Genomic DNA, 132,887 nt, shown 5'->3' with positions numbered 1-132,887 from the left:
AACCAGGTAAGTCTACAATCAACTACATCTGAGTAGTTGACTGTTTAGTTGTTAAATAGAGCAGAGCTTCTCGTACCAGACGAGCATGTTGAGATGCACATGCTTTAAATGCAAAAGATGACAAAAGGCTGTCTCTCCATCTCTGAAATGATCCTGTATTAACGGTCTAATTGTTTTTCAATTCAATTCAATTGTTTTTAAAGAGCAGTGTAGGGCTTTTATTGTATGACTTTTTTTTAGCAATTTTATTTATTTTTTCCTTCCTCTGTTGTTGTGGGAATGAGACATGTACAGTATCTCAGATCCAGACACATTTATCTCTGGAAATTGGTAAACCCTTTAACCCTTTAACTGTATTTGGTAACTTCCACCCAAAAGACACCCAAAACTGCGTCACCATGAAATCTGGGGCCGTATGTCTGACACCCCTGATCTATAGTAATAGCTCAAAAACTAACAATAGAAAGTTGATGAAATCAGTCAGGTGTGTTGGAGTAGGAAACCGTGTAAAACATGCAGGACAGAGGTCACCGAGGACCAGGACTGGGAAACACTGTTCTAGATGGTTCAAAAATACCGTTCCTTTCACTTTATTTGTGTTTTTCTTGTATATTCTTATACATATATATGGGAAAGGAACCATACATGACCTTTTTTTTCCACATGAAAATAAAAACATTTTGAAAAATCTAACAGAAGGAAAAAGATCTCGTTTTTAATTTCCAAGTATTTCAATGAGTGCCCTGTAAACGGTTAAGAATCATCTGAGCATCTGAGTTCAAGCTGAGTTCAATACTCCAAATCTTTCGTTCCCTCAGCTATCAGACAACTAAACTCAGATCGATTAATTTTACTTATATTATTATTTTTTTCTTTTTCTGACGCCCAATGCCTGACATGCTGCATGGCTTCATGTTTGTATGTGTATGTGAGAACTGATGATTGTGTATGGAAAGCTACTGATGAATTGCCCTTCTGGGATCAATAAATTGCTCTGAATCTGAATCTGAATCTGAATCAAATGGCCTTTGTGTGCCACAGTCAGTCTTTTCTCCTCAGCTACATAGGAACTCCCTCCAGCAGCTGACTGTCAACTGGTGGGGGCGCCACCAGTGTTCTCTGATTGTCCATAAATACTGTAACAGAAGAGAAGGCTTCACTTCCAACTGCTTCAAGTTGACCCCTGGCGTGTTTACGTGAAGCGTTTTCATCCCACTCAGGCCTATATTCAATCAACTGATTTCCATTTAGCTGAAAGGCAATTATGGAATCATCGATCGATAACACCAGAAATAGTTTGCCTACCCCTGCTTTAACCTTTGACTCACTTAAAAAAGAAAGTCGACACTTTGAAATACCATTGACAGAAACACAACACTTGTCACAAGGAGCATATGCTGACAGATGAGAGGAAAAGCACCCCCCCTTTTTTTAACAGGAAGAAACACGAAGGACTGAGGACAAATGATCTGAGTGCGAGGGAGGAGGGAGAGAGAGAGAGAGAGAGGAGCTGAAGGTGAACACCCAACATGTAAAAAAAAAAAAAAAAGTCACGATGATGGAGCTAAATGGACGATTTTGTAAAACGTCAGGCAGCGGCTGCTGCTGATTAATCTGTGCTGTGGCCTTTTCCTCCCTCAGCGACTCAGGATCATTTATCTGGCAGATTTATTGATCGGGTGCTGCTGCACCGACACACAACTCCAGCACTGTGTCACACCTTCTGCTAATTGTGAAAGTCATTAGAGCTGGCTGCTACATCTGTGTGTGTGTGTGTGTGTGTGTGTGGGGCTGATAACACTGCTGTATGTCAGTGACAGTGGAAGAACACAACACAGCAGCTGAAGCTCCTCCTGTGTTGTAAAGGCATTTACAGCAACTTGAAGCACGTCAAGAGTTTGTGGAGAAAGTGTTTTCCTGAGAGCAAATCAAAAGTCTGTCTGTCTGTCTGTCTGTCTGTCTGTCTGTCGGTGTCTTTTCCCATCCTTGTGACTTCTTGACTCTTTTGACACCCTCTTCATCCTTTAAAGTTCACTCTCTCTCTATATTTCTTCCCATTTTTTGGCACAAATAGCTCATTTGGGCCTCAAGGCAGGGAGGGTGGAGGATGACGAGGGTGCTCTGTGTGCGTGTGAGTCTGTGTGTTTCAATTTGATGACCCTGATTCACAGTGACTTCCACGTGTCAATTGGCTGCACGTCAAAGTAAATTGTAAGAAGCCTGGAAAACGAAGCTGTCACTCGATCACCTCCAGGGACACACGAGAAAGAGGAAGCAGGAAGTGAATCACGTTCCCAGACAGGCATGGCTGGTTATGAACTTTTCGTTATTCATTCATTCATAAACACAACATAGTTCTTTATGATTTTTGAATTGTAATCTATCTATCTATCTATCTATCTATCTATCTATCTATCTATCTATCTATCTATCTATCTATCTATCTATCTATCTATCTATCCATCTATCTATCTATCTATACTACTGTATATGCTGTTTATATTTACATGCTTATAAATATTTATATATATAAAATCCACCTGTGACTGGAGTCAGTATTCACCTGATTGCACTGACAATAAAGACCTTTTCTGTCAGAGACCACAGGCTCATGTCCAACATCCATCAATGAAAGCTCTTTGGTTGCGGTTGTGGTTTTTTGATACTTCTTCTTGTTCCCTAACCCTTGATGTGTCTATAAAACAAAGTCATGCTAATGTTGTTCGAATCGTATGCTTCAAGATCAAATATTTTTGATGCGCTTTTCACAGATTGCAGACATTTCTCTGGCGCGTACAATGTTATTGTTGCCAATGCAAAGGATAGTAAAAGCAGGACACACACACACACACACACACACACACGGTGTTAAAAGGCTGCACCACTTTTTTCTATTTTTACTCCGTTTGGTCCATTAAGATCAGCAGTGATGAGAGCGAATGAACGAAGCCTCGCCACAAAACAGCCAGTAATCACAAATGTCCTGGACACACACACACACACACACGCATCCATGCGTCCACAAAATAACATACCAGACAACAAAGATATCTGATTCACTGTCAATTAACTGTGCACAAATAAAGACACACTGTTAATGTGAAGGGTTTAAAAACAGGAAAACAAACAATTGAGTTTGCACATGAAAGCAAATTTTGTTATGGAAAATACACACAATCGCATCAAATACATACTTACTTTCATACGGACACGTTTAAATAATGTTATGAGCTCTCATAATAATGAATGTGTGCACTACATTAATTTCATTTTGTTGTATGTTATTAAATAATTAGTTGGTATGAAATGATTTGTCCCTCATAATTATATAAGAATATGTGTATTCGACTCATTTACACTGATTTGTAAATGATAAATATAATTGTTGTGTTTGATTGAACAATAAACGGCTCCTGAAATCCATTGTGTCAAAGCTTCTAGTGCTTTGTGGTTGAAATGCGCAGCATAATGTAGATAAAGCCATAGTTTATAGTTCAGTAGCTCTACATACATGTTTATAGAGTTTGTTTTTACAGTTACAGGACAAACAGCACTGTTAGATGTGTGCAATATGGTCCTTCTGTAAACAATATGTCCCGCTGTAAACATTTGTTTTTCAGTTTTTGTCATTGTTTTGGCATAGATAAATAAAAAACTGCAGTAGTTTGGCCAGTGTATGACTATGCTGGAAAAAGAGAAGCTTTCTCAAAATTAAGTCTTAAAATCTCAATAAAGTGACTTAGTTTGTAAAATCATGGCTAGAATAAAGTTTCCCATTATTTGTGCAATATCAAATTGTTGTTTATATCTGTGATATAACTTGAGTCTGAATACATTTTCTTCCTGATCATTTACGTTTAGCTCAGTGTGTAACTTTGCTTAAAATGTGCTTAAAAAATAGCAACAACAACAACAACAACAACAACAACTGTGGAGACGTTACATTTTAGCACTTGTAAGACCGAGACATCTGACTGAAATCAATATGAGCTAATGCGCAATCAGCACAGTCGCCGCCGCCGTCTGTCTCACACCGTGACACCTTTTCTTCTAATTATACGCTCAGCTGATGTTGATGCAGCCCTGCAGAACATTGTCTATGACATTTATGAGTCAGGTATCTGCTGCCATTTTGACACTTGTAAACACAGTGAGTCACAGCACGGAGACTGAGCAATTGTATTTAATATGCTTCAAGGTGCCACTTAAGGTAAAGATGAAAATACCAAATATGGAAATATTTGTAGTACTGGCTGACCAGGGTCTGTGATCACATGCATATTTAAACTACAACTTAATTTATGTGCATTTTTAATCCCAAATTCTTACAAAAAGACCCAGGTTTACATGTGTGCATGCATTTAAGGCACATTTTTATAACTTTAAAACTGCCATTTCTGTGCAGAGATTTCTTTGACAAATGAATCACAATGTAATGCATGCATGTGTTATCTAAAGGCTGGCTAATTTATTTGGTAACCCCAAAAAAGACCTCAGGCAAAGCATCTGTATTGTGTGTCCAGGTCCAGTATCTGGACACGGTTGTTTTAAATCATCATGGTCATTAAATTCCATTAAAAATAGCAGCTATGACAGAAAAGATGCTGAAGCATTGACTCATAGCCTACAGGTAATACAGGTTTCTGCGGCTGTTCTTCACTTTGCCATCAGGTGGCGACAATTGTAGGAAGTCACTATATAAAAAAAGTAAATAAATCAAATAAAATGTGTTTAATCATTGTGAGATGATACCCATTATGCTCTTTTTCTGCTGCAGGTCAATAAGAATGCTATTAATCTTATACATAATAATAAGAATAATTTGTACAGCACCTTTCATACCAACGATTGCAGCTGAAAGTGCTTCAACAATAAAAGGAAAATACAATTTAAAAAGCAAATACAACAATAAAACACAACACAGTGTGGAATGATAAGCAAAAGTCTAAATTAAAAAAGTAACAACTTTTGATACAAAACAAAAGATGCAAATAAAACAGTAAAATACAACGGTCCTGGTTCTGGTTAATAAACAAGCAGCAGAGTTTTGGATGAGCTGAAGTCTGTCGGTAAAAAGTATATACCTTGAGATAAAGGCACGTAGTTTTTCAGCATCTTTTTTTTATTCATAAATGGTAGCACTTTAGCAATGATGTCTCTATCACCTTATTAATGCGGGACTGTAAACTAAGATCTGTAAGACTTGTAACCTCTTCCCCCTCTCTCTTTTTGTTTTGGGACCAACTAACAGGATTTCTGTTTTGTCTTTGTTTAGCTTTGAGAAGTTATCAGTCATTTGTCCACTGCCATGAGACAGGTAGTGATGGAATTATTACAGTGGGGAGTCTTGACAGAGCAGAGCTTTGGAAAGTCCATTAAAGGTGTGAAGAATGATGACATCACTGAAAGCATTCAAACTCTCAGACATCTGCACACGTGACAGCGGGCTGAATAGCAATTAAAGGTGTAATACGTTACATACGTTACATATTTCTGATTCAGATTTATGTACCAGGCCAATATACGACTGAAGTTCTCGCTGTCCGTGGTGCTGAAAATAAAATCCTGATTGTTCATTATTAACGCCATTCGATTATAAAACGAGGAGAGACAAGGACCAATTCCCTTTACAAGACAACCAGAGTTTCACTTAAAATAACCCTTAGCCCTGACATCCAGTGGTTGAACAAAACGTACCTGGACAAAAAAGGTCGACAATACTATCACTGCAACATTCTAAACAAATACAATATGCTTAATTTTGACAATTCTATCTCTCTTTCATATATCCAAATGGTCTAAATTGTTCACAACTTGGCTCCATCTCCACTCAAAGATTTCGTCCACCGGACCTCAGATACGGCTACTGGAGTGACCAGAGGTACCATTAGAGGGCAGTGTAGTGTCCCAAAATGTAAGACAGCTTTCGCCCAATCTGCTTTTTCTTCAAAGGCTGTGAAACAGTGGAACAAGCTCCCATCTTGAATTCACTCACTTCATTTGCAAGAGAAGCAAAAACATGGTTTTTAGATAACCAGAGATGTACACATCTGTGATTTAAGTGATTTATTGAGATTATTGATACGTGATTGACAATGAAGGTTGCACCTTATCTGAATGTTAGTTGTGTGTTGAGTTGTGCTTTTTTAGATCATATCAGTATGTATGCTGTAGGTTTGATAGTGATAGATAATGTATTTGAATGGTGTAACTTGCACTATATATATCTTTCACTTTGACCCCTCCCCCCTAGGACTACAGATGGAAATTAGCTACTAAACTACAGTCTGGTACAAGCATCTCTGCTGTTTTATGTATAATGTAATTGTACACTGTCCTGATAAATAAAATGAAATGAAAACATCTTAAGAAGTCACAAGACTTGACAACAATTGGGTTATTACACAAATATTATTATTATTATTATTATTTTTATGTCTCTGAAGTGGAATCAGCATGACATAGCATCTACCACTGGGAATGAGGACAGACATCTGAAGCATGTACAGCGAGTGATATTTATTAAGTGTATTTTTATTTTCTTGCGATAATCTGAACAGAATATTCTTTAAGAGTTATTATTTTTTGTTTATATAGTTGCCGCTTGTATTGTCTATGTGGGTGTAAAATTAAGATAACCAAAAATTCCATAGTCAAAGATGAAGGAGGTATTTTAATCCCATGGCACTCATGGTAAATTGCAGTGGAAATAATACACAGCATCTTATATAGACATTGTGTGTGTGTGTGTGTTTATAGGTCAGATATTCAGGCTCTAAAGAATGTGTTTTTTTCATCTTTTTAAGTTTGTGAGTCAAAGTTCTGATTCATTTTATATCACCTTTTTAGAAGTGACATGAAGTAGCAATGTGTGACGTATTTCCAAAGTTCACGAATTCAATCCGATTTAAAACATTTTGAGTACTTTTGTGCCGAAAAAAAGGACATAAGACACACTATATTGCACATTCTTATACCCTCTGTATATGTTTTAACGTAGTCATGGAAAAAAGCAACCCAAATGCTCTGTGTTCTCAGGGTTAAGGAAACATATACTGTTCTCATGTCACTGAACTTCATATATACGTCCGCTGATACAAATAAGGAAGAAATGAAGGTAACTGGCAGAAGAAATGCCATCAATTAAAAAAGTAGAGTGCGACAATAGAATAGTCTATAGTGCTTCTTAGAGAAACTGGGGGGGGGGGGGTTATTACAATATTGCAATCCTGTGCACTTTAGATGCAAAACTGTCATAAGACATCAAACAATGAGTCAGACAAAACAACTCAGCTTTGAAAAATAAACCAGCATCTTTTATTTAATGAGTGGTGAACATCACTATATGCACTACAGGCAGGTCTATGCACATTTATAACATCTTTGCTCTACATATTGAATAGTATAAAGTGATTAAATGCATTTATGTCCATTTAAAATGTGTTCCCCATTCTCCTCGTCTTGTTTTCTCTGTTTTGTCGTCATCACTCAGCACTTATTATTGCGCCATTGGAAATTAATGGGACTGTTAACTGTTAGATTTGGATTTACAATGGTCTGGTGGAGGTTGTTTACTCTTATTGCCCCATGTGTATCAGTACAATAAATCCACTTAATATCACCATCCAAAGGAATCAGTCCAATTTTACACGATAATGACCATATATGTAGATGGGTCAATAGAATTAAAATAATAAGTAAATAAGCAGTGATTTTACTGTCAACCAATAACGCCGGAGTTCTGTATTGAAAGCTGAAACATTTCCTTAACATATAATAAAATAAAAAGGGTCTTTTGGAATTGAATTGTCTCATCAAATGTGAGTCGAATAAACATTTCCATTGATGCCACTTAAAATGAATAGAACAAGATAGTGACGAGTTAATGGAACACGTCCTATTCCAGTGAAATTCAGTGGGACAGTTTTCCCAATGAACATGACTGTTCTAATGTTCAACGGGTCAAATGTTTGAATTAAAGTCTATGGGACACATTTTACTTCAAAGTAATAGGTCAGAATTTCCTTTAAAACGTAATTTGGCAAAATTGTTCCACTGAAAGTTTCATCATTTTATGCAATCATGTCTTACTGTCTTATTAAAAATAAATGGGGCAATAGTTTCAAAGCAGTTCTTCTTCTGAAAGCTACTATAGCAGTCATTACAGATGATTTAGAGAAGTGCCTTTGATAATGAAAACTCATAATGAGCTCATTTCATTAGTCAATCTGAAGTAACAAATGAATGAAAATGAATGGGACTGCTTTTCTATCAAAAGTAAATCTGAGGTTAAATGTTCAACTTAATATAGATTTTACTCTGATTTTAAACAAATATTCTATTTCAATTTAAAGTTTCTAGTGCAATATTTATCTTGAAACTCATTGTGACAAATATAACATTAAATACTTCATTTGACTTTACTTTCCCTGAAGGTGTGGACGTCTTCTTATTCTCCATTCAACACAAACCGAGCAAGTGGTGGCTGCATGAAAAGAACATAAAAGAAGATCCACTGAAAATCAATGGGGATATTGAAAGTTCTGGTCTAAGCACACTACTGACATTCAATGGGCCAAAGGTTTAATAGAACTTGTTTTGCTTTTCATCTATTGTTGCTAGGTGCCATCTTCACTCATGGATTGACCAAACTGCACGTGGACACACATGTTGCTCGGTGCAGCCCCAAAAAGTCTCTGGGCAATAAAATGTAAGTGATTAGTACTTTCTGTGTGTGTGTGTGTGTGTGTATATACTGTACATATACTGTGTAAAAATGTACCGCATGTATGGATAGATAGATAACCACATTGGAGAACACATCATCATCATCATCATGGGTTGGTTTGACTTTGACTGCTGTCCTTTGGAATAATACTGTGTTGTTGTTGTTGTTGTTGTTTTTTGAATGGGCAATTTCATGAGGATGAGTTGAGGTATTTACTTAAGCACAGGCTCCTCCTCAAAGTGGCTGCAGGAAAAAAAAAACAGGGAGAGGGAAGAAGAAAGAGAGAAAGACGTGTTGAACAAGTGCACTCTCATTTAAGACGTCAATATGTCGTTATGTTGTGTATGAGTGTGCATGCATGTCAGCACCTACCAGAGGAAAGTTGTTTAGGAGGTGATCTACGTTGATGTCGTCGTAGTTCTCCTGGAAAGTGTTGGGATCATCCCTGGATTCCTCTGGGTCACTGGCGCCAGGATCTTCTAGGCTGTGTGCAAATACAGACGTGCAGTTTTATTCCAAAGTGTTGTTCTGTGACACAATCAGGGAAAATTATAACGTGGCACCTCACAAATGAACTGTTTTTTTTAACCTAAATAACTGATTCCTATGTGTTCAGACTTACACATACATTACAATGTACTGTGCATTTGCATTCTCATGCACGGAAATCACACAGCTGATGGAGTTGCACTTATTTTTGGTTCATGAATTTGCTTTCAGGATACATGTGGGGTGTTTTTTGTCTGGTTAAATCTTTGGAAATGTGTGGATCAACAGAATCTCAGAAAGCAGCAGCAACCAGATGTGAGTGAGTAAAGGCTGCTGCTGCTGTACACACTGGTTCATCAGATATCATCATGTCCCATTAAAAACCCTAGCACCTCTTAAAGGGGCTTTACGTAAGATATGTAACAAGCAGTCTGCAATCCAAATTAAAAATATGTGACTTGTTTTTTACCTCCTTCCTCTTTCTCTCCAGAGACTTTATTTTGAGGATTCATTCCCACACAAACCAAATTACTCATATAAGAAGCACTACACTTATATACCCCATAACCATAAAGAGAATTTGAAATTGTGAATAAACTGGTTGTTCCATCATCGTCAGTGAAACCAATATTTACATTTAACAAGTTTATTTAATCTCTGATGACTGGAAAATAATTAGCTTTTTTCATCTTCACTGAAAATCCAACACATTTTTACTATGGTATTTTCGGTGACTCCAAATGATTACAGAGGTGTTTTCTTGCAATGTTACATTCACTAAGTCTTTTTTCTGTTTTCTTTTACATATACAGACAGCTTATGTATATGGAACAGCATGAAAGGTGGAGCATTCATTCCTACCTTCTCTTTCCAGTTAAGACTGAGTTCAGGTATTTCTTGACGGCCATCTGTTTGCGGAAGCGGCTGTAATTGTCTGTGAAGATGGCGTCTGAGTGACGCTTCACTGGCTCCTCCATCAGCTCATCACTGGACAGAACAAAGAGAAGAATGAAAGTGTCACCACAGGTCAGAGGGCAGCAGGTGTCAGTGCAGCTCAGGGTCTGTGATTCATTGTGTGTGTGTGCGTCCCTCCTGGCTGTGTAACAAACATGTAACGATGCAGTGTAATGGCATAAATTAACCTTTAAAAATGTTTATTCAATTACAAAATGCCTCATCAAGCCGGTCGAGTTCTTTCATTGTAAATGTCAGAGGTTCTTTGTGTGTAACATAAAAGAAAAAAAAGTTGACCTGTGTCTATAGAGAATATTACATTTTACTCTGCACAACATGCACGATTACAAAAGTTACAACATCTTTTGACAAGTATATCTTATATTATCAAGGGTTTTTTATTCCTAAAGTATATAATCTACACTTGTATTGTTGTCTCCTGCCAATCATATTTACTTTACTTCAACACCATATTCCAACTATGCTTATCACTTACTTTAAGGTGGAGTTGATTTCATAATTCTAGAACCAAGCTGAATAAATATACTTTATTTACCATATACCAATAAACAAATGACTACCCGACATCCTTTTACTATTGATCCAAAGGTGAAATTCAGCCTCCTCCTCTATCGCCACCCGCCCGCCTGCAACAGCAGCAGCTCTCCGCTCAAACGTACCTGACCCGCTTCCCGATCAGAGACTCCAGGTACCTCCGCGCTGACAGTTGCCCCAGGAGTTTGCTGTATCCACTGGTGAAGAGACCGTCCGCGTGTCTCGTCGGTCTGCACAGCATCACATGACACATGATCAATGTCTGAGCTCATTTGACAGATTCAAAGTCAAAGAAAATCAACATGCAGCCACGCCTGCATCATTTGTGGACATAACTCAAGAGCCTTTCACTTAATCATTTTAGTGTGAGTAAAATCAACTCCATCAACAGGCCTAACAGCCAATTTATGGTAATAATTAATGATCAGAAATTTAGAAGTTCTAGTTCCAATACTCAGTGGGTTTACATGGAAGGAAAACAAGCTTCCTCTCACCTCATAGATGTGTATGGCAGACTCAGAGTCCGGGAGTACAACACACTGCACAGGGCTATGAAGAGAAGCAGCTGGGGGCCGGTCCGTTGTAACATCGCTTTACACCTGAGGATGGAAACGGTGTCGGGTTATTTTCTCCTTGACCTGAACACAGTACCACTCCACTCTCCTTCTCTACAGTCTGAAAGTTTTATTCGTGGTCTTAAATTGCAAAAAAAGTAACCCCTTCATTCGAAAATTGTGATCAGTGGGATCCAATGCGTAATTACGCGCGGCACTGTCCAAACGAAAAAGGTAGACATACATTTAAGCTGTTCATGTTCCCACTTAAAGATGTTGGTTTTGGGCAGCACTTGTTGATTTATTGTGATTTCGGACAGAAGAAAGAAAGGAAACTCGCAGAATCCACTGCGTAATTACGCGCTGCGCTGCACAGGACACAATACTATGATGTTGCATTATGTCGATGCAGCTGTGTTGTTCGTCTCAGTTAAAAACAAACACAGTTATACATTGAAGCAAGACATTCCACAGCCAAATTAAGAATGCATTATTTACATTTCTGTAAATTCATCTCACCTGCGCGTGCGTCTTTCCTGGTGAAAATCTTAACCAATCCAACTCTCATTTACTTAACAAGACACAACATTTTACCCACGAAGCTCTGCCATTATGTTTTTCCTTGATAAACACGTTCATTTATTGTGAATTCTAACAGATGAAAGGAAAGGATCTCGCGAAATATAATGCGTAATTACGCATAGTGCGAGGATTTGAGTTAAACAGACCCACCTTAACCTAACAATGTAAACTCTGCAGTTTAATTGCCACGTGCAGCTCAATATATACATATAAATATATATATTTATATATATTTAAATGTGTTTTTCTTTTACATAAAACGCAGAAGAACCTTTTGGGTAAGTGTTCTCCAAAACCTGGCAGGAGTGCGCAATGACGAGATGTTATAAGAAAATAAACGGAGACAATTGAGAACGCGCTGTCTAACAGAAATCTTCAGTTTCTATGATCAAATGAAATCTTACATGTGCTTTGGAGAAAGTTGTCTGCGTTTGGATCTTTCCTCTGCGCGCTCTCCAAAGTCCTGATCTCGCGCTGGTGTTGTAATGTCCACGCTGTTGATCCGATGATTTCTGACAGATGCGTCTTTCTGTTCGTGCTTTGCTCCGCTCCGGTTTTATACACCTGGATGATTCTCACGAAGCAGGAGGGGACATCCGATTCAATAAGGGGCCCGAGACGTCAGGCTGCTGCTTTCGTCATTGGTCTTGCTCATGCTCGTAACCAAACAGACATGTTTAAATTGCTGGGAAGGTTTCTCTTTTTTTTCGTTTTCTTCCAATTAATTGTGGGAATAACACATTTATATGCCACGGTTGACGCCGTTGACTCATCCGATCATTTTCCCTGGACTCATCTCACTTCAAACATGCGGTCAGAGGGAGCCAGGAAAATAGGAAGTGACAATTAGAAGGAAATATACATTAAATGAAAAAAGATGATGAGACTAGAAGTTAACTGCAAAGTTTCCTGCAGGTCTGCTGTAGAACATTGGCGAATAAAGGAAAAGAAGAGGGAAGTTCAAGGCTGTCCTTTAAAGATTAAAGAAATAAATTATCCACATAAATAAAAGACCAGGCTTTTTAAAAGCTGTTATACTAACAAATTCTTCTTTATTCTACTTTAACACATACTATTTCATCAGAGAGCTACAACTGTCATATTTCTGGAGGAAAATTAGTACATTAGGTTCAAAAAGGTTGATCATATGCTTCTGCTTTGACTACGAATATATATTCAGCAAAATGTTTTGCTGAATATAGACCTCAAATAACACAAGCCCTGCCTTAAATGCACCGCAGAACAAATACTGGGCTCACTGAGCGAACAGATAACAGCTGCCGCTAAACTGGATATATAGAGCATCACAAAACCTAAAAAGCCTCAATACCCCTTTGAAAACTGTCACAACCAGAGCAGAAGAAAAATGACGGCCTGCAGTGGAGATAAATATCAATATAGATGTCTCAAAACAGAGAGGAAGTTGACCACAGAAATGCCAGTGTGAGTGTTTTTCTTCTGAACAGGGAAACAACATGGGAAACTTAGCTATTGGTGGATATTTAACATGTAAAAAGTTTTTTTATAGTCTATATCCGTTACCTGGTTGTTAGCCACAAAGCTCTGTTGTTATGTTGTTCCTTGACAAACAGGTTGATTTATTGTGAATTATTGTGACTGGAACTGGCAAAATGCGTGTCATTTACACACAGCGTGAGGATTTATAACTTAATAATGTATCACAATCACAAACCAAACTGTGTGGCTGAAAACAGAGAGGAAGCTCCTCTTATCGTGTGGAAATTCTCTGTTTCTGCTCTCAAACAAACTCACCCTCACCACGTGAAAATCAACCAAATATGCACAATGTTTATAAAGAACGAGACAGATAGTGGGACAGTTATGTACGTGTATGTATTTGTCCATGAGCACAGTGTTAACCACACCCCTGCAATGTTTTGAACAGTTTTAAATGGTACAGGTCGCTGTTGTTCATATTTTACATATATCACCGTCATATTTTCCAATGTGCAGCTTTAATGCTTTAACCCAACTTGTCTCATGGTATTTTTGTTGTTATTGGACTGAAAATATGTTTTTGTTGACTTGATTTTATGCTTTTTATGCTGCAATGACTGCAAATGCATATACCACAATCTTGTTATCAGAACACCTGCTGCTGCCATTTATATCCATATCTTTACTCCACAGTAGTGAGCGCACAGAGTGTCTATCTGATGGTGCTGAAGACTGAATAAAAACATGTGGATCCTGCACGTTACCACTTTAGAGAAATACAATCACATTTATGAGGGCAGTGGCAAGAAACTACCTAATTCAGGTGGCTGGCTTTTACAAAAGAGCATCAGACTGAAGAGTCTCTGAATCCACCCACCGCTCGCAGATGATGAGTCTGATTTTCACTGCCAGAATGGCACATGAATTACCTGTGACGTTGGCTGGCACTCATTAACTCACTCACTCACTCACTCACTCATCCATCCATCCATTTGAACCTGCAAAAGTGAAACAGTGAAAAGGGAGACTGAGGAGCTTCAAAAGGGAAAAAACCCCAACAACAACAGGGTGGTCATATATTGATAAATAACAATAAAAGAGCAAAAACACAACAAATGATGAAACATGTACTGTAAATACAGACAATCAATGCAATATTTATAATAATAAAACAGTTACTTGTATGGGTTTTCAACAAAAGGTTCATTGATTTACTACTGAATATTTGAAAGAATTTTGTTTATTATTAATATTGGTAACATCAACTCCATATGCACAAAGAAAGACGACACATTTGCATGATATACCGTATTTAAAGTAACTGGTATTGCAGTTGATGAACATCTGCATTACCTTCTGTTTATTCTTCTTTCACTGTTTTTTGAGTGTATTGAGGCTGCATTAATCAATATTTTGACAATCAGGGTCAAATGTAAATGGTATAGTTTAGTTACACGGCACATTTTAGAGTCATGTCGTTTTGATTTTATGATCAACAACAGTCAGACATAATAATCACTAGTTGATGCACAAAGTGGAGCATTTATTAGCAAAAGAGCTAAACGTTCTGACTATCTCAGAAGGTGGTGGAGAACAAAACAGAGTGGAAAGGGAATAACACTCTTAACCCTTAGAACACCAAGCATTTAGGCTGTTTTTTTCCATTACAATGTTAAAACAGTTTATACAGAGGTTATAAGGATGTGCAATATAGAGTGTCTTATATACTTTTTTTTGGCAATCTGATGAAAAAAAATTTTAAAATTGGAATTCATTTGTGAAATTTGGAAGTACTTCACAGTTCAAAGTTCACTTGCCTCATTTTTATGAACAAAAAGAAAAGAAAAACTGTCTATTGTGTGACTTTTGCACAATTATTGCTACTTTATATCATTATTATATAAAAATGTGATATAAAATGAATCATAACTTAATGATTAACTGACTCAACAACACAAAAGAAGAGAAGCCCATATAAGGAGTTATTCATAAGCATTATTCATTATTTGGGTGCACCTGTGTGAGCACTAAGAGTCAAGGTCAACGTAGACATGACGCCAACTAAATTACATCTCAAGTGTGAAAATACTTGACTTTAACCCTTTTTCATGTTTTTTTATTCTGAAAAAAATATATTCACTTCAATTTATTGTCTATACATTGTGTAAACCTGGTGTGGTATTTACTGGAAATGATTTATACTGCAATGTTCCAATTATAAAGCAATAAAAAAGCACTGGGTCAATGTAATTTTAAATTGAATTCATATCTCTGGCTGTAAGCGTCTTCAAATCACAAACAATATGGCAGAGTTTTGTAAGTTTTTATAATATAATGGAGAATGATTCGACCTCGTGCAATGATAATTGAAAGATACGTGATGAGATACAGTAAATGAAAGCAATGTGTGAGCAAGGGTTTTCTGGAAAATGTGATTCATTTTCCCCTTAATTTGGTTGCTGTGTATGTGGTGGTGATGATGATGATCACAAATGTTATTTTACCTCTACTTCATGACAACAGTGTCTCTGGCCTTCACAGTCATTGAAATCTCCTCCCAGTCAGCAGATCACCTCCTCCTCCTCCTCCTCCTGCCTTTCTCAACCATGATGGCACCATTGGAACCTTAATGTGATCAGTCCAGAGAGAAAGTAGATTACACAGAAGTCCATGGGAGAAGGAGCTGGTCTAATTGACAGCAGTGATTGGAGACAGATCCCTGCAGGAAGAGGAAGCTGATGGAGGAAACATCAGCATTATTATGGTGATGTTGATGGAATGTACAAAAAAGAAAGTTCCTTTACAAAAGGACAACTTAACGCTGCACACAGATGACCAAATCCACTTTAATACCCATTACATTTACTTTTAATATATCCACCACAAATTTAGCAGAATTTGGCTGTCTTCATTTACCTAATGTAAATATACTACTCCTTTTTTACATTGCTGCATGAATTAATAAATTAATGAAAACTAAACTACCGTTTAAAAATTAAAACCACACGTTTGCCAAAATCCTACACAGATGTTAATATTGTATATATTTACTTCTCATCATCTTACTTCGGTAGATGATGATTGACTGATATATTATAGCATCTTACTATATGTTGTATTGTCTCTTTTTCACAGATGTTTGAAGACTGTCAAGCAACCCTTTGGTGATTAACAGACAGACAGATGTTCCTTGCATGTGAGGATGACCGTGTGTGTTGTTTATTACAGCCAGGACCTTTAATATGCTTGTTAATTATAGTTTCAATAAAAATGTCTCCACCTGATGCATTTGCTTGATAGTTAAATCTCTTTGCTGCTATTCTCCACGTCTGCAGACCTGGAACTTCACCTGGTCTGTAATAAAGAATGTTTTATGGAGGCAACATCTGTGAGCGGAGGAAATAACATACATTTGGATTGAATTGGAGTTAATTAGGGTCTATTTTATTATTATAATAGTTGTAGTAGAAATAACAATAGCAATGTTATCATTACAGCGGACACTAGCTGACTGCAACAGCAATGGGCATCGTTTAAATAGTTATATCTCAAACAAGTAAGACAAACGAGAGACAAAGTTTTCACTAATACTATATACTAAATAAAAAGAAAAGAGTAAAAAATCACGGGAGGAATTCAGATCCAAGCGGTGGACTTTTTTTGAAATGCGTCACTTTTCATCATAACTCTCCCTCCAGACTGTGTGATGAGGGGAATCCCCTGGATTGCTGAGTGCCTCCTCTGCACCACATTATCCAATTAGCAAACCACAGAGCGACGACTCTGATGGCAGATTACTGCTGGCTGTCTCCTTCTCTCTCTCTCCCTCCCTCTCTCTCTCTGTCCCCCTGTCCCTCTGACGTGGTGAGAGTGTCAGGTGGAAAGAGCAAGATAAGACAGAAATAAATGATGATAGAAGGAGTGTGAAATAGATTGTATCAGGGACACAAACCAGGTAAAGGACAAGTTCATATAAGGAGATATATATATATATATATATATATATATATATATATATATATATATATATATATATATATATATATATATACATATATATATATATGAACCTGAATCAGCTGATGTTATGATGTCAGTGTCTCTACATTTAATAGAGCAGCACCAATAAACTGAGGAAAAATATAATAATTATTTTTGCAAACATTCAAAATGAATACATTATAGTACAAGTACAATGTTTAATATGGATCAATATCTACATCCTAATACAATATAGTGATAAAACATGTAGAAGAAAGTAAAAAACATTTTCTGTGCTCAATGGACATGAGGTGGTGCATGACAGGTTTGAATATATCTGATATAAAGTATAATTACTGAAACACTGTTAACTGACAACAGTGTGTAACTCCAACAAATATTGTGATTTGTTTAGCATATTAAATCAGATTACAATAAATAAAAAGTGGTAAAAACGTGATGCATTTCACATTATAACATGATCAGCATTTTGTACTTGAAATGTATCACATGTATACAATAAACTAGCAAAAACTACTGCTCTAAAATGAGGTGCTCTGCATGCATTTTGCATTCTTTTTAATTTGAGATGATGTTGCAGCCCTTCTGTCTTTTCATCTAAATCACACATAAGGCTACAAACAATGGTTTCCAATACATAAAGGCCCCCCCATATAACACACCTGGCAGTGATCAGACTTTCAGGCTTATAAATAAAATCATAAAATAAAAACATGGGAGACAAAAGCTAATTTGCTAAAAACTGGCATACACTATTTACAAATGTATCTACAAATAAGCAAAGCACATTAGCATACAGAGGATATTGTATTCGCAAAAGGGTCACTAATTGTAAACATATTTCTACTACATGTAATTGAACAATAATAATAACCATAAAGCAAAAGTACATAACATTTTGGATCATAGTCTACATAGGCTGTAATGTTCTTAAACACTGACCACTAACACGTTTATGATTCTAATTATTTCTGAGGGGTTTCTGTGCAAGAATAGATTCAATCTAAGTTATGAAAGAGACATTGTAAAATGAGACAAAGTGAACATGCGTCATCATATGTACAGTGCAGTGACACAATAAATCTGGGTCAAACTAATAGTGTTTGTGCAGAGGTGACAGTACCAAGGCATCATTCCACAGATAAATGACAAACCTTTACACTCGTCTGAAATGTCATCACAGGTGCCACAGTCAAACAGGTTTCTGCCTCCCATGTGGAAAGACTCTTCTCCTCCTCCTGTCTCAGCGTGGACCCATCTGGGTTTGGTGAGTGATTGCCTTCCACCACCAGAGGAGATTAGTCACATAAATTACTGCTAAACTCCCCTGATGGCTAAACCTGGTTTTCTGCAGCAGGAGACTGTCTCCTGCAACCAAGAGCTGAAGATGGAGACAACAGGTCATCAGTGCCGGATGAAATGTGGGAAATGAGCAATATTAATGTTGTAATGCAAATGACGTGTTTTCACCTCAGAGTTTAATTGCTCCCCAGTGAACTGGACATGATGGTTTTCTGGACGTAAGTGCCATTTTCACAAAATGGGAATAAACGACGGTGGTTATGTAAATAAAAGTGACAGAATACAGTTTACAAGTTTAACTGACAGACAGAGCAGTTTGGCCATTCTCTGTTTTCTAGGTCAAATTTTTTTAATCAGTTTAAATTTGTTAAAGCTGCAGTGCATAATATTTGGTCATTTTTGTTTCTGTTATGTTATTCTGCCCCTGTGTGGCCTTGGTGTGGAGAAATGATTTAACATTTGTTTATGTCCTAATGTCAAGCAATACTATCAGACCTGACTGAGGGCGGGTTTGAGTGCACAGTGGGAAAGAAGTGGGTGTTTTGAGTCCAATTCCCTCCTGAAACTTTTCATGGGCCATGAGCCACTTCTTTGTTTTATCAGTCATCTTTCCACTTGTCTGCATCTGTCTTGACACTTCCCTCCTTTGCAGCAAGAAGGCAACAGTGGGGTTAGTCACACGGTCAGAACAAGGGCCTTTCTGCATGTTCTCCAGTTTCCTCCCACAGTCCAAAAACATGCAATATAGGATTAGTTAAATTGGACACTCCAAATTGACCATAGGTGTGATTGTATGTGGTTGTTTGTCTTTTCATGTATCCCTGTGATGGATTGGAGATCTGTCCAGGGTGTACCCTGCCTATCATACTATGTCAGCTGAGGTTGGCACAGCTCCCCCCGCAAACCCTCATGTGAAGAATAAAGCGGTAGAATATGGAAATTTCAACACCACTATACTGAGGAAGAGAGAGAGAGTCATGTGAAGCTGATAGGCTCAATCAGCATTGTGGGAACGCATTTGCGGACATTTGTGTATATTTAAAAGTTACACATTACTGTTTTAAACTTTAAATCAAAGCCATGTCATGCCAGCACTTGGCCCAGGCACCACTGGTTTCTACTGGTCAAGTTATTGGTCTTCTAAATAAGACTCCAGTATTTAGCTGTATTTCATTTCTCACAACACAAAGAATGACTCCACACACACACACAGTCCCTGGAGGTTCCTTTAATGGAGGCCTTGTTTTTGGTGTGTGGCCCTTTGTATGGATCAATTAGATCCACCAGAGCTCTTCATCACATCCTAAATTAACTAAACACATAAATACATTTGGCCTGGATTCAGCCCCATGGCAGACATTACGTACAGCAATGACATCTAGAGACTTTAATTTGTGCAACACACGCTCATGCATGCACCCACCCAACCACACATACACACACACACTCAAACTCATTACCTCTTATTAACCAGCCTTAGTCATGTTGTACTCAGCTATCTATCTATCTATCTATCTATCTATCTATCTCTCTCTCTCTCTCTCTCTCTCTCTCTCTCTCTCTCTATCTATATATCTATCCAGAGGACTCTACAACAATCAAATACTCTAGTAAATGTTAATTTTACTGAAATAGATCAAAATGACAATAGATACATATACAAATGTTTTTGTATCAGCCCTTAGCCAAGCACTATATATGACATGTTGCTTTACTGTTAAATTACTAAAACAATGAATCAGTCATTGTTTTAGTAATGAATTCATCTTTTTGATGACAACTTTACAGGTGAAAATACAGGTCATGTGTTTATATTAATATAATGTGCAAGCATTAAATTTTTCCTGTAGTAAAATTATTTATCCCCTGAATTAACTAATGTTCAGTAATCTGCATCAAATAAATGTACAACATCTGAGTAGAAGCGTTGAGTTTGGATGTGTTACAGGCTTTAAGTGTTGAATAACAGGATTGTATCAGATATACTGTATCTATCAACTACATTTTCACTTGGTGGTGGTCCAAAATAAAGCAAACAATTACAGTCACAGTGGAAATGCTGTACTTTTTCACACCATTTCTCTCTGACATGACTGTAACCACCCAGGTTTGCGTGGGTTTATTCCAACAGTCCAAAAACATGCAGATTTGGCAAACAATAGGTAAATTGGACACTCTAAATTGACCGTAGGTGTGAGAGTTGTTTGACTCTAATTTGACCGTAGGTGTGAGTGTGAGAGTGAATGGTTGTTTGTCTCTATATGTGGCCCTGTGATGGACTGGTGACCTGTCCAAGGTGAACCCTGCCTTTCGCCCTATGTCAGCTGAGATTGGCACCAGCGACCCCCGTGACCCTCATAGGAGGATAAAGCAGGAGAAGATGGATGAATGAATGGATGACTGTAATTCCACCACTGTTCCTGCCTTGCTCACAGATGTTTTAACAGCATTGCAATAATCAAATTTGAGCACCTGTTACTGCATGACGACCTCACCTCGTACACACCCAGCATGCTGCAGCTAACTAAGGATAATGAGGTATCTGTTGTGCTGGTACAGACCTTGGAAAAGAAGTTTCACCCAACATATGTCCTTTTTTTCTGACATGGGCTTTCCTAAATCATAAAGCACAACCCAGGTGGGACTTGAACCCACAATCCCCAGCTCCGGAGGCTGATACCTTGTCCATTAGGCCACTGGGTCTTGAATATGCAATAATTAAACCACCTAAGCTATGTAATTATGACCACATATGATAATTTCTTAATCTATCTATCGATCTATGAATTCAAGGAATGTCTTTCTGTTACACGCATAACTGTTGAACATGTTGTTTGACAGCCTTCAAACTCGGCAGGTGACTTACTAAGGGCAGCAGTGTGTGCAGTCCTGACTTTTACGTTGTTTGGAAAAGAAACTAGAGATATCGGTGTTACTTGTGTACTTTTGATTGTCATTAAAACTTTCTTAAAGCATCAAAGCTGGTGGTTGCCAAAGGCTTTTGCGCAGTACAATATGTATAATTTATTACATCTAATACACATATATAAAATAATTGGTATCATCTGTTAGAGTTTAACCTGTGATACCAGATACACTCCCTTTTGTAATTTGTAATATCAGGTCTTTAACACGTCACAGTTAACAGATGAATATATTGATAAGATACGGCAGCCTAACCCTCTCGTTCTCTCTCTCTCTGACACACACCATACAGGGAATTCCACTGTTATTGTCTGGGAGAGGTAACTCAGTCAGACAATATGTGTTGTTGCATGACATCCATCAAACACATCAGCTCCCGTAACACCCAAAATCCTCATTTCCCCCCAAATACAGTATTTATTATAACCACTTTTTTCACTGGAGTTGCATTGTGCATACAGTGTGGAACCTGTCCATGTGTTTGTCCATTAACAATATGATTTTCTTTCAACAACGGATTACCTGAATATATTATTATAAAGCTGTTTCCTTGCTACCTACAGTGTGTATTTTGAGACTGCATCACCAGTGGACATACGGGACAGGGGTTTAAAACATCTTAATACCTGTTTTCCATCGTCCTGTTTGATACAATTTAAGATAAACAGGTTAAACTACTCAAAGGCTGAATAATAAACTATAAATTCTATCAGGAATGTAACCCTTATGTGGGAAGTGTGAGCAGACAGAGGCAGATTTTTGCACAGTTATGCATCATGCCCTAAACTGCAAGACTTCTTGGCTTCAAGATTTTCTTTTTTTCTCACAGATGTACTCTGGGCGATACAATTATTTATTGTATGTTGTGTTCATTTTAAGCTATTTAGGGTGTGAATGATTACCCCTGTACAAAGACCCCTCAGCACAACAAATTCCTCTTTACTCAACATGGCAATAAAACTTCTTGAATCTTAATATAAGGTACATCGAAGAACTCAAAACACCTATGAAGTGAGCAGAATCAGCTCTTATTGTTCTATATTGTTTCAAAAGGAGTGCCTTTCTAGTGGAGAAAAGTAATGCAGGCTCCTATAGGCCTTAGCAACTTTGTTTCCTATGGGTGCCCTTCCAATCAAAAAGGCTGTTTTTATGACGTTCCCTACTGTCTCTACATGACAGTGTCACATGCAAAGGGTGTGCTTAGAGGAAATTTTAGAGCTGCATAGAAAATTCCCATCTCGGTGATAGAAAGTGATGCTGTGCTTTAAAGGAGGTCCCTGCATATATATACACAGGTGTGTGAGAATGTGGAATCTTATAGTGGTCCCTGCCTACCGGTGAGCAGGTGCCCTTTTAATTTTCGCCCCTGCCCTTCCAAATATCTGTGCACGCCACTGCTTATTGTAGCATATTCACTTGCTTTCCTGGCACCAGGTCTGTCTGTTCTCTTTGCAGAAGAGGATGAGGTGGAGCTGGAGCTGGAGCAGACAGATGTTGGGAGCTGTTTGCAGTTCTGTTTTACAGCGTCTATGTGAAGGCAGCCAATCATCGCTCGCGTTCTATTCTCCTCGCCGCTGATTGGCTGACTCGTGGAGGAAGAGGATGTCGGGATAGCAAAGATGTCCGCGCTCTTTTGAAAACCTGCTGTAGCCAAATCCGAGGTTTGGCTCCTGCTTCGGGTTGTTTTCATGTCGTTGCCAGCGGAGACTCATCCAAAGCAAAGACAAGGACTCCGCGACAAGAGCCAGACTATTCCTTATTAACAGGTTAGCGGCAGAGATGCGGCAACTTCCAAACTAGCTCAAGCTAGTGTTAGCTTCCAGGCTAACCGAGCCTCATTAATCAACGTACTCTATGGGGTTTTAGCAGGAGCATGCTTATGCTAACCGTACAGTCCCATAGCAAACATTATCTGTCAACGTGTTTATTCATTTTTTCCTGCTGCATTATGTTCACCGCTACATGTGTTTGCTATAAATAGGGCTATATGGAATCCAGCTTGTCATTACCTAGCACCACATTTTAACTACTGCTGGACTGTCATGGATTCATATAGTAATTTTCTTTTAAATGACAGCTATGAATGCTTTAACTCCTCATTTAATTAATGATTTAATTTATGCTTCTTGAGCTTAATGGTGTTTCCCTGTGTCGTTTATTTGGCACACCAGTCCTTGCTAACCGTAACTAGTTTAGCACTTTTACCAAGGCTGTGGCTCAGCCTCAGCTATCCATGTTTTCTTTTAAAGTGGTTGGTGGTACATTCGCTTCAAATTTGAATTTCGGCTTCACTTGCATGTAAAGTAGAAAGTGCGCTGCCAGAAAACTGATATGATACTGTACATCAGTCATATAGTGCCATGTTTACATTGCACACCTAATGTAGGTAATGTTTTAACGAACATTCTGCAGTTCAGTTTTCCCCGCTTGAGTAAAAACAATAACAAACAACACCCTCTTATTTTGACCTTCATCCCATATTCTACCCAGAAATAATGCTGATATCCGTAACTCATGTCGGAAGTCGTATATGAAGAGACAGCCACAATGATCGCCGCAGGGGAATTGCAGTCTTTTGTCCCATTTGGACGTGAGCACTGCAGGAACCATCCAAATGCCTTCAACCTGCAGCTCAGAGAGCTTCAGCCTGCCTCCGAGCTCTGGTCCTCAGATGGCGCCGCAGGGTTGGTGGGGTCCCTGCAGGAAGTTAGTCTACAGGAGAGAGAAAGGGTAAGATTTTATAGTTTGGTTCTATAAAGTGGTACTAATGTTGTAGCTACTCAAGTAAACACTAATATTTAAAAATGGGAGTAGTGAGATATATGGATCAAACAAAAAATAAAATACACTATGAATGCAAGCCATATTCGCACAAATTGATGAATATTTTTTATTATGTTCATGTTGTTTTACCTTTACTACCTGTGCTTTCACTGCCACAGGAATGTTGGCAGCTTAGGAAAGGCTGCATTGGCGTGAGGGAAGAGGATGTGGAGTTTGAAGAGGAGCTCTACACAGCAGGAAATGTGGTCGTCTGGAGCCAGGGCAGTCGCACCCAAGCCTCCAATGTATACAAGGCCTTTACTGTTGATAGCCCTGTGCAACAGGTCTGGATGTCTCTTAAGTATTTCATTTTTAATGTCGTTTTACACCTTTTAGGGATATAATATGGAACATTTCTGCATAAAAATATCAAAAAAACGATAAGACTGGTATATATCGATATATGAGATGTATTTTGTTGAGTTTTGTACTTACATTAGGCAAAAAGTTTAAAAGACTCATTAAGTCCATAGAAATCCTCATTTCTATTCAAGTTAACTGCCATTAAAGCTTCTTCCATAACGTGCAGACACACATGGAAACTCACTTTTCAAATTACTGTAGGTCTTTAAATAATTGAGGCGTCAGTGAAATTTGGGTCCTTTTCCTAGGTAACAGATAAGCAATGGATGTGAATGAAATAGTAATAATGATTTCTCCTTATTTCCCACCATGCTATATAATTTGAGTTGGGCAAACGTTTAAAGCTGTCTTTTTTCCGTCTGCAGGCCTTGTGGTGTAACTTTGCTGTTCCTCAGGACAAAAAAGATGGTACAGTATATTGCAAATTTCAGACGCACTTACTGTTTCAAGTTCTATTTAAATTTTCTGTTGTTCTGTTGAGATTTTTCCCAATGAAATTTAAACATATTAACTGTTGTTTTGCAGAGGAGGAATTGGAGCAGACTGTATGCATCATCCAGAGCAGCTGTGTCAACGTACACACTGTGACTGGGAAGGATTTCATCTCACCACTTCCGTTCCAGGTGAGTGTTTATAATGATTTAAGCAGAAGTCTATAAAAACACATCCGTTACTAAATTAATATTGATCTTCAAATATCCATTTTATTTAACAAAATAATATACGGTATGTTTAACATGTATCTCACATCCAACCTATTGTCTCCTCTAGGTCTCAGATGTTTGGGCAACCAAATTTGGACTATTGCTAGAACGAAAAAACACAGTGACTGATACACAACTCAGCCTCCCTGGGTACACAATCATGTTTACATTAAAACTCTCTGATTGTCACACAGATTGTCATTTGTCTGTATAGTGATGCAATTGCATTTTTTTTCCCCATCAGAGAACCTCTGCCCACTTTATTCAGCATGCTGCATCCTCTAGATGAAATTGCACCAGTGGTGTGTAAGCCTGCAGGTACGACATACACAGTCACTTATACCTTCTTGAATGTGTTATAATAAGCAACATGTTCTTATCTGAGTATATGTATGTATTTACCAGGTCTGTTTGAAGGCTCTCGTGTGCAGTATGCTTCTGACCCCACCATGAAGATTGTGTTCAGCAGTGCACAGCCCTCTGTAGTTGTCACCTATGACACAATACAGGGAATTCACATTGTATGGGCTTTGCGCAAGGTTACTCATGATGTGAGTAAACTATGTCTTACACATTCACACACTATAATAACTGGTTTGAAAGTATACCATGACTTTACAAAGTCAAGGCATCAAAACAACTAAAATGTTTTGTATTTTTTTTTGGTTTCGTATGAGTGGAGGTCAGTCAGCTTTGTTTACAATGGTATGACGACTGAAGGAAGTGACATTTTATAGCTGTTATCCTAATACTGTGACCTTTTTGCTTCAGAATCACATACTGTTCCATCTCCGCACACACGCACATCACACACACACACACACACACACACACACACACACACACACACACACACACACACACACACACACAGGTGTAACCACAGAGGTGTAACCACAGAGGACCTGTTTCTGATTTTGCTTCTTCTCTTCACCAGGAGCGATCAGCAGTCCTACGTTGTCCAGAGCCAGTTGGCACACCGTTTGGTCTGATGGCCTCGGGCTTCCTGACCTCTCACCTCCGTAACATCCCCCGTCTGGACTCCCCTGGTGGGAGTGGAGCAGCTGGGCTTGGTCCTGGAACTGGAGCAAGGTAATGAAAGTGAAGTGAGTGTTTAAAGCACATAGAGTGGCAATGGTTATTTGAGGATCGGTATGAGGGTTATCATTAAAAGTAATTCACTAAAATGTAGAATAGATAAACAAAGAATTATAAATCATGCAGGTAATTTATGTGATTAACTAAAAGAAAATCAAGCACAGAAAATAAATTTGAATACATTAGCATAATGTGAAATGTATCAATTGCTACATGACTTAAATGGACCTGATTTTTTTTTTGCCTCTCTATTTTTTAAGCACCGGCTCTCCACTCAACTACAGTACTTTGCACAGCCATCAGAGCAGGATATTGACATCCTCACCAGCGGTGCATTCCCGTGTTCATTCCCCAAGTATATCCAACATGGCTGCTCTCAGGTGAGTTGAACTTCAAAGAAAGTTATTTTTTGAAATTTATGTATGCAGTATATGACAGCAGAGGACAGGACACATAAAGATCCTGAATAAAACATATCTTTCTAGTTACCTACACTGTACATGTCGCCATAATAACATTGTTTGTGGTAAAAAACGCAACTTTGCACTATTTTCACACTTGCTATCCCTCTATCCCAGCCGTGCTCACTCTCCAGGGATGGCGGCGCCATCCTTTTCAGGAGTGGCTCGTTTCAGCACGTCTTTCAACACCCCGCCACCCCGGGGGGGCCATGGATTGTTAACCTCTCCTAACAGCACAGTCAATGAGACGATGCTGGTGCCAGAGATGAAGCCCATCAAGCCTGACCTCTGCATGGAACAATTGTGGAGTGAGACAGTTACCGCTGGATGTCACAGGTCATTATATAGCAAGAGTGGACCCTACTGAACATCTGTACTGGCCTCTTATATTGATGCATTGACCCAAATTGACCTTTCTTTTTAGTAGAACATGATGCGTAAAATATATACATTTTTGTTGATGAACAGCTCATAGTTTCTCACCTTGTTTGCTTCTGTAGGGAGATGAGCAGCCAGGCTTCTAAAATATTTCTGACCTCTGACGTCTGTGAAAACCGCTATCTCTGTTTCCTGGTGGAGTCTCACCAACAACTCAGGTCAACTAACTAACATGATCTATTCCTAAAGTTACAATTACTTAATTGTGAAGTGTTACAGAGAAGTCTTAAATGTAGCTAAACAATTTGTGCCAAGACTTTTATCCTTCAAGTATATATAACATCTGAGAAATCACTTAAAATGTAACCTTGAACTTGCATTGAAGGTTTATTTAGAGTGTAACATCTTTTTTGTATTTTTCCACAGATGTGTGAAGTTTATTGAGAGCAATGATTCACCTCAGCTCATCTTTACCTCTGTCACATCCATCCCTGCCAAAGATGCAGAACCTCTGCAGGTACATAAGTCATACATAATAGATAAATAATATCTATTATGTATTGCCTGTGCCTAATAAATAGGCACAGGCAACAAATATCCACACAGACTTCTACCTCTTTCAGTGAAATGCAAATTATTTTAGAACAGAGAGGTTTGTTAATCAGCTGACAAACTGAACTACATCCATCTATCCATTATCTACCGCTTTATCCTCCACCTGAGGGTCGTGGGGGGTGCTGTGCCAATCTCAGCTGACATATGGCAATAGGCTGGGCACACCCTGTACAGGTCACCAGTAACTGAACTACATATTACATACAATTTCAGATAGAAGATAAAAGAAAGTCTGACATTGCTGTTTCTGTGACACTTGCTCTCCATATTATAGAAATGTTCAGTTAATTGCATACCTGGGTATTATGGCTGCAAAGGCAAGAGTACTAACCAATACAGCAACCGTGTGTTTATTTGTTCCCTTTGATATAATTAGATCTGTAATTGCCTCCATTACCTACAGAAACCACTGTGTATATACTTATCTGAGCTAAAGCTCTGTCTCAGGAGTTTATTGCACATCATCACTAGATACTGTATATCAGTGAGGTTCTTTTTTGTGAGTTGTACTGTGAAACAGAAGGTATGTTTTAAACATTTCTGCTCACAGTTTCAGACCTTGTATTACAGTTCTAAATGTACTATTGTACCATTGGTTTTCTATCATTGCCAAATAAATGCAAACACACCAAAACAAACTGAGGTACGTGAAATAATGATTTGACGTTTTGTAAAATTAAAGGATTCATTGTTGGATGCAGGATTTTTCAGCTGTTAATACAGGCCAATATTCACCTTGTTGGCAAATAAGGTGACATTTGTAGAAACACGCTGATGTGTGTCTGTACTTCACAAAAGAACAACATAAACAAAAAACAATCGGTATTGGCTATGGGATAAATAGTTTTTTAAACTTGTGTTGATGTATCATTAAATTCATTACTAAATTACAAAATAATTGTTTATAATGTTGGTCTTAACATGTTTCTTGCCATTTGACTTTGGTTCACAGACTATAGATGCCATGCTGGTTCTGGAAGCCTGTGGCAGTCTGGTTCTCTACACGGGAATCACCAGGGTATGGACGGACTCAATTTAATTAATGCACATTTTTACTTGTGTAAGGTGGTGAAATCACTGAACTACTTTCTTGGTTTTCCATTAGGTCAGTAAGGTTTTGGTCTCTGGACTCCTGTTACCCACTTTCACCTTGACCAACCAGCCCCCTCATCTCAGCACACCAATGGAGAATGTGAGCACACCAGCAAATGCTGGCAGTAGACACCTCCAAAGAATGGATGAGGTACTGCCATGTTTTGTTAACATTTTGTTCTTTAAACATTACACATTTTTATTGTTTTCTGCATTCAGGTCTCACAGCTGTAGATATCAGTTTTCTTGTCTTGAGAAAATTTTCACAGACCACGATAATATTGTCATAGTAAACACAGAAGATCGATTTGGTTCCCTGTTAAATTCTGCATTCTGCTGCATGAAATTATCAGGAAATCAGCTCAGTATTGCTATACCCATGTTTACCTTTTTTTCCTCATTCACATCTGATGTCACCTGCTTTCTTCTTCTTTTCTTGAGGCTGTGATGCCTTCACCAGTATCAGAATTGAGGGGTCCAAACATGAAACACCATGAATCTTCATTTTTGGAAGATTACACCTTCCAACAAGCTATGCCCTACATCCGTGCCTTGAGGGATCCCGTTTGCAACCGTGTCACCCTGGTAGGTTGGTTTTTGTGTGTGTTTTCCAAAAGACAACCCTCACCATAAATCCAGCACTTTAAAATAACACTGTGCAAAGAGTTGTTGTCTCTTTCACTTTTTCCTTATTTAAATGGAGATAGAAGATAATTTTCAGGACATGTTTCTAGCTAATACCACAGTTATCCTCCAAGGCTGATTCAGTTTAGGTGCAAGATGTCTGGCAGGCACTGAAGAAAAGTATACATTAAAATCGTACTAGACATCAATGAAATCCAATAGGGTTAGGTTATAAAATCATCCTTTTAATATGCCTGATAACTGACAAAGGGATGTTTGTCTGTCGTTCATTCAATAGAGTGTAGATGTGCATCAAAGAGAGCTTCTGCTTAAACTCACTGCTGTTAGTGAGAGCCTAAGTCTATTGTTTCAAGTCAGTTGCGTGTGTGTGAGAGAGATTCAGGTCCTATATAATTATGAGTGAACGCTACAAAGCTGTGTGAATGTTTGCTTCAGGGGTTATCCTTGTCAGACTTGTATTGATATGTGAATACAAGTATTTGTTCCAGTGCAGAACTTATGTTTATGTTGCTGTGTTTTAGAGGTATGTCCTCTTCTTGTGATTAACAACATGCTTTACAGCAGGTGTCAATGATACATCGTGTTATGGCCATATTACATTTAGGTGGTGTCTTGATTATTCTGTTCATCCTTACACTGTAATGGTTCACTGGAACACTTCATAAGGGAAGAGCCATTGTTGATTTTATTTTGTACTGTACTGCACTGATGTAAGTGTTCAATTATTTTCTCTTTCTAGGAACTCAACAGTGGCACAATGGCGAGGATCTGTATCCCAGAGATTGCTACCTCAGAGCTTGGTGAGTCGCACCGAACCCACAAACACATCTGTACCTCCAAATTAACTACCGTCACCTCATACTCAACATTATTAACATCCAGCTCTTTATTCTGAGAGACCTTTGAATTTGTATCAAAAATGACAGAACCAAACAAAATCACTTCAGTGTATGTCTGAGAAAAATCCGATGTGCATGTTTGTATGCCCTTGTTTTATTTAAATTCTTCTTATCCCTTTTCTGCACCAAACATCTTAATGAACTATACATTAAAAAAAAGAATAATAATCTTTTGCATTTCAGAAGGGTTCTACGCACCTTGTGCTCGAACCCTAATTAAAAAAATCTTTACATACATACAAGATCTTTATTATGTCCCAGTGGAGCCATTTTACATAGCACAGTTTCTACATGTAAATAAATAACTAAGTGAAGAAGTGTAGCGCTAAAAGACAGGTTCACATGAGAAATATCATATGGGTTATGCGTGGGAACCTGGGGTAATTAGCAAATGAATCAAGAGCATCACTCTTCCTTAGATCAATAAGGTTTACATACTGTACTTTCATTCTTTAAACAGGAGGTTACTGTAATGAAGGTACGCAGTTAGAGCACAAACCACCCTAGTCTTTCATTACTTGATGACGCTCATACTGTATTTTATGTACTGACGAGGGATGAACAATAACAACATGTTATTGTGATTTTTCAAACAGATGCTGTGATGGCAATTTTATTTACTATTTTTTTGAAGTTGCTATAAAGTGATAGAAATATCTCCTCTAAATTTGTCACCACACAGAAAAATGTGTTACTACTCACCGAATTTTAATGATTTCAAAGGAAATCAGTGTCATTCTCTGCTCTGAGACTCTGTGTCCACTGAAGTCACAGCCACATACCGACCTAAAGTCTGCGAATGTCACTGTTTGTCAGGGTTTGTACAGAATATAAACGTAAACACACCTGGTATCAAACGTCCTGTTCAATTAACTTGTTCCGGGCACCCTTCCGGATTTTCTTGAGTGATAGACTTCATCATATTATGTTATGCAGTGTGATTGGTAGTCACCGTCTCCATTCAGACATTTCATCCTCAGCTTTTAGACATATCTTGTGACAAATCAATGACAAAAGAGCCGGCCGCAGTGCAACATGAAAATGTCACGTGACTTGCCAAACTCTGTCCAGGGACATTTATTACGTTTTGAGCAGCAAAGCACAAACCAGGCTTTGGCAGGCAACTAAAATAGATTATAATACATTTTTTGGAGGATGAGTCAGTTTCCTTCTCACCATCTGCTCTGAGTATGGGTCTTGAATTAAGTTTTTTAATCACCTTTTAACTTTTTTTTAAAGCTTGCTCTTTTAAATACAGTCATAAGCAGCAGTGGGTGTGTGTTTTACGGTGTGTGTCACTTCCTCTCTGTCTTTGCCATGCTTTGCACCCCATTATTTACTAATCGATCCCAGTCGAGGCTCTGCCCCTTTAATGAGATGGCATTTATCCCCCTCTTCTCTGACCTTTCCCACTCTGGCTGTCACATTAAGACAGCCCGGTGATGTTGATTAGGAATCTGATTGGTCAGAGTTGTTAGGAAACACAGTATCACTAATTACAGTCGAATTGGTGCTTCATTTTAAATTTCCTCCTTTATATTTCTGATCTTAAGGGGAAGAGGATGTTAAATAGATGACATTTGATTTTGACGGTAGAAACTCAAACACTGCTCTCCTGCAAAGTTATATCCCAGTGTCCTTGTTTATATAACTTTTCCTTACCAGATTTTTACCAGACCTTAAGATGAAGACTTAGAAAGTGCTACTGTGTGTTTCTTCAAAAAATCTTGATACTATATTAAATAATATTTATGACTTACTCTTGCTGATTGAAACTGTGCATGTCAGGAAAATACAGGTATTTAATTGAGACTTCCCGCTCTTTGATGATTAGGAATCCTGTGTTTTAATGCCTTATATGAGAACTTTAACAATACAAAAAAATTAACAGTGAACAGGAAGAGATGTAGAATGGCATGAAACAAAGGTCGGTGTCATAACAATCGGTTTGATGTAGTGCCTTTTATTATTATTTTTTCTTTATTTAATCAGAAAAATCCCATTGAGACTAAGAAACTCTTTTTCAACGCGGAGTCCTGGCCAAGATAGGCAGCAGCAAATATAACACATTCAACATAGTTACAAATTTACAGTTAAAACACAAGCAAAAGACAAACCAGATTAAATTTACAAGAAGATTATGAAAAACAATTTTCCTCAAGAACTCTTGTTTGCAACATATTCCATACACAAGATTCTGAATGGACAAAAGTACTTTTACCTAATTCTGTATGGTTCATGGTGAGTGCCTTAAACTCAAACACCATAATAAAAGTTCATGATTTTTTTTATTGACTGATATGGAATTAACTTGATGCCTTCAACTGTTCCGTCTTCATAACCCTGTTCTTCTTGGATTTATTTCAGTGAGGAAATGCCTTCAGGCGATTCGTTTTATCCTGCCAAAGGAAGCTGCCATGAAGGTTTGTCTCACTCAGTGTTAAGTTCTGTCACTAAGCGTGGCATGGATACATCGTTAGACACCAGTGGACAAAACTCTGATTACTTGCATTCTGTATTGGTAAATACAGCCATGCCAGAGTTGTTGTCTTTTAGCTTATGTGTAACACTGTGCGACTCTTTTCCAGAACCAGAGGTTGTGTCTGCTATGAAAATGAAACACTATGCCTAGAATACACATTTTTATGGATTTTAAGTACATTTGTGATACTTGAGAAACTCTATTAACATGTAAAAAAAACCCAAAAAACTGATGACTTATGTTTTGCAGGTTTTGGTGAAGTGGTATAATATCTACAACGCCCCCGGTGATCCCAGTGCTCATGCAGAGTGGAACCTGTTTGTCACCTGTTTTATGACACTGATGGGCTACAACACAGAGCGACTCACTTGGACAAGAAACGTAAGTCCGCTGTAGAGCCTGAAAAGCCTATTTTTCACTTTGATCACTCACCTGTGATTGTTGACCTTGTCCTCTGTCCTCATTGTTTCTCCAGCTGCATTTTGAAGTGCCTCTCTCCCCAGTGATTGCAGCCAAGAAAGCGAGACCCTCTGATGGAGGCTCTGATGAGGTGTGTGTTTGAAGTATGATGTTTGTGGCATATTTATCTCTAAAGACCCATCAGTGGTGTCTAATTTAAGGTAACTACAAGACTTGTAATCTGTGAAGGTAATACCTTTGCTGGAATGGACTGTAATTCATTTCATGTGGCGCATCCCTAATAATGAAGGAATGGTTTCCAGAGTGGGTGTCAGAACAAGCCCTTGACTCTTAAGAGAGGTAACCCACCTTTTGACAGGCTTCTGTCTCTTCCCTCTGCAGGACTGGGACTATTTGCTGGGATCTCATTTTCACCGTCAGATGAATTTCCAGCCTGTATCTGGTTCAGTGGACTCCACAGAAACTGCAGGCCTGTCCTTTGTATGTAAATTGTTTGCTATGTTTGCTCTGTATATGTGCTGTATATATGCACTGATATTTTTTTATACTATGTTTTTACACCTCCTTTATTTTCACTCTTTGAGTTAGACTGCATTCACTTTAGTCTAAAGATTGTTGGCTGTGTATATCCATCTATATGATTGTTTATATTATCAAAGGAATACATCCAGATGGTAATAAATGCATGTGTTTATTGGAACTAGTTGGCAAGTGACACCTGGAAATCATTCAGGAAAAGTAAAAGTTAGTTGAATCTTGAATTCTGAACCCTCTCTTCTTCCTCTGTCCTAGAACTCTTCTCCCTCCAGTCCATCGCTGAAGTTGGATAGTTCAGCTCCTCTCTTCCCCCACATACCTGCACTTTTCTATGTCCTCCATCTACTCTATCAGGAGCTGCAGCTGGATGAGCTGCAGCGAGCGAGAGCCTCATCACTGGTCTGTCTTCTTCAGCAGCTGGCCAGGTAACTGCTGCTGGACTTAGTGTGTTTGTTATCGTATTTGTTACCTCTTTAGGACCTTTTCTGGCATAAACATTGACTTTGTCAGGACCAGTAGTCCTTGTGGGGATGAAAACCCTGTCCTAATGAGGAAGAACTTAATTTCAGGAAGTGGTGAAGCTTAGGGCTCATTTTAACTGTTGTTAGTTTAGGGTTGGTCTTTAAATGGTCACGGTTAACATTTGAGGTAACACTTTGTTTAGGGCTGTTCAAATGAATAGAGGTCAGTGCAGTGTCCTAATAAGTATAGCTGCACAAACCTGTGTCAAGGTTCCCACAGGTCTTTGAAATCCTTGAAAGTATGAATTTGATTAGGCCCTAAGTAGACATGGGTCACTGAAAGTGCTTACTTTTTGTGCATGAAAGAAGTTGATATTTAGGTAAATGTATCCTGCTGCCGATGTGCCTAATGTGTCATGCGCCCTTCATTGATTGAAGACTAGGCCTATGCAGAGCAAACATCGAGTCGTAATTGCTAGCAGTGTTGTGGGCACTGTACACGGTTGCTCTCTTACAGAACAATGAGCGAGTAATGTTAAACCACAGAGAGCAAGTTATGTGGTGCTTGGGAAAAACAAATTCCAAGATCTCTGGCTCATCAAAGAAAAGACGGGCTTGCCCATGATCCCAAGAACAGTCACTTGGCCAGATACAGAGTGTGCTGCAAATCAGTAAAGTGGACTTCGCCTGTGACGTCCACTTTTATTGATTGTTTTTGTATTTAGAATGTGAAGGTAAAGTAAGGCTCACATAAAAGTGAATAGCAGAACAAAAACTGCTGCTTTATTGCATAAAGGTCACAAAATGAAGAGGAGACTTGTGATATTTATCACAACAAAAGACAACCTGGTCCACTGTGTTTTTAAGTGAAAGCTAGTGTGTAATCAAGGGTCTTTTGTCGTGTGTACTGTGAAATAAACTTCAACAGGCTGTCAAGTGACTGCTGTGATTGGTGGCAATGACATCAACAGAATAGGCGGAGTGGGAGAGTGAAGCGCTCTACACAGTAATTGGCCTGTGTTGGTTAGTATGTGGGCTGAAGTACGCTTTAACCGACTTACTGTGGATAAGGCCAAAATTGTGATTTGGATATTTTTATTACAAGGGTTAAATTTGATAAATTCTGTATTTTAAATATCTATATTTATTCTTTAAATTCGGTCTTGAAAATTAGATTTGTAAAGATAGATGTTTCCTATTGATATTCCATTTCCTCAGGCAGGATGTTAATAAGCATTTTAATCCACAGAAAAAAACTGTTAATTAAAAGAACTAGGCTATAAGGTCAAAAACTATGTGTGAACCACTAAACTCCAAAATAGAAATAAAAAAGATGAGAAAGAATAAAGGGTTAAGATTAATGATCAATTTTACAGGCGCACACACACACACACACAGCTGGTAGGTGTTTGGGAGTGGGGCCTTGATAGCAGGATTAAAAACTATTGATTACTTGATGTTCAGATGAATAGTAATGACTCACAGTTGTTAATTACGCTGGCCATGTCTTTTAATTACTGCTGAAAATCAAGTTAAATGCCACTGGGGCTTTTTGAGAACATAGAGCTGTTTTAGTTAGTTTTTGTTTTTTCCAATGTCCTTCAACTATTTATGTTGAATCCTGCCTCTTAAACAATAAATACTTATTGAGTATGGGATTATTATTTTTTATCATGTTCATGTGTATAGAGTCACTGTTGTACAGGAATATTGTATGTTATAATAATGACCTTGTTTTGTTTGCAGAGACCTTCAGTTGGATGAATACGTGGATCTCTACTGGAGACATTATCCTTCATTAATTAGTGGTTTCAATGAGAACTGCGTCATAGACCAGGGTAAGACCTTTTTAATAGTTTGATAATGGTATCAAGTCAGGAAACACATTAGACGTGATATATTGGAATAGATGGTTCTGAAATGTCTTCTTTTGTCAAAAGGTGGTTCTAACTTTGCTTATCCTAGGCTTAGGTACCTTTCTGACACTTTTTTAAGTTGTTGATAGATTAGACCGATGATAGCAGTAAAGGGGGAGAGAGAGGGGAAGATACACAGCAAAGGGCCACAAGGTACAGGTGAACCTGTGGTCTTTGCAGAAGACTATAGGCTCATTATTTAGGGTACCAGCCCCCACTGGCATTATGACTTGTGCTTAAGTATATATAAAGATGGATGATGCGTCTTCCACTGAACAAAAAAGCCAAAATGTTATAGTTACAAGTGCTGCAGTCATTAGCAGAAGGAGATTTGTCAGTGCAGTCGTGATTGGGGAGTGGATCTGCTTTGAGCAAATCTTGCAGATTCACAGTCTCACCCAATAACAGCAAGTTTTATCCTTATCTTTGGCACAGTGATACATGATGTTGTGTATCAGATTTTTTAATGGGATTTGTTGACAATAAGTAAATACAGATTATCATCAAACTTTAAGCCGAAAAGTATCCGTATGTTGTTTCAGAACACCACAAGCTTTAAAGATTTCATACTTATTGTTATGCCTTTTTTTTTAATACAATAGTATTATATCTAATTGTCTCCCTCTGTTGCTCCCTTCTCCTTCCTTCATTTTCTTGTACTTGTTTTTCAACACCTGTTTCATCCCTTTATGTACTTCACCGTTCCCTCTCTCCCCTCTTCTTTACCTGCCCTCAGCTATGATCGGTCAGATGCAGCGTCCATCCTTTATGAGGGCGGAGCCTCCCTGTGTTTTCAGCTGGCTCAGTAGCTGCTTGAGAGGAGAGGCGATCTCACCGTTCCCTTACCTCCCTGGCATCTGTCAGAGGACCAGGCTCCTGGTTCTGGTACGACCAAAGCTCCTCTGTATTTCATAAGATTAAGTGCTTGTGTTACAGTTAGTTTTACAAGTTTCCTATTGTTTTTCGCCATTAATTTGAAGCGCTAATTGTCTCAGATGACCAAAAATACCAAATTATTAAGTAGATGTTGACAAAGCAGGCCAACCTCTGTGTTTGGTTGTATGTGCTGCTGCCAAACATATTTGAACACATACCTCCTCAGCTCACATAAGCTTACAAGTCAAACAAATTTCCGAAATTCAGAAATATGGTGGTTGCTCATACATTTTAAAATGATAAAAAGAGAAACCTAATAGAGAAGCAATTGAAACCTAATCTACAATACTATACATGACTGACAAAAGCATGCACAGTCAACATTTTGCCATTTTTCAATCCGCACTCTTTATAGAGTTTGTGTTGTTTGCTAGTGTTTTTGACATTGAGTATCTACAGTACATTTGGGGGGCAGTGGAAGAGAGAAAGAGATCGTGAGGGTAAAGAGTTCAGCTTTGATTGAGACACTGTCAGATAATCTGTTTGTGCAGCTCATGATTGTTTTTCTGGGCATAAAGAGCAATCACAACACAGTATGGATGAAGAAGTGTACATTTGCTGTATGTGTAGTGCTGATGGATTTACCCTTTGTCTATGAATGAAGAAAGGACACTTTAATACAAATCCTGTTTACAGCTGCTACTGTTTGTCCAGACGATGACGGAGGTGGTGATTATTAAGCCCTGCTTGGTGTACTCTATGTCATGACATACCCTTTGGTCACTGTTGTTCTGGAAGATGATTAACAAAAAGCGGTTTGTCTGCTGCATGATGAAAAAAGGATAGGTTGTGAGTCTCTTAGAGTAGAATACATGTTGTATGTAGAAGCATACTTTGATATACTGTACTGTAGGTTTTAACTGTCAAAGAAAAGTCACTAGACATTTTTGAAAAGCGTAACATCCTTTTAAAATTCAGGTCTGCAGGTATTACTGATGATAAACCTGGGTTAACTAACATCACCTTTTTTTTATTAATATATCTGTAATAACATTGAGCCTCAGAGCTGTTGAAAAGGTGAGCATTTACAGCATCTAAAATTGTGCCCAGAATATACACTTAAGAGATTAATCTAAGGTAGCTGGCGCTCATTAGCATCTCTATATTTGCAGTTTCTGACATTCCTCTTTTTGACCATAGGTGGCGCATTATGTAGTTTGACCCTGCAGAGACTACACCTTGTCATTGGATAATGCTGACTTTAGATGACTTTAAATCTAGTCACAAATAGTCCTCCATATTTTTTTTTTACTTGCAAATGTGTCTATGACCAGTTTGAGAACATAGACTGTGTTTGTATGCTTTGCTTACTTTTCACTCAAGACTCTTACGGTGCTGGTTTATATTATGATGGATGTCATGTTTGCCAGGATCTGCATTAGGAAGAATAATGCTATTAGAGGAGAAATGGCTTATGAGCGATGCAGACCTCTGGTTCACCTCCGTGTAATTCAAAATGTCTCCCGAGTTAAATATTTTTCCCAGTATCTGGACAGACATTTAGGTCTTACTTTTCAGATGAACTGAAAACTCAACTGCTTCTCTTTCTATCTGAGGTGGACTTATGTTGTGTTTTTATGTTGATGCTGCCTGTTGTTTGATATTTTGCCTTCCTCCTTCTCTCAGAGTTATGCTCTCTACATCTCTGGAGATGAAAATGCGACTTCAACAAATGTGTCAAAGTACCTGGTCAAACTCTCTGCAGGTTTGTTGGTGAACACTTGTCTTTGACTGTATCTTGAGACCATGTGTGTTTCTGACTGAACCGTGTTGCTGTGTGTATGTGTGATCATTTATTGACAAGCTGCGCTTATTAGCTGCCAGTCCCATGCTTTCCTGCGTCAAGCACCAGTAACAAAGGAAGAAAGGTGTATGACGCAGATTTGTGTCACCTGATTTTTGCTGCTGACAAAAAAAAAGACGAGACAAAAGAAGTGAGGCTGAGGTGAAAGCAGTAGCTGCAGGTCTTTTTAAACTGACATAGAAATAGATTTTAAGCTTGTGGGTGGTGTGAGAGCATACAGTATAACACTGTGCTATTTTCTATGACAAAATGAAACCAAACAATAACATATGTCATTTACCCCAGTCAATTGTTTTGTCATAAATTTCAACAACCAGTCAGTCCAGTTCTGAAAATGCAACTAATCTGATTTTAATGTTACAAATGAGAACACATTAATGAACCTGTTGACCTTTTTCCACTTTTTTGCTCTCTCTCTCTCATATTCCCTATACTACCTTTGTCCGTCTCAGGCCAGAAGTCCCGTGTCAGTGAAGTGCACTACAGAAGGTAATGAATCTCCCAGCATTGAGAGGAGGGTTTTCATGTTTTTATGTTGTTGCAGCATCTTAATTAGCTCCATCTTTTTAGTCCGTTCCTCAATGCGATAAAGAAACAAATAAGACAAAAATTACTAGAACTTCAATCAATATATTTCCAAGATCAGATTAGTTGAAATATATGAGGATATATGAAGTTACAAAAAGAAAATGAATTACATAAAGTTAAATGCATAATTTTTTTTTTTTTTTTTTTACATGTACGTTTTTATTTCAAAACATGAAATTAAAATGAATTAAATATTGAACACTTTCAAGCTTTTTCCTCATGCTTTGTGATTGGACTAAAATAATATAACAATAGAAGAAAGTTATATTTTAGCTATGAGACTTTAAAGCTACTTAAATATAGTATTGTATTTGTGAAGCATAGCCTATGTTTCCTTGCCCAAGACACTCAACCCCAGTATGAAAGAAAGATGTGCTACACAGAGATGTGCTCTATGAAAGTGTGAGTGAATAGGTGTGTAGTGTAAACTAGCTTTGAGTGGTCATCAAGACTAGAAAAGTGCTATAATTATGAATAAAAAGCAATAACCATTATTTTGTTAATTGTTTTTGTGCACTCATTCCAGACAGAGCAGTGTGAAAGTCGCATCTTCCAGTGAGAGCCTGGCTGAGCAGCTGATGGTCTGGCTCACCTCAGAAGGTAAGATGAGCAGATAATTTCTTCACCTCTGGTGTGCTGAAACTGTAACCCCTTTATAACACTATCCTAATTCTGGCAGACAATATGAATTTACTGTACTTCAGAGTGCTATGGAGTGTTTGCTTAAAAAGCAGTTGTGTGAATGGCTCTGAAGGAGGGAGTCGCAGGCTTCTTGTGTGACCTATGAAATAAACACTCTCCTCTCATTTCACTGGTTTAGGTTTCACACTGAAGGACCTGGAGTCAGTGCCGTTTGGTGTTGCTCTGCCCATCAGAGAGGCCATCTACCGCTGCCGAGAGCAGCCATCCTCCGATTGGTCTGAGGATGTCTGCATGCTGATTGGACGACAGGATCTCACCAGACAAGCTCACAAGATGACCCTGGCAAAGAGCAAAGCTGTGAGTGGGACATTAAATAAAACCCTCAAATGATAAAACAATTATTTTATATCAGCTATAAAGCATAAAACCAGCCTAACTGTTTGAAGGAAAGCATATATCTCTAAAAAATATCCAGTGTGTCTATAGATTTAGAGCTTAAAATGAAATCATATCAACATTGTATAGTAATGATAACTGTTATTGTGGCTTTATGTGAACGTGTGTCTCCAGTCTGTCGGTTCTGGTTTGTCTTTGGAGCCTCCTGTGACCACAGAGGCAGATGAGGAAGAAGATGGGATGTCAGACATAATTCAAGAGGTAACAGACTCAAGAAAATAAACATCTCCTTAGTGACTGGTCTCCACTCCAAAGACGCTGCTGTCTAACCTGTGTTTACTTATCTACCATTTTCCAGATAAGTTTATTATCTCCACAGAATAATAATAAAAATAATAACAAATAATGTGTTATTAAATATTCTGGGTTCTGTATTTGTACCACAATGCTTTGGTAACTGTTAAGAAAAATCATATGAGCTGTAACCAGTTAAGTAAAGTAACCTGGCTTACTGCTGTCTGCTTCCTTGAGACTCTTTGGAGCATAGAATGTCTGACCATGATTTTAGACTCTTGACATACTTGGATTATTTTATTTAAGAATAAATGGTATTTACTGCCTATTTCTTCTCACCAGGTAACAGGGCTGATCTGGAGTCAGGATCTGAGGGTCCAGGAGGTCAGGAGGCTCCTGCAGAGTTCCAGACCAGTGCGAGTCAATGTTGTACAGCTACCGGAGGTTTCTGACCATGAGTACATTGAGGAGAAAGAAAACAAGTGAGTATAATGTGTGTTTCCTGACTGCTTCTAATCTAGTCACAAAGACCCGCACCCATACTCATACACCCATGCTTTCATGGGACATTTACAGTTTTGTTTGTTGTCCTTTGTCTCTCTTCTCCTTCGTTTATTTCAGATCTTGTTACTGTCTTGTTTACTTTGATATTGTATATATTTTTTTATTCATATCTTTGTATTGTCTTCAGACTACTACAGTTATGTCAGAGGACCATGGCTCTTCCAGTTGGCCGAGGACTCTTCACTCTCTTCTCCTATCACCCTGTACCTACTGAGCCTTTACCTGTCCCTAAACTTAACCTTACAGGTAATGTATGAACATCCTTACTCATATCTGTGCATTGGCAAACATTATTAAATAATGTTATGTATGGAAAACTTAGATAATTAAATAAACTTGAACCCTGATACTTTTTTAGGTTATACCAGTGAAATTAGGTTTTAAGGTTTAGAAATTAATCCTTTGTTCTTTGTATTTCTTTATTTAAACTTAATTGACTATTTCTTTCATTCTACTCTAGGCCGCGCTCCGCCTAGAAACACAATGGTAGATCTTAACAGTGGAAACATTGATGTTCCTTCTAATATGACGGGTTGGCCCAGCTTCCATAACGGAGTCGCTGCTGGACTCAAAATAGCCCCAGCTTCACAGGTCTGTTCTTAACCACAACTGCATCCCCATGGATTCTTATGTGCAGTTTTACATAATCACTCATAATATAGTATTACACAGAAATGTGTACTTGTATACAAGAAAAAACAATTCCATTTGAACATACCTATAGAAACTGGTCACTATTGTTTCAAATGTGACTATTAATTATACACTTTTCCTCCCTCCTGCTGTAAACACACATCTTATTCTTGTATAAATACATTTGTTTTTAATTTTCTGAAGGTTGACTCGGCTTGGATCGCATACAACAAGCCAAAAAGTCCTGAGCTGGCGAATGAGTATGCAGGTTTCCTCATGGCTCTGGGCCTCAATGGACATCTCACCAAGTTGGCTACGCTCAACATACATGACTACCTCACCAAGGTACACACTTATTCACACAATAGTGCACATGTTTCATACCATTGGTTTCACTGCAGAGACACACACACAGGTTTGTGCAGCCATTCTTCTTAGGACACTGAATTGCCTTCCATTAATTTGGACAGCCTAACAAAAAATCATTATCCCTAACTTTAATCATAGCCAGTTACCTAACCCTTACCTAAACAAACACAATTTCACTCTTTGCCCTAAACTTAATCAGTTCTTCAGAAATTAAGTTTCGCCTCATCTGGACAAGGTTTTGGTCCTGACAAACCTCTGGTGTTTATGTCAGAAAAGATCCTCATGAGGGAACAAATATGTGAACACATACACACACACACACACACACCAACTTACAAAAAATTGCAAGTGAGTAAAACAAAACCTAAATACAGTTCATGTAAATGTAACCCCTCACCAGAAACCACCTGCTACAAAAAGGATGCACTATCAACCACGATTTTTGATCCAGACTGGAGGCCGTCAGTGTCACACCTCTGTGTCACATTTTTACTGTCCAACTCTTAATTGTCTTATTTGGAATATAAATCAGTGCATTTCACTCTGAATGTTTAATATCTTGTGGATCAGTGATCAAAGATGAATGAATCAAATTTCGTCTTGGAATTCGTCATTTCACTTATTCTGTATAGAGATGACTCAATCATCTTAATGAACAGGTGCCTTTGAATCAATATAGCAAATGGAACAAAGGAATCAATTTCGAACAGAGTGTGGACATACTGTTGAGGATTTGGTACAAAGGCTCCTCTTTACTACATCTTTAGAAAGGCTTTTCGATTCAGCAAAAATACTGTAAGCTTTGGTTTGCAGCATCCTGTTGTTTTTCTCACCTGAAAGTGGGAAGGACTTGTCTTGCTTCAAAGTTCTCAGAGGACTGAGTTTCATTTTGACTGGGTGCCTGGTTCTGATGCTAGTTTACATCTCTCATTTACAGTCAACTTGAGAAAAATATGTGTGGGGTGTGTGTGTGTGTGTTCACATTGTTGCTGCAGCTTTTTACAGAAAACATACTTAGTCTATTTTTGTTAGCTGTGCCTTTAACATTGCAAGAGTTTTAGTATAATTTAACATTTGATATGTAACCAACCAATATGTATTTTATATGATCCATTAGAGAAATTAAACTAGTCTGAATAATTGATTAACCTGACCGTTAACTCTGACTGTGACATTGTTCATATGCACATGCGCGCACACACACACACACACACACACACTCAGGTTTTGCATGCATTGTGTGGACATAATGCATTCCCTACCCACTTTACCCTACCCTTAACCATCATAACTAACCCTAAAAGAGTCTCTTTCAACTCTACCTCAACTAAGACGACGACAAAGAGACAAAAAAAAAAGAAAGAATGCACTTTCTTGTACATTGCACTTATGAGTAGCACTTTATAGTTGGCATACTTACTTGAAACACTTACTTCTAGCTCTTGGTTGTACCCAAATGTTGAAATGCACTTATTGTAACTTGCTTTGGATAAAAGTGTCTGCTAAATGACATGTAATATAAAACCAAGTTGTAATCCACAAAAAGCCTGTTAAATTTGTGTGGACCCGTTAAAATGTCCCCACAAGGTCGAAATGTCCTCGCAAAGATAGGTTTGCTTGACAATTGGTCCATACAGCCTACTATAGACATGTGTACACAAACACACACACAGACACCGAGGTGATCCTCAAGAGTCGAATTGAAGCTGTCAGTCCTTGTGAGCCAATGTGCCAAAACAGTTTTTCACAGTATTCTCAAAGACTGGAACACATAACATATACATCAATTGCTTAATGTAAAAATTAATGTCTGCGTTTTACTTTGAAGAAAAGACCAAATTCATCACATCTCTCCTTTCAAAATGGAAGGAAGTTATTGTTATTCCTCAGCTGTTCATGTATATCTTCATCACCTCAAATTCACTGGAGTTCCTGCTTTGTCGTTTACCATTTTCCTTTCTTTTTCTCTGTCAGAGCCATGAGATGACCAGCATTGGGCTCCTGCTGGGCGTGTCTTCAGCCAAACTTGGCACCATGGACATGTCAATTACTCGCCTGCTTAGTATACACATCCCTGCCCTGCTCCCACCCACATCTACTGAGCTGGATGTGCCACACAATGTGCAGGTAAGAGTGAGTTGTCATGGAGTAGTAGTAAGAAATCAGTCAAATTTTCTGCCCCAGACATTTGAAATAATTTGCGGGAAATTACACCAAAGATCTTCGAGTTTGTAGTTAAAATGTGCAAACTCGCACCACATTTTACGAATTAACATGGAGACAATGGCGTAAGTATGCAATTGTTGTTGTAGCAGCAGCAGCAGCAGCAGCAAAAGGGTTTTCCAAATCTTAAGAATTCAGTTCTGTCTCTCTCTCTGTTCTGCAGGTTGCTGCTGTAATTGGCATTGGGCTGGTGTACCAGGGAACAGGTCACAGACACAATGCTGAAGTCTTACTGTCTGAGATAGGTGTGTGTGTATATACTTTGAGAACTTGTTTGAAGAAATTTTGAGCATTACACAGTGACTTTATTTACATTCAAATGCTATATGTATATATATATATCTCAATATATATATATATATATATATATGTATAAAATAAATTGTGGTTCTTGCTTTTACAAGTTATGACTTTGTTTCTTGGTGTGTGTGTGTGTGTGTGTGTCAGGGCGCCCCCCTGGTCCAGAGATGGAGTACTGCACAGACAGAGAGTCATACTCTCTTGCTGCTGGTCTGGCCTTGGGCATGGTCTGTCTGGGTGTAAGTCATGTCACATGTCTTCTGCTTCTTCTCCAATGAGATGGAGCACACAATGTTTGTTGTTCTGACCTGTTGGGCATTGTCTGTGTGATGCTCATACCACAGTAAATCAGATAATGCATTTTGAATTCATAGTGTATCCTTTGGATTTTTTCCTTTTAATAGTGGTCCATCAAGAGTGCAGATTGCCATTGTTTTTGGCTTATGATGCCTGATGTGGTATCATCAATAAGAGGAGGATTGATTCTTCCTGCCAGAATGACCAGTAGTTTTTTTTTTAATTAGTGAAAACATCATGTGATATGTTTAAATCAAAATGGGGAAACATCAAATAGATGTGAAATTCCCTCTCCAAAGGTTGCCATAAAGGTTGTCATTTAACTTCTCCCACCTCTTTCAAATTTCACATATTCTCTTTCCTTTGCCCAACCTGGTCCTCTTGCAGCATGGCAGTAACCTGATAGGGATGACGGATCTGAATGTTCCTGAGCAGTTGTATCAGTACATGGTGGGAGGGCATCGCAGAGCTCAAGCTGGGGCCAACAGGGAGAGACACAAGTCCCCCAGCTACCAGATCAAGGTAACGTAATGGTGAAAATGCTACCACCATATATCATCAGTTGCATTTTACAGTGAAATAACTCATGAAAGGCATGTAAATGATTTCACAACACGGTTATTGTTGTATGCTAAATCATAACTGTATAAGGCTGCTTTTTATAGCTTGGCAGATGTATTTATATGGCCAATATTGGTTCATATAAAACATGAAATTAATTGACATAAAGAGTATGGTAATAAACAGCCAAACACATTCCAATTTAGAAGTTTAAATATTTTTATTTTCTTTGTGACACTTCAGTAACATTTTTATATGTATTTGGTCCACCAGAGAGTGCTGACAAGACACACTCCAAATCTATAGGTCTGTGCTTCCTTGTCATGAATCTTAAATCATTAAATCAACAAACAGGTTTTATTGGTTACCAGATATATGAAAATACAAAACACATCATGTATGTCATCATTAAAAAGTATTAATATTCATATGCTCTTCAATTTCCATTACCTGAAACAAGTGGGTACACTCACCTTATTTGATAAACCACATCACAAAAAGAAAGAATTATTACATAAAGTATTGTAAGATTTTGATAGTTATTAGTAATCAAATAGTTACTGTTGTTGGGGCCTCAACTGACAGCTGAGCATTTTCTCAAACACTGTCATGGTTGTTGCAGGAAGGTGACACAATCAACGTGGACGTGACGTGTCCTGGGGCCACGCTGGCCCTCGCTATGATTTACCTCAAAACCAACAACAGGTGAGATAAGAGACAAGTAACTGATCACCTCATCCTCATTGCCCTTTTGAGCACAGAACTACTTTTAAAGACCATTAGTACCTTCTTGTTCTTTCCATGTGTTGGTATTTGGCTGTGGTGCATTTTTATAAATAACCTGCAAAATACTGTCATTATCTCTAATTGCACACACTTTTACTTACTGTATCTATCTATATAGACAGACATAGTAAGTTAAAGTGTGGTTTTGTTTTTATGTATGATATTTAGAAACAGTAGCTAACAATGATAACCAATAGTTTGAATCTGTTCTATGTGTAAGATGAAGTTTTCCCCTCTTTTTTAATCAAAACTTTTACTTTATTTTATTAATACAATACTTAAAATCACAACAAAACTAATTGAAGTTTCACAACAATTAAATAAAGATCCCATTGTCCAAATCGCAATTCTTTTAAAGCACTGTGTTACAGTGACTAAAACATATGTTAATTGTGCACAAATTGTTTTGAGTCTATTAGACACAGTGTGCAGATATGGTACAACAGTTTTTTTATTCAAACATAGACAAAATGGTCGCTGTTTATTTAGTGAGAATAACGTGTCTCTCAAAGCAACACAAAGATCAGATTTGTGCAAATAAGTGCATTTTTGATAAATGACCTGCTGAACTTGTAGATACAGAGTGTACAACTCAGCATCTACATGAATCTTATGAATCCCATCACTGTGATACCTTTATGTTGAGTTTTATCATAGTGTGTGTTACTTCCTGTACCGTCCAGTGGAGCATCCTAACCTGCCTGATGAAAGATCTTACACCTCACTGAGTCCTGTTGTCACATTACGCTACAGAGAAACTCATAGCTTTCTGCCATTGGTCAAGAGGCTCCCGTCTTCTTCTTTGTTACTCGCTGCTGCCGCTGCCAGCTGTCTGTTGGTTTTGTGGCTGTTGAAGGAGGATATTAACACCCCCTTGTCTCTTTGTGGTTTTCTCCACAAGGTCCATTGCTGATTGGCTGAAACCTCCAGACACTTGGTTCCTGCTGGATTTCATCAAGCCAGAGTTTCTGCTGCTGAGGGTTAGTGTAGCACTAGGTGTATGTGCGAGGGTGTCCGAGTGTGATAGTGATAGTGAGATCATCCTCACATTTCTCTCAATCTGGTATACCTCTCTTGCTCTCTCTCTCTCTCTCTCTCTCTCCCCTTCCCAATTTACCTGTCTTTCCTCACAGACTCTTGCTCGGTGTATAATCATGTGGGATGAAATCCTCCCTAATACAGAGTGGGTCAAGAGTAACATACCCCAGGTGAGAAAAGGTACACATGTGCACACATACAGAGCATTACTTAACAGATGTGTTATAGTTGGAGCAGCTGTGTTGTAGTTAGAGGAGCTGTGATGCTGCAGATTTGCAGCCAACATGTCACTATGACTTGTAAAGAATTCCCAACTTCTTCATCTTCTTTCAGCCTTGTATTTATTTTCTTTCAGATCATGAGGGGTACTTTTGATGCCTCAGAGGACATTAACATGGAGACAATGGCGTAAGTATGCAATTGTTGTTGTAGCAGCAGCAGCAGCAGCAGCAACAGGGTTTTCCACTCTGTCCCACCACCATGACTGATCATATCATGCTATTTGCTTCATCAGCCAAGCCCAAGACTACATTACAGCTGGAGCCTGTATGGCACTGGGCTTACGCTTTGCTGGCTCTGCTAACTCGGATGCCTTTGACTGCCTCTATGAGTTTGCCAGGACCTTCATGAAGATCTTGTCCTTTGCTGGTACAGCAACTGTTGTAAGTTTTTCCTGTATGATGTGTAAATATAATCTTTACAATATCCCATTTAATAAAAAAGTCTTATTTTGGCAATAATGTCAAATGTTTCTCATTTTTTCTGCCACCATGCTTGCTGGTTCCTGTAGCAGACGGGTTATTACAATCTACAGACCTGTCTGTCAATGATCCTGCTGGCCATGTCCATGGTGATGTCTGGCACCGGGAATCTCAAGGTCTTGCAGCTCTGTCGTTTTTTCCACAAGCGAACTGGTGGCGAGATGAACTATGGATTTCACATGGCCCATCATATGGCTCTGGGCCTGCTCTTCCTGGGAGGGGGCAGGTAAGATGCCCACACACTGTCACCCACACCTTTCCCACCAGATGAGCACCAACAGAGGGACACATGCTCCTTCTTTTCTTTTTTAACTTACCTTGCAACATAGGCAGTTACTGCCAGTGCTGTAGTAACAGTTCCACCAAACTGAATTTGCATCATGCTGCAAGGTTATCGTTGTGCTCACTCTGATCTGTATTCTTGCATCAGATGAACAAATGTTTCATTTAGCCTTCACATAGCTTTTTTAGCCTTCACAACTAGCATTTACTTAAGTTGTGTTGCAGGCAGACACAATGTGAAACATAAACACGGATTGTTGCTACTTATTAAAGCAACACAGTGAACACCCTGAAGACACACACACACACACACACACTCACACACATTTGTGCAGCCATTCTCTTTAGGACATTGCATTTACTTCCATTCATTTGTGCAGCCTAAACAAAGCATTATCCCTCACCTTAACCATGACCACAATTCAAATCTTAGCCTTAAAGTTAACCAGTTTATCAGAAAAGAGGTTCTGCCTCATCAGGACCAGGTTTCGGTCTCCATGAGGACTACTGGTCCTGACAAGGTCTGTGTCAGAGAATGTCAGAAAATGAGGTAACAAAATCAACCACACACACACCTGCGTGTGTGCAAGTGCTTGTGTACTTGTATACATTTTTGACCTCTTTAAGACATAGCATAAACACACACATTTTGTACAGTTTAACAATGAACTGTATCCCATTAAAACATCACAGAGAGCCAGTCATTATAGGAAAGATCAGATTAAATTTAGTTTATTTATATTAGTTATATTGAAAAGGGGAAATTATGGGGTCAAACGCTGAATTTTACAAACTAATTAGGAACTTAAATGGTAAACCATGTGTTGAGAGTAATCAATGCAGTCAGAGTGTGCTCTGCTGGTCAAAGAAGGAGATGACACTAAATCCCTCTACTGTAGTGCATCTATTTCTGCATCGTTTGGTGAAAAGAGAAGTATTCCTATTGGCATATTGACTGTTTCTGATATACTATATCTTCATTTATCCAATTGTATAAAATCCACCTGCTTATAAATCTACCTCAGGCTTTAATTCAAACATTATAGAACACGTAGTGTACATAAGAGGACACACCTGCCTGATTTAGGACAGCTTTTCCGGTGAAGAGCCTGTTACAACATGTACACACACACCGCATGTGGGTTAGCCACACAAATACGCCGCCCGTTTTGAGTGCTATGTTGTGCATAATAAGTGACATTTACACAGACATGAACACACCTAAACTAACCGCTGACGTTGGCCTGTTTATTTTCTGATTCCATGTTGCAAGGGTTTCTCCCCATACAGCTGCAAACAGTTTTGGTTTTATTTAGGTTATGTTTTATTTTACAGTGAGTTTGACTGTTATCCACAGGCCTGTGGGGGTTTAAGGTCCTGCTGGAGTGCAGACTCCTGCCATGTCACTGTTTTATTTCCTGCCATTCAGTCACTTGTCTGCTCACTTTTTCCTAGTTCACACTGTGATGCAGAATCCCTCCCAAATATTTCTATGAATTTTGTCATCAGTCATTTTAGTTTTGCATTCATTGTCTCGCCTTTCACAATTTATGTTGCTGGGTGTTTTTCTAACCTTCTTTTCACCCTGCCTCCCTCATTTTTTCTGTTTAGTTTCTCTTCCCATTTATACATTTGTTTAAGCAGGAAACAGAAGTGAAATTAAATGTTTTCTAAAATGACACACATGGCATTCAAAGTAATAGCTGCCACTGCAACTGTAGCGACTTTACATTGTCTCTTATGCACCTTAACTAAGACCATGTAAGGTAAAGTATTTTATCTATTTCTGCCAGGGCTTGGTGGTAGAGCAATTTTTGTATTCATTTTTGTATTATATTCAATTCTATACGCTTACACAATTCTGTTTATACAAAGCTATGCTTGCATTTGCATCTCTTCAGAGGAGAGTCTCCTCTATCAGGGTAAGCAAAACACAGCAGGATTGAGTGTGGTGTTGTCCTCGCAACAGTGTCTGAAGAATTTGTGAGGACCCTTTTTCTTCATTGACAACAGACACACATCTACAGTAAGACTTGTTAAAGCAAGCTTCAATTGGTTGTCAAAGGAGCAAATTATTGTGCATGACAACTTTCAATGCATGTTACTCAAAGCCAAGCACCTGCTGTGAAAGGTGTGCGTGTAGGCGGGGGTTATAAATAAAGACCCCTGTAAGATTGGTCACACTAAATATTGCTCACTTTGCATTTTGTAAATCAATAAAAATAAACAAACATCAGAATTTATACATTTATGAAAGCATTCTTTTTACAGCATTTTTCCCCCCTACCCCAACTTGTTGTCATTACACATATATGTATATGTATACGTGTGTGTAAATACTTTTTCTTTGTATGTGTAAATACTTTTTCTTTGTATGTTCTTATAGCCTTACATTTGAAGGCTTATTAGCTTATTTCTTAGACCAATAAATAGAGTTGTTCCGATTCCGATACCAGTATTGGAAAAGCCTCCGATACTGCCAAAAATGCTGGTATCGGTATCGGCAAGTACTGCAGTCCAGGCACCGATCCGATACCACAATACTGCACTATTTAAATATTTAAATGCCTTTTTATTTTAGTATATAATGGCTGCACTTTAATTAGTTTTTCATAATTATTCCTATATTTATTTAAGTTGCTGTTGCACTACTGTTTTTTATACTGTTCTATTTTAAAATAAGTATAAAAATAAATAGCTTCCATATGCTGTATTCATTCATGTTTACAAAGAGTTTAACCTGAGCAAGGCCTTACCACAATGATAATCGTCACACACAGACATAGTATGAAATTTTTTTTTTACACATTGGTATTGGTATCGGTATTCGGTATTGGCCGATACCGACAGCACGAGTATCGGAATCAGTATCGGGAGGGAAAAAATGGTATCGGAACATCTCTACCAATAAAACAAATTATCCTCTATTAGATGATTTTTTCACTTTTTCCACCATCATCATTTTCATTTTCAGCATCCATCCCCTGTTTATGATTGCTTATTTTCAAATATCTTGTTAGAGGTCTTTTTCATTGTAATAATTGTGGAAAAGGGAGTAATGTTCAGCGACGTTCACATTTTGAAACATGCTAAACATGAGACAAGCATCCATTCACGTGAAGAGCCCCATAATTTATCTGAGTTGACCGTAAGAAGTGCTCTCAAAAGTAACCTATGTGTTAGCAGCCTTTATTATCTGACCCAACTTTATTATAATGCCTCCATTAGATAAAGTATGCACTTAATTTCCTGCTATTATGTTTAAGAGGCTCTGCTGTGGTCTGTGATGACGTACACTGTATTACAATGCACACCTGGTTTCACTAAACGACAACAAAGGTTTTGTTAAATTTTGAGCAGTGCATCTTTCAAAGTGTTCAAAACTGTATTGACTGTGTTGTTCAAACACTGTTATTTGGCTACTTTTATTCTTCTGTCCCTCTTATATTGTTTGTGTGTTGGTTGCAACAAGTGGGCAGTCGTGCAGTCAACTGTCGTTTGTGGAAAGTGGGGTGACTTTTAAGGGTGTGTTTGAAAGAAAGAAAGGAGGTGGAAAGCAATTTACAGTATTTCTTTTTTATGTTGTCTTGTTTTAGGTACTCCCTAAGTACCTCCAATTCAGCCATCGCTGCTCTGCTATGTGCCCTGTACCCACACTTCCCTGCTCACAGTACTGATAACCGGTGAGACCCACAGACACTATTTATTTGCAGTGAATATTTGATTGACAGCTTGTAAATGCAAACACAGGCACAAAGCTAACTGCAGCCAGCAGTGGATTAGTTTGACATGTTTCTGAAAAATAGATATTAGAAAAGATTTGATATTATATAGATGGTTGATTTAAAACAAATAATAAAAATAAATCACTTTCAAGTGAGTCACCCTTATGCTGGATTTATTAATACTAGAGATAGGTGTAGATGAAACTTTGCTTGTGTGTAATTTACAAATACTGTGATAAGTATGCTGTACTTGTGTAGAAACTGAACTCTGACCCTAAAAGTGTTGTTGATGTTGCTGTGGTTACTGCAGCTACCACCTGCAGGCCCTGCGGCATCTAGCTGTGCTGGCTGCTGAACCACATCTGCTGGTCCCTGTGGATGTGGACTCTCTGAAGCCCTGCTACGCCCTCTTAGAGGTCACCTACAAGGTAAGTGGTGGTCTGGCTGACACATTTTCATTACCCATGAGCTGCTCCTCCCTTGTGTATGGTTTTCACCCCACCATTGCTGATTTTGTAGTAATGCTGCCATGACTTTTGGTTAAAGTGCTTGACACTATTAAGTAGTTCTATAAGCTCAGAATGAAACTTAGTGTTAGCTTGTTCTGTTACGTAACTGTGCAGTTCCTCTATACTTGTCATTTGTTCTCCATCTCTGTCACACTTGCTATACTTCCTCTTGACAACCCACACAGACACGTACAGACACGTACAATATGTGCTAGTATCAATTTATTGTCGCAGTTTCCCCCACTTCCCCATAAAGACTGTAATTTCAACAACTTGTTCACGCTCAGTCAAGGCCAACTTTTTACTCTATCACATGAATAACATTCACCCCTTTCAACATAAATACAAGTACATTGATCACATCTGACATATTACTGTTTGCTTAATGTTTATGCTTGATGGTAGTGCATATGCACGCAGCATATTTCCATTCCACCTGCTGTCAGTTCATCTAATAGAACAGGAAACTGCTGTACCTCATACAAAATTGGTCTACCTAAATAATTGTAGGTCAGATTGAGGTTTTGATTAGTTTAGAAATGGAAAGTAAACCATCTCAGTAGGGTATGTTATCCTAATGTCTGCCAATGAAGACACAGAGGAACATGGCGACTACCCCCGACAAGGCAGATCACAATGGTAAAAGCCCAAATGTGAAAACTATCAAATTGCCTTTAAAATCGGCAATGAAATGAGTGCAATTTCTGTCAGTCGTGGATCCTTTCTCATGTTGCTGTAATTTCTAAATCTCTTTTTGTTGCTGCTCTTTAAGTGATAAATGAAGCAGTCTCATTTTTTTGCTCCTCTCTTCCCTATTTGTACTGATTTTGGTATGTGCTACTGTTTCAATGTAAAACAATAATTCCTACATGTACTGGAGAATTATTTCAATAAAAAGTACATTTGTGCACATGTAGCTCAACTAGTCAATGATAAGTTGCAAGTTAATGAAGTAAGAATATTGTAATATTTATTTGTCAGTTAATGCTCGTTTGACATTAAATGTCATTAAATGACATTTATCTTTGGGGACAGATGGACAACAAACTGTTCCTCAAGAGGGATACCTCTTCCACCGGAGCTCTACCTGAGATTTCTTCTATTTAGTTCCTTGTATGTTTTCTGCTGGACCACACAGCCTTACATCAAAAAGATCCCCAACTGAGGGCCTTTCTGGCTTTCACTCTAGCAAACTTTGTTTGCTAAGGGGTTAAGGGGCTTTTTAGTAAGCTGAGTGTTGAATTCAGACTTTAAGAACTCAATCAGTTTTAATGTGTCTGTGGTCAGATTTATTCAGTTTGTAAGTTTGAAACCTCAGGTGCACGTGTTCTGTTTCTGTGACATATTCCAGGAGACGAGGTGGTACGATGAAACAACGGTAGAGTTGATGGCCCCCACCTTGCTTCCGGAGCTGCACCATCTCAAACGGGTAAATCCTAAGAACAACACTGCACTGCTGGTGGACATTAACCCAGTGGAAACTAGATTTCCCAGTGTGATACGTTGAATATTGTGGAGACAATAGTACCAGTATTGTTTCCTCACGCTAGCCAAAATATTTGCAGTTAAATCAAGCACCGTCCTCATGTCATAATCCTTTCATTTTCTCATTTATGTTTATTTATTAATTGCAGATAAAGGTGAAGGGACCACGTTACTGGGAGCTGATTGTCGACCTCAGCAAAGAAACACAACATCTGAAGTAAGTACTGGGGGTCCAGCATCTCTTTTAAAATTGTTGCAAAAGGTAATCAGTGAGATGAAACCACTAAATATACAGCATGTGGAAGTGATCAGGCAGAGTCTTTGTCTTTTTGTGCCAAATATGGATTATTGGAATCTAGGGATTCACTGTTGTGGTTATTAAGTCGACTGAATTTAAAGTACAGTTTCTCTTGCACTCTCTCTTCCTCAGGTCCATCCTCTCTAGAGACGGGGTATTGTATGTAAAACTACGGGCCGGCCAGCTGCCCTACAAAGACGACCCTCATGGATGGAAGAGCCTGTTGGCGTCTTCTGTCAACCATCGCAACTCTGGAGTCCAAACCTTCAAAGTAGACACTCACACATTACCCACTTAAACCAACACCTTTCGATGTCCTTTCAGTTTCTATAGAACTTGTTTGAGATCGATCTGGGCCAGCATACTGACTGAATATTAATGTTCATTCACCACATACATTTTGTGAGTTCCAGTGCCTTACTTCAACCATAGACAACATTTACTTTATATATTATACATTATCTTATATCTGTGTTGTTAAGGTCGCAGTGTTTATGGTTTTTCACACTGTATGTTGTTAAACACCCAGAATCTGAGAATTACTGTGGACACTTGACAAAACACGTGCAAACTTTCTATTTATATCAATTATAGTGGACTTAGCCTTCAATATATTTCTTTACTTTCTCAGTTTGAAAACAAACACATTTGGACTGAGTCTCACAGAGAATCAAACAGGAGTGAGTGCAGTTTAACTGACCTCCTCCCCTGTGACTAGTTGTTTCCAGTCTTGGCAGGTTGTCACTACAGGTTCCGCAGGCAGCTATGTGGTTGACACACTATAATTGGTGTCCAAATGGCGTCATTGTATGCTGTCAATACGCCTGCAGGTCCACAAAGCACTTAGTTATTCCACTTGTCCTCACTGTCCTTTGACCTCTTCATCTTTTTTGTTCTTGTGCATTCATCTTTGCTTCCTTTTTTCTTCTCTTGATTGTCTCCCTTGTACAGTTATCTTTCATTCATCCCTCTGACTTTGACTTTTTTCTGTCTACCTACTCTCCCAGGACTGTGTTTTGTTTCCCTTGTTCCCCTTTACCAATTTCTTTGTGCTTTTTTGCAGCCTGAGGCCATCTCTACATTTACATCTGAGCCCGCTTTGGTCTCCTTTGCAGAGTTCTTCTGCAAAACATCTGAAGGAACAAAAATAGTGAGTTGTAACACGAGATTTACATTTTGGCTGCTTAACTACATGTTTTGCTGGTAATGAAATACTATAGTTAGTGACTGTTAACAGATATAAAGCAATTAACTCTTCAAGTATCTAATATAGCCTTAAAAAATATATGTTCCAATCTTAATGTAATATATTTCAGCTCTTTTATACCTTGAATAACACTGAAGTATCAGTATGGATGCAGATGCATTAAATATCTGCAAATTAATGAAAAATCAATGTCTCACACAACAAAGAACTGTGTCAGGCTTTTGTAATGGTGTAAGGTTAAATGCTAATATATCAAGTGTTGCCCAGACTTTGCATTTACAGAGAGAGAAACCTAGAATTAAACTGTTGGAAGACACAAACACAAAACAATAGGATGGAGGTGCTTGAAATAATTTGAGAGACATTTTTATTGTGACTAAAAATGGGCACAATGTCCATGTCTACATCCATGCAAGCACCACTATGAGGCTCTGGTAGCATTATGTGGCAAGCCACATGACGTCATCCAATGCTTTGAAAGCTGTAGTTTCTTAAACCAGAAGAGACCATATTTGGATGACAGGGTGGGAAAAGTTGGGAAAGGGACACAAGGGGTGTATTTTATTGACAAAAGGACCAGGGTGTTGTGACAGCCACTGTTAATCATTCCCTGGTCTCTCAAGTCTAAATCGATCCAAATTTACAGGAAGTTGACAGAATACTATATTGGAGAGATGAAACTAGTGACTGAGATCATCAACTTATCAAGAACAAACTTACTGATATAAATCAAATGAGAAATAGGCTAATTTCCAATAAAATACAGGGTTTCTGTCACTTCCACATTGGTTTCTCTTTCAAGATTTGGGAGAATACAATTTTTTATTTATAGTCTTTATAGATTATCAAGATGCTAACATGCTTAATCAAGAGCAATGAATGTCCTTTTGAATGAGCAATTTAATTCCTGAAGCAAATGTAGAGACTTAACAAGCACTATCATTGATGTTCATAATGCCATATCACTTGAATGGCTGAGAACATATTTGAAAAAATGAAAAAAAAAGACCCTTAAATGTAAAACACTGAGAGCAGTTCTTCAAGTGCTTGTTAGTCACTTGACTCCTATTTTCTGATTAAAAGAGGGTGCTTCATTAAGTCCTCAGGTTAATTGGTTAGGTCGCTGGCTTCGGCTTGCGCATGGGAGAAAATTTGTCATTTCCTAGCATAACCTCCTCTATTATTGAATTTAACAACAACAAGGCGAGATTTCTTTGCGGATTATCTGTTATCAGTCCAGTCACACCATCTCTGCCTTTCACTGCTTCTCCTACTCAAACAGCCAAAATGTAAACAAGTTTCATATTTATGACATTGTGTTTACTGGCAAGTAATTGCAAGATTTCTTGTCTGGTTTTATTAATGTAGTGTGAAATAGGTCCATGTCTAGACCTCAGTGCACAAGCTGTATCCTGTTCAACCCCATATTTCTATTAGTCCGTATATGAAAATGAATATATGCTTGTAATTGATATTACAGTGTAGTGTGTATATACAGTCGTTTTTGAGTATACATAAACTTTTAGGTTTTGCTCATATGAAAATCCTATAGTTGCCCTACACACACTACTGACACCTCTTGTGTCTGTAGTTGTGGCTTCAGAAGACACAATACATTTTATTTAATGAACTATTAAGACAAAGTAAAAACTGATAATTAATGTCGTTGATGTACTTATACGTTGCACTAAACCTTATACATTGTCATCTAACCTTAACATAATCTTAATGCTAACATCTTTATATGTCACAGGGGACTTTCTTTAGTCTCCACAAGGATGAGTTGCGGTTCAGCAAAATATTGTTTTGGCAAAATATCATCGCCCATACTTTTGAGACACAGTCACAAATTTGTGCCGAATATCAATTTTAATTGAATTATGCAGCACATGAGTTCTCAACATGATGACACTTTTAGGAATGAGAGCAACTTGAACAAAGAAGTTGTCACCAGGAAAAATAATGTAACTCATTCGAATCATGCTCTTTACATTTTTAAAGACATGTAGTATTTTTCAGTCGGACAGATATTGTTAAATATTGTTATAAGACTGTCAGTGTATCAATTATTGCAGAATCACTATATCTTGATATTATTCTTATTGTATATTACATATTGTAAGTTACCCATTATTCCAATGCCGTAAGACTTCATAGCCATAATGTGACACTGTAAAGTGACTAAGATTCCCACAGCATGTCGTGACAGTTTGAAGTAGAGATTTAGTTTTAAATTATTGTTTTTTGTTTCGGGGTGCTTTTCTCCCAGCATTTAAGTTACGTTGGATAAAATTTTGGATTGATTATACTTGCGTGTAATAGCTCACACACATTTACACAGACCATGTTGTGCTCTTGTAGAGGGAGGATACCCTGGTGTTGTTCTCAGCCATGTTGTACGAGTGTGTGACGCAGGAGTGTCCAGAGATGCTGCCCACGTACATTGCCATCGAGCAGGTAAAACACAAACGTGCACACTGTTGAACTGTTGAGTCATCTGTCTTGTACTTGTCACAGTTTAATTGAGAGGGAATTAGAAATTAGAAAGCCAATACATGAGTAAACACAATGAAACAAAATGTTAACATGTCTGTTGTATGTTGGTATCAGGTTTTATTTTAGTGGGAAAGCTGTTCATGGGATTTCGACATATCTGTGACTAACATGTCTGCCCTGGTGTCTCCCAGGCAGTGCGGGGTTTGCGGCAAGGAGACCTGCTGCAGACCTTCCCCCTTTGGCAGCTGCGTCTGGTGGTGGAGTTGTGGGACAGCAGGATGCTGCAGGGTGCTGCTAATCGCCGTGACACCTTGCTCACCTCAGAGTTTCTGCCTGTCATGAAGAATATGGTGGACATAGCACTGGACAGCTGGCTTAAAGGTGAGGACCGGATGGATGGATGACATGAAACATCCTACATAGCCATACCTTGGCTGTGGCTAGTCAAATGTGAATATTTTCAGCCCAGATGTTGAAAAAATGAAGTAAGAAACATTATATTTACACCTGTAGCCAGTGACAAAAAGTGAAGTGGCTCTGTAAAAACAGCGGTGTCACTGCCTGACATTTTCACACGCTTGATGTGTCTCGACTTGTTTCCGCGCACTGGGTGTAGCACACTAATGTCATAGTTTAGAAGTTAAACAGGCTGTGTATACACACAAACACACATTCCATCACTTACTAGCACATGTACACACACTTGCAGTAATAATCGTAAAGTGAGAGGTGTGGGAAACGGGTGAGAGCCTGTGATTAAACATGTCTTTACCGTCATGCCTCACAAAGCCTATTTCAATAAAGAAAATAAAACTGACTTGACTTCCAGCATCAGGGGTGTTACTGTTTTCAGTAAATCCCTCTGTGTTTTTTTTGACTGAGCTCTCTGGGCTGTTTGCCTTCATCAAATGCCAATGCTGCTGTGAAGAATACTTACTTTCTTCAGCACGATGAAGTTTACGCATTCAACCAACTCTTAATACACAGTGTACCGTCAGATAGTTTTATTCACATAAAATGGAGTCAACTGATAAAACTGTATTACTGCAATTTTAAAGCTGCCGTGTGTAACCTTCTGTATTTTTTTTGTTGATCATCTGAAAATAGACAATACTGTCGGATCTGATTGAGGGAGCAATTGTGCCTATACTGCAGCAGGGGCAGCAGAAGCATTTTGCAGAATGACTTGGTTACTTGTGTTTTTTTTTAGCAGAAAAATTCACTTCTGAAATTGTTCGTGGACGCTTCTTTGTCTTTTTAGTCGTGCAGCCATTTCATTTTATTAGTGCAATGCTGCTTTTGTCCACATCTGTCTTCACATGAAACAATTCAGCTCCTATGTGCAGTACAGACATGTTGAAGGGTTACATGAGATATAAACACCACTATTCTGAGAAACACAGTCTTGCAGAGCTGATATGCTTAATCAGCTCATTAGACAATGATAGACGATAGTTTCATTGTACCTAAAGGTTGCGTACTACATTTATGAACCGAATCAACCAAAAGAAAAAGAAACACACTTTCATTAATAATTTGACTAATTTTGTTTAACATCTGTAATTTTCTCCCAATTATGAGCATTGAGTGCTCTTTGTTTCATGATGGATTGATTTTTGCTGGTAATTTGACACTTGTGTACTAAAAAACCTGTAGTAAATTGAAAGAAATAAACCTGTATGCTTTTTGTGTGTATGTTTTCTCTTCTAGAGAACAGCTCAGTGTTAAGGTCCTACATGAAAGGCGACGCACTCCCTGACGACACTCAGTTCATCACGTTGGCCTGCTTCCTGGTGTACCGGTCTATCCCTTGCCTCAGGAACACGCACACACAGCTGGAGGGTGAGACAAACACGTGTTAACACTGAACTGGAGCGGTGAACACTTTCATGTAAACACTCAGCACTGTGTTGTCAGCAGAAAGAAACTCCAACTCCAACATTCTGAGGCACTTTCTGCTGCTTCTTTCCTTCACTACAGCTCAGAGGGAACTATTTCTTTTTACAACACTGCATTGATCTGAAAGTACAATATTTCAAACAAAGGCTAAGAGAAAAAACCCTGAACCATTGGTAGTGATTCAATGGACTAAACTGCTGCTTACACACTGCTTAATTAAAATTTAGAATCTAATAATGCTGTACAAACTGTTTTTGTTCAGTTTCTCCTCTGCACATGTGACTTGTTGCTTTTACTGACAAGGTTCCATTTCCACATCACTTCTCCCTTCAGATGTAGCACAAATGGGTTTTCTGAACGAAGCTCATTCATATGTGCTACGACACTGCCAAGTCGCCATCTAAAAAAAAGGGTCACACACTCTAATATTTCCTTGGACCCCCTTTGATTACGGCACTCATTCACTGTGGCATTGTTTCGATAAGCTTCTGTAATGTCACAAGACTTATTTCTGTCCAGTGTTCCATTCATTTTTCACCAAGATCTTGTATTGATGATAGGAGAGTTGGACCACTGTGCAAAGCCTTCTCCAGCACATCCCTAAGATTCTCAATGGGGTTAAGGTCTGGACTCTGTGGTGGCCAATCCATGTGTGAAAATGATGTCTCATGCTCCCTGAACCACTCTTTCATAATTTGAGTCCGATGAATCCTGGCATTGTCATTTTGGAATATGCCCATGTCATCAAATCCATTGATGGAATAATCTGGTCATCCAGTATATTCAGGTAGTCAGCTGACCTCATTCTTTGGGCACATAATGTTGCTGAACCTCGACCTGACCTACTGCAGCAACCCCACATCATTGCACTGCCCCCACAAGTTTGTACAGTAGGGACTAGGCATGATGGATGCAGGTGAAGACTTTTGTTTTGGCCAGGCAGTGTATAGTAGTTTGTTAAATGTCACCAGTGAATGCAATTGAGCTGCAGACATGGTCAAATGCAGCAGGTTTTCAGTCTAAATGAAACTTGAAACCCAGCAGACATTGAATAAATGTGGTTGTACTTTTCTCTGTCACAGTATTAATACAGCATCTCGAGCCTCCTTAAGTCAAAGAAAATGACTTGTGTTACAGTGACGTTGAGCTAGTCTAAAGCTCTGTATTCTCTCCCTGCAGGCTGCAGCTCACTTGGGGATTTGCTGTCACGTAGCAGCCAGCTGGGCATCCCTCTCAGAGACCTGATAAGGCTGGTACCCGTTCTTCTGGGCTCTGCATTAACACCACAGACACTGCCAGGCTTCTCCCTGCAGGCTTTTTGATCCTGACGCTCAGAACTACTGCACAGGCCAGTAACAACTCAGAGATGCAGTTAAAAGCCTTACGTCCCCACTGCGAACACAGCAGGACACACAGCTGATTTTAACATGTTACACCTGAGGGCGATTGAAGTGGAACAAACTGCCACCATGAAATGTCTTCATGTGTTGCTTTGTCTTTGTGGTGTGGCTGCCCTTCCTCTGAGTAGAACAGTTTTGAAAGTAAACACTTTGTTTCCTTCTCAGACATGACAAAAAAGAAAACATTGAAGAGTTTTGTAATATAATATTTGTATTAAGTTTTTGCTTTTTTTAACAGTAAAAAGAAAGTTAAGGCGTCAGTAATGATGCGACGCACATGCAACTGTGTTCCAGCAAATGCTGAAGCAGGACATTTTCTGATGGGTGCCATAAATCTAGAGACAGTCAACAAACAAGGTCAAACAAGGACCTTGCTGCTTGCAAGGACTCCACATTTCAGGCCACTGCTCTGAGGACTATACAAGACAATAAATGTTTGAAAAGTACGGGCGCACTTCATGAACACTGTGGTTTATTCTGTGTCTAATAATTTTCCAGAGCGCCAGAAATAAGGCTTCCTCTTGATAAAATAGAATTAATAAACACAATGTGTAAACAGAACATTAATTGAGTCAAACATTCAACAGCCCATATTTGTTTTGTCAACATTTGTCATCGTTTTCTTCTGATATACTGTGTAATGAGGTCAGTGTTGGGGTTTAATCCCCTGTCATTGTTTACCCAGTATGTGTGATGATGGTCAAGCAACATTATCCAACTTTCTGTAAAATCAAGTCTCTTTCTTCCCACTCTGCAACTGGACCTTTGTTTTTGCAAAGGAACCAAGTGTAACCAAGTGATAGTCAGAGACTTAAACTGCTAGAATCAGACCCTGAGAGTTTGAAAGTAATAGGCACATTTGTTATAGAGACAGTACGTCCAGGAGAAATCTACACTGTGATGCTGTAAAGCTGCAGTCGGCAGGAAAGCTTGAAAAATACTTGATTTATGACTCTCATCGCCACAACATGAAACACTTTGTGCGCAATCGCTCCATCTCTGAAACACTCTGCTGACAGTGACACATTAATTATTGCCCAATTCTCTTACATACCTTTTTAGGTTGTTTTTCACTATACTTTGCAGCTGGATGAGTGATATTTTTCACCAAGTGGACATGTACGCGCAGCTGCATAGAGAAACGGCCTTGTGGGTGGGAGAAACTCCCTCTTTCATAGGCCAGACATCCCCAAGGCTGGAAAGAGTCTAGAGGAGATGCCAAAATGTACTTCTCTCTCAGATCACACAACACATGATAGGTTATTAACTAATCACTGATCAGTAATGCCAAGAACATATTGTCTGCCCTAGCTTTAACTAGCTTTTAATTGTGTTAGAACAAGACTGCTCACCTCAGACCAGTTTGTTCAAAGGGAATGCAGCAGTTTTTAGTATTACTGATGTTCAGAATGCCCCATTATGTGTATCCTAGTGTCAGACTTTGAATCCAGTGAAGATCTTGGATTGTGGTGCTCAAATGAATGTAGAAACCCTAATGTCAGGAAGATGGTGTGTGGGAGGATGTGTGTGTGTTCGTTGGGCTTGGATCATTTTTAAACAACAGCCTTGGGAACATTCCTGAGAAAATGAAAAACATTCAAACAAACAAGTGGCCCACACCCGCTTTACAGAGCCATAACACACAGAGCAGCTCCTCACACTCACACCAAAGTCTAGATTCTAAAATGTGTTTGTCTTCATTTAGACACTTAGTGTGCAAGTAAGTTTTCATAAAAAACTACTTCGCTCAAAGGGGTCAAGTAAGTAAGAATTTCAGCTGCTTATTACTGCAAGTCAGTGCAGCTCTTGATGATGGCATTTGCTATTGATAGTTGCTCATTGGCACAAAACAGTTATAATAATGGAACAGCAAATGTCCTTTCTATCTGTTTGAAGTCTACCTTTCCTCATTCCAAGAGCAGTTCCTCTGTTAGGGCGGACAAAACGCAGCATTTGAAGCATCTGTTGAGCTCTGGTCCACCCACATTCAAACACCACTGTGCTTCCGACTGAACAGAGTATTAAACAAACCAATCTGAACAGTTCTTTCAGTACTGGAACCTTTAAAAGCCTCAAAAATAGCAACCAGACAATAACACATACAGTCCTTTTTTATGGATGAAAAGAAACTCTCAGACCCACACAGTGTGTTTGGACTTTAAATTACCATGAGAGGAAATTTGTGGTTTGTTTCTTTTCTGTTTTTCTAACATATTTTCCAGACTTTTATGATCTCTCAGAGTCATTTGGTTGGATACTTGACACGGCTGCTGCGTCAATCTGAACACTAATTATTTTTCTCTGTAAGACTGGCTTTTCGGAATGTTGATTTAATCTCAGTAACAGTAATTGTTATTGAACACTGAGCAACACCATTGTACAAATAACGATGACTGAAGTATTTAGGGCACCAGAGATTGAGGCGGAACATTTGTTTTCAGTTAGTCCACATTGCAATTTTAAATCTATGTAAATAACAATGTAGCTCATACATTGTTTTCATCCCTGTATTAGAATATAGAGTCATTCAAGTGTTGAAGGTGTCGATCTGTGAATTGAAAATGAGCCATTGCTGGAGTCAAAGACTGGATCAAAGTTTTGCTCGATTCATTTATTGCCACTGAAGTCTGTCATTAACTGACTTATTCACCAGGTGAAGAAACCACACTTAACACATTACATCGTTAACACTGTCGTTTTGAGAATAAACTGGCGTAAACTCAACAACGTAGGTCGTTGGCTCAGTCCTGGGGGAGGATGGAGCTTCAGAAAGAGGAGGATTTTGTCAGAACTCCTCTTCATCAAGGACGTTGTCTCCGCATTGCTCTGGTTTGCCAGAGGAGTTCACATTCAGCCAGAGGAGGTCCTTTTTTTCCATTTAACATTCCAGTTAGACATTTTTTTCTCATTTACACACCTTATCTGTTTAACTAGTGCTACTGTTTGTCTTTGCACACAAATTTATAATAATCTACCTAATCTTACATAGCTGCTCACTGGAACACTCATGAAGTAGCAGAGTGCGGAACTGCTCACACTCAACTTAGTGTTACTGCTGATTGGTGCAGGGGTGGATAAAAACCTGCATTGTACCTGCCAGTTGTGTCTTTTCCCAATAACCACCTCTGTTGCTGGAAGGGGTTGGTAGCTGTTAGCAGAGTGGTGTTTTAATGACTAACTACATAGCTTATGCTGCTAAAGTGGTGGTGGTGTGACGTCCTTCATGTCTGCTATTTTTCAGTGCACTGTCTTTGAGAGAAAACACAGGCCTAAAAACCTGTTTGTGTGCTATGTAGTGCTTGCTTGAGCTTAACAAATGAAAGTGGTTGGATTGGCTAATGCCAGTGGTGAAATATTTGCTTAACATGATTTGACTGGCATCTTTTTGTCAACTTCTGACGCAGGCAATGTGAGCAGAGGAAAGCAACATGCCTCTCCATTCAAACTGAATGAGAAGCATTTTTGTCAATGCCTCACCTTTGTACATGGGCATTGTTCGTTAACGATGAGCTGAGCTTTATTTTTCCTTTTCCAAACAATGGTTGAAATGATTTACAGTGACTGGTGTAACTTATGCGCCACACGGTTGGTGTAGTGGTTAGCGCTCTTGCCTTTGCAGCAAGAAGACAAAAGCCTTTCTGCATGGAGTTTGCATGTTCTCCCTGTGTGTGCATGGGTTTTCTCCGGGTTCTCTGGTTAACTCCCCCAGCCCAAAACATGCAATATGGGGATTAGGTGAATTGGACACTCAAAATTGACTGTAGGCGTGAGAGTGAATGGTTGTTTGTCTCTCTGTGGCCCTGTGATGGACTGTCCAGGGTGTGACCCCGCCTATTGCCCTATGTCAGCTGACATTGGCCCAGCACCCACGACCCTCATGTGGAGGATAAAGTGGTTGAAAATGGATGGCTGGATGGATGGTGTCACTTGCAGAGATGAAGCATTTTTTTCTGAGCGTTCTAGCATCTTTTAGTTCTCCTTAGCTATTGCTATTGTTTTTCCTGTTCTCTATTGTTTCTGTTATTTGCAGCAACTGCAGCATGCAACTGGCTAGAATATTGCGATCAAGTGCCAATATTTACCCCAGCAGTGTCAATATTGATTTCAAGGTGAATTCCAATGAGACTTCACGCCTGCTGGGTGTGTAAATACACATAGAAATTTGGGCTACAATTAATTGCAGCTTTATTGCTAAGTTAAATTATCTTTAAATATAAATTAAGAAGTTTTGCTTTCATGCTAGTGTCATTAAATGTTTTATTTTATATTAATAAACCTTTCCCTTTTACTTGTCATAATACCAGCATACCCACATGGTATTGCAGTGTCATTTGTGCTTTACCCAGTTGTGTAATGTTAGACTGTGTGTCCAGCTGATTAAGAGGTTTCCTGGTAAACACGTGCTGCTTCAGTCACCGTGTGTCCACAAACATCCCAGAGAACTGTCACATGAAATCATCCGAGTCCAGGGCTAACAGGAACTGGAGCAGCCTCCGGGTGTCTTCAAAACATGATCTTGTGGTTTTAGTAGTCCTGGCGTCTCCACTGATGATAGCTGTTCCTTTTTGTAGTTATATGTGTGAGATACTTGAATCCCCGCTGTTGTGCTGCCGCAGGACCACATGTGCTTCCAACACAAAAGGATGAATGCTGGGAAATTGCAAAATCAGAAGAAGCATGGATTTGTCTTGCTAACTAAAGACCTGTTTCGACAAAGCCCATTTTGCTTTATTACAAGCTGTGGGTAAGACATGCACACATGTCCTTAAAATGTGTGTGTCCTTTAAAAAAGGGTTTCTCTATCCTGGTCCTGGGGATCCACTGCTACACCTGATTCAAATGAATGTTATCAGGCTTCTGCAGGGCTTGTGATGTGTTGGTCCCCAGGACCAGGACTGAGAAACCCTGCTCTAAAACACAATGAACCCAGTTGTGATACCTGGCAATGAAAAGCACAAGTAAGAGTCAGAGAGCGAGTGACGGTGGAACGAAAGTGAAACTGCAAATCACACATTTGATACTAATGTGACTCACTTGAGAGGTGACGGTGGTGTTCAGAAATAAAGAGTAACTGTCTCACACTGAGGTGAGGTCTTATGTATTCTCTCCTCATTTTATCCTGAATTGACCTTGCGCTGAATACACTTTTCAACACATTTACAGGCATGTTTACTTACTGTACGTTTGAAAACAAACAAAAAAACACAGTATTTCTCTAACTTTACATTTTGCTTTTGTTGCTTTAGTCAAACCACCAATGGGACATTAAATGTAAACAAACATGTTTGTACACTGCCTAACCCTAACCCACCTTTCATTGTTTGACCCCTGGCATTATCATCCTGGAATAGGCCCAAAATTCAGTAAATTTGCAGATATAATATTGATCTGATCACATGAAGCAACCTCAGATCACAATGAAATGGGTTAAATCCCAAACAGCCCAAAATCACTGTTGGGAGCGAAGCCTGGACTTGGCTAAAGGGCTTTTATTTCTTTGGACAGGTTGACTTTCTGCTAACTTTCTGTCTAACCTGTCGGTGGACTGCTTGTGGGATTCTGAAAAGTATCTCTTAGATTTACTGTTAGAGCACTGAGACTGAGACACATGTCACTGAGCAAACACTTGTGATAGTTTGTCAGCATATGAAGCTATATAGTTAAAAGTCTGAGTCCTTCCATCCTTCCTTAAGTTCATGTAATTGCTTCCATGAGATGTTGGTAATGCAATGCATCGTACATAGTAAGAAAGAAAATGGGAAAATGATGACTCATAATTCAGAAGAATCATTCACATGATCAGCATCAGTCATATGGTGTGCTAGTGTGCAGTTTGTCACAACACAGCTCAGTTTCCTTGTGCCTAATTGTCCATCTTCACTTCAAGTACAAACAGTTGTACACTTTTGTGGTCTGTCCCTGGATATTCACACAAGGCCTCCCTCCGGTAATTATGTAATCACAATATAGTGAATCAATAATCTGGTGATGTGGAGCGTTTCTGTGGAGGGATTTGTTGTGCGTTACTCTCGCTCAGATTATATTGCTTAAACTTAGTGTACGATTGTGTAATAACGTCGTGGGAGTTGTGTTTTGTCCCAGACAACTGTGATGTGCATGTATTGTGAAACAGGCAGCCTTGACTGAGTGCAGGGTTTGTATGTGTGTCTGTCTTTCTGCCTCTGTTTCTTGAGCCTGTGGGAAAATGAGCACTGACTCTTGTAAATTCTCTTGTGTTTGTTTCCACAATAAGGCCATCTGTGTCACAGTGACCACGCCCTCCAGCTCCAGCTCTGTGGACTTTTTCTCACGCTTTAACTCCGTATGCTCACACCCAGATTACCGATGTCCAGTTTGTTTTAACCCGTACTCATACCACTGAACAAAGGGCAGCTGAATAACTGATCTGATGTGAGCTTCCTCATTCAACCACAGTCTGGACGTTGACCACCAAGAAATCAAAACTGACAAACTAAGAGAAAATAGGTCCCTGACCAAAGACATTCTCATGTCCTGCATAGGACTCCAGACTGAAGGAGACATGTGACAATTTCAAATCATACAACCTGTTAGTATTCATTTGTTTCCATCTGTTTTGGGCCATTTTGTGGCCATTTTGATGTTATGATGTCTGTAGGATCCAGTGTCTCTGTCGTCATTTTTTGTCTTTGTCTTTGTGTCATGGTCGTCTTTTTGTCTCTTTGTAGTCCCATGTTTTTTGTCCCCAGGCATGTTACATGTCGTCATTGGTTTGTTTGTGGTTCGATTTTATGTGTTTGTAGTTGTTTAGTCACGGTCATCTTCACTTCTTCTTTTGGTCATGTTTCTTCTCTGTGTAGTTGTTTTGTCTCCGTTTCTGAGGTTTGTATCTTTGTGGCCATTCTGTGCATTTAGTAGTCATTTTGTGTCTCTTTGTAGTCTCTCGTCTTTGTCTGGCGCCCACTGTGACGCTCAGTCCATTGACGGGTGAACAGAAAATGAGGAGGCGCTGACTTTTCAAAGCATTTGTCACAGGAGGAAACTCTAATATGACACAACATCAGTACTTCCCTCTCTTTTAACGTCCACTTCTCTTCACCAGATCAGTGCTACGAGCAGTGGTTTCTTCACAGTAATTATGTAAATCTTTACTTGGAGAGTCTTCACTGAGCTTTTCACAGATGATGGGCCCATTTTTCAGTTTGGTAAAATACAGAGCAGATGGTTTACACAAGAAGATCCTCATATTGTACAGATCCAAGCAGGAACCATTACTGAACGGAGGCTGGTTCATGCAAACACACAACAGTCGAGGATCCCCTTTCCTGTTCTGAATTAGCAAGTTTCCTTTTGAGCAAAGCGGTAAAACGTAAATGAAACAAATTACAGGGAAGTGACCCCCAGGCTTCGCCACAACCGCTTTTGCTTCCTTATGAGCGTCTTTGTAAAAACAAAATGTTCTCAGTTTCCATGTGTGTCAGCTTTTAATATATCTGCATAATAATACATTTATTAATAATAAATGAGGTGTGTGGAAGGAAGACGAAAGAAGGCTGATGCTCATCGTCTGCATGCGTATTGTTGGTGTAGTCATTTGAATTTGCATGTACAATGTGTTCTTATTTACACTGTTTGCACTGCAAGGTGGAAAGAAGAACTTGAGGACCAGGTATCGGGATACAAAAGCCATCCAGGTGAGTTCTCAAGCAGAAAAAACAGTAAATATCTGATTGAAAACTGAGTAGGCATTTAAAGTTGAGTTACAGCTGCAAAAGCATGTCAATTTTTCTGTGTCTAATGTGTGAAATATTTCAGTTTGACTATTTTCTAATGAGCTATAGTATATAGTAATAGTATAAATGCAGCATTTGAACGAGAAACCCTAACCTTCGTATATATATATGTATATATATATATATATATATATATATATATATGTATATATATATATATATATATATATATATATATATATATATATATATATATATATATATACTCCCTATAAATATGTTTGTCTTAGCTTTATAGAGGCCCACCATCTTGTGTCCCCAAGTTTCTTCAACAGTCCGAATGGACGAACCAGCCAGGTCGTGCTATTCATGTTTTGAACTGGAAGGAAAGAGAAGGTTGAGTGAAGGTGTCCTCCATTTGTCATTAGTTCTTGCACAAATTGATCCATGAAACTTGATGAGCTTTTGTAAAACATACCTTATTGAAATAAGTAATAACTATAGATACTGGTTGATTTCTTTTTTTCACTTTTCCACTTGTTAAGGATATTTCTGGAGTGCAGTGTCTTCGACTGCGTATGGCGGATAAGCAGAATCCACTCGGAGCACCTTCAGCCTCTTGACGTGTTTATTTAACAAAGAAGAAATCCAACGTGAGAGACGTCAAGTCCCGTATGTACCGTAAATCTTATATCAAACAACAGTGCAGTTGATCAGTCTACCGTAATACAGGGAGTAAGGGCGCCATTAACATGACAACACCTAACACCACTGATAGTTATCGTGTGTAATTTAAGGTCTCCGTAATATCACTAATGAACTAAAGCAGAGGTCTCAAACCCGTGACCCGCAGGCCACATGTGGTCCCCCCGATCAATATCATGCGGCTCACCACTTAATATTAACATTGTTTTATTAATAGATTCATTTTTGCATCATAAATATGGTTATATTGTGAGCTATTTATCGTTTCATATCAAAACAAACACTTTTATTTTGAAATTATGTGAAATATCACAATTTGTTTTATTTCGATGTATTTTTCTCAAAAAGTCTGACTTTTTTTGACTTGACTGGCCCCCTACTGACCAAACTAGACACTCAATGGCCCCCAGGTCGTTTGAGTGAGTTTGAGACCCCTGGAATAGAAACACTGTGAGCCTCTTTATGAGGAAATGATCAAGCATAAACAGACAAGCTTTTGTTTATTTTCTTTTTTTTTTAAATTCCTATCAATTCATTGATTATTTTATTAGTGTATTTTGACTCACATAGAGCTGCACCTCAAACTTTTTTTTGGAGGCAATCTAGTTTTATTTTCTGACAGATTGTGGATAAAACAAACAAAGAAACAAACAAAAAAAAATCACCAGTCACTAAAGTTTCACATACTGTATATACAGTATGTCAGATAATACAATGGACATCAAAAATACATTTTTGTGCAAATCTACATATGAACACAGATCACAAAATAATAACTGGCACTGTCACATTTAGTCCAATAGGCAGAGTGTGAACTTCAAACATTAATACCCACTACCCACTGTATATTAGTGGGTGTGTGTGAGAGAGATCTAGAGTCACAATGATGACAAACAGAAGTCCATTCATACCGAGGCTTTCGTGGCTCAGCAGCAGCAGCGCAGAGGAGGGCAGGGCTGCATCTGCATGGTGGGTGTGACCAAACTACAAAAATGTTCTGTGCAAGTGTCGCTGCCTCGTCAGTATGAATGGTGTAGCTGCAGAGGACGAGTCTGACGAAGAGAAGAAAGTTAGTGAGGAGTGACAGAGACAAGAGAGAGGGGGAGAGGAACCGCACGCGCGCGCGCACCGCACTCCGCGCGCTCTCAGCATGATGACTCTGTACAGCAAAAGTTTGAAAGTGAAAGAAAGAGACAGTGTCGGGTCAAACTGGTGCACATGCGCGCTTCAACTATGTTTGACTGAATTTAAAAAAAGAAAGAAATGAAAGACAAGACGTGCACGTTGTGCGCCTGAGTGCCAGTGATGCGGGGGTAAGTCTTTCACTTTGTTTTCTCCCCTTCATTTGTCTTTTTATGAATTAAAACTTGCACCACAGTCAGAATGAGGAAGCAGCTTGTGACTCTGGAGAAAATACATTTGTTGACTTATCACTAAAACAGATCCGGACTGTGTGAAAAAAGTTCACAGAAGTTTGGGAGCCGCGCGCAGATCACACTCATGCGTAATGGGCGGTTTGTGCAGAGATAGTAGGAAGTATGCGGTGTCAGGCACAGATAGTAACCCGGCCTTCCTCTTCCTTTTGTATTTTTCACAAAAGTTATTGAATGACTTGACCTGAAAAGGTTTCCTTTGACTTGGTGTCACTCTGTCGACACCCCCACCTCCCTCCTCCATCTCTGTGGCCATAAATGCTCAGCAGATGAGCTGCACTCTGGTATTTATTGCCCTCCTTGTCATCATCCATATAAAAATATTCTCATGACTGTATTCTCTTTTTATAGTCGCATCAGCGTGTGAAGCTTTTGTGGTGGGCGTCACCTCCTGGAAAGAATGCAGAGGGCGTTACTGAAATAACTTGATGAAGTCAAGTGTTAAAGCCCATATCTGTAATTCAATACTTCCAAGTCAAAGTGAGCTATTCAAATATTTACTGTGACATTCCATGTATCCAGTGTTTTTAAGTCAGTTGTAGAGTGTCTCCCAATCAGAGATACCTACAATTTTGACATCTGCAATTCCTTTGAATTGAAGAAATCTGTATCGTCGCACTGAAGACTGTTCTGTTAACTTTAATTGACTGATTTGTTCAGTTGATTGACATTTAAAGAACCATTTTTACTTTTCCATGCCATATATACGGCGCGTCGCGAACGCAGGGAATAGGACACATTGCTACAGCTCCCTCGTAGACGTCTGGTTCACAGCTGAAAGGTCCATGGGGCAGGGGAGTTGGGTTGTCAGCCGGTTCATGGGTTGCCAGGTCTAGGCTTGGATGACTATCCTACTTTTTTTGTTGTTGAAATGTTTTTTCTGCTTGGTGAGTGGGGCTTAATGCTCCACCTAGTGGTGGGCCAGAAGTTCAGTTTGCACATGCGCTGTCCACGCACACCCAATGTGCTCTTTGCGCGTAGTTCCAAAATCCAGCCTGCGTGTTTGGCCCTCATTTTGGCTTGTGTTTTTGACTGAGAACAGTACTTGTACTTGTACACAGTGTGCACTGTACCCGATGGTCATGTCAGCGAGATAAGTAGTGTGACGTTGTACCATTGCGACGACAATAAACAACAACATGGAACGGCATCCTGCAGGGTTTTTTCTGCTGGGAAGGGTACCGAAAAATTGGGTTGGGGCCAATTATTTTGGTACTATTCCTAATGGAAACACAAAACAATACATACCGACCATTCCACTCCATGGATGCACGCCATTTGTTTCATTTATTTGTGTGTTAGCAACAGGCTGACGTTGAAAGTGGAAGTGTGTCTGCTCTGAGCAGCAGCAGCAGAGTCACAGCAGTGAGGAATGATCACATGATGAGAGGAGAGATGATTGATGGACAGATTATATTCAACAGCAACATGTAATAGACAGAGAGACAGCTAGATAACTGTGGCTCAAGCTCATCTGCTTACCTGTGGAGAAAATGTGCCACGTTGTCATCAAATTCATTTCAGTTTACTTTTTGTCTTAATTTAAATGTACCCCAAAAAACCCCACATCTATAATGTAGAGTGTGATCTAGATGTTTTTGAGAGTGGTAGTGGGGCCCTTTAGCATTTGCTTGCTTGTCTCCATATAGCTGCTTGATGCTGTGGCTTCCTAACTAATCTGGCAACCTCGGTGTTAAAAAGTGCTACTAGCTGTGTGACTGGTAAATTGGCGGTGGGTGGCGCAACATGCTAAAACACAAACTGAAAACAATATTTACAGGCAGTAAATCAAGCTTTAATTTAATGTACTGGCTCTACCACTGATGTCAGTGAAATGGTATTATAATTGAACATGTTTCCTAATATTTAAAGCCATATCATGGTCATTTTATGACTTATGATTATATTTCTTACATACAGTTCCTTTAATGCAAGGGTAATCAACCAAATGCCAATATTCTCACCCTTCTTCTACATGGAAGAACTTAAGTGACCTTAAGGGAATGCAAATACACAGAAAGACCAGCTTATTGTGCAAAACATCAATATAAATAATAATGAATTCCATTTCTATTAATATATTCTGAGCAAATCATTTAAAGAAATTGTTCAAGAGATTATCTCTCACTATGATTCACTTTCTTTTCCTATAATCATGTCACTACCTCGTCCAACACTTTCCCACTATTTGAACACATTAGAAGTAAAGATGTAGATGAACTCGGTTGAGTGTGTTTCACAATGACTGGCATGGGATTTCCCTGTCCCCGCTTCCTTCATTCATGTGGCTGGAGACTGACTGACAGAGAGCTATCAACCCGGATATGAGCCGAGAACTGAGTGTGTTTGAGGGTGGAAGAGAGATGGAGTGTGTGTGTCTGTGTGTGTTCTTGTATTTGTGTCCTCTTTAGGACGTGTTCTGTCGTAAACGCTGACCTTGTCAGGACCAGTAGTCCTTATTGAGGCCAAAACCTGCTCCTAATGAAGCATAACCTAATTTCTGGGTGTGGTTATGTCAAGGTTAGGGTCAGGCATTAACTGGTTATGGATAAGACTTTGTTTTGGCTGTCCAAATGTCTGAATGTCAATGCATGTCCCTAAAAGGACAGCCAAGTGAACATATGTGTGTGAGCACATGTCATTTCCTCATTCTACTTCCTAGTGACTTCTGCAGCACAAGCTTCCTCTTGTCCCCTGCACCATTTTGCATCTCCAGCAACTGAATATGATGCTTATCAGACAAATGGACACTTAAACATTTCACCTGATGGTATAGCTGATATGTCTCACTGTGTAGAGCTGGATAAAGGTGGTAGATTACATGTGACATTCTTATACTTTTTTATGACTTGTTTCAGTCTTGCTGATAAGCCGCAGTGTCTTCAGTCAGCTGATACATCGCCATATAATCCAGATGTTATCCTGTAGGATGGATAGTTTAGTCTAAACTCCAGTTTATGATCATGCTGCCATTGTGAAAGTTCACTCTACTGTTGAATTTGATCATCTTCAGTGGTTCAATAATTGCAAAGTGTGACATTGAATAGAATACATTCCCCCATGATTCTGTTGTATTACAGAGAGAAAGTGAGCCAGCATGAACCGAACCAGGACATGCTACTGTGATTTCTCAAACAAATGATACAGGTATAAATTCATTTAGGTGACATCATTTCCAGAATAGCTCCACCCTACCACAGAACAAGTGAAAACACCCATGTGACCATGAGATTTGGGAGATACTGTCATGAAAAGTCTTTCAGTTAAACAGTTTGACTTGGCGGTGTGTGACGTTACTCATGCAACATCCTATTTCTAGTTTTATTTATGAAGTAACTTTTACATTTATGTCAGGATCAGGGTCATCTCTACCATTGTACACCTCTATGTTTTTACAATAGCCCATAATGGACAAACTAAACATGGTTTTGAGCTTTGATGCTAAATGAAGACTACATAGATTCTCCAACACACTTGGAAGGGAGAGCAGAAGGATATTCAGCTGCAACCTGAAACGTCACCTATACATGTTGCTGCACACTGTACCTTTAAGTTGAAATTTAAGTAATGGGGTATGAGTTGATGATCAAAATATTAGTGTAAATAATAACTAGACAGTATCTTGCATGTCTTCCTGAACCTCAACAGTGCAAACCGGTGCACAACTGTGCTGTCTTTGAAATAAAAACGCTAAAGTTCAAGTCAAACAATTTACATCCAGTGAGTGAGTGAGTAAACTATTCCACATGAAAACCTCTTACACCTTAATGCATTTTTAAGTTTCACACAAAATATGTGTCGCCGTGAGCGCAGTTTAAGCCCCTGTAGGGATTAATTGGCCTTGGTTGAGTCTCCATGATCACAGAATGCCCTCTCTGATGGCTCTGTTGTGTCTGTGTGCATGGCAATAAAGCTGAACCAGGAACTGACTGATTGCAGGTTGCTCAGTGTTCTTTTCCTCGTATCTAAACAAATTAGGGGAAAAGTACACGAGAGGTGTTGCTATGGAGAAAGCAGAGAAAGTTGAGAGGTTCATTTTAAGTTCATAGGCCTGTCTGTGTGACGCTCTTGGTGCGCATCAGATACAGTGTAAAACACAATCATGTCATGTCGTGTCACAAAACAAGGGAATTTTAGATTTTATAATTAGTTAATAGTTAGTTAATAGTTAATGTCATGTAACATTTTTTTTTTTTAAATCTTGCTTCATGAGGTCAGACTGTTAAGAGCCATTTATGAAACCAATAAATATATAAGGTGAAGGAGACAGGTGCAGTTTATGACATTATTTTTGAATATAGCACACATTTAAACATCCAGTATGATTTTGTAGTCATGAGTATGCCTTGCTGATGAAAGGGAGTTTGATATCTGTTCCTGTTTTATCTCATTTTTAGCCCCTACCAATGGCTCATATCCCACTCCTGAGCTGCTAAATGCTCCAATATGTTCGCCCTCTAAGTCTCTACCTTTGTCTGCTGTTGTTAGTCTGGCCAGATGGTGTGCAGGCCACTTAAAATAAAATGTCAAAGTTGTTTTGTGCAACATCTTAGGGAGGCTGAGTAACTCCGTCCTTGCAGATTCTACCCACTGTAGAAGCATCAAAGCTTCACCTGCTGCTGCCTCAAACTTGCTTTTGCTTTTTGTGTTACAGAGTGCGAGAGATGCAAACCACAGATAGCACATTCAAATAAAAGCAAACCTGTTTGTTGTGCAGTGACAGATCCAAATGAGTAGGCAGCTTTTCAAAAGTATACTAATACAATAGATTTGATCATGGGGTGTCAACTTGAAAATGTCAGTGTCATTCAGAAAACTTGCAGCTGCAGGTTCATTTTCGTGCTCTCGCTTCAGCTGAAAGAGTGCCTTGTTCCTCTTCTTTTACCACTGCCACTGACAAAACCTTATTTTAACCACCCAGTGGATGAAGTCACAGATGCAAAGCACTTATTTATTTATAATTTACCCCAGAAGCCTCCTATGTGATAAGTCATTTATAGCCATAATGCTTTTAGCTGAGAGATGCTGGTAGATAGGGTTTCTAATTATTATTATTTTTTTTCTTTTTCTTTAATGCTTTGAACTACTACAGAGAGTTGTGTGTCTATTGCTGCATTCAAGAATAACCTATGCACTCATATATACAATACGGGAAGTTGTGTAAAGGACATCCTGAGCTCAGAGCTATCAGAAAACATGGATTTAACAAGTGTTGTTATATGCAATATGCTCATCTTGTGAAAACAGAAAATTGCCCCATTTGAATGTTCTGACAGCACTCTTACACACAGGGACTATGTGTGCAAGACATCATTACTAAATATTCACATCTTGTAAGGCTTATTATAATACTGCATATTGCACCTTTAACCATTAACCCTATTTCACCATTTAACCAAATATAAATATGCAATAAAAGTGACAAACAACCAGCCAGCAGCTACTGTTTGATAAGAAATCTTTACAGTATTTCATTCCCTAAAAACACACATTATAAAGTTTAGACTTAGCTGTAACAGTTGATTTAGTGAGTTTTGTACCAGCCACACCAGCATTACACTTTCTTTATGTGAAATAAAAGCTAATCCCATCCCAAATGTTTCTCCTTTTGGAAACATTGAGTCCCTGCATGAAAACCTGTTGTCAGTCAAATAGAAAATTAAAAGCAGTTCTCCCTAATGTGTTGACGCCCCCTCATAATCCTGTCCTGCAGCTGTCACACAGTGGTTTTTGTTGACGTTTCTCTCAAAGTCTGACGTAAAACAGTGGAATTTAAGATGCCGAAGTGAAATAATGTCAATTATAAGCATTAAAAGCTCTGGTTGACTTGGCGTCACGCGTTTGGCTATTACCATGACGATTGAGTGCACCAGCTGACATCGGCTTAAACAGTGTAGCTGCAGAACATGTCTAATCACAGTGCATGTCAGTGTGAATATGTGCATCACACACAGCACAGGGACAGTATAGCACTTCCTCCCGTCACTGTCAAAACCTTCATTTTGTCATGAGAGAAACTCTGACATCTGAGCTTTTCAGGAACCATGACAGCAGCCTGGTTTTACACATCACACATACTATTTTTGGTTGAGTGTTGTTGAGTCTGAGGGTTAGTGAGACGTTTTTCCAAAACACGAAAACCACAAAATTTAGGCTAGAGCATTGCTTCAGTGATGGTTCTGTCCATGTGGGGAAAGAGTGTAGAGGACTTTATTCCCTGTGTTGTGCACAGAAATGAACACAGGGCGTTTGTGCACACTGTATGAATGAATGGTTGCACTGCTTCTCCTGTGGCCAGCTGTGCTCGTTCATTCTCTTTTCATTTTGGAGGTGAAGTGAAATCACAATGGAGTAAAAGCTGATTAGCATTCCTCTCTTATCTCACCCTATTTATGTTCTCAAAAATCTTATCAGCTGGAAACTTGCGAAGCATGTGGTCTACACTGGAGTGTGCTGTGTTGCCACTGAGCTGCGAGCGTGTTGAGTTATCAGTGTGTTTCTCAGAAACGTACAAAAACGACCTCACCACAAGGATTGAGCCTGTCTTCAACTTGTCAAACTAATCCTCCCTCCGTTGTAGTCATAACAATCTATATCTTACAATTTCTCTGTGCCGGTTTCGTTGGGCGACCACACTGGTTAACAGTTGAAGCTCCTGGCTTCCAGTAAAATGCTGCTGCTTGGACGGAGGGTGTGCAACACGTCTTTTGTAGATGTCATTGATGGGTTAACTGTCTCTCACACACACAGCGCAGTATACAACTACTACTACTACTATGGTTGTGGGGTTTTTAGTCAGAGCTACTGGTTTCCTGCACCCAGTGACCTGCACCCAGTGGCTTCACAGCAGAGGAAGTGGTGGTGTTGTCGTCTGAAACTGTTAAAAAAAAGAAGTTGACGCCAATTACTTAACTTTTCATGCATTTTATTTTTATTTATATTACGTGCATTTAATTTCAATGCACGTAACATAAAACATAATATTAAACTTTATTTCACCCTGTTTGATTCTGTACAGCTTTTAACGCACATCACTTTTTTCTTAAACGTCAGTGGTTGTGGGTGTCACCACTCTGTGCTTGTATGCAGGGTTATAGTGCCCCTTAGTGGACAGGCACGTTCATGACATTCAATACAGAGATCCATATCTCTGTCTTCACATTGCAATTAGCTGGTCTTCTTTATATTAAAAAAATAATAATTAACAACAATAATAATAATAATAATAATAATAATAATAATAATAATAATAATAATAAGAATAAAAAAGCCTAAAAATGTAATAGAATGTTCTTAAACTAGGTTTGCACTGCAGAATGTCCACCAAGATATCAAAAGCCTGAATGATATGAATATAATAAAATCTCTTAATCTCTTAATCTCTTACATCTCTTAAAATAAAACAATAAGATAAATTAATTAAATTAAATGGATCTTCAAATATGAAAGACTTTGCATCAAATTGAGAGGAGCTCTCTGGCTCCACCTGCTGTTTGAGTCTGAAAACTGCTGAAATTCAAACATTTAAACCAATAGATCACTATGTATCTTATTCACAAAAGTGTATTTATTATTCTACACTGCATTTTTTAAATGTCAATCTCTTTAATGTATTTTAATTCATGTGTACTCTGTAGCTGTTTTACTTGTTAAACTGTGAAGTACAAGGTCAGCATTTGTACATGTATTAGTTTATTTTGCAATATTTAAGGGATCATACTGAGGAACTTGATCACATGTGCAGAAACAATATGACGATATGTTGTCATTTATGTGCTTGGATATTATTTTTAATTTCTGGTTGAATTCAGTAAAGAAAATGAAAAAAAATGGGTCTGAAATGCAGCAGTAATTAAGAAAATAAAAATACAAAAAGTCAACTTGAATGACAACCCCAAAAAGGCTCTGAAGATCTAGGCGTATTTAAGCAAAAAGAAAATCAATTCATCCATAATATATTATTATCATAGTCCACCCTACATTCAAAGCAGACCTTGTATTTATTTGTGACTGTTGTGTGGGTGTTGGTCTTTTTGTTGCCAGAAGAGGGCGGTGTTTTCCACATCATCCTCATCACATTTGTGACCCAGTGTGTTCGTGCCCTCCGGCATCACCACCACCATCAATGGATTCTTTCAGCCGCTCTGATTTCTAGACAGAGACAGAGGGAGAGTGACGGATTATTCTGTGAAGCCCCTCCTCCAGGGGATAATGTAAGTTATTGATTGGTCGGTGGGTGTCAGCTGGCGATATTGATTAGCATAGTTTCTGACAACAATGGAGGAGAGTAGTGAGAAGCTGCCGGGGTTTGGTTCACACACTGTAGATCAGACACAGCTGTGCCACTGCATTAACATAATTGTGTGTGTGTGCGTGTGCAACGTATTGATTATTTATTGAGCTGCAGTGAAGTTTTCCAGGCGTAAAGGGATATTCCACCCCAAAATCTTATGTTGAATAGATCAGTTGGACCACGATTTCAACAGGTAAAAAAGCAATTACAAGTACAATCACTTAAAGGTCCACTGTGTGAGGATTAGTGACTCCTAGGATGGGAGTGTAACAAACAGAAGACTCTGGAGCATCAGTGCATGCATAGCAGGATAGCAGAAAGGATGCTCTGGCTTGTTGCTGGAATGCTCTGTCCTCTTTCTATTTTGATACTTCATATGTCAAACAATTACATCTTTATGAAAGAAATGAATTGCCAGACAAAAGAAACACATTCATTGCTGTGTGTTTTAAGTAACTGAAATAAATGACTTAAATCATTTGATGGGAAATGTGAAGCAATTGACAGAACATTGGAATTGTCCTTTATGGTGGTTTTATGACAAGAGGATCAGTCAGTATATTACAGAATAATCTGAAATGACTGAAGTATAAGCCCATATAAGGACTGTGCTGATTCTATCCTCTCACCCACTGTTCTTAGACGTCTTCATCTTGGAATTGGAATTACATTTTTGGTCAATTTATAATAATAACACATTTATGTCAAATCTGCAGATCATTTTCTTGATTTAAAGTTGCAATAAAAAAAAAAGATCAGTGAGAATGAGTCACTACTGGACCCTCACTGGAGACTAAGATGTCCCACCTACAGCATCATCGAGCCTGGTGGTCTTACTGCTCGCACATTAATCACAGATGAAACACACACACATTTCCTCTCTTTTGTGTCACATACATTCACCCTCTGGACCACACACACACCAAATCTGGGAATACACCGACAAAACCTCCCACACTGATGTACACACTTATTTGATGCAGACTTTGGCAAATCTACACACACACACACACACACACACACACACACACTCACACTCCCACGCCATCTGAGGGAAAATAGCCTCCGCTGGCTAATCAGAAACACAATAGCGTCTTAGTCTAAAACCTGGAGACTAATAGTGTTTAGACTCACGAGGAGATGAGTCAGATCCTTTGCTGTGTCTGACTCAGACACTCTGACCCAGACTCAGGCTGCACTGTCCCAGACAGAATGGAAAAGGAAAAAGTAAAGTTTTCCTGGAGGGAGGGGAGCAGTCACAGTGAGACTAACACCACAGAGTAATACAATATGCCCGGGGGCAATGATACGTTTTTGGTGGAGACCGTTTTGGAGGGTGCACCTGGTCAGTGTGTGATTTCCTTGTTTTTCATTCTCCACTTTTCACATTCCATTCTGTAGTTTTTTAATCGGTCAAGCAACTGTTCAGCCTACATTCACACTGGAACCATTTTATATCGTTTAATTCTTTAATTTTCATATTTATGATGGTATATCACATGATAATGTGCCTTGGTTTTATATTCATTACATAGTGAAGGTTGACCTGAAGTTTGACTTCAAATATATGTTGCAAATCAAATCATAATTACCTATCTGTCAGGAAAAATTGCAAGATATGTTATGTATATCCAGCCTGAGGCCCGATGAGGAGATTAGAAGTCATATGCTGAGTTTTGTTGGCAGTGTTTGCTAATGTAACACAACAGCGTGTCTAACACGTAGCAAGGTGTGGCCCGGTGATGGACTGGCGACCTGTCCAGGGTGTACCCTGCGTTTCGTAGAAGATGGATGGGTGGACTTAACGGGGTTCATTAACAGAGGTTTAAATATTCTCCCTAAAAGCATGTTTGTATAAGTGTTCAAGTGTTCATCAATTATAAAAATTTTATGTGAACCCTAGGCAAGGGTCTTGCTTTACGGAGGCCACTACCTTGCACCAAGATGGTTTCTACAGCATGCTGAAAGACACACCAGCCACAGTGAGCATGTCACGTTTTCAACCTGCCCCCCAACTGAAACGTAATTACTACGTTTTTAGCGCAGCGGCTTGCTATATTTTCAACTATGCACAGGTGTTAGTGAGGTTAGGGTTAGGGAGCAAACATTTAGAAATTAGCATGTGGGAATCGAACCTGTGTCAACCACAAAGTACAATGCTTTAACCACTAAGTGAACTGCTGATGGAAACCTCAGCGAAGCTACCGGATGACGACACATTCAAGGTACCAGATTGCAGTAATTTAAACAACCGCAAGGTGGCGCTCAGTTTCGTAACAAAAGGGGTTAGGGTTAGGGTTCTCTTGGGTGGGTTGTTAGCCCTCCGCAGGATAGTCGGTTGGTGGGGCTGCCACCTCACAGCGTACTGACACGCTGAAACCCTTTTACCTCAGGTGTGAGGCGGTCCACATTTTGTCTGGCCTCTACCCCTTGACCTGTCCAGCATAGATGACCCTGCCAGGAGTGCAATGATGCACTCCAACTGGCATAGCTCTCAGGGTCATTGAGGCACGCAGGCCCTCGCACCGCTACCAGGCATGGACCTTATGAGGGCAAGGACCTTATGATCTACAACTCAGCGATACTCTCTATCCTGCTTTACGACTCGGAAACATGGCCCTTACACAAGTCTCTGGCCACAAGACTTTATGGTTATGATAGCAGGGCTCTCAGAACCATCGAGAACATCAGATGGCCCCAGCGGGTTTCAAAACGAAGCGCTTAGGGCCCGCACGCGCCAGCCCAGAGCATCTTGCCTGGTCGCGCAGCGCCACACCCGCTGGCTTGGTCATGTTCTCCGTCTTTCCCTTGACCATCCGACAAGAGCCATTTTCCAATTTGACCCGAGGGCTGCAGGCTGGAGACGACCACGGGGCAAGCCCCGCACCCGATGGATCAACGTTATTGCGGGCGACCTCCAACAACATGGAGTTGCTGTGGAGGACGCAGAGCAGCTGGCTCAAGATCGCCAGTGGTGGAAACAGCTTGTTAACTCAACGCACTGGGACGGGACACCCCCCCCCGCAAGAGATCTAAAGAAGAAGACAAGGTGGCGTTAGTTCTGAAAGGTCGTAATATAGGTCGTAATTCCTGCATACAAGCCACACGGTTGGTGTAGTGGTTAACACTCTTGCCTTGAGAGTGACCCGGTTGGAACACGAGCCTTTCTGCATGGAGTTTGCATGTTCTCCCACAGTCCAAAAACATGCATAGTTGGGAATTAAGAAAACTATGTCATAGTGAATTCCTGGACTCCTATATGTATGTTTCGTTAGAGGGCAGTCTCCTTGATTTAAGGTGGAAGCTTACTATTCAGAATTCAGAATCAGAATCAAAATCGGTATTTATTGCCAAGGACATTTACACATACAAAGAATTTGACTTGATGTTTTGCATTTAAATAGACCTCAAAGATTTACACAAACACAAAATATGTACTTTAAAAGGAATTAAAGGGCACACAACTTGAAATTAAGAGAAGGGCCAATTCTTTCTGGTATATCTGTGCCTGAAGGGGTGAACAGGGGAATCTGGACCTTTGTGAAATAAAAGCTGCCTTTTGTTTTAAAGGAACAATCTGAGTCTCTGTCGTCTCACCCAGCCAACCCCCTTACTATCCTGATCTAGAAATAATAAAGCATCAGTCAAACTGGCAGACAGCAGGGTCTCAGCAGACAGATGCAGACAGGCCGCCAACCAACCATAAATAATGACTGAAATAGAAAAGAAATTGGAGTATGTGGTGCCTTGAATGCGTCTGCATTTCTGTGTGTGTGTGTGTTTAACAGTTGGTTGGTAAAAAAAAAAAAAGAGAAACCAGTCTTAGTTACTGTTGTGACTCTGTTATATATCATGACGTTAATAAAAAAAGTAGATTTGCGTTACACACTCCTTTTCTTTTGTAACCGTAACCAATGATGAACCTCCACCATGTCAGCAACAGACAAATCTAAATCTATCTAAAAATGTCATCCAACTGTACCCGTAGTGTCACTCAGTGTCACTTGAGGTCACTTTTTGTATTTTGAGGAAGTACACTCAGTACTTCTTCAGAGTACATTGATAAAAAAAAAGCTTTACCCATCAACATGTGAGGGTTTAAAGTCTGATTCCCACAGACACTAAAAATAGACCGCTGTCCTATTCATTCTGATATTGTTTGCAATGTCTCTCCTTTGACTCATCCATAGACCAAGTCTCCCACGCACCACCCACCCACACTGAGCTCTTCACTGAGCCAGCATTTTTTCCAAAGTCTTTCTTACTTTCTTTCTGTGTGTACGTCTCGTCTTCATGTCACTTTGTGTCGCCATGTGTCACTGAACTGAACAGGCTGTAAAGCTGTTTCATGAAGATCTCCCTTTTTTTTTTAATTTCACGCGTGTTATCTTTGTGGGCAAGCAGTGTGGAGATCATTAGATAAAAAAGTCAAACTGCACCCTGACAACTGTGCAATATTCTTGATAATGTTGAATCAGTTTCAGCTTCTTATCTGATCACAAGTGGACATGTTTAGTATGTCAGTTAGAGCTGAAATTGATTAATCGATTAATAAATTAATCGACAGCTATTTTGATAATCGATTAATTGATTTGAAGCTTTTTTTCATGATTAAAACAAGATTACTGATTGTTTAAGCTTCCTAATTGTGAGTATTTTCTTCATTTCTTTGCTCTTGATAACTAAGAAATCATTAAAAGTGAATCATTTTGGTTTGTGGACCAAACAAGACATTTGAGAACATCATCATTTCCAGGTTTGACGAACACCGATCAGCTTTTTTCAAGGTTTTCTGACATTTTATGGACCAAACGATTAATCGAGAGATTAATCGATTATGAAAATAATCGGCAGATTAATCGATTATGAAAATAATCGGCAGATTAATCGATTATGAAAATAATCATTAGTTGCAGCTCTAATCTCAGTTCACACTGAAAATGAGATGCTTCTTCATGTTCTTCTTGAATGTCCACCTTTAATGGGACTTCAGTGCCTTTTCTGGCAGAAAATCCAAACAAGTAAATTCCTTGTTGTGTTCTTCATGGGCTTTTTACAGTTTTAGATGTTCCTACACTAATTTTGCAGTATGTTTAGTCCTGTTGTGTGTGTGACAACACCCATAAGAAACTTAACACCCATTTGAAGTCTCCAAAATCATGACTTTACCGGTGCCATGTTGATATTTTGCAAACAGGAGTTCAGAGGCAAGTATTTCAGTTAAAATCTGCTCTGAGTTTACATTACTATATATTTTAACGTAGGCAGGGTAAACATGTTGTGATTCAGTCCAATACAATAGTCCTCTGTCTTCAAGCCAGGGGCTTTACAACAGGGATGGCAAATCAGGCAACTGTTATGCTCAGAGGGGGCCCTTCAAAGTTATTATTGGCTTTGTGCAGGAGACTGCAACGTCACCATGGTTGGAAAACTACTAACTAGACCCGGTGACGTTAGCTTTCTTTGGTTTGATGTAGGGCCCAGTCGTCTCCTTTGCCTTGGGCCCACAGAGTCTGTTGGAATTCCCATGACTTCAGCTGAAGGGTGAAGGCGCTGAGGGGCAATAAGGCAGGGCATCGTTTGGCTGCACGGTCTTCCACCAGAAACCAGGACAAGCAGTCTGCAGTGCAGCAGTAACAAAACTGTCACATCCTGTTCATCATCAGTATGCCGTATAACTGCATTACCGTTTCAGTGTGTGACTTTTTCTCACATAAACACTGACTTTTTTTTGGACCATTAGTCCTCATGAGGACTAGAACCAGATTTTGATGAGGCAAAATCAGGCAAAGTCAGGTCAAGGTAAGGGATGCAGTTCTGTTTAGTCTGACCAAATGAATAGAAGACAATCCTGTGAATGTGTGTCCTCTTCCTGTCAAGTTTATATGCATATACACAATGCACATGAGACATCTTGTGTGTGTGTGTATCTGTGGTTGGGGGAGTAGCGTGGGAACCCGGGAGGAGGATGTGTGTATTTATGAATTTGGCTCAGAGTTCCCATGATTTCCTCCGGACAGAGCTGGACAGGGCGGGGATTTGTGTTGCTGTTTTCACAGTGGATGATTTCAGATTTGTCGCTGTTGTTTTACTGCAGTTGGGGTCCGTAATTTTCTATTGCTGCGTTCTTCCTCACTTTCCTTCTCTTTTTTCCAGACGTGTTGTCTCAGAAGTTCCATGCAGTTTAAGAGAAAATAAGGTCACACGATTGAAGAGCCTTAAAATATCACATATGGATATAAAAACAGGACGATATCCTTTTTTATACACGTAAACATGAGGACAAGTTGGGTGAAAATCTATTAAAAGGAAATGAAAAGGAAATCATCTCATATAGCTGTGTACGATGCCTCGTAAAAACAGGACTCCTTTTTTATACACGTAAACATGAGGACAAGTTGGGTGAAAATCTATTAAAAGGAAATGAAAAGGAAATCATCTCATATAGCTGTGTACGATGCCTCGTCCTCTCCGGGTGGGCAAAAGTGAAATAACCGGCTCCTGGGAATTCTGGGAAAAGGGAAAAGCTGTTTATTTTTTGACTGTAGCCGTGCAGATTGTGCCGTTTCTCATGACACACAGTGAGGTCAGCTCATGGGGTTGCTTGCCTCCATGAGTTTGCATGTGCTCACACAGAGTAAGAGAGAGGAGGGGGGGAGAGAGAGAAAGAGAGAGAAAGAGAGAGAGAGAGACCTCCTTCATGTGATTTGATGGGGAAAATAACAAAGAGGAAGAAAGGCCTTTGCCGCTTAAAACAGGAGATACGTGTGTGTGTGTAGTTTGCGTGTATGCACGTGCACACCCCTGTGCTTGCCTCCGAAGTTGGCCAGTCATTAGTAGAGAGCTGAAAGCAAGGAAGTGGTGGTTACAGATGACTCAGCCAAGCCTTGCATTTAGTTTTTCTCTCTCTCTCTCTTTGCTCTCCCCTCCCTCTGTCATCTGCTTTTTTTTTTTTTCGAAATTTTATTCATTCCTCTTTTATCTTCTGCCTCTTTGTTTTCTGTTCTTTCATTCTTTCAATCAGAATCAGTTTTTTTTCTCCTCCCGTTTCATCTTTTTTTAAGTTTTCATTCATTACCTTGGGGGTCTTTGAATTTATGTGTGTCTGTGTCTGTGAGTAGGACACTCAGCAATGTGTGTGGGAAGATATCTGGCTTCCTTTAGAGTGATTAAAACATTCCTTCTCTCTTCTTTTTCCTCTCCCCTCTTTCTTTCTCTGCCTTTAGTTTTCAGTGAAGAGTTTCAGAGGAAGAGGAGGTTGAAGACAGACAAACTGGTAAGTAAAAGCAAGCTCAACTTTGTACAACACTGACTGTTTTTTATTTTTATCAAGCTAAAGAGGAATGTAACTATCATCTTTCATATTTGAACAATTTTGCTGGTCAAAGATGTTCGCAACGTCAATTTAGATGAGCACTTCCGCTTCAGTCAGTTCAGTAATGTGTATTTTAAGCCATTTATTTGTGAGTGTATAGAAAAGAGCAGGAAAAATAAGTACTGCACACATTTTGAGAGCTTTGGTGGGTGTGTTAGGTGTTAGAGGTCTATTGAATGTTACCTTTGTCTTCAAGAAATCTGTGTTTTATGAACTAGATCATAGTTCTTGACTTTCCTGCATCAATAAGAGCTGCAGCATTCAAAACATTTTGCAGCCATAGTTTAAAAATAGAACCTGACAGTATGACGATCACAGTGCAGATGAAACAGTTTTTTAAGGTCAAATATTTTCAGTTTGTTTGAAAGTGGGTTCGGCTGTGGCAATTATTGGCTTTGTTTTGGCAAGTTCCTTCAAAAGTAGTCATGTGATAATGGTGTGACGCAGCGACCGGACCTCTGAAGGGCTGCAGTGAAAGTTTCGCTGTTGTCACTCCTGGTGATATTTACAGCAGATGGACTCAGGTGGAGAGCTCCAGCTCAGGAGCACCTGCGTCACCTACATCAATCGATGTACAGGAATGAGTCTGTTAGTGACGTTTGCGAGAGTTTCACAATCTGTAATGATGCACATTATATAAGATCTGTATGCCATATGAGCTGCTGCGCTGCAATACAGCCTCACCTTTTGAATCAACAGAAAGGCTTTGTTGAGTGGGAGACCGCCAGCAGCCAGAATCAATGACACAGCATGCTTCTGTGTTGTTTTGTTGAAAGTCGGAGATGGAGAGAAGCACAGAAATGTATTTGATTGCTGAACGCTATACATTATCTTTATTATTATCTCTTGCCAATTTCATCCATGTGTGTATTTGAGCTTTATGTGGCATTCATGGGCGGCCATGAATCAGTGTCTATCTAGAGTGGGTCATCTTGACTTCTTTCAACCACAAGGTTCAGGGATTCAGTCCTGGGCTCTGCTGGTCTGCGTCCCTGAGCTTGACAGCTGTGCCAGCAGCATGTGAATGTGTTTGATGGATGTGTGATACAGCTGCTTGCAACTGTGATGCATGAACGTGTGAGTGAAAATCACGGTCTAAATACAAACGATTTACACGATTGTGATGATTTATGGGTCGCATTCATTAGCCGCTTGTAGATAACAAGCAAGTAAATACCTCCCTTTGGGGCGTTGCCACTCTGCACAGTAACAGGAATCAATAGTAATTCTAAGAACTTCATCAGTGGAGTTTTTTTAGCTCCTACTTCAGAGTCGAGACTTTGTCAGCTCACCAGGAACCATGAGCGATACAAGTGTACACTGACTGGCTGAACTCATAAGCCATCGTAGCACTGCTACACTGCTCTGTTTACGTGTCTCGCAAACATTACATCTCATATATGTACCGTTGAGCAGCTTATGCCACATGACTGCTCCTACTGGCTCCTACTGGCTCCTACTGGCTCCTAAACACAAATAGAAAAAGTCCCCGCAGTGTGGCTAGCTTTTGGAGGAGCTTCCCAGTGGCTAGTTTCTACAATAATCACCAGGTCATTTGAACCCAAAGCTGCAGTGGTGATCTTGGAGCCACAGTATTAAAGATCTGCCAATAAACTCGCACCACTACGTTTCACCCCATTTTCACAGCATTAAAAAGAATCAGAAATGGTGGGAGTAAAACTCAGGACCATCACAGAGAAGAAGGAGAATATAAAACTAACTTTTGATCATGTCTGCTTCTTGGTGCCAATGTTGTCAGGTGCAGGACTTTACAATATCACACCGCAAATCGCACGTTTTCATTGATGATGTGTATGGGGTTTCTCTCAGAACTGTGGGTTTTGTGGGGAAATTTAGTGGAAGAGTAAAAACGGAGAGAATCCAGAGTTTTCCATTGGTTCACATTGCTAAGCAGGTACACGAATGAGCACGAGCCCGAAGTTCAGGCGTCAACCTGTAGACATGAAGGCTAAATCAAACCTAGTTTTGCACGCTTTGCCTCACTTGTTGTTATGACCAAACATAGTTTAGACACGAGACATACGAGTACTACCACACTACTATTGCCAGTCAGTTGTGTAGTGTGAACTCACAATGATGACAGATCATTCTCCATCGCAGGAGAGGGATTTTTAGAATGTGAAACACACAGCAATCCTACAACTGTGAAAGTTGGGTAGTGAGAACATGGATTTAGTTTGTCCCCTCCACTAGGATGGGGAAGGTGGGCTTTAGGAGCTGTACTGCAGCCAGTCTCCAGGCGACGATCCAGATGGTTTGAATTTGCCTTTGGTGACAAATGATCCATCTTTATTTTTAGTTTATGAGCCCAAAAGCCAAGTGTTCAGACATACATACTCTATTTTTGTTTAGCTCGACATCTCTTTAATGTCCTCTCCACTCTCTCTCTTCATTGTGCATGTGAAGTAGAATTATAAAGCTGCGGGATTTGGAAAAATTGTCCTCTCATTTCGACACTCTCTCACAATGCGTGGTCACTTTTCCATCTGGATTTGCAAAGCTCTGGGCAAAAATGGAGCCTGTGCACATGTATTTCCATAATTCCATGGCTTAAGACCAACATAGAAAATTAGATGTTTTTAGACTCAGCGCAATGAGAAAGGGGTGAGCTGCAGTGGTTGCATTTACATGCCTTACATACTTTATGATTCTAGTCTTTTCTTTTTAAAATGCCAAATTACAAACCTGTGAGAAACTAATTTGACAAAAAAACTTGAAACTCTTTGGGTACTTCAGCTTCTTCCCACAGTCCAAAGATTGAGGACTAGGGTAATTGTTGGTGAAATTGACCATAGATGAATGTGAATGTGTGTGTGATGGACTGGCGGAATGTCTCGGGCAGGCATGTCCAAAGTCCGGCCCTCAGGCCAATCACTGCCCTTGGTTAGATTTAGAGTGGGACAGAAATTTGGCTTCAGTCCTGTGTCATCCCCAATAGCTCAGGTGGTTAGGAGAAATCAGAGTTTCTGGTTCAAAACCCATTTGGGTTAGGGTTAGAATTCTCCTGCATGGTTTAGATTCGGTTACATTGCCATTTAAATTGATTGTGACAATGAAAATAAAATGATTATAAAACAGTGCATTTATATGGCCAGAAGGGACCATTGGCCCCTGGAAATCTTCACATTTTGAAATCGGGCCCTCGTTAAAAAATAACTTTAGACACCCTTGGTTTACGGTCTTCACCACCTTTCGCATACCTTTGTCAGCTGGGATTGGCTCCTCCTCCCTCACAGCTATTAACCGGATAAAGTGGTAGATGAATTAATGTATGAATGAATTAATGAAACTAAAATAATTCAGTCAGTCATTAAAGTTGACACACACATATTTGTGCAGCTATTCTTCTTAGGACAATTATCCCTGACCTTAACTGTCTAATGTCTAATCCTTAAATGAATCTAACCACAAAACAAAATATTAGCCCTAAATTAAACCAGCTTTTCAGAAATTAGCTTCTGTCAGGTCACACATGCGCAAATAAATAATTTAAAAAAAATCACACGGCACAGTCACACCCACTCATGCCAGCCCTGTTCCGTCAAGGCTCCCCCCAGTTTACGGTAAATGAGTGTTTTTCATCCGTGGGCCTGGATGAAGTGATGCAGTTAGTTTTGGTATCATGTCCGTGGCTGTGCACCTTTACCACACAGAGAGACTGAGAGCAGTGCAGCGTGGGTAGGCGTGGGAGGCCTGTGACAGAGATGACTCAGCTCCTTGTTGCCGGGTAGAGAAGCACCAAACACTCTCCTACCACCAGAAAAAGACTGTGTCTGTCGTTCAAGTGGATAAACTCTTATTATTCCCAAAGAATCTTATAGGACCAAATTAGGTACCTGCAGTGTTTAATAATATAATATAATTAATGGATTCCTTGTAGCTTGGCTGGCTTTGTTATTATGCAAGCAAAGAGGGTTACATCCACTGGTGGCTAAATTATGCGAGTTAGTGTGTCTAATTTATAACAACAAAAATAATTTTCTTGCACAGTTAATGATCTCAATCATCAATTTTTCAAGTTTTCAATACAGCATGATGACTATTTTGTTACAGAAGATGAACTTGTGTTAGTATGAAGGTGGAGGATGCGCAGTCAAGCTCCACATGAACTCTTTTATGGTCACATCCAGGCACTCACCTTTTATGTAGTGTATTTCCAAACAAAAAATATTAATGGTGACATGAAACATCATGTTTAATGATATTTAAGTGAACCTAAATTCACTTAAGTCAAGTCAGGATATGAACCCACCCAACGATTGACTTTATTTTGAATGACTCTAGACTCGAAATATCGTTTCGACTGATCAGTTGAATCAAATTCAATTCTACCTCCCAGGACTCAAAAAAAAGAAGAAGCTCAAAGCCAATTCATATCACATTATCACATTAAGACCATTCCATTCCAACCTATTGACTATGTGGTTCAGTTACATGATATTTTGTTTGATTATTTGATTTGATTTATCTGGTTCCCGCTGATAAGATCAGATACTGACGTAGCGAGAATGTGTGAGTGAGTGTATCCGAGAATTACAGCTAAAATGAAAGAGCAGAAAATGACTTTGCACAGAACAGGGTCGCTGCTCTTTCAGTTTTAAGATCACTCTCCGTCATAATATTACTCAACAAATGTCACAGGAATTTTGAAATACTCAATAAAAATGACCATGAAAACAAGCAAAAGAGCACACGCTGGTGTTGACCGACCTGAAGGTGAAACCATGACATTGCCCTTAAAATGCCTCGTCATGGTATAAATGCACGAGTCAGCAATGTGTCGTGACAGTATACCATTTATTTAGAGCGTTTGAATCTGTTGTGGTGAAAACTTTGAATAACAATGGATTGATTGACATTGTCTAAAATAATTTGTGTAGCAGGTGTGTGTGTGTGTGCGTTTGTGTGTGTGCGTTTGTGTCTGGATGATAACATTTTGTTGCCCATTAAAGTGTGTGTTCTCTCATGACTCAGATGTCATGTTTGAGGTCAATAAATGCCAAAGCTGAACACACAGTCAAGGTGAAAACAGTAGTGGGTTACTGTGTGTGTGCGTGTGTTAGTGAGATACAGATACATTAAATGAGTAGGAACGCCGCAAACCTCTCTCTGCTCATTATTCAGGAGTTGTAAGATAAGTCACAAATGACAAACAAGCTTTCACAAGCTATTCACAAGCTCATATTCCACTGTCATCATTGTTGTTTGTCCCCTAAAGTTTCTTTTTTTATCATCTCTTTTACTCATCCGTTCTGTTATTTTGACCCGGGACTGTGTCCACGTTGATCAAGTCAGAGGACTTGAATAGACATCTCTGAATGAGAATTCTTCACTGAGACGTCTGTCAGCCTCTAGTGGCCTCTGTGCTGCATTAAGCCTTTTAACTGCCTTGCAATGATTCACTGACTTTGCTTTATTTGCTGTTGAAGTTGTTCCTATGTAGATAAAACCCTATTTGACATGGCAGAACAAATGCTTGGATATATATTTAATCCTTCTATGATTGTTAAGTGATAACTCAATTCATCACCAACTATTTTGATAATGAATTAATCAATTAGAGTCTTCTTTTTTTTGCCCCAATGTAAAGAAATCTTTATTTTATGCACAGATTTGACAGATTAATCCAGAGGTGTCAAACTCAAATGATCTATGGGGGCGTCTGAGCGTCTAGTCTGGTCAAAAGCGGGCTGACCTAGACAAAAAAATAGTGGGAAAAATACAGTGTGAGTTTACGATTGTTACACAATATCGCAATTATATTTATGATCATATTCCACAGAGTTTCAAAGTAAAAGTGTTTGTTTTGATATGGAACCACACATACTTCACAATAATGACATATTTATGATGCTAAATAAATCTAGTTACACCAAAAACAGAAGAGAGAAATACATCTCAAGCTAAATAAAAACTACTGTGGACAATTGTAATTAAGCAATATATATCTTTAAACGATAGGGCGATATACCCAATCGTTTAAAGACAAATATTGCTGGCCATGCTGTCATTATGACATGATACTAAGTGGTGGGCCACATGTAGTCGATTGTGGGGCTGCATGTGGCCCACGAGCCGCCAGTTTGGATTAATCACTTATGAAAGCATTAAATGATAAAGACTGTAGCTTCGAGAGTTGCTTGATTTATTACATTTATTACATTTTCAACCAACAACAACAATATAATGACGTATTGTTGATTCATGTATCAGCAGCTAAAAATACACAGTAAAAGCAAAAAAAGGTTTGATGGTGCATATAAAGTCACAGCAGATTCTCTTTAAAACGACTGTCACAGAACATTAGGAAAAAACTAATCATAGACGGATGTCATGTGACCGCCCACCTAATTGTAGCTTTTACCTTTGCAGCAGTTATTTATATATATATATATTATTAACCCTCTTCAGCTTTAAGTGTGGTGACCACGTCTAAACCTGACACAGTGTGTGATGTCAGTGGGAAGTGAGAGCGTGCAGAGACAGCAGCAGTGCACACAGGGAAGTCGCCCACAGCACCTTTTTTACACAAGGAGGTTACAGCAGAAACCGTCACTTGTTTATATTAATTATGGAATATTCACTCGTCAGTCAGTGCTAAAGCAACAGCTACAGGACATGTTGGCAGAATTCATGCCCTCCTGTTCTTTACTAAATAAGTTAAAGAAAGTCGGTTCAGCAGCTACTTCTTATTTTGTAAGCGGTCACATGTCAGACGGGTTGAGAACCACCCGTTTAATCTTGAGTCATTTATTATATTTAATAATTGTATCAATTTTGTCATTGTACATCATATTATACTATCTATCTATCTATCTATCTATCTATCTATCTATCTATCTATCTATCTATCTATCTGTTATTTTGGGATTTGAGGGCATTTGTATTTAGCCAACAATCTAACCGATACTACCTCGATATATCATTCTTAATAATAGACAGAAAGTCTATTTTTTGTAGTATATTTACACACATTTAGCTTCGCTCAGGTCAAAGTCAAAGTTTATTTATGCAGCTAATCATGAAAAGAACCACTGTTGCACAAAGTGCACATGCTTACAACACTATTAATAAGGAATCATGTTGAAGAACCTCCAGGTTAAACTCCAGCAGAGTCTGAGGTGTTTGTTCTGATAAAGACTGGAACCATGTGGCGTAAACTCGTCCCTCTGCTGCCGCTGTGAGTGTGGCACTCAGTCAGTTTTGTGTTGCTCCAAACGTTACCTGGGTTTTCATCTGCGTCCCAGGAAACAGTGTCAGTGTTTGAGCACAGTGTTGACACAAGTGTGTGTAGAGTGTGAGTCTGTGGGAGCTGATGCAGCAGCAGCTCTGAGTGAAACCAGAGCACAGTGACACACACTCACTCTGTGTGTGTGTGTGTTTGTGTCTCTGTGTGTTCAGTTGATAAGGTGATTGGTGTAGTTTCGTGTTATATCCACTAGAGGGCGACGCCTCTCCATAGAAAGCAGACTATGGGCCTCCACTGGTGTTTTTCCTCTTCTCATAAACCCTCAGTGTTCCTGCGTTTTAAAAACCCTTTGTTACATTTAAACGTTGTTTTCGACCCGTTTTTTTCTTCAAATTCGATCAAACAACAAGAACAATAACAACAAAGCGACCACAGTTTTAGTTTCATGAGCAGCACCACGTCTGTGTTTCCACAGGTTTTTTTAATTCTTTGCTCAGTTTCAACACTTTTTGCAGCGGCCGACGGGCAAAAAGAACACTTCACATCATCCACAAAACCGACATACAACAGCCGTGTAATTTAAAGTTCCACTTGTGCACCTGTCATGCATTCTTACACAGGTTAGAGATATTTTCAGGTGCTTTACAATCTTTTTTATTCAGTATCTTTTATGTTTATTCCCTAGAGTCAAATAAAACGCGCTTGCGTTTCTTCCGCAAACAGCACGACTTTTTTTCATGTCATTTCTTTTAATATTTGTATTTATTGTCCCCACATGATTCTTTCTTTCTTCTTCTTTTTGTGTACATTATTGTTGTTATAAAACCATTGTGTGTTGTTGTGTCCACAGATCGTGTGTCCAGCCCATATGTTTTCTTTTTAATCACCAGGATTTTAAAAACTGCTGCAGGTGAATTATAATTATTTTTAAATAACAAAAACGAGATAATTTTCAAATGCGTTTAGTTCACGTGTCATGCGTCATTTTCTTAGAGAATGACTCGGCGTTAATAATTGCAGCCCGTTCTCTATGTTTTACGTGTGATTTTTATATAATGACGCACTTTTTTAGATGAAGTGAAAATCTCCTTTAAATGATGTTATTTATGACCTTTAACAAACAAAAAGAAGAGACGCACATGGACGCACGGGACTGTTGAAGTGCGTCATCACTTCGCATTATATTATTATTGAAATCAGAGGCAGGAAATTCATATTTTTTTTTAAATTGGAAAACATAAAATACTTTCTAAATTTTTTTTTAACAAACATTGAATAAATATAAAAAAATGCAAGACCAAGGATCTTTAGCTGCCATTTTCCAACCCCTTTTTTTTTTTTTTTACTTTTTAGCGTCAGAAATGTATTAATTACTTTTTAATCAAGCTGTTAATATAATCATAATCTTATAATGTTGTGTATTTTATATATGCACATGCACTTCGGAAAACGTTCTTTTTATTCGTCTTTAAAACATAAATAAATCAAACAATGGAAACTCCAGTAATAAAAAATCAAAATGAGAAAATTCAAAAGTACGAGATTTATTTTATTTAACGTAAAACAACGTAGGATGTAAATAAAATAAATAAAGGTATCGGATAAAATATACATGAAAAAAAAAAAAAACACATCCACCGTAACTGGATGAGAAGAATATGGATGAATGGATGAATGAAAGTCGATGTCAGACAAAAATCCACGTGTACTTGCTACTACAACAACAATAACAATAATAATCATAACAATAACAGCAAGAAACGACACTGAAAATGACACAGGTCGACAGTGACTTTGTCATGAGAGATGACAGGGCAGACATTTTGTCTTTGTTCTCTCTCTCTCTCTCTCAGTCCATAAAAAGCAGAGATTAACGAACGTGTTTTTGTAAATAAATCACAATATAACGTCAATATCTTTACATTTGTTTGTTCTCTATTTGGGAAAACCTGCTGCAAATGTGTTTTTTTACTTTTTTATTTTCTTTAAAATTTGACAGAATTGCAGAATGATCAAATCTGTGCTTGGAAACCCCGTCAACATTTATGGGCAACACATTATTCATTTACTCAGTTTCACCGTCTGTGTTTTCTCTGTAAATTTAAATTTGGAGCATGTGTCACAGAAAAGCTCTTCTTCTCCACAGCCCTGAGTCATGTCATGTTTCCATGTGATAAAAAGGCTAAAATATAGAAAGTCACACTTTAAAGCGACTCAGACAAGCACCCATCTGTAAAAACAACACACCCGTGTTTGAATTTCATTTTCTTTGAACTTTGAATATATAAAGTTTCACATCTTTATTCTCCCGTGAGTGTGTTTGTGTGTTTCTGAGTCACCTGCGGTCGTGAGGGAGATAATATTCACCTCACTGATGTCTCTCACTTTAAGTCAGCATCAAGTGGATATTAAAATTGCTGAGGGCAGAATGGTTCTTCCTGCTGAGGTGGACTTTTATTTGGTTAATTGGCTTATGTTACAGTAAAGTGAGGCTCAGTGTCCCGCAGGAACCACACAGTACAAATGTGACGTGGAAAATAAAGAAAGAAGATCTCAAATTTAAAGTTTAGATCTTCATTTTTACTTGTCTCTAAATCTTAAACAGCATAAAACTCTTATAGAGCGGAAGCAGGAAGATTTATAAGTTCAATAAAATTAAAAACTGTTAAATTAATCTGTCAAGTTCAAGACTTTTTCAAATAGACACACAATGATTATATATCTGTATATACAGCTGTAATTATCACAATAAAATGTCAGATAAATAAATATGTTGATTTAAAATTCATTTAACAGTATTAACTGAGTCTCAAAATTGTGTTTGCACATTTGACCAATATATTTACTGCAGACAGGATAAAGCAACACTAACAGTCAGACAACATGGGGTGGTCATCAAAGTCAAACCTGTTCTACTGTTGTTCCCGGCTGTGCTGTGTTTTCATAGGACTGGCTGCTCAGAATCAGACATCAGTCGGTTGTAAAACAAATATCTGACATTAAACACCCTCGCCGTCCTCTGCACGCACTATTCCTCACTCATAGCCTTCAACTTAAAGTTGAACTTCAGCTCTTTCTACCTGTTTGTTGCTGCCTGGAGGCAAAAAACAAAACAGCAGCAGGCAGTTTTGTTCACCTGCCTGCTGCTGTTTTTATTCCGTTTAGTTTTTATTTTCTTCTCTGTTTCATAAATTGAATTTCTGCAGCTGTTTTATCACCAGGACTTCACTCTAAGGAGAAGAATTAAAATAAACCAGATAAAACTCCAAGAGTAAGAATAAAATATGTAATATCAGTATAGGAGATACTTTTCATGTCTTTGTATCGTTGCTGCTGCAGCAAATGCAAGAAAATTACAAGATGGAAGACATTTCTATTTCCTCGTGAATCCCCTGAAACTTAACAGCCTACAGTTAATTCATAAAACTAAAGACTAACATTAGTAACAAGCACCACTGTGTTCAACAGACACGCTTAAAACTGCATGTTACACAACCACACTTCAAATAAACAGAACTTAATCTGATGTAATGTCAAAAGGAATGCAAACACTGCGTATCAAACTGAAATTTTGCACAAACAGCAAGTTTTATTTATTTTTTATTTTTTGTGGCGTTTTACCCAAACATCCTTAATGGACGATTGGCTCAGTGTAATGTTGATGCTGTGGTGTGTCGTGCAGGAGGTTGTGTAGGGCCTCCATGTGTGATGCTGTTGAATAAATAACTGCATTAAAAACACACTTCACTGTCCCAGTATTTACGTCTATCAGAGATATAGTTGTTTTAAAACAAGTGCATCGCTCAGTACAGCTGAGGCTCTGTCCCGGCTTTGTATCATCGCAGGGGGTTTGAAACCCGATGGTTTGCATCGACTCGCTGAGGCTTCATGAGGAAACCAGCCGAGGATCCCGCTGTAAAGCCTAACCAGCTATGGAAATGAGAGATTATTATCATGAAGCCACCGTGGCCCACTCACAGCACACATCCACAGTGCACACCTACACACCCGGATCTGCTAACACCCTCATACAGAGTCACGCAGGTAAACACCCACATACTCTTGCGCTCGACGAGTGTGTGCTCCCATCAGCATGTACATCTTATAAAACATGTGCCACTTGTGTTTTATATGGACGTCTGGCACACATGTGTCACCTTGACAGATTAGCTTTGCTGATATTATTGCCTGAATGCCTGTTAAACCTTAGAACACAGAGTATTTCGGCTGTTTTCTTCCCATTACTATGTTAAAATGTACAGTATATTCAGGGGTTATAAGAATATGCAACATAGAGTGTCTTATATCCTTTTTTTCAGCACCAAATTGTTTATATAATTTCACCAATTATATAAACACACCTGAGCAAAAATACTAAAAATGTGCAAAATCTGAGTGAATTTGTGAAATTTGGAAATATGGAAGGATAAACTCTGTCTTTTGTGACTTCTATGCAATTATTGCTACGTTATATCTCTACTAAAAATGTGATACAAGATGAATCATAACTTTGACTACAACACAAAAGAAGACCCCCCCCAGCAATTTACCATGGATGCACCTGTTGCACAGATCTTTGCTTAAGGATTAATAATATGACTGCTAATCATAATTAATTAAGAAGAAGTTTATTTCCTCCTTGAGAATGGAAATTGGGTCCTATTATTATTCTTAGTATTATTGTTATTTTTTGTTTGTAGAAAATGAAATAAATATTAATGATAAATTCAATAATAGTAATTCGAGTCACCTTATCTCTCGCTCCATCTTAATCTAATTTCACTATCAGTGTGTGAAGTATACTTGAGGAAGATGAGGATGATGAGGGAGTAAATCTGCCTCCTGGGAAAACTGTAGCTGTCTTTGCTCGGTTTATTTACACCACGTTGGTGATCATGGTGTTACTTTGAGAGCTCAATATTTTCTCAGGTGGTTCTTGGTATAAAAAGCCTGAGAAACCCTGGAGAAAGTCAAGTGGTGAGAAAGTCTTTTACTAGTTTGAAGGCGCAGGGAGGACGTGGTTTTCGTAGTACGTAGGTGATTGATATATTTGAACCCTAATTTAATGCAAATCCACAGCAAAATGACTCGTTGCCGTCACTACAGTAAAAGCAGAGAGACGTGTAACCACCTGGCTGAGCTCCTCTGTCAGAAAATGTCACTTTACTCTCTGCAGTTTGAAGCATTTCCTGATGTTCCGCGTGTTGCTTGCATGGCATTTAGAGCAGATGAGCATGACCTTTGAAATTGAACATTAAGAAAACTATTTGAATCTTGCACACAGCTGTGAATAACAGACACGTTTTCCCTGCGCCGCCGCATATGCAAGAGTCTAAAAAAAAAAGAAATCTACAGGAGTGTGTGTGGGACTTCCACATTACTGAAAAACGAAGTGGGGGAGTTCATGCATAGATATTTGTGCAGAGACACTGTTTGATTTTCAAGTTAAAATGAAACATTTTATCATTAACATATTTACAACTGTTGCTTTATTAGCAAATCAGCAAGCCAGTCACTCTTATAACACAAGTTAAAATAATATATTGTCTGCTTAGCTTTACATACAACATCGTATATGAAAAGATGAAAAAATTATCTAAATGTGGGTTATTTGTTTAGTCCTGTCTAAGATCTTAAATGAGGTGACACTTATTTAAAGAAAGTTGTTTCTCTACTACTGCTTATCAAAAAACACCAAAAAAAAACAAAAAGAGATTCTGATTTGAAACATAAACCAGCAAATAGCATCTGTTATGGCATCTGTTTCTGATTCATTTACTGTCAACTGATGAACTGAATAATCGGCTCGACAATTAGCACAAATTGTCAAGAGATAAACCTCCACATGCTGTGAATTAGAGTATAATAGAGGGAGAAAAAATAGAAAAGAAAGAAGGCAAAAGTCACATTTGGGTGCCGAGAGTTCAGGTGTGTGGGCTTTGTTTGCCTCCACGTGTGTGTGTGTGGCACACACTCATGCACACACACTCATGCACACACACACATGCACACACACGCACACACACGTTAAATGTCAGCATGCAGCAATACCGTTGCCTCCTGTCAAACACGTCTCCCTGAATAGTAAAGCATCGCCTGAAACCCACAAACCTTTTCTCGGTTTTGTTTTTCAGAAGTTGACAAGATTTGAGAAAGAAAAAAAAAAAAGAAGAACAAAAAAGAAAACCTGTTGTTTCACCTTGAAGCTGAATAAATACCAAATGTTTTCAGACAAAATATACACATCCCTGGAACATATCCTCGCCACTCATCACCTGTTTATTTATGAGAAACAGAGGGTTTGTGATGGATTCCCCCATCACACGTCTGTGCCTGTTAGGAAATAATACGCTAATGTGAGGTAAAGTGATCATGTGTTAGTTACTGAACCTGCTCATCTGATCTCACTCATCTGAAGCCGCGTCTTTGTTCAAGCAGAACTCTGACTCAGTCGACATGAACTGGACTTTCCCATTGTTTTATACAGCAGTATATTCAGCAGTCTTTATTACATGCAGGATCTGAAAATCTCTTCAGTTTTATATTTATATGGCACCTGCTTGGGTGTCAGTCAAATATTTTTAAACGTATTTTTAAAATGTCTGAAGTGTGTCGGGTTTCCTTTCAGAAACAATGAAGAGTGTACTCAGTTTGTTCCCCAGAAACGGTTACATCAATAAAAAAAACCCCCCCACCATTTTATTTATTCATTTATTCCAACACTCAGCAAGTCGACTCTGCTATTTCTCTCAATCCGGCCTGAAAAGGCAACGCCTCAGATTTCACAAGTTTGAGCCGACTACACGTGTGTCACTCTTGTTCCTTTACAGTTACAAAATAACTTACTGAAAATCTGCTCTGACTGCACCTTTAGCCTCACCCTGGATGGGTGAGACAGTTTTTACGCCCTGGATGGGTGCTAGATGCGGACAGATGGTCACAAGGTGGTTCTAATGAATCAAAAGCAGTTTAAAAAACAATTTAAATGTATATTTTAGTTACAAAATACACAAGAAAAATATCGGTTCAGTTCTAAAAAGTCATTAGCCTCCTGATTTTTGATCCCACGTGACACGACCCATGAGGTAATAAAGATTATCAAAGACATAAGCTGCAGCAAGTCAACACTAGAAACAGTGACATTTTTAAAGCTGCAGTATGCAAGATTGCGACAGATGACTCAGGGCAACTTCTCCATCTCTTAAGGTCTCTGCTGATTTTGACACGTTCTTTTATTTTCCAACTCTTTTTGATCCTCTCCTGTATTGTGGTTTCTTTGGAGCATCGGCAGTTGCTTTTGATGGCGTGCAGAGAAACAATCTTTCCATAGAGGAATCTGTATGCAGAGTAGTTGTACTAGATCAGTCAATAAGCCCCTCCCCTGTGAAGTGACCAGGTGCAGATTTTTATTCTCCCCCAGCTCACTTGACTTATACTCTGAAAAGTTGTAATGGCATTATTGATTAATGTTGCCTGGGATAATAGGGATCTTAGTACAGGCAGTGAAGAAGGAACGTTTGAACTAATAAAACTGTCCCTTTACTCACGCAAAAATGCCCCAAATGACTAATTTAGTGACTCTTTGGGAAAACCTTTGCTACTTTCTGCAGAAGAATGTTGCCGTGCATCTGCAGACACAACTCTGTGTCTCATTCCACTGACCACATGTACAGTTCTCCATGTGTGATCATTTTGTGAGTAAATAAAGTTAAAATCACAACACGGCCGTAGTTCTTATGTGTTGTCACCATGAATTTAATGAGACATATTTAGATTTAAGGCGCCAAGGCTGCTGCTTATTTATTTATTTATTTTTAAATGATACGTCTTTGTCTGTAAAGTCAGGGTTTTGGTGGAGGCTGCTGTATAAGGTGTAGTTTTAATGGGACAGAGAACCGAAACAGAAAACAACACGCACACGTCAGACTTACTGAGGATCAGTGCACTGTGTGTGCGTGTCGACCGATTAAACACTACAACTTAATAAAAACACAACCAGTGACACAGACTTCACTGGACATTTGGTTGTATTAACATGTTGTATATGAAGAGTGGTAAACTGATAAAGAATGCAAATATGTACTGATGTCATCAGGTGTTTTGCCCTCTTTCACACTCTTTGACCATATGCCATCCAGCTGTAGGTTTTGGACCTACACACTTGTTGTGCTGCAACTCAGTCTGCTGTCATTAGCTGCGTGAGACACAACGGATCCACACATGGCGGCGCAAATAACATGAGGTTGAATTTAGCAGGAGCTGCCATCTTGATTTATTGTTGCAGAGCTTTAAACTGCAGCTGACAAAACAAGGAGCTAAAGCAAGGTGGCATCAACAATTTGACAAGGTTTTATTTTTATATCACGTTTATCATTTTTAATGGTATGTATCGTCACTGAATTTAGTTTGTGCGTCAGAATTGCATGGCAGGCGGACAAGGCGCACATGCTGCTCCAAGATCTCTTGTTTAGATTGGTGCACTCATATAATTGATGCATCGCTGGTGTAGGAAAGCTTACAAATGCACCGCTGCTTTTATTTTTCATGTTTTTATTTCACATGAAAGATAAATTGAGTGAAGTCACATTCAAGGCTCAATAAAACTGTCAGACATAAACTGCATGAACCCGGAATTGAGTCAAACTTGCCAAGTTTGGTTTGGATTGATTATTTTTGTGTGGACAAAGGTACAGAAGCATGATTATACTTTAAAGTTACACTGTGCAGCTTTTGGTGATTTTTCTGTTGTTGTTGGTGTTGATGTTATTATTTTGTGAACAGAAACAAAGTAACATGATTTTTTCTTTCAAGCAAAACTTATCAGACCTGACTGAGGGAGTCGTGCAGAGCCGGGTGGTTGAAACATAGTACCCGTATTTCCTCCTTTCACAGCAATTTTTTGTGGTGTTGAGGAAACGATTTATTCATTTAATACCCCGAGTAATTGTGAAATCAAATAATCGTGACATCCCTACTTCAAACTATCTTGACATAAAACAGCAATAAAACGTTGCTAAAACACAGTGAGAGTTGTGTGGAGGCGTCATCATTTTTATTTGAACTCATTTGACGTTGGTTTGAATGTAACAGACATTTGTTTATTTTGAAAAGTTAAACGTAAGACTACCGCGTAGTGGTGCAGTGGGTAGCTTGGGTAGTTGCCCCATGGCAAGAAGGTTCATCAATCAAATCACGGCACGACCAAGGCCTTACTGTGAGGCATCTCCACGCCTCTGCGTGCGTTCACGTTAATTTAATTGCAGACACTACATTTCTGTAGATGTAAACGTGACCGTGAGTGGTTGACTGTTAGACTGATGATCTAACCCAGGTCAACCCTGCCTTTCACCCGCTGTTAGTGGGACTCTGCTCCTGGATGACCAGCAGTGATGATGGATGGACGGAGGGAATAAAAACAAATAACATCTTCATGCTTTAGTGAAGAACATCTCATAAAGAGCTCACAGACCGTGAAGTGTACTTCTTTTTTTTTTTTTATTAAGAAATGATTTAATGCGTCTGGCTGCCCATTTAAAAACTCACTCATGGTTTTACACAGTGCAGCATTATACATATGAAATGCTTCAGGGTGTACTGGCGCTGGTTCAGAATCTTTGTAATTTATCAGGAAGTAGCCCTATTATGTTGCTGTTTATTAGATTGATCCAAAAAAACAATTTAAGATAAATTCTGAGGTGAAATTCACAGTAAACTAAGAGGATTTACGGCTGCCAGAGAAAAAAGAATTGGCTCACTCAGTGGTTTTTAACATGCGAGTCTGACTTTAGTAGGAAACTGATCTGTTATGACTATAAAACAGAACCAGAAACATCACTGTTCCCACTGTGACTGGGTTGTAGTCACTTGCAGATGTTTCAGAACATTTAGTGACTCTTGGTGTTGCCAAATCATTGAGGTGCAGCCTCGTTTGAAAGTACGTAGGACTTTTAAAGTAACAGCGTAACACATTTAACTGTGGTCATTTCATCTGTGGGGGAAATGTGTAGTCAGGTAACATTTATTAAACATGTTTTTGGTCATTTTATCACAAAGTTGTGACTTAAATCAGCCCATAATAGACCTACTGTAAATTGCAGCAGTGCACAGGTGGTTTGAACATACAGTATATGTAGTACTGTGTTCATCATGAAATTTAAAGCCCATTTTGCCTCCGTCACTCATATTATTTCCTGTTGTCAAGTGTTTGTTTCCATCTGGTTCCCTTGAAATTAGAGTTTATAGATCAGTGTGAAAGCAGCACAAATAGAAGTGCAGCTCTGATGCACCACAGTCTTTTTTCACATAATATATGCAAATGTTTGACTTTTAGCTGTGACGTGCGTCTCTCTGCAAAGTCTGTTGCTGTGCGGCTTCTTCTTTTTTTTTTATAAACACTTGACTTTCTGTGAACGGATACATCAGTTTGTTGTCAAGTCAAGTCCAGTTTTATTTATATCACCCAACATCACAAACACAATATACAGTCTGTGCAGTAAGTGACACCCTCTGTCCTTGGTCCCTCACAGAGTTAAGTGTCATTTTTGTTTGCGCTTCTCGTATGAAGTTGCTATTCATTTTCACCTCAAAGTAAATGAAAATGCAGTAAATTCGAGATGATTTTGCTTGCTGTATTTAAGACCCACCGCTTCACAACCACAGTAAACAACAGCCTTTGTCATCGGCATATACTTATAATTAATTACTGTTATTATCGGCATAATAATTCTACTTAAAAAGTAATTCACTTTTGTCAGTAATTGTGTCTGTACACTTTGAGTTTCCTCTAGAATAACTATTTTATGAAATCTTTCTTTTTTTCCTGTTTTAAATATTCTTGCAGAAGTAAAATAATATATCACCTTTTTATTACTTAAATGTAGACGTCTTATTTTTTTTTAGATTAGATGCCCAGGTTTAAAAGTCTGTGTATTTGTGTATGTGCGTGTGAATTTGCCCACTCCCACTTGTGGTTAGCTCGTCTCCCAGACCGTAGGAGGTCTGCAGTCTTTCACATGAGGACAGCTCGATGTCTGCACGCTACAACCACACACATTTATACGTGAGGAGAAATAAAAGTGTGAAGGTTTTTAACGACCAGACAGTGTGAGGCAGACAGTGAGTTTACCTCCTACTTGACCAGATAACATCATGTTTCTAATGTTAGAAAAACTGACACATTGAATGGTGTAAAATACCTGACGGATGTTTGTGGCATTTGTTTTAATTCAATCTCAAAGAGCTCCCTCTGCACAGCACAGTTTGTCCTGAATGTTTCTCCAGTTTATTTTATTTCAACATATTACAGTCTTTGTTGTTCTTACTTTTATTAATAACTTTGCATAAATGTTTGCATAATTGTTTTGTACGGAGCCCCAGACATGACATGGGGAAAAAAAAAACCTCTTATATAACTCATTGCCAACCTAAAATATAACTCAATCACACTATCTCATTTTCCTTTATTTAACCAGGTAAAAAACTCAATGAGATTTACAACCTCTTTTCCAAGAGTGACCTGGCCAAGACGGCAGCACAAATACAGAATGTCACTCCAAACACACAAGACACAAGTAAAATACAATCACACACTGCAGGAAAAGAAGAGTGGGATTTGCATGATTACACAATGCAATCACAAGAACCTATTGAGCTTATTTCTCTGTGTTTTATAATAGTCTTGAATTCCCCCAGAGCTACAAGATGTTTGCACAGCTTTCCAGGTAGACGGGGCAGAAAACTTAAGAGCCTTTTTGCCCAGTTCAGTTTTAACTCTTGGGACATGCATCTGTATGATGTCCATAGAACGCTGGCCAAATCGACTGTGGTTGCTACACATGTGTAAACACAAATATGTAGGCAAGTAAGTCCAAGAATGGATTTATAAATAAAAGTCAGCCAGTGAGAGAGTCTGCGGACATACAAAGAAGGACAATGTGCGACGGCATATAAGGAACAATGATGTAAGCGATAGCTGCAGCCAGTAATAAAACACACTACAAGCTGTCGTGTGTTACTTCTGGGGATTTGTGTTGATTATTATTCGTTTCTAAAGTGAAACAATATGACATTATTTTTTTTCCTTCATCTGAAAACAGTGTTTGTCAAACAAGACCTGTGTGACGGAGGATTTGTGTGTATATACCAGCAGTGTAGGGAGAGGTGGTGATAAAAAAACATTTCAACCGTTATGTTGTTGTTGTTGTGTTGTTGTTGTTTTCAGTAGTAGTAGTTCTTTTCTGAAACTTCCCGTGGGCGTTTCTTTGTGTTTTCAGTCATTCTCCAACCTGTTTGCAGCTATCTTGCGTTACAAGCTCAATGTTGCTGTTGCCTCCATCTGTCTTGACATGTAACAAATCACTTCCTGTGTGCAGCATGGAAACACAAGATCTAAACAAACAGAGAGAGAGAGAGAGTCATTTGGAACTGTGTGAACTGATTTGACAATGGTTTGAAATGCATTTAATATCATATACTGTATAGTAGTCATCGATTCATACCTTCACTGACATGCATAATTGTAATAAGTAGATGTTCTGTTTTGTGCATTTATAGTAAAGGGGGATTCAGTTGGATAGATAACCAAACAGAGCCATGAAATGTAGACTTATAGTATCAAAAAGCTCTTCACATCAGCAGCGAGGACCACAGCCATCTTGTTTTTATCAAAAAATACTTCCACCCGAACAGACTCAGTTTGGGTTCACACATTTAAATGATGCTAAACTGCTGTAGGATGAATGGAAGTATTGTAAATAGTCTAAATTCATATAGTGCTTTTCCAGTCTCGATGAACACTCACACTGCTTTACACTACAGCTTCACCCATTCACACCCATTCACTCACACGTGCATCTTTCATACCCACTCACACGTGCAACGTGGGGTTACGTGTTTTACCCAGGGACACTTCAGCGTGTGTATTAGGGGAGCTGAGAATCTAAAAAAGTCCATCTGAACAAGAGGGAGGTCTGGATCAATCTGTGAGCGACTCATCACTATCAATTGGTGTGGTTCCCAATCCAACGCATCCATTTGACTGTTCCGGCACTGACGGATGTAAATGATACTTTATGTAAAGCTAGAGATGCACGGCTGATTCTCAGCAACAGCCTGACCGTGCCTTCCACCCATACTCTGTCCACTGTTGGTCGTTGTGCAAGGGAACCATCGACCGCCCTCTGTCACATGATGTCAAGTTGCTCAGGAGTGATATAATGCAATTTTTGAGGTTGTGGAGGTCGTTACTCATTCATGTTCTCCAATTTTCCGAGCTTGTCTGATTTCACGCCAGCGGCAGGCAGTCAGGTTTTGTTATTAGTCACAATGAGTGAGTAAATCCAAACCACTTGATTTAACCCTTAACACCACATGATTCAGAACTCACTCAGACCACTGTGGAAATGATTAAATGATAAAATGATTCATTTTTTACGGTACTGTTTGAAAAATACTGCAACATCACACCGTCAGAAAGTCACATATTCAAATGTGGAGCAGAATTCATGTATATCTATATATGTATATATATATGTATACATATATATATACATATATATATTATTTGTTTTAATTAAGAGATTTATGAGATTAAGTTAGTGTGGATGTCTGTGAGGCCTTGACAGAAGCAGTTGTCAGAAGCAGTTGTCAGCTCTTTCAACAGATGGCGCTGTTGTTCCCACATCTCACTTCAAAATGGAGGCAGCTGTTTTTCAGGCCACATCTCTCTGGCGGACTTTTGTCTCTGTCTCTTCAGCCTCCCACCTTTCTCTGCTGCACCACAGTTCAACCAACATGTCTCTCTCTGCTCTGCTCTGCTCTGCTCTGCTCTGCTTCTCTTCTCTTCTCTCCATCACACTCGTTTCTTGTTTTTTTTTCAAATCTGTCACTTTTCTCTTGTCTCTGCTTCAAGACGTCCAGACCCACAGAAAAGTCAGAGAGGAAGAATCATCTCCTCCTCTGCTTGTGGTGAAACTGAATCAAAAAGAGAACTACTTTGATCAATGAGGCATTAAAGGTGACATGAGACAAACTCAATACACGTTTAAAATCTAGTGCTTCACCGTGAAATTTGAACCTTGTATGTATAACAGAGAATGCATGACCATTCTTTTTTTTAAATAAACACATCAAATTATTGTTTTTTTTAAAAGAAAAATAGTTTCACCTGTTTTATAATTCAACCGCACCATTGTCTACTTTCTTTTCTACTTCTTAAATTTTCTTTGTATTTATTTACATAAAATATCTGCAAGACATAAAAAAAAGAGGGAAGTGAATTTGAACTCTCAAAGTGATCGTAAATATGGCTGTAGTCAGTTGTATTTATTTTTTTCAAATGCAGAAGTAAATAGGTTTATAATTGTTGTAATTTGTGGAAAGTCTTTATTTTGCTTTTCTCTTCCACTTTCTCGCCTCTTTCAACTTGAAAATATCAGCGTCAGAGAAAGAGGAAAAGCAGATTTCAGCTCTCCTACCCACCGCTCTCTCATCCTCTCAGCTTCCTTTTCACTTTTTGAGACGCTCACACACACACACACACACACGCTGCCTGATCGCATCAAAGCCCAGCCTCGACGGCTTCTCTTTTGCTCTGTGACTAATTTTGATACTAAAAGACGTCGAGTAAAGCTGCTCTGTCTCCACTTTATATTTTAGGTGGCGCAGTCAGGCCACATTATGTCATGTTTTTCAGGTGTGCTTTGTAAAATAGGTCGGTGGGTGACGATCGTCTGTAGTGACGAGTGTTCACGTCCCACGGAGACAACCCCAGTCTCTGTCGTCTGGGGAAAAATTGTCCACCTCATTTCTGCTCTGACTTTGTGTTCACCATTTTTGTCAGGAGCTAGAAAATTGTAGTCGGTGTGTGGAGCTGCTGTTTTTGTCACAGGCCCCTGAACGTGTCATGAAGTGTTGTCAGTGTGAGAAACAAACGTTGACTGTTGGTGTCGGTTACACTGGTGGTGATGTACAATTATTTGAACATGGACTTTTGCACAAAGTGTGGTTTGTTTGCTTCAGGTCTGTGTTTTTTAATAAATAATATGCGCAGTAATAGTGAAACTCTGAATCAAAATGAGATCTGCTTTGATCGTGAGACTTTTAAAGGTGACATATAAACTGCTCAGCAGTGGGCGGAGTGGTGTTAAATGTTGGCAAACGGTTATTTTCTTTTTAATGTGCAATCTAAATTTCTAAAAAGACAGATTTCACTGACTGACAAAAGCTTATTGTGTCTTAAGGGACAGTTCGTGTGAATTTGATTCACTCTCATTTAACAGGGATAAACAACACACACAGCCTACAATATGAGCACTGTTAATTTAATCTTTGAAATTAGTATTAGTCATATTGAGAGAAAAGCAGAAACTGAAACTGTAACGTGACATTTATTATCTCGATAGTTGTTTTTTTCATAAATGTCACGTAAAAAAAAAATTGCCCAGACAACAGAACACACAAGCTGCATCCGTATTTTGTGTTAATTGGTGTCAGGCTTGTTTTCTTCTTATAAATAAATCCATAAGTCAAACTGAAACTATGATGCTTTGGAGTGATAATATTACCCGAGCACCAGGGGAAATTTGCCTTGTGAAATGTTCACTCTCTGACAACCCACTCACTTTCGACTGGAAAAAAGAAAAAAGAAAAATCTGTTAACCTTTTCAGCAACAACAAATGCAAAAAAAAAAAAAAAATAGATGAAAAGAGACGAAAAAAGAGTGAAACGTGTACGAGTGAATATTGTCAGGGTTGTTGTGTTGGCTCACTGCAGAGTGAAGATTCTGTTGGATCACGCCGACGTCTTTGACTCACCTCTTCTCTTTTCTCGTCACTGTTTAATTTGAGGGTTTTTTTGATATAAATTTCTGTTTGATCACTTTTTTTCTGGTTTTTACGAGGCGAGCAGTTTCAAAATGATACGTCAGCTCCCTTAAATACAACACTGACAGAGTTTATTTTGAATAACGTGCCAGCTGTGATTACTGCAGTCGCACTTTGACGTGTGCTTCGAGATATTTTGTGAGTGGCTTTTAGGGAAAGTTGTGGTCTCAAAATACAATTTCAACCGTAGTTTAATATAAACATTAATCATGATAAATATCAGTAAGGACTCATATTTTTGTTAATCTTTTTTTGTTTTATTTATTATTATGCCCCACTTTACTGGTTAATGGGTGTTTTTTATGATGTTGTTCAGGAACAAAATGTACCAAATAATTAAGAATAAATATTGTCTTATGAGATGACTCTGTAGATGAGACTCTAGCTGTTATAATTTAAATCTCTGACCTTAATAATTCTCCTGTGGGAGTTTTCAGAAGACGCATGATGCTAGTTTGAGATTTTGAATGTCAAGCACTTGTTTGTTCAGTCTCCCTGATCAAAAGTAAATAAAAACATGTTTATGGTTTCAGTCAGACTGTGTTGCGAGGCTGTGGGTGGCATCACTTTGGAACAACCGTTTTACTAATCACCTCACAACTTTTCTCTGCTGTGTTTAGTGTGTGTGTGTGTGTGTGTGTGTACAGTACGTTCATGCATGCATGTGAGGTGTATGTTTGTGTGTTTGTGTTTGTGTGTGTGTGTGTGCATATCATTATTTGTATTTAGGGTACAATGACCGTAATGTGTGTAAACATGTGTGTAGTGAAATATTTTTGAGGTCTGTGTGTATGTAAGTGTGTGTGTGTGTGTGTGTGTGTGTGTGTGGTAGTGGTAGTTAAATACGTATATATACATATATATTAATAATAATTTTGCAGCAAAGTGTGTGTGTGTATATAAATATGTAATTACTGTACCACTACTATTTATGTGCTCATCTAGCGTGTATGTCTGTTTATGTTGTGTTCTGTGTGTGTGTGTGTGTGTGTGTGTGTGTGTGTGTGGGTGGGTGCACACAGTGTTCTGCACTACATTACAGCTCTGCGTGACCATATTTTTGTTCATAAGTGTGTGTGCATGTTGTTATCAGCTATTATTTACATTATTGTTATATCATGGGAATGCACCTATGCAGTGTGCCCATGTGTATTTCTGCATGTGTGTGTCCTTGTTTACCTCAGATGCAGGTGGATGACATCTTATTAGTATTAGTATTATTTTTATTTATTAAAAAGAATTGTTGATGACATATTCAAAGAAAAACAAGTAAACAAACTAACAAGAATCAGTACATTAAAAGCAGATCTAATTCGGGTCAATGCTTGATTTAATTAGTTAAGATCAGCTAAGATTAGCTACTGTCGTGTGTAACAGTTGCTATTCTTCCTGGGATCTACATGTGGTGTTACACAAAAATACACACACGAATAACAAAACTCATACTCACAATAACACACACAACAAAAATTGTGTCAATTTAATATATGGAGAAGCTCTTTAATAATAAGATGTTAGTGATGTAAGTGTTTTTACATCAACACAACACCAGATTCGTTCATTCTTTCATATCCATGGTCAAACTCAAACTGTTTATACCAAATATCACCTGAGAAAATCTTAAAGTAACACCATTATTGCCAATGTTTAAACTACAGACTTTTGTACAGGAAGCAGATTAATTTCCAATAAGATAATTTGCTCTCTCATCATCATCATCATCATCCTCTTCCTCACATATACTTCACACACTGGTATAGTGAACCTGGGTTAAGATGGAGCGAGAGATAAGGTGACTTAAATTACTATTTTATTATTAATTGTTATTTGTTTCATTGTATCCACTCCACATACACCTGGTTTATGCAGTAGAACAGTAAGTACCACCAGAGGAAGCCGGTACCACAGTTTGAGAACCATGATCATGAGTGCTACTGCTTTTATAATCACCACATCTAAACCCGGCTGATCACCATGACGACAGACCATTTATTTTCATTACCACCACTAAACAAAATGATCATTTAAAAAATATATATATATATATATATATATATATATATATTTTTAGTTTTGTAGTTTTTTTAGAGAATCTGAGAGTGTGTGTGTGTGTGTATGTATTGTGTACACTTTATACTGCATGGTGTGTATTCATGTTTCTGCACTCACATGAGTGAAAAGTGGTTGTTCCCTCTTCTCGCTGCTCGTCAGCTGTCCCAGGTGACATTTACACATTCAAATCAGAAAGTGTATATCGTCGTTTGAGGCACATGATTTCATGCTTTTTTAAAAAGATAACCACTGGCTCTGCTGCAACACGTTTACACACACACACACACACACTGTGTTACACAAGACTCATTCAACACATGTGATGTTCTGTTGACATCAAGTTAAAATCCTCACATTTCCCATGCACAGCTGACATGACAGGAAGCTCGTGTGAATGTGAGAACTGGACTGATATGATCAACTTTTTTTGGGCTACAATTTTCAGATCTTACTCTATTTTAGCCTTAAGACTTGATTATTGATTATTTTCCGTTTTTTACGATGATAATATAGGCTTGCTGCGTGACTGCATTAATTAAAATGAAGGTCTGAGTCCTTGACTACGACTCTTAGTCTTATTTTTTACATATCCATCAGTGGATTCTGTCAAACTGTAAACAATAAGGAAGTTGTGTAAATTTCTACAAAGTACAAAACATAAATAGACTTAAGGGATTTGAAATAATTTATTTACTCGGTTATTAATATATTTGTCTTTTAAATTTCCTACACTGCATATACCCACATACATGGAAGATATATCACTAAAGATGTCACCACTTGTTTTCTATCTTTACTTGAGGGAATATAGTGACACACATAATGAGTACAAATATTTTTATTTATTTATTAGTTCATCCCTGTGAATACAAAGCTAAGTAAACACGGAGCTGACTGTATGGTATATGGAAGCTTTGTCTATGAGTTTCATTATTTCAAGTTTCAAAACATTTTGGTTTAATCAGTGACTTTTTAAAGGTTTGCTGCAGAACAGAATTGATAAATAATTATTTAATTTTAATTTTAAAATGATTTCGTACGTCGTAGCTCGCTTGCTGACATAGTGTCTGCGATCTAGATTCATGTGGATGCATCAAACTCTATAGTGTCTGTTTCTGTATTGCCAATTTAACTTTAAAAGTACATTTTATACAATAATTGATGACTTGATGCAGAAAGGAGTAAAGTTAAAGACACTTAAGGTAACAAGAAATTTAGGTTTCATTTTATTTGACTGTTCCTGTGGGTCAGTGTGTCTCTGGATAACTTTAGCCTCTCGAAAATGAAACTGAAATTATAAATATTGATCATATCATCAGGTTGTAACATAATTATATAGGACCTAATACTGTGAATTTCTTTGTATAGCTATGCCATTTCCAGGCTTTTGGATATAATGCTGTTTTCTAGTAAAACGGGAAGTCGGAGGTTGGAACTAGAAAGAGAAAGAGAAAGATCAGCAGTGAGATGACCAATGAATTGATCGATGTGAAGGCGGAAAGCGCAATAACAAAGAGAGTCTCCACAACCCTTGAGCATGTGAAAAGAATGGAGAAGCAAAGCGAGGTGAATCCTACAGATGAGATGGTTGACTAAAGGAAAAAAATAAATAAATAAAAAAAAATGATGAAATGAAATGTATGATGATAATGGGGGCGGGACTAGATAAGCTTTGCTTCTCCCGCTTTCCCTTCCGGTTATGTGTATTGTGTGAACTGCACTGCTGTGTGATGAGTGATCTGAATGTCATGACCGAAATAAACATATAAATAAATACATAAATAAAAGTGATGTCACCTCTGAGTTGTCCACATTCCCAAGAAGGAAAAAAGCATGGATGCAAACGTATGTCAGGCTAGCAATTGTTAGCAATACCAGTCGATAAAAACCCTCTATGTACATGTTCACATATAGTAATTGAACATTACTATGTGTACAACTGATTTATTGTGAAACAAATATGACAGAAGAGCAATTAACAGTAAAAGTAGCAGTGTTTGAGCGGCAGCCATCTTGGGGTTGGTGAGGTTGTGCCAACTTGCAGAGTTGGAAGATCCAATTTCCTTCTACAGGAAATTCCGGCTTCCTACTAACACTGGAATGCATCATGAAGAACTGATTCATGATCACCTTCCAGTTTAATTCAGTTCCTGTCACTTTTGCACAATGCCATGTCATTTAAAGTGTCAATTAGTTTCAATACGTTGTTGCTGCTGCTTTACTATATTTGTATTAACCCTAATTTGTGTTAACTATAACCCTGCACAACCTCGATTTGTCTGAATACAACAAAAAATAAATAAAAATCAGGTAGTCACAGTCCTACTACCTTCCAATATAATCAATTAAGCTACTTAGAATGACATGATCAATACATTCTAATCGTGACCTTGTCAAGTTTTCTAGAAATGATCAATTCTTATAACTCCAGTGATGTGGGGAATAAATAAAACTATATAAAAAGGCAAATTCCAGTGTGGCTATGAAAGCTTGTGACTTAGTCAGTGTGTTGATATGTATGGTTCTAACTAATCTGGGCAAATTAAGATAGTCACCAAACACCATTGCATTGTGTGTTCTTATGATTTCATCCCACTGTTTCAAAGTATTTTAAATACATTGCATTGAAGTATTTTGATGCAAAATATGAAGCCATTTACATCAGCTCAATAAAGTTCAAATGACAAAAAAAATACGTATTTAAAACACACACACGTATATCAAATATGTTCAGTGATTAAACATTTTTAACACAAGGCTCTCGACATATAATTAATTAAATTCATTAATACACAAGCCATAATAGTATTATGGCTTGTGTATTAATGAATTGTTTTAATCTTTGTCAGCGTTTCACCTCATTGTGTTTTGCTGTTGTTGACACACACATTGGATTTACAGCATGTGTTGTAATGTCAATATTATAGTTTGGAAAGTAGCAATAAATAAATGATCCATATGTTTTGGACATTGAAATCTTACAGTTTATTTAAAATTAAGTTCATATACAGAGAGTCCAGTTACTTCAGTTTACTTTGTAAAACTGACAAATTGTATTATATTGTCAATGTCACAACTAACTACACTGCCAGAGAGAGAGAGAGAGACAGTGTGTGTGTGTGTGTGTGTGTGTATGCATGGGTGTGCACATGTGTTGATTTTGTACATTGAGTCAGTAAATTTTAGCTTGTCGACAGACAAAACTGTCAAGTGGCACTGATGACAGGGCCCAAATTTAACAAGCTGTGTAATCAAGCAGCCATAGCAACCATGAGAGCGCTATTATATGGCACTGTTGACAGACACACACACACACTCACACACTGCTCCATCCTCCGAGGCTCACGGTCACATTTATGATAATGCACACATTTAATAGATTTCTGACACACGTGTTTCATAACATCCTGCGCCGCACTGACTGTCATACACCAGAAGCAATCGCTTTTTCTTTGTGTCATAAATGAATTTGCACTTGTTAAAAAACGGTGTATTTTCTTCAAAATGACAAGCAGTCCGGGTCGTGTTGTGGTTGTTTGTGAATATGTGCGTTGCACGCCAGGAGGAGTTCACAAATACCATAATGAAAGGTGGAGTTTTTTTCTTTTTTAAATGTGTCTGTGAGTCATCACACACTGCCCTACACACCTGTCTGTGTACAGGTGCGAGAACAGGCTTACTGACTGACTGTGTTTTGGAAAATATTTTTTTCTTTCTCGTTGTTATTGTAGCACTAGCTCACTAAATGAACTGCAGATGTGGAAAATTACATTTAGTTTTTTTTGTTGTTTACGGTTTATTTTGCTCCATTAAAGGGAAACTCCACCAGTTTAATTTGGTTATTCAAAGTCGTCCACAATGGCCTCACTTGTATAATGTCTCATGCGGCGGCTCTGGAGGAGCTTTGGCAAGTCCTAGCAAAAGATGAAGACAATAAATTCTGGGCGAAAACCCGACAACATAAATTGAGGGCATGGACAGTGGACAGTGGGTTGACCACAGTGGAGCGTAAAGGTCTCTGGGTTAGAATATGTGGATGTATAACATCATGCCACATATACAACATATTAAAAACCAGTGGCAACATAATGGTTGGTGGCGCAAAATGTCAAACGTTACGTAAAACATTTGTTTCACGTGTCATATTATGCAACTATGAAAAGTTGTGATAACAGTAACAGTTTCATCTCTGGTTGCAACAGTCTAAAGTTTTTATAGCTGGACTGTGAGATTATTACTCTAACGACAAACAAAAATGGACCTCTAACCTGAAAGCTATACATTGTAATTTGTTTTCTGAAACAAAACAAAAAAGAAAGGAAAATAAGATGTCTAAAATAATAATACCAATCATTTTATTCAGACTGAATGCTTTGATTTGCTGGTGTACCTGTCCACTCCCTGACCTGCCTACCTCAGTTATTCATTATGATAAAATTGGGTGTTTCCTGTAAGTGATTAGTACTTAATATAGATTTTTGAAATCACTGGCAGACTACAGCATTGACTAAGAGGAATTATTTAAATCCAGATAATGATATTTTCCCAAAGCAGGTCTTTTTTTTGCCCTCTCCTATCTAACCTCCATCTGCACCATTGTCACTTGATTTGTAAACATTTTGCATGACACAGAAAAAGGACTTTTTCCTCCCGATATGGGTGTCAGAACAAAACAAAACTTCATGCTCCTTGTCTGCATTCTGTGTTGCACATTCTCTGTGTTGCTTTTGTTCTAGCATTCCACCTTGCTTCTGCAGACGCTGACCTGTATTGCTGTGTAAGCCCCAGCTGAATGTAAATATGTCACGGGAGGCCATGCATGCACTGAGAAGGGAAATGTGTTGTTTTTGGATTTTCCCTGTCCCAGCTCACTGATATTAAACCTCTCACTTCCTTTTTGAAGCCTCTTTGTTTACCAGCCAACACGTTGTTTTACTGCTCACTCAGTCTAGTACTGAAAAAGATGGATTGGAACAGATAGACATCGATGTGTCAGCTTTTTACTATGTGTAGGTCGTTTGTGGTTGTTCTGTCTGTGACCTTCACCTATTTTTTCCCTAATGCATTAAAGGCAATTATTTTTATTTTAGTAATATTTTTCAACCAAGTCAAAGCAGAGATCACTGCAGATGCCACTTAAGAGACCTATACACGTGGGAGTGCATCTTGAGGAAGTTCATGATAAAAGGTCACAGCTTCCAGTTCACATTAATGTTGGCACAGACTCTCAGGAGGCGACAGGCTCAGAGATGCTTGTGTATCGTTTGAGTAAACTTTTGTGACACGACTAACAGGATTTTACCCATTTCTTTTACGCAATTCTCATAACTATTAGTTCAACCTCCACAACATTTAGTCATTTGAGCACATCATAGTAGCAATTTCTCCTTCCTCTGAACAAATTGCAAATGTTTGTGGACATGTATGAGTTGCTTTCATACAATTCTCTGCTGTTTTATAACATTTTATTTGCTTATGTCATGTCAGTCAAAATGAACTATATTTATGGACGCTGAATAGTCGCTCTCAATAAAACTAATAGTCTTCATTTCATTGCTTGAGTCATTACATGCAAAATTGTCGAACTACTTATGAAATTCTGTCACGCAAATGGCAGAGTCATGCAGAGGGTGGATTCACCACTCCAAGAGCTACTTTCCTCACTGCATTGCAAGGGATGACATGTAAATATGTGATTGTGACTGTAGTGTATTTTTCTTTTGCACAATGCTGGAGAATTGCATATACAGTGAAAATGTGAAACGTACGTATAGCAATGTGTAACTTTACTGTAGTTTTCAAATGGCTGTACAAGTAGTGTATAGTGCTGTCTTGAGCATTTTCAGGTAGTGTCACCGAGTTCTGACCTTTTTTTTGCATTGCAAATAACTGAGAGAACAAACTGTCTTAATGGAAACTTGACAAAGCCATTTGACTATCTTGTTCATAAACGATGGTGTCAAGACTTCTCATTCTGATGACACTGGCAGTTTCATTGACATGAATACTTGCTTTTGAGGAATAGACTATCCATTTTGAGCAAGCAACGTGCTTTTGCAGTGCTGTGCAAATGTTAATAGTGATGTGAGAAATGCACCAAAGCCACTGAGAAAAACTGTCATAGTCCTGTTTGTGTTTTATATCATCACATCTTCTTATCAGCTGGATGTAGAACAATTAGCCCTGTTTCCCATATGATAATTTATTTTACTGTGTTATTAAACAAATAACAGTGTCTTTTCCCACTACTTTTCTGAATATATCTATTGTGGTATCACTGGGAGGCATAAAAGATAAATATAACCTTCTGTACACACACACACACACATATATGTGTATATATATATATATATATACATATGTATATATACATATACATATATATATATATGCATGTATATATATATATATATATATATATATATATATACATATACATATACATATACATAGTCATAGCTCTAATAGCTATCTGAAGTAATATTAGGAATTTACTTTCTTTTTAAATATATTTACATTATTAGAGGGATTCAAATGTTGATCTTTACTTCAAACAACCAGTATCTTATCACACACACACACACAGGTTTCAGGTTTAATCAAAACACTGCCCACACAAAAACCTCTGTGCATCAGACTGCTGTGTGGGACGACTTTTCAGACACCGGCTCATGTGTCAAACACACCAACTCATGTGAATGGTGAGACTTTGACGCGCAGACAAATAGGAGAGCTCCAATGACCTTGCATCAGAGAAAGGTCAGTTTTCATGGACTACACGGTGTAAACAATACACTTTACATGTTCACTGCAATCCAACATCTCTTCTCACATGTCATATACAGTTTGATCTCTGGTTGTTTTTTGTTTTTTTACAGCACTTCTGTGTTGTTTACTGCAAACATTACATAGATGATAAAAAATAGTATTTCGGGAGCTTCTCTGATGCTGTAGCACACACACATACATTTGGCATGTGTATCATTTAATCATGAAACAAGGTGTAGTCATCCGGCATCTTTCAGTGGTTCACACATGAGAGATGATCCATTTCTACAATGAGGGCACCTTTTAGAAAAAAAAAGAAAAGTGCAGCAGTGGAAACAGTGTTGATTGAGTTTTCTGTGCGACATATGCATTTTAACAAAATACTGCGTGGTTGAGCGGTCGAGCCTGTTCAGCAGGTGCTCACATAAATGGAAGAACTCGTGCCGCTTCTTCCACACAGTGTTTCTCAATCAGAGAACGCTGAGTAGACTGAACGCACACACTGCGCCATTCATACAGAGACATTTATGAGTCAGCTGACTGGAGGGAGATATCAGACAAACTGATCGTCATCAGAGCATCGAGAGAGAAATTGGGCAATATTTTATTTTATGTCACAACAGTCATGACAGCTATGTGTCACCATCCTTATTTCTACTTGTTAATAATAGACTAAAGTCATTTTAATATTTAAATTGGCAGTGCATATACTGTATACTATAGTTTGGAGTTATATTACATAGCATATTCTCTCTGTGTCTGTGTGGGTTCTCTCCTGGTTTTCCGGCTTCCTACAGTCCAAAGATATGCAGGTTAGGGTAAGGTTCACGGGAGTCTCCCATTTTGGACTGTAGGTGTGAATGTGAGTGTGAATGATTATTAGTGTTGGCCTTGACATGTGCACGATGGACCTCTTTTCCAATTTCAAATGGCATAATAAGTCTATAATAAGATAATAAGAGCACTGATGTTTCACTCTACCATCAAATCAGAGACTGATTTACACCAGGGTTGAACAATGAATATGTTTTCAAGTAAAAAATCATATCATTATAAATTAATTCCATATTATATATGTAAATTTGAGAAAGCAATTCATACATGTTAGTACCCTTAAATTCTCAACTTGGATTAGAGTAGTTTATATTTTGATAGTATCTCATAACAGGAGTACTGAACTAAAAGCTTGATTTAAAATGTTCATAAATCAAATTGTTATCACAATATATGGAAGAAAGATTGCAGTTTGGTATTTTAACCCCAATTGTTTGGCCCTAATTTACCACCGAACATGCGGGGATTTGATTTGATTACTTTCCAGTGCAGTTGTCCTAATTGCCTTCACATGTTGTACATCATATATTGTGCTCAAGCGAGTCATTTGCTTGTTTTGATGAGTATGTTTTGTGGACTCAAGCCTTTGATGTGGCGACTTGTTATAATGGGGATTTCTTTTTTGTCTTATTTGCAGGGCTCAGGCGCAGGATTGAGAAACGGTTTCACCACAGGACTGTCACGTTGGCTCTCACCACGTTCGCCCATCCCGACAGGCAGCGGGGAAACCACCTGAGAGAAGCAGCTCTGACAGAAGTTTATACAACTGCATGTTCACTGCCTTTATGATCACATCAAACATGTGCATCATCGGACTTAATGGTTAAAACATTTGCTTTTTATTACAGCTGTGTAGTGACAGATAGTGTAAGATGGAGTTATAGGCTCAGCAGGTGATGTTAGTTAGGAAAGGGAACAAGGGAAGCCCCCTGTGCTGCAGTTAATGAGGTTTACAAGCCTCCATGATATTCCACTTTTTATTCTGATCATTTCCAGCACTAAGTAAGATTTTCCAAACCCACAACAACGTCATTTCTCCAACAACCGCTCGTTCAAGTTCTCTTTTCTGGTGCTGGTCTTTGTTTTATTAGAGATTAGAAAGGCTCCCCCCGTGTTGTTGTGTGTGTGGCCATGCTGTGCAAGCTTTGATCTATAAAATCTATAAAAAACATTTGTGAATGTAATGAAATATTCACAATCACAATTTCCCTAATAGGTCATTTGATAGTTTCACACTCATTGAGTCTCTTTGAGGGAAAAGTTCAAATATGGAGATGAAAAGTGACTGCTGTGAAGCTCACGTTCATGTCTTCAGTGAAAGGTTTTATTATTTTTTGTAAAAAGCTGGAAAAATAGACAACGTCATGTGACATAAATGGGTCCTATTTCTAAAACAAATGAATTGTATCCCCTTTTATCACCAAAACAGATTAGCCATACAATCTTCAGTTTAAAAGGGAACACATACAAATAATTATATGTACTGTACATGTACATGTATGTAGCTCATCAGCACCTGTGACCTGTTTTAAGTTTGAATGTTCTCTGAATAAAGGGCCTGTCATAGTAAGTAATCACGATATGAATTTGAAAAGCCAAATAGCTCATTATTTATTCAATTAAACCTAGTCAAATTTAAATATTTTGCAGATACATTCATGCAAATCATGTCCCATGTAAAACAAACAAACAATTACTGGCAAGTGTCAAGAGGACAGTCAATACAGGCTAAGAGTAAAATGCAGATTTAGAAAAACAAATCAAACAAATGTCTGACTGTGGAGAACTTTCAAAGAACGAAATCAGAAAGATATTTCATATGACTAATTTAACCTTGTACTGTACGTGTTCATGGAAATATGGAATAACTACAACTGACATAAAGATAACACAATTTATCCTTTCATGTCACAATGTTTTATAAACAGAGGTGAGGTGCAAAATAAGCTTTAGTTTCAGCTTCCAGTGTTAAAAATATATATATATATTGTATCATATTAATAATGTATAGTATATGACATTTAATAAGTGCCTGTTCTCTGTAAAAAACAAATCTAGTGTCAAGTCTGCCTCCTCCTCTCCTCCCTGTTTGACTGACTGTGAGTGCGGCTGCAGCAGCAGCAGCAGCAGCAGCAGCAGCAGCAGCTCAGATTAATTAACCAAAGTGCAACACATCCATTCATCGCAGAGGCTCGATGATCAATACTGTAAGTGTCATTGCCTCATGCTGGCGGAAACAAAAAACAGAAAGTGTGAACAGTGTAAGCAGCTGACACAGGGAAAAGTGCAGAGGAGGGTGGAGTGAAACTGCAGCAAGCGTCGAGTGGTTGAGGAAAAGCCAGAGCCAGAATTTGTAGAATAAAGGTGACAAAGTGTGGCTGCAGGACTCAGATCACAGTGATTATTCCTTCAGCTGGAGTTCAGTGTTGTAACACTATATAACACTAATGTACAGTAGCCTGCTTTGACTGTTTCAATAAAGGCCTGTCACGGCATGTTTACACTTTCCTCGCAATAATGTAAGTGTGATCATGTCGCTCATGTGATTGATGACAGCAGCCCGTGTTTGCTGAAACACAACGCGCCAAATGTAAAAGAATCACAAGAACATTTTAATGACAGGTTTTAGTCAGACTTTTGGCAGCCGACATCTTAACAAAGCCACTGGAAAGATAGACATACAGACGTACTGATATACAGAGAGATTGATACACACACAGTTCTGTAATACAGGATTCCAGTATTTATGGTTACTGGTCCAAGGTCATGTTTTCATGGCACTTAGAAGTGAAGAAGAGTTCTGAGAGGAGAAGCAGCTCTGGGAGAGTTCAAAGTGAGGACATGCACAAATGCCCACATGCAGGAATAAGGAAAACTGATGTAGCCTGGTAGACGCAAAAGTCATGTCCATGTAGGTACAAACTAAACGTATCAGCTTACTCTATTATGTTAAAGGTCTGTTTAGCATAGGGTCTCAAACTTGTGACTCCTTCAGTCCATGTCCTGTGGCCTCACACTTATTTTAAAATTATAATGAAAACTGACCAACATTTAACACTATTGTTCTCTTAAAATTAAATTAAATTAAATTAAATTAAATTAAATTAAATTAAATTAAATTAAATTAAATTAAATTTATTTTATTTTATTTTATTTTATTTTTATTTTATATGAGTTTGTCTAGTGTTTTAATTACAATATACTGTATACATGTTATTTTGATTTAAAAATTAGATTGTCTGTTTTTGTTGTTTACAGATTAATTTTGTATCATAAATGTTTTAGTTTTTTTTTACTGAACTTTGTATAAAATCACTTTTACTTTAAAATGGTGTGCAATATCATTCTTAATATTTTTAGTCATGGATTATCAAGACATGATTTTAATCTCTGATCACTAAACAGTTCATTTTTCCCCAACTGTTGGACTTTTTTCACTTGAAAGGCCCCCTGCCTCCTCTAGACCAGTCTAGAAGTTCACTGGCCCCAGGTCATTTTGAGTTTGAGGCCCCTGGTTTAGCACAATTAAGAGCAGCAAGTAGATTTTAGACTTTAGTCTGTTGAACTGAACTGAGGGCAGTCCTGTGCTGCACACAGGAAGTGATTTGTTTCATGTCAAAAAAGATGAAAGAAGAAATCAGCACACGCTGGTGTAGATGTGGCTAAAATGAACCAATGTTGTGATAATTGGGCAACATGGAAGGTTTGTTTCATGTTTTCATCGATGAGTTAACGTTGCTTAAACTGCAGAGAGAAGATTGAGGCATTGCAGATGAGTTCTGACATGTGGAGTTTACCTGAATATAAAAATACAGGTGTAGATAGAAATAATGAAAGAAAAAAACAATCCCTAAAGCAACCACTAAGAGCAAATAATTCCACACACTTTAAGGGTTCACTCTGTCCATGTTGAGTGCACTCATGACTCTGGAGTAGAAGCTTTCATGGCTCTGGAACGTCTTCCAAAGGGCAAAAGTTCACAAAAAGTTATGTCCGGAGTGGGTCGAGTCTTACGCTGCTTTGCACTCTTCTGAAGCGGCGTTTGGAAAATGTTCTCCAGGGATGAGCAAGAGACCTTTGTCCATCTGTGTGTTCAAAAAGTAGAAACTGAAAGAGCGTCATGACTGTTTCCAGACATCTTCCCTCAGTCCGGTGCCAAACAGCCTCTTGGCAAAAGTTAAACGTATACTCACACACACACAAAACCATCACGCCAAAAATCAACAGATGTTCATTTTCCCTCATAAAGCCACTGTTTCTCGACTTGTTTGGACAGCTGAGTGTGTCACATTTTGCCATGAATGTCTCACCTTGTTCTGATCACGGGCTCAAATATTTTATCTCCACATCCAAATGAGCACATTTTCCTGTGAAATACAAAAGCGCTGGTTGAACGAGTCCAGTCGATGATTAATCATTCAGTCGGTCTCTAGAATATGTCCAAGCTAACTAAACAAGAGGTTTCACATCACGATAAGTTCTCGTGAAGGTGAGGCTGTGGAGAAGGGAGTTGCAGACTTCAAATTACAAAAAACTAAAAATCTGTTCAAATACTTTTAGAGAATTATTTTCTGAAGAAGCTTAAAAAGATGACAATGTTCAATTTTTGAACAAGCAGCTAAATATTGGTCAAGAGGGATATGAGTCATAATGAAATCAGAGAAACAGCACTGGTGAGCTGTAAACCGCTGCTCTTCAAACCAAAGACAGCAATAAATATTCTGTGTGGTTTCTCTTCGAGGCATTATTCTTCCCCCCGGGTCACAGAGAATCAGTTTTAAACACCCATTTGTTTTATGGGAGGCATCGTGTCTCTGTTATTAGGTTTTCATGAAGAAGAATTATATCTGTAGCAGTTTTGACTCTCTCGTTGTGAAATATCAGGATGTTAATCACGTCAAGTGTTTTGCGAGACAGCGCAGAACTCTCCTTATTGCTTTCATTTAATAATTATTAACAGTTTAAAGTTGAACTTTGTTTTTTACAAAACAGAATGGACTGGGAACTATTATCGCTAACTGCTGAATGTTATAATTAACATCAGTTTTGTCACAACCACTTCAGAATAATCACAACAAAGAATCTCTATATGATGGAATATACAAAACAATGAATACAGGTTTTAAGTTAATACTTAACACACATAACACAGACATATAGACTCAGTTGTCAGATTATTAGGTACAGTATATTTGCTGTCCTGCATTTAGCGATGATGACTCATCTGTAGGCTCCACTAGCCTTCTTTTTCTTTTTTTAGCTATTTAACAACACATCCTCTCTGAGAAGATCTATGGTTACATAAAGCAGCTTTGAGTGGTCATCAAGTGCTATATACACAGTAAATACAGACTTTGTATTCCTACACCTTCATGAAAGTTATATTTTAATAACCTGATTTAAACCTGTGGAAACCCATGCTTTATTGTGTTGTGCCGAGCTGTTTTTTCTAATATATTATTCACATTAAAACACATTTCCACAAACTACATACTTGATTTACATTTATTTCTACATACGTGAAACAGTCACAGGAAAGGAAATCAATTAGTGAGTTCCATGTTACAGCTAAAATGTTAATGCTATGCATGTTGCATACAAAATGGATTTAATGAGCATTAAGTGCATCCCTTTATGGTCTTGACTACATTACCGGTGTATATTTCGTACAGAACTCTGAACGTGAGGATTGGCAGAAACATGATGAATCCACTGCAGAGGTCCCTCACCTCCACCTCTGATCTCCAGCCGATACATAAAGCGTCTGCTACGTCCTCGTAAAGCTGCTGATGCAAAAATCCCACTTTGTCAAAAAGAGACGAACAAGACCAAACGTCGTCTCGTCCCTCACCGTGGTTAATCTCCTGTCACCAGTAATGAACAGAGTGGAGAAACTCAAATGCGTCACCTCTGATCTTTAACCAGGATGCAATTTGTATTCACACTCTTAGTCCACACAAACAGAAGGGGGGGGGTGGGGGCTCATGTGCGCTTACACAATCAACACAAAACGTTGTCTTATTATTATAAAGAGTTAGAAAACACTGAAAGATTTGATCTGGTGTCACAGGTTAACAACACAAAAATCATAAATATGTTATTTTTTCAAATGTACATTGTAAATTGTTATACAGCCAATGGATTTTAATAGTCACTGTGACCTCACAAACCCTTTGTTGTGATGAAGAATAACTCCTCAAGATCATTCTCTTAAAATCGGCACAGATTATAGTCCAGTGACTAATTTCTCTTATTAAACTCCCTCCACACACTTGCAATGACCTTGGATGACCTTATTCTGAATTATACATTATTTCAAATATGTTTGCATGAGCTGCTAACATAAAGTCCCCAAGTGCTATAACAAGTTATACCTTATACTCAGATGTGAAATGTGAAATGTGATGCATAGACACATAGTACTAAAATCAGGATAATCCACGTCTCAATCTGATAATTGCTTATTCAGAGTATGACCTTATTCTGGTTGAGATAATCAGAAAATGACATTGCCTTGTCCTATTCGGACTCTTTTCTTAGTCTGGGTGATATCAGAATATTGCTGTATATGTAATCATAGTCCTTGTGAGTGAGGATATGCTGTTAAATATCGTAACATCATCAGTTACGCGCTTTAAAAGCATCCTGTCATTTTGTGAAACTGGCTGTACAGACCCACTTTATCAGGCATGGAAGACAAAGCACAGAGTCATCTATCAGACTGGTTCATCTGGTCCTGTCCCTTCAGTAAATTCTTCATCATAGTTCTGGGTCTTTGTTGGCTGGGAAAAAAAGATCACTGTGAGCGAATGGGTGCGCCTGTTTAATCCCCATTTTCTGGAATGTCTTGTAAAACCACCGCCATGCACTTGTTTACTTTGGAAGAGAAGCAGACCGTGGTCACAACGGCGGTCAAACGTTGGTGCGAGCGTTTGAGTTTAGGCATGGTAACTAATCATTTATTTTTGAGGTATTTCTCTCTGAGCAAGATCATTTAGCTCCCGCAGTGAAATTCTGCATTAAAATGACCAACATTTTGAAAGAAATCCAAACAATCCAAATCATTTTGTCACAGTCATGTCTCGAGCGTGAGACTAAGTGGTTTTCCACTTAAAAAGGCCAGTCAACTAATTCATCTCCTCAGCTCTTAACAGCATGATTAAAAGCATCACTGCAGTTGAGGAATTCCGAACCGTCGGGCCTGCTGTGGGTGTAATGGTGTGAGGAGAGAAAGGCTGTTTTATAAATGGAAGAGTGCAATTTATCTCCTTGCACTTCGTACGAGGTCTTTAATCACAGTGTCATGCACCGAAAGACATTTGTCCTCAGGTGAGGAACCTGTTAGTTTTGATAAAGATAGCGCGTGAGGAGCGTGTTAGTATGCATTATCCACTTAAACACACACTATTTATAAAAGCTTTTCATTTTAGCTTCAGGGTAGGTTTTTTTTTTTGCATGTACACATCTTAGCTAGTTTTTCCTCTAAGGTTGTTTTCAGACAGACAAGGAGTATGATTGGGGTCAGGAACAAATAGGATTTTAAATTGACATCAATTCCTTTTGTAAAGGACAGGACAATATAAAAAAATGACAGGGATAAAGTCCATTGGACTTTTTTTTAAGCCTCACTGAACTATACAGAGGACAATATGCCTGAAATACACGGATAATAAAACAGTAAGAACAATGCATTAATATATGTTCCGGTAGACAACACAGGGTTAGGGTTAGTTACAGTTATATAATATAACAGTTATATAATATAACATTTACATAAAAGAAAATTTACTCAGGGAAATTAGGGAAAAAATATTTATTATAATATGACACGCCTTAATAAGCTTTAATGGAAATTTCCCTCTGCACAAACACATGCTTGAAAAACACTGATGTCATAAATAATGACAATCTGCACTTTCTGTTTTCTGTTATTTAAGTTTTAAACAACAACAATAATAAAATAAATCAATGTCATTCATCTACAGTATACTGATCAGTCAAATGGACAGAAAATCAAATGTAACATCAGGAACAAGCACACAAACAATAATACAGAGAGAGAGAGAGAGCGAGAATAAGTAAAGATTAAAAAAACCCAAAAGAAAACAACAACAACACCCCAATATTCAGTCATACAAGTTACACACTGTAGGTAATAATCAAAATAAAAGAGACAAACAGTCTCAGCAGGGAGGTATAGTCCATAAGTGGCTTCCAGATTTTCAGGAACAGCGCTAATCCTCTCATGAGGAAGTACATTAAAGATGTTGTTATACCACATGGTCACAGTAGGAGGTGTATCTTGGATCCTTTTTTAACAAAACACATTTTCTTGCCGAGAGAAATAAGTTTATCCAACAATTTATGACACGTCCTTAGACGGCAGGCCGAGCAGAAAGAGTTAGACTCTCTTTCTAATTTTGCTTTTAAAATTTCCACTAAGGTCTTTGGATATACACAACCAATATCCACACATGTATCTGCACTGCCAGAAAAGACATTTTAAACATAGAGGAGATCCATTTTATTACGAATATAGAGTTATATATGTAATCTGTGAGTTTCCTGTTGTGTAATGCAAGAGAACTCATTTTTAATACAAGCAATAGCTCATCCTCATTGTATTCATTTTCAATGGTACAATCTTATACAAGGCTTGCCATATGTTCCCCCTTTTTGCTTACGTGACTCTCAAGGTAATTCATGTGAATGAATTATGTTAATATTATTAATCAGTATTTTGTGCACACCTATTTCGGGACCTCAAATGACCATTTTGTGCCCACTAATTAATATTTTGTGGTGCACGTTTTACCTATTTTGTGACCACAAATTAGAGTTCTTATCCCTCATGTCATGTCTGCGACTGAAAACACCAATTTATCATGCAAACGACCACAATAAAAAGAAAATAATGTATTCAAAATCAAAGAAAAATCAGGTCCCAGAAACGTCCAATGCTGCTTCCAGATTTTGGCGACGTTTTTGGTTAGAAGTACCATCTGAAATCCATTATCACAATCCATTTAACTGAAGGGTTCTTATCACTAGTCCACTTTATGAACATATATATATATATATATATATATATATATATATATATATATATATATATATATATATATATATATATATACATATATTCAACATTAGCAGAGCACAAATTAGTCATAATGTCAGACATGAACAGCCACAACAATAAAAGAGTGATTTAACCACTGTGTCTTGAGGAGAGTATGCGAGCCATACATGTGGTCACCAGTGCTAGTTGTGTCTTTAGTTAATTTAAGGGACCTTTCATGATAAAATAAATATCACGCATGAAGAGCGTTGTGCTACGAACAAGTTAGCTCAAAAAACCTTTCAACACGACCGTGAGCGTACGCTTTCCAGAATATCATCTGCTAAAAACCTCAACTATAAATATCTGCTTTCATCTTTTCCAGTGATGCACAGAGCTCTTGGGAGGAGGTCCTATTGTCTGTTGTTCAGCCAAAATGAGAAAGGCACTTTTTCTTTAACCAGCAAATCCTCAAAGGAAAAAGTCTTTGCTTTAATCTGTTTAGACTGGGCAGACAGGGTCTGCCATGACTAAGCAAAGCATGGTCAAATCAAAGTGACCCTAATTATTAGGCCTGTGATTAAATCTGACATTGTAAGTTATGTGAATTTAAGCTTTGGTGTCAGGAAAGTTTAATTGACTTAAGTTGTGTTTGAGCTTTATTTCTCAAACATGTAAACACATTTGAACCATTTTGCTTTAGTAAATACCAAGTGAAAATGTGAAAAAACAGAAATCAAACAGTAAATACAATTAACATGAGAGTTGACATGTAACATTTGGCATAGTCATGTTTTTGTATTTGTGCAGGGATGGAATGGTTTCAGGCTCAAAAGTGAATAATAACAAAGGAACACTGTGAAGCTGTGACTGCATAGATAATTGGCTCGGATCAGGATCAGGAGCGAGTCAGAGTGAGCTGAGTGCACGTTTGGGAGTTCAGACAGTGACAGAATTACAAATTAAACAAATTAGAGCATGTCTTTACAGGTAATCCTAATCTTATAATGGAAATGTATCAGTCTCACTGTGGTGCAGAGGTGTTTTTTTCATACATCATCTGTGGTGCAGATTCTTCTGCAAGGATTACGTACAGATTTTGTGCTGTGACGGTCACAAACTCATTCATATTTGTCTGGGTCAAAGGTTATTTAGGAATCTTTGCTGCCGATGAATGGATGTATTTATTTGTATGCGAGTTGCTTAAGTGGTAAATTGCCGCAATAATAATACACAACTCCTTATGGACATCCTGGGGGGGGGGAACAAAAAAAAGAGAATAGCTATAATTTGAAGAAGTCAGAAGAAGTGAACTTTGACATACACAAATTTAATGTGATTTAAAAAAAAATGAGAATAAAAAAAATATTTTTGGACTATGCTGAAAAAAGACTCTATGCTGCACATTCTGTGTGTTCTCAGGGTTAAGATACAATGATGATGAACTTGTTTATCAGCTTCCTAATGTTTTTTTAACATTTAGTATTTTACGTCCGTGAACATAGGTAAAGAAACGCAAAACCCACACACACACGGGGAGAACATGCAAACTCCATGCACAAAGACCCTGGTTCCAACCGGGGCTCGAACCTGGGGTCTTCTTGCTGCAAAGGCAAGACTGCTAACCACTGCTAACTACAGGAAATCATGTAATTAAATTCATTAAATTAAAAAAGAAACAATTCATCTGAACTCACCTCATTTTTAAAGCTGACATCTGCTTCCTGGGTTCATACTCTCCAGGAAATGACTGAGTTGGTTCAACTATGAACTTAACCAGAAAGTGACTGTGATGTGATGTTTTCAGGCCTGTGAGGTCACAGAATTCTGATCCTCACGTCTGAATTTCATTGGTATAGAATTGAACAGTATTGCAGGTAATGTGAACGTAGCCTGAAATACTTGTGTCACACTTGGCTCCACAGAGTGGATTGTGACAGAAAATAATTCAAGAATGTTTTATTGTTAAGTTACAGTATATTCCAAGTTATTACTCTGATTACAAGTTTATTTGACGGCGGTAAAAATAAATAGTTTATGCAGCACTGTGTGTTCTCGCAGACTGATGTCTTTTTATTTGTTCACTAGTTGTTATCATGCACTTAAGGGTGAGATAACCGAGCACATTATAATGCAATGCACCACCTCGTGTTCGTATATTTGAAGTCATTTTCCGGGATTAACATTCTGTCTGCCTGTGTTTGCTTTTTCTCTTTCTCTGCTCCAGTTGAGATGTCGCTGAGTCACTTTGGGGCCATGACATCATCATCATGAGATGGGAAGCCTGGTGGATGTGACCACAGGCAGCGACAGAGGAGGTGGTGCTGTGAGTGGCGGTTTGTGCTGTGGATTTGCCTCAGGAAGTACTTCTTTTTTTTTTAACAAATGTTGAAAGGAAGAACACATTCATCAGGTTTTGAAGAAGCAGTAAATAAGATTTGGACAGTTGCATTTTACCAAGTGACCATAAAGCACCTGTGGGAGGACGGTGATTATCCTGGTGCTGAGGGCTTTTTCTTGCCAAACTGTTTTTGGGCTGTTTTGGAGCAAAATGGCCACACCCTGTGAAGTAATGCTGATTCTGTTGAAATCATGACAGTGGTGACCACAGCTTAAACACAACGAAAAGATATTTCCCCCTAGAGCCTGCGTATTCCTCCGTAATTATGTGGACAAAACCAGATGTGACACTTTCCAAGACACATTCACCTCTCTGTATATTTCTTTTAAATGTTGAATGTATGAAAAGGGGAGAAATACAAGTTAAAGTAAAAATATTTTTTATCATGAATAGACGTCTTTATTGTTTTATTACTCACTGATGTGCTGTTTTTATGTAAAATAATGCGATATTTTCTGAAAACCTTAAACTGCACAATTTACACGTGTTTTTTTTGTGATGAAATGATTACTTAAAGGGCAAGTTCATTTTAAATGGCATGGTTAGCAAATATTGCTGTTTGAAAAGTACGTAGCCTAATGATAAAAAGACATCACTGGATTTCAAACAACTTTCATGGGGTGACTGTTTCTGATGAGTAATGCTGGAATGCTGTGATACAGAGTCAATGAAAACGTAAGAGATTTCCTCCCACAGTCCATAAACATGCAATATGGGGATTAGGTTAATTGGACACTCTAAATTGACCATAGGTGTGAATGTGAGAGTGAATGGTTGTTTGTCTCTGTCCCTGCGATGGACTGGCAAACTGTGTACCCCGCCTATTGCCCTGTGTCAGCTGAGATTGGCACAGCACCCCCCGCGACCCTGTGGAGGATAAAATGGTAGAAAATGGACGGATGGATGGATGGACTTTCAAATGTAGTAGGCAGCGTAAACACACATGATCAGTCTCACAGAAAACACCTAAAGCCTGAAGAAAAAATAATTGCATCAAGGGTTGACTTTCAGTGTGCAGACAGAGGTGGTGCTTTTTAACACAAAGAGGAAGAACAAGTATGAAATGTCCTTAGTGGTCACTGAAACACGTACAAACTGAAAGAAGAGGCCAGTTGTGCACATGTCTATAATGAGCTTACTTCTCTCTTGTAACGTCAGAGAACGTCCTTCAGAGGAGTTTAGAAGACATTTCTATGATGTGATTGACAGCGGATGTCACACAGTG

At 38.6% G+C, this 132,887-nt stretch overlaps 2 protein-coding genes, 1 long non-coding RNA gene and 1 other non-coding gene across 5 annotated transcripts; 2 read left to right on the top strand and 2 right to left on the bottom strand.

Annotated features, from left to right (window-relative positions):
• Positions 1-7,294: 7,294 nt before the first annotated feature.
• LOC122781551 (vasoactive intestinal peptide) lies at positions 7,295-12,388 on the bottom strand. Its single transcript, XM_044045279.1, has 6 exons — positions 12,267-12,388; positions 11,221-11,325; positions 10,852-10,956; positions 10,079-10,204; positions 9,101-9,212; positions 7,295-8,971 (listed from the first exon to the last, which is right to left on the bottom strand). Coding segments are annotated over exons 1-6 (459 nt in total). The 5' UTR covers positions 12,269-12,388; the 3' UTR covers positions 7,295-8,962.
• Positions 12,389-21,254: 8,866 nt separating this feature from the next.
• On the bottom strand, positions 21,255-21,327 carry trnar-ccg. The gene has a single exon. It is a non-coding gene; the product is annotated as a tRNA-Arg (tRNA).
• A 1,831-nt stretch (positions 21,328-23,158) lies between these two features.
• anapc1 (anaphase promoting complex subunit 1) lies at positions 23,159-62,497 on the top strand. Its single transcript, XM_044046009.1, has 53 exons — positions 23,159-23,315; positions 24,040-24,279; positions 24,492-24,656; positions 25,101-25,143; positions 25,261-25,358; positions 25,507-25,589; positions 25,684-25,757; positions 25,845-25,990; positions 26,377-26,531; positions 26,798-26,917; positions 27,116-27,334; positions 27,499-27,594; positions 27,803-27,893; positions 28,944-29,009; positions 29,097-29,234; positions 29,525-29,668; positions 30,468-30,528; positions 32,995-33,050; positions 33,359-33,490; positions 33,585-33,659; positions 33,911-34,009; positions 34,322-34,491; positions 36,274-36,365; positions 37,180-37,328; positions 39,006-39,084; positions 39,636-39,672; positions 40,298-40,371; positions 40,592-40,770; positions 40,984-41,070; positions 41,446-41,585; positions 41,795-41,913; positions 42,128-42,258; positions 42,505-42,645; positions 44,644-44,796; positions 45,056-45,137; positions 45,340-45,431; positions 45,877-46,011; positions 46,673-46,755; positions 47,738-47,816; positions 47,970-48,044; positions 48,230-48,282; positions 48,389-48,536; positions 48,665-48,861; positions 52,514-52,600; positions 52,953-53,070; positions 54,503-54,580; positions 54,786-54,853; positions 55,067-55,205; positions 55,998-56,084; positions 58,503-58,598; positions 58,829-59,018; positions 60,348-60,479; positions 61,716-62,497. Exons 2-53 carry the CDS (start codon positions 24,064-24,066, stop codon positions 61,856-61,858), a joined length of 5,910 nt encoding a protein of 1,969 aa, XP_043901944.1. The 5' UTR covers positions 23,159-23,315; positions 24,040-24,063; the 3' UTR covers positions 61,859-62,497.
• An 8,748-nt stretch (positions 62,498-71,245) lies between these two features.
• On the top strand, positions 71,246-132,068 carry LOC122781878. 2 transcript variants are annotated; one of them, XR_006361868.1, is made up of 3 exons: positions 71,246-71,666; positions 87,306-87,355; positions 131,489-132,068. It is a non-coding gene; the product is annotated as an uncharacterized LOC122781878 (long non-coding RNA). The 2 variants fall into 2 exon arrangements; XR_006361867.1 differs by lacking the exon at positions 131,489-132,068 and adding an exon at positions 120,838-122,219 and having other exon boundaries at positions 71,268-71,666.
• Positions 132,069-132,887: the final 819 nt, after the last annotated feature.

This window comes from Solea senegalensis, linkage group LG15, assembly GCF_019176455.1.
Source record: "Solea senegalensis isolate Sse05_10M linkage group LG15, IFAPA_SoseM_1, whole genome shotgun sequence".
NCBI lineage: Eukaryota > Metazoa > Chordata > Actinopteri > Pleuronectiformes > Soleidae > Solea > Solea senegalensis.
Note: the sequence above shows the minus strand (reverse complement) of the source record. Positions and strands in the feature narration are given on the sequence as shown.

What these genes read in the sequence shown, in the direction of transcription:
- LOC122781551 (XM_044045279.1), bottom strand. An exon ending in CTGCCATACACATCTATGAG is followed by an intron (nt 10,957 to 11,220) that starts GTGAGAGGAAGC and finishes GATGCTGTGCAG; the next exon opens with ACCGACGAGACACGCGGACG. An exon ending in CTGATCGGGAAGCGGGTCAG is followed by an intron (nt 10,205 to 10,851) that starts GTACGTTTGAGC and finishes TGTTCTGTCCAG; the next exon opens with TGATGAGCTGATGGAGGAGC.
- anapc1 (XM_044046009.1), top strand. Translation starts at nt 24,064, where the DNA reads ATGTCGGAAGTCGTATATGAAGAGACAGCCACAATGATCGCCGCAGGG. An exon ending in GTTACCGCTGGATGTCACAG is followed by an intron (nt 27,335 to 27,498) that starts GTCATTATATAG and finishes TTGCTTCTGTAG; the next exon opens with GGAGATGAGCAGCCAGGCTT. An exon ending in CAAAGGAAGCTGCCATGAAG is followed by an intron (nt 33,051 to 33,358) that starts GTTTGTCTCACT and finishes TATGTTTTGCAG; the next exon opens with GTTTTGGTGAAGTGGTATAA.